Here is a 143,622-nt window from a genome sequence, read left to right on the forward strand (position 1 = left end):
GATTTTCAAGAAAACTGATTGGATCATACCAATAACATGGTTATAGAGAAATTCCAGGAGGTGTGCCCTAGAAATTGGAATATACAGACTATAGAATGCTTGGATCAATGTATTAAAAAAAAGAGCTCAGGTCTCTAGGAAACAAAAAGTGGAGGTCATCTATTTTCGTACATGTGCGCGGTAAACTTCGACAAAATATATATAAAAAGGTTTTTAACTTTTCCACAACGTTCTATAAAATATCACACTATTTACATTTGATATTCATGGAAATCAATGAAGTCTGATTGAAATTTAAATAATAAAAAGGTGTGGTAAGAGACATGTTGAAGTTCAATTCAGATTATTCAATACTATTGTCTCTCCAATCTATAGAGTTCTTTACAAAAGTCTTAAAAAGTTTATCCTTAAAATCTTCCTTTAAAAAATAAAAACATGTTACACTTAAAAATTATATATAAAGACCAATCACCATAGACTTAACCAAGCCTCTAGATACTGGTACTACCCCGTTTGAGTATTCGTGTTAGACATAGAACCACTTGGGTAGCATGAGTAAAATATAAAAGGCTTTAATTAAGTTAGTATAGAATTAATATTTTAAAAAGTTTTATAAAATTTAAAAAAATTTACCGAATTTATCATATTATATGAATCATTCGCGAAATTATTCTGTAAGTAACATTAATTCATTCATAGATAAAATTACTAGCGAATTTTGTGTCGATGCTCACAAATAAAATTATATAAAAAATTAAATATAAAAATTTATTCTGTATGTTTTTTATTTATAAATCTGTTTATAATTATATTATCAATAAAATTATTAACATAATTAAAATCACTAATGATAAATTTTATGAGAGGGTTACTGTCCATACTTCCATTGATAAAGTTTTTTCCACTAGTAAACAACAGTTTTTCCATCGGTATTATGTGTAATGTTCTAGTTGTGTCATGTATATGGGGCTACGTTCCGGCTGTGAGGTTTGTCCTTTGAGAGACAAAAAAAAAAAAAAAAACAGGAGTTGAGTGGTCTGACGGTAATAAAGAGATAGTTTAGTGTGTGGGTGTTAACACCTAACTTGGCGTGTTTTAGTGTTAAGATTTTTTACAAGTGTCTTTATAAATAAACATTCATTTTTTCTTTTCATCATTGATGTCCCAAGACCAACAAATGGTATGTTTTTTCAATCAAAACTAACCCATATGCACAATTAAATATTGAAATTATAACTTTATAGATTTATTAGTTTGCGAGAAGATTGTATATTTTATATTATGATTTTTTTATATATATCTTTAATTTTTATTCTCATCACAACTGTCTATATATATATTCAATTAACTTTGTAGATTCATTGGTTTGTGAGAAGGTTATACATTTTATATTCTAGTTGTTTTTGTATATGTATTCGATTTTTATTCTTATCACAATTGTCTATATATTCCAATTAACTTCGTAGATTTATTGGTATATGAGAAAGTTATACATTTTATATTCTGATTGTTTTTGTATGTGTATTTAATTTTTATTCTTATCATAGCTATATATATCTTTTTTTTTATTATAGCTGTGTCATTATTGCAGACATCTCAAGCTTAACAAATTATTTTATAACAATTATCTAAATTTGTACTTGTCATAGCTTTTATCACATGCATAAATATTTTTTTTTTATCATAGCCAGTTATCTACTATTATGCATTTACATATAAAAATTCATTTTTTTTTGTCATTATAGCTGTCTTCCTGAATAATATTTGAAATTTAACAAATATTATTAAAACTTATATCTAAATCAGTCCTGTATACATATATAATTGACTAAAAAAATTATAATTTTATAGAATCAATGACTTGTTAAATGATTAAATATTATATTTTTTGTTGTTTCCTAAAATATATATATAATTATTTATCTCCAAATTATTCTATTTTCAATCATGGATGATTAATGTTTGATATCTTTTAAAAATTAATTTTTGTTTGATCGGATATATAAGCTATTGTCTAGTTATGGAGGCTGATTTTCGTGGATTTATGCTCAACTTAATCAATTCCTAACAAGTTTTACAAAAACCTTTTCAAGATCATAGGCGATTGAAACTTTGCAAGCTAAGTTTTTGTGGATGAGAAAAGACGAAGTGAGAGTGCTTTGTTGAGTCTCGTATATGGGCGGGTACTCCGAGAATACTGCATGAAACCAACACATCTGATTACAGCTTCTTATCATCGTTTTCGAGCTGTGGAATTTTTTATTTATTTGGTCCCCAAGCCAATAATCAAAAGTAGAGCAGAGCAGAGCAGGCGAAAGATTGAAAAAAGTAATATGCTCGGTCGAGACACACTATACGACAAATCTATGGCGACTGCTTAACGCCACATTTGCTTACGTCAATAAAGAGTACCTCAGAGCATTCTTTTCGGTACATGGAACGAGTTTGTTCTTACTATTAATCTTTGACCTCTCTTACAGCTGGTAATTCCGTTACTAGGTAACAACGACCAGTGAAAATTCTTTAAGTGCCAACGGTAAATTTCAGAATCTCACTTGTATGTTTTTCTCTTCCTGGTAAAAAATGGAAAAGATAGCTGGGTTATTCTGATTGAAAATATTATATCACTATTATATTATATTTTTATTAAATTATTAAATATAAATCAGCACTGTAAATCAACTTAGTAACTTCCTAACCTTAAATTTTAACCGAATCATATTTTATTTTGAACTAATTTAAATGTTAATCCAATTAAGTTTGATTAATTTAGTTAACTTGATTTGATCTAGATAAGATTTGATTAGTTTGAATTCAAAGATTTTTAAAAAAAAATTTATCCTAGATGATATTGTTTTAAAGTTACCTGAATTCACATGACAAATTTAAATTTTGAGTTATCTCGAACAAGATTGAATCTACTAACTATGTTTAAAAGTATCCTTATATGTAGTTGTGTTAATATTAAAACTTTAAGTCATTTCTTAGAAGAGCTTTGATGATGCAAAATATGTCATTTGGAGAAGATTTTGCATATGTAATCTTAATTAGTTTCAATATTCATAAAAGCATCATAGGTTTTGTTTTCATATAAACATGATGGGAAATTTTTAATATAAATGAAAAATATAATATTATATGTTGATGCGAACACTTTCCATCAGATTAAAATGGTTTGAAACTTGATTTAACAAGAATTTACCTTGAAAAAACAAAATTATATGCATTAATCACTCCCCATCTTAACGTCTATAAAAAGAGGCAAACAAGTAATATAAAATCACAATAAAATTAATCAATTTTTTAAATAGTTTGCAAGTTTAATCAATAATTTAATATAAAAATAACTCAACCACACAAAAGATAGCGAGAATGATGATTTTTTTATTTAAAAATAGTTTAACCCCAAAAGTCGCTATTGTTATCTATTTTAGAACTCCATGTAAATATAAAAAATATACAAATAAAAAAAATAAAAAAAAGTTTGAAAAAGAAAAAAAATCAATATATTAGTGGAAAGAACAAGAAGAATGTCCATAAAATTGGGGTTTTAATTGACTAAAATACTAGGCAGTGATTCTAATTTCTCTTTTCTACAAAAAAAGAACAAAAATTACTTGTCCTTTCACCCACATCATTCTAAGATGATAATTGTCATGACGCCGCACATATTCGGCAAGTTTAATATAATATTTTTGATAAATATGAAAAAAACTAATAAATAATAATAACCCAATGGACCTAAATTGAAATTAAGGATCTAATATCTCTAAAAAAACTAATAATAACTAAAACATAAATAAAATAATACCTCAACTAATTTAAATAAGATTAAAACTGTTTTTGTAATTTAGTGAAAATAGTGGTGCAAAGTTGTCAGTAAGATGTCTTAGCCATCTTGCAACTTACAATTAAAAAATATAAAGGCAAAGGAAAATGTGGCAAGGAATATAATGACCTTTGATATTAGTGATCTTTCATTTTTAACGTCTGCCAGATTGTCTTTCGTTTATTTTCTCCTCGACATCTATGCCTTGCTGCTAGGTTTTAGGACCCAGACTTGTTAAAAGCAATAGATTTGCCGCCCATAATTCTTCAGGTATTTGCTGTTCTTCTATCTTATATCATTCTTCAAATATATTTTCTTCCCAGAGACGTTCTGCTTGAAAATTAATGAATGTTTGGTTTTACTTGATTCTATCAAACTTTAATTTGCATCTTTATGGCCCAGTCAGTGGGGATGCCATATATATTTCTGCTTCTTATTAAATATTGTGTTTTTGAGGAATCTGAGGGGTTAAAATTCTTGAACACAAATAATATATTTTGATTAATTGAAGTAGGCTTACAGGCTCGTGCTTAGAAAGCAACGGATTTCCAACTCCATTTAAAGTTGAGTTACATGGATCGAATTACACTTGAGATTTTCTATATATCTTTCTATGGCGGATCCTCATAGGCTCATACAACTCCATCATATTCCGATACAGAACACACTGAAATTAATGGAATTTTCGGTCACTGACCTATTGAAATCTGGAATTCAGCGCACCGATCAATTTAATCCATCAATGCTTTGTATAGGTGGTCTCATTTATTATTTGAACATTTTTCTGTATGTGTTGGCAGATACCACGATTTCTTGTGAGTATGAAGAAACATTTTCTTTTAATAGTTTTTTATTTTGTCTTACGAAAATCACAACAAAACATGTGTATTAGCATATCGTATTTTAGGCATAGTCTTCAATCTATATATTTTTCTTTTCAAGTTTAATTTTCTTAATATAAAATTATTCTCTAATCTAATTAAATATTTGTTACAAAGTAGAAAGTAGTATATCTATGTTGACAGAATCAGAATCTAAACACGTGAAAGTTTTAGTTATGTCAATTTAACCTTTAATAATGTAACCTACTTGAATGTTGTAAGAGAAATCAAACCCTATTTAATTAAAACTAATTAACCAGCATTTCACTAATTTTGGTGTCAATCGATCGAATATAAAACACAAGGGATACAAATATTAGGGCAAAAAAGTTATTTTGCCATAGCCTTTTTGTAAATCAAAGAGATCAACGAATGCTACACGCCTAAAGGTCAGAGACAGATAGAAGGATTCTCTCATGGGGCCTAATTCATTTCAATTTCAATCACAGAGAAATTTCAAGAGGGGAGCCCTAGAAATTAAAATTATATAGGGTGCTTGGATCGATGCTTTAAAAATAGAAAAGAAAAGAAAAGAAGAGGCTCAGGTCTCTAGGAAACAGAAAGTGATGGTGAAGTTAAAATTTTTCTCGGAAGGAAACAAGTAAAACCATAAACTTAACCAATTAAGCCTACAAATACAAATACTGGCCCCATATATCCCGAGTTATCCCGAGTGTGCGTGCAAGGGAAGAAGCATTGAGTATAGCGAGTGCATGTGTGTGGAGTTAATTTACCGGCAGTGACTTCGAGAGACAAAAATGGAGTTGAGTGGTGTAACGGTAATAAAGAGAAAGTTTAGTGTGTGATTGTTAACACCTAACTTGGCGTGTTTTGGTGCTCTAACATTTTGTACACATGTCCTTGTAAATAAAAATTTAATTGTTCCTTTCATCATTGTTTTCCCAAGACCAACAAATGGTATTAATTTCTTTTTTAAATTTGTCCCTAGATATATGCACAGTTGACAATAAAAATTATAACTCCATTGTCAATTTCTTCATTTGTTACATGTTTAATATATATATATATATATATAGCTGTGTTGAGTGACACACACACATATATATATATAGCTAGCGCTAGAATAAAAATTAAATTTTTACATACACACACATATATTTATATGTGTGTGCACACGTATAACTATAGCTAGCGCCAGTTATGATAAGAATAAAAATTAAATTTTTACATACACATACATATATATTTATATGTGTGTGCACGCGTATAACTAATCTTAACTATATATTTTTAAATAAAAATTTATTTTTTATTTTTTATTATAACTATTTTTTATTACTGATGTATCAAATTTAACGAATGACATTAGAATATATATCTAAAATTATTCTCATCATAGGTTTTATCACATATATAAAAATTTACCTTTTCTTATCACAACAGCTGTATCCAATTGTACATATATATATAAAAATTTATTTTTTTATTATAGTTGTCCTTATCAATAGTATTTAAATTTTAATTAATAAATATTATAAATGCACAACATAAAAAATTATAATTGTATAGACTCAATGACTTGTTAAATGATTAAATATTTTATGTTTTACTATTTTGTATAACACATGCTTTTGTGCGGAGATGGCACAACTGGCTTTTGCTATATATATTTATATAAAAATTTAGCTTTTATTTTTTATTATAACTGTCTATTACTAATGTATCAAATTTAACAAATAGCATTAAAGCATGTGCCTAAAAATATTCTCATCATACCTTTTATCATATATACACTATGTAAGCTTATTTTTTGGAGGAGAAAAGAAGTGAGTGTGCTTGACAAGTCGGTGGAGATTGAGTGTTAATGGGCGGGTATTACGAGAGTAAGGCATGAAACCTCCATACCTGATTGCATCTTATTTCTTTTCTGTTTTCGAGTTGTGGAATTTTTAATTTATTTGGTCCCCAATCCAACAATCAAAAGTAGAGCAGAGCAGAGCAGGCGAAAGATTGAAAAATTAATGTGCTCGGTCGAGACACGCTATACGACAAATCTATGGCGACTACTTAACGCCAAATTTGCTTACGTCAATAAAGGGTATCTCAGAGTTCTCTTCTCGGTACATTGTGCGAGTTTGTTCTTGCTATCAATCTTTGACCTCAGTTACAGCTGGTAATTTCCGTTACCATGTAGCCACGATGAGGGAAAATTCTTCAAGTACCAACGGTTAATCTCCCTTGTATGTTTATATATATATATATTCTGGTAAAAAGTGGAAAAGATGGGTTATTCCCTCCTCTTGATTGAGAATTTTATATCACCATTGCATCATATTTTTATTTTAAAACATGGTTATTAAATATAAATAAATTCACTAGGTATCATGTGAACTTAAAACATAATTTAAACTAAGTTTTATTTTAAATGTGTTTGCCAGTTGATTTAATTAGACTAGCCAACTCAATTCATCCAGTCAAACTTGGGTGATATATAAATAATTTATCTTCAAGAATTTTACTTATATGTATTTTTTAAAGAGTAATTTTTATTTAAAAAAGTATTGTTTTGATATTATCTTAATTAATTTATATAGAAACTTGCAATCCTAGTCTTGGTTCAAGTCAAATCTCAAGCTGAGATTGTTTCTAGATAAAGGTTGGACTTTCAACCTCTAATTAATTTCATAAGTTTTGTTTCCATATGAACATTATGGAAATTATTCAATGCAAATGTTTTAGGTTTTGTGTGTAATTAATTAATTTGCGCACTCATTTTGAAAAAAAAAAAGTATTTACAAGAGTATCAATCAAGTGCAGCCTAATTAAGCTTTAGTTAATTAATTATTTTTATTTGTGTTATGAGAATTTTCTTAACTATAGTAAGATTTCTATTTTAATGAAAATCCACTTGATCTAGACCTAAATTGAATGCTTGACTTGACAAAATTCAATGAAAGGAAAAGCAGATTTTATCACAGAGAAAAGGCAAAGACTTGTAATAAAGCAGTCCTTCAAATTCAAATGCCTTTCTCCGTATATTTTCTCCCAATAAAACAAAAAGAGGGCCGAAATTAATTCTACAGAGTAGAGATATTTTGAAATCGAAAATTATTATTCATGGAGTCTAAACTCTCTATTGATATTATAGATTTTATATATATATCGCACCAATTAATAAAGTATCACCCAAATTTCATTAACAAATGGGCACATAAAAATTAATCCACGCCAATATCATCGTGCAAATAATTCAAATAAATTGGCATTTGAATCCAAAAATACCTTAATCTGGAACTGTCGTAAATGAACCGAAACAAGGTGGAGCAGTGTTACGCGCACGCGCTTGCAGTATGAGTCGAGGGATTGGTGGTGGTGCATGCTCTTCATGTGCTGCACTGACCTGCAAAAAAAAGAAAAGAAAAGAAAAAGACAGCAAAAACATCGGGGTTTTGAGGGGTAATTGAGGTTGTGACTTGTGGGTTTTGTCTAGGGAAGCCTTCGTGTTGATGTTGATTGGTTATGGTACTGTTTTCAAGTGATTTTTAGGTTGAAGATGGTGGTTTTCAGGTCTGGTTTTTTCTGGGCAAAATTAGACTAGTTTGAGTCGAGGTTTTGGGAAACACTGTGATAAAAAGGAGACCAGAATAGTGTTGACGTCGGGCTGCTACTGTCGGTTTGAGAGGATAAGATTGAACATTTATGGGTTGAAATGAGATCGGTCAAGGGCTGTTAAGGGTTGGTTCTGGCTGCTATGGGTTGGTTTGTGAGAAAATCAGGCTGATGTTGGGTTGGTTCGGTCAAGGGTTATTGTTGGTGTGTCTCCGGTAGAAAAGTGATGAGAGAAGGTGGCTAGGGTTTTGAATTTTTTTTTTTTGAGAGAGGGTGGAAGATGATGAATAGTACGTTTTCTCTCTTCTTCTTCTTCTTATTTTTTTTGAACTTTTGCCTTTCTCTCTTTGTTACAATCCCACCATCCTATTTTTTTTTTTCTGTAAGTAATCCAAGATACTAAGGTAAAACAATAACAATTAAAAGCCTTAGAAATATATATATGGATGATTTGAATTATTGAATCGACCATTAGGCCTCAAGTTAAAATCTGATATTGAAAGCACATTGCAATTGTTTTGTTTAATTGGAATTGTGATGAAAATGCTTTCCATACAAATTAACAAACATGTAATAAATAAAAGGAATAAAAATTATACGAATATTTTAGGCATGAAATAACGCAAAATACACACAACAATAATTATTAGGAATATACTAATCTTAGAACAAGATGTATGGTTTACTCTCATCAAATTTCCAAGGCTAGCGAAGTGAGTCTTGCAGTCAAATGCTTTTTGTTAATGGATTTTAGAAGAATAAAAGGGAATGAAATACATTGCTGTCAAAGATCAAATCTTTTATTAGGCTAAATCTTTGCGTTGCTTGATGCAAGTGGTTTCTCTCGGAATTTCAACTATACTATTTTCAAAAGTGGGCTTCTTAATTAACTTAGAAAACAAATTCAAAATCTTTATATGACAGTCCTACCTAAAGTTCTGGAATTAGTGGTAAGCAAAATGATGCCATTAAGAGACAGAAGACTTTTTTTTTTTTTTTTTGATTTACGTGGGGTGTCCGGGCCAGCTTGCGCGCACCACGACTAATCCCCACAGCCCACTGAATACCCTGCAAACCCAGTAGGCATGTAAGGCACCGCGGGGGTGACAGGCGTGCACGCCAAGGCTCGAACCCAGGTGCAGTGAAAGGAGACAAGCCCCTTCCACTGCTAGGCCAAGCCTTGGTTTGCTCAAGAGACAGAAGACTTGTTTTGCTTGGTTGTTGTATCCGTACAATCCCTCATCCTCATTTATTTAAAGGACTTTTTGGGCTTCCAGTAGTAATGATAATTTAATCTAAATTTCATGTATATATGGATAAGATCTAAATGGGTATAATTTTTTTATATGCGATGGATGGATAATGAGTACTGTTAATCATGATTTGAAATCTACTTCAATCTAAGTTGAAACATATATTTATATTATATAAATATATATTTATAATTTTGAATACAATATAATAAATGCATACCTTAATAATAGCATAAAACTCATGCTCATGTATATAAATAATATTTTTCATCTTATCATTTAACATATATATATATATATATATATATTAGCTATCTTATGTTTTATTAATTAATAAATAATAATAGATAATGGATATCTATTTGTTAAAAAATTATATAAATCACATTTTAGAATATCACCTAACAAGTTTAGCTATTGGGTTGAAATAATTCTTTAACATGGTATTAGAGTTTTGTTAACCAAATGATCACGAATTAGAATCTCATCATCCATTCTACTTGATAAAAAAATTTAAAAATAAATAATATAAGTTTGTATAAATTTCAAATTTAAAAGACTTTCACTTTAACGAGTGAGTTAGAAAATTATATAAATCATATCTTAAAATATTATCTAATAACTTAAGTTATTAAATTGAGATAATTGTTTAATATTATTAAATATATATCAGATAATTTATAAATATTTAAATTTTTTACTCGATAAATAATAAATAGAATATGAATATAAAAAACTCGATCTACGGGTACCCATCGCATCGTCTTTCCTGTTACTAAAATTAAATTATTGAAAAACCTAATAATTCTTTGATATTTGTATAAAGTGAACATCATTGTCATGTGATTAATATATATTTTTAGCATTTGGACGGTGGGAATCTGGCACCTGATTTGAAGAGAATTTATAAAAAAAGAGAAAAAATATGTTGTCAAACCTCATGCTTTCTGATCTCTTATTTTCGAGTAGATTTAAAGGACAATCTTTTGTAAAGTCTTGTGCTCTCTCTCTAACCATTTTCGCATAATATTTGGTGGTAACTTTATGCTTTAGTTATCGCTTTATATATTATAATTATTTTCTCATCTTAGACATTGATTGCGGCAGCAGAATATGAAGTTTCTCTCATCAATAATGAGATCTCATCCTAGCAAACAGCCAGTGTGTGTGTGTGAATGATAAAAAAGAAATTTTTTACTATAGCTCACCTAAAAATTGAAGTTTTAGATTGACTAGTCATTTGACATTGCTTAAGAGTTGGTTAATTCAACCTAATGTTTAGGAGCACAAATCCTCAAAATCTTCATTTAATTTATTTATAAATTAATTTCAATTTAATTTTTTCTTTTCTTAAATACATTTGTTTTTCGGTTTCAATTTTTCGCTCTTAATTTAGACTTTAATTAATACTATGAAGGTGTGTCTTTGGCAGGGATTTATTTAATTTCTAACATTTAATAAGTTAACCTCGACTATTATTAAAAAAATAAAAATAAAAAAGTGTGTAGATTATGGACAATGGTGTATCCTAATTAGACCAGTAATGAAATGTGGAACGAGGGGAGAGGAAAATGTCATTGGTGCACGGTGAAAAATGTCATTTTAAGATTTTTTTTTCTTTTTTTTTCATTTTAGAACGGTGGACGTTAATTAGACCAGTATGATATATATATATATAATTATGCACGGTCAAGTTAAAATGGAACAACATCAGGTACTTACAACGTAGTGTTTTCTTTTTTTTTTTAAGAACAATTATATTGATAGGAACAGAGATGTAATTATATATACTTAAAATGTACTTCACAGTGCTAAAAGATTATTCATGCCATATTTGGAAATTAAAAACATCTTATTTTGGAACATTATTAATTGCGGAAGTTCAAAAAACATTGATGATGTTTATAGAACTGTTCAAAGAATATTAATGTGAATTTTTGTGAACATATGAACGTATGAAAAAATTCATATCTTGTTCTGATATCTGGAAGGAAATTACCCAACTAATTGAGTTTTATTTTGGTATTATTTTTGAGAAGCAGAATCATGATTTTCTTACTAACATTTTTTCTCCTAGATTCTCTCAGTTTTTTTTCTTTTTTTTTTCCTAGTGAAACAAAAAATCACACACAAAAAAGGAAAAATATACAGAATAAAATTGGAAATTAAAAGACAGCAGTAGTGAGATCCTGGCGGAGATGCTGATTCATTGAGGGGTACCTCTCTCACAAGAGCTTAAAAGTTCTTCCAAATAATCAGCTCCTAGATCCTCGAACACCACCACTTCTTTGGTTGCTAGCCCGTTCCCTTTCCCCTTCCCTTTCCTACTCCCTGCCCTTCTTTTGGAGTGAGTCTTCTTCAGTGCCTCGGCTGGGGAGCACCAGTACTGATCTTCTAAACCACTTTTCATTTCTCTTAATGATTTTCTCACTTTCTCAATCGGAAAATTGAGGACAGCCTTAGAGCCATGCAAGGATAATGCAGCTTGGTCATAAGCTAAAGCAGCTGTTTCACCGGTATCAAATGTGCCTAGCCAAACTCGCACTCCATTTCTTGTGGAATCTCTTATTTCCGCCGCGTATTTTCCCCACGGCCGCTTTCGGACCCCTCTATAGGTCTTTTCCCTTCCGGGATTTTCTTCTTTAGCATTCGGAGCGGCTTCCTTTTCCTCGATCTCATTCGAGGAAATAAGTTCCGACAAGTCGTTGGTTTTGTTATTTGGTGGAACATCGGAGGTAAAACTAGTAGCAGATTCTATGGCTTCGGTGAAAGGAACATCAGATGGAAGTGTCTCTCCAGAGTCATTTGAGTTGAATAGATAGAAATAATCATCATGAGGGTTGAAAAGAAGGTCATCCTGCAATAGATCTAGAGAGCTGGAGGGAGATGATGGCGAGAATTCTAGATTTGGGTGGTTGAAGAAAGAATGATCCATCGATCCTTCATCAGTTGTTGGGTGCTTTAACTTCTTCTAAGGTCACCTAACTTGTTTGCTATCATCTGAATACCTGCCCTTATATAAATATGCACGAAGACGAAAGATAAATTACAAGAAAAAATCATAAAAAACATGCATTAATTATTGCAATATAGAGGGAATATTTTTTATGATGATGGGAAGGACTGAGCATTTCGGGGGGGAAATTACAGCTACAAATTGCATTTTTGCAAGTGTAATGAGGACCCACACATTAGTTATACACAATTTGCTAATTAATTTGATTATTTTTGTTTCTTTAAATTAAATGATACTAACTAGGCACTTCCCTGCTCATCATAACTTTTCTCATATAGCTGAAACCATTAGTGGAGCTAGACAATTTTTTATTTTCTTATTTGAGAACCAAGTGGTTTTATTATAGGGGACCGAGCTTAAAATTTTATTTTATCTTACCTAAATTAAGATAAGATTAAATTTTAATCTAAGTCTATTTAGATGTGTTTGATTAATTTATAAATAAAAAAATAGTGTGTTAGTACCAGATCAATGTTTATTATAATTAATTTAACATGGGCTACAAGGTTGGTCAATTAGGCTTTCACTTTTTTTATTTATTTATCATGAAATCTCATCCCCTTTAATTATTAAGAACTCAAACGATCTGGCATAACAGAAGATGAAGAGGGAATGATTGACAGGGGACTCTCCTCTGCATATTCTCCGAATTAAAATAGCTAGCTAATTTACTAAGAGCGGGGACAAAAGAAGGAAAGCGATTTCCTAGGTGAATAATGTCCTCCGCTTCACGGCCAAGTTCATTTTGAAGCAGATGTGAGGAATTGAGAGCTGGGATCACCAATTTCTCTTCTTTTTTTTCCTTTCCTTTTTGATAAATAGCTTGTATACCATCATACAATCTGTTTCCATCACAACATTTGTGGGCTACAGTTTTAAAATGGTCATCAAAAGTGATACGCAGGCATGGTGCATGTGCCTTGCTACAGATCAAAAATTTCAGCCTGCTAGTTCTCATTTATCGGTCTGATGCTATAAGCATACTATAAGTTTATTTATTATCGAGTTCATCACTTATAGCAGGCAGATACATGTTCAATAATGGTGCAGCTTTCCGAAAATGCATGCTATTATGCTACATAGGATCTCAACTACTATCATTCTCCTCTCCATGTACTTCCTTCCAAAGATTTAGTGTAGATGTTTAATGAATCCTTAATTTGAGCTATATATATTTAGATGGATGAAGAACACCATGAAAGATTAGGTTAAGCTCTTTGGTAAACATTGAAGAATGAACCCTTGACTACTCACAAGCAAATGTGGGAATAGTTGATAGCAAAAACCCATACATCATTACAAATATTTGTGTCTTCTATATTAATTCTATTTTTGTATCTTATTCTATGTTGATGACCAGAAATCTCCAGCATCATTATGGAAATCTAGCTAGCTATTAAAAAATGTGTCCATACTTCAGTTATAAAAAAATACTACAACTATGAAGCTCAAAAGTATGTGTATGTGTTTGATGTGTACCATTGATACATATGCCAAATTGAAAAGACAGCTAAGATATGCATTAAACGAAAGCTATATATGTTAGAAAAACTGCCTGAGGTGTATTTTCGTGTCTAGTACCAAACTTATCTTCATAAATAGTCTTTATTGATACAAATTGATCAGTTCTATTTACTTACATACATAAATACATATCAATACCAATATTTGTGCTTAACATCATGGATATTTTAATCAAAATTATAATTTAAAAAATTCTAAATGATAAATTGTATTTGAATTTTACAATACATTATTTATATCAGAACTTTTTTAAAAAACACAATAACATTTATTGTGTAAAGATAACGGTTATCTATAATGATTGAAAGTTAATACAAATTATAGACTTCATATTAGGTTTTTAATAAAATATAGGAACATAATGAAGGGTAGAAGTATTGTTATAGTTAGGGTAAAAATTTAGGATCCAGTTGACTTTTGAGTTCAATTATCCTTAAGAAAGCACTCAATTTAAACACTCTCTTCTTGGCTAAGTTTTTTTTTTTTAGTAATTTAAAAGAGGTATGTTTGGATGTCCCTCTTCTCTTTGAAAAATTAGATTATATGGTTGAAATTTTCTTATTTTTATTTTGATTTGCTTGCATTAATTTCTTGAACGGTATAAGTTAGACTCGAGTGATTGATTAATGAATTGGGAAATTTCAACAATAACATTAAGACCACTTAACTTGGAGTCAAGGTTTTTCTATCTATTTTTAATGAGAAATCTTAATAGATATTAAGATAGCATTTGATTGCTATTTTGACCAAAAAAAAAAAGATGGTTAGGATAAAAAGGATATGATATTTGTCATTTTTATTTTATAATGATAAAAAATCACTCTAAAATTGTTTTATATATATATATTTATTTTATGTCCATGTTTTTATCTCTTAATGAACATGTTTTTGTATCTTCCATTTATGTTTCTTCTATTATATGCTTTTAATTAAATACAATCTAAAAACTTATTAAAAAGAAAAGGCATGACAACAAAAAAATTGTTAATAGCTCGATTAAACTGGGTAAAACATAAGGATCACAACATAAGTTTCTTCCATATATCAACTAGGCTTCGTGTTAATATAAATCATATCCAATAGCTTCTGCAGAATGGGATTTGTCTTTAATCCTAATAAAATGAAGGATGGGGCATTCAACTTCTTTCAATTATCTATGAAGATAAATACTCATAGACCTTTATGTATTGGTAAGCAATAGATTCAAGAAATTAAGCTCATGGCAGACTGATTATTTTGAACGAACGATAATAGGTAAGCAGTAGATTCAAGAAATTAAGCTCATGGCAAGCTGATTATTTTGAACGAACAATAACAATTGATGAACTTCATGATGTTATCTTCAATAGTGATGGGATAATAGCATAAGGTCCAGATAGGTTTAATCTCAACTTTTATGAGAAAACATGGGGCTTTTTGAATGCTGACTTACTTATGATTGTCTTAGAATTGTTTCGTACAGGCACAGTACCTAAAGGCTTAAATATTAGCTATATTATGCTAGTTTCAAATATTGTAAAATATAGAAGCTTCAATGATTATAGGTCCATTGGCTTGATTAATAGGATCTATAAGATGATATTGAAATACTTACAAATAATATATTAGAGGTTGTAAGTTGTGTCATTAGCTCCAACAAATAAGCTTTCATTAAAGGCAAAAAAATCATGGATAATTAAGGAAAATCAATGAAATTTTTTAATGAGCATAGTGATAATTAAGGAAGAGATAGGGGATTGATATAAACTTTTCTAACCCTTTATCCAAGCAACTAAAGGATACATGATAAGGTTAAAAAATAAAAATTAAAAAAAAAAGAGAAGAGAGTAGAAGATGGGAGAAGGTTTAAGAAGATAAAAGAGAAAAATAAAGGGGAGCAAAAATTTGAGTGAGAGAGAAAATTTTAAGAGAGTAAAATTTTAATGAAAAAAATATAAAGAAAAAAAAAACTTCAGATAGAGAGGATGAGTTAAAAATAGATAATAAAATTTAATTAAAAAAGATTGCAGCAAACATGAGAGAGAGAGAGAGAGAAAATTTTTTTGAGTGAAAGTTAAAGAACAAAAATTGAAAAAAAAAAGAAGAAGAAAACATCCTAGCCCCTTATCTCATCTCTCTCTCAACTCTCCATCACCATGCAAGCATCAACATCATTTCTATCAGTATCTAGTTGTCAACACCTCCATGACAACCACCACTATTGACAACCTCCTCTTGCTCATCATCAACATTGAAATCAACCATTTTTTCCCTCTCTTCTAACTCGCGAATTCCTCCCCAACTTATGGCAACAGTCATCATCTCCACATCAACAAGAATAAAACCCGATTACCATAAAGTAATATTTTTTTTTAGCAGTCACCCAGCAACAACAACAATAACAATCGTAGTAAAGAGGAAAAAAAGAGTGAGATGATTGAAACTTTGGACAACCCGATCTCTTTCCATAAGAGATGTTGAAGCTTACCATTAGTGTAGAAGGGAAGAGGAACAAGGCTCACACCTGACCCTGCTATAGACGTGCCTCCACCATTCATTGGTGGTATAAATAATTTGTTATAGCCTTGCGCCTCCACAATTTGTGTTTACCATAAGCCACCATGTTCGAACACTATTCTAACCATTTTCTAGCTTCTCCTAGCACTTCTGACAACTTTGAAAAGTGAATTTCTAATATTAATGATTTTTAAAATAATTTTTAACTTATTGTTGAATTTTTGTGACAAAATATTGATTATTGTTAATATTTTTATTTCATTCATTATGATGTAAAATTGATTGAAAATATTGTAAAATTGATATGTTGATGACGTTTTGGAGTTGTTATGTTTTTTTATTCTTTATGATGTGTTATCATTTTTTATATATGCGTTAACATTATTTTTAAATTGTCATTTTATCTGTGTGTAATGTCATTTTATATGCTAATGTTGTTGTTGACTTACTGTCATGTTGATGTTATTCTTAATTTTTTATATCGCATGTTTAGTTTTTTTAATATGTAATTTTTTTATGTATTGAGAGTTTTATCACTTGCATGCATAGTTTTTAAACCCGGCCCGGTTTAAGGCCCGGGTTCCGAGTTTTGACCGGGTCACCGGGTTTTGACTAGGTCGGCCGGGTCAATTTCTATTTTAAAAAAAATTCAAAACAACATCGTTTTAGTAAAAAAAAACAAACAAACAAAAGTCAACGGGTTGCAACCGGGTTTTGTCGGGTCGTCCGGGTTTCCGGGTCAACCCAACGGGTTGGCCGGGTCACGCCGGGTCATGGCTCATCTTATTTTTTCATCAACCCGGCCCAGTTCCAGCCCCGGGTCGGACGGGTCCCGGGTCAACCCGCCGGGCCGGGCCAGGTTTTAAAACTATGCTTGCATGTCAACCTAAAATAAATGAACTATTAATGTATTTTATCTTTAAAAGTCAACAGAAAAGATAATGAGATTACTTGGTGCATGACCTTGTTATGTGTAAAAATATTTTTCAAACCAATTTTCTAAAGATAAACTACATTATAATTATTTTATTTTTCTTGAAATTTATTTATGTATTAAGGGCTTTATTATTTATGTATCAACCTATAATATATAAATTGTCGTTGACCAAAAATATAATGGAATTTTTTAATATATGACTTTATAATGTATAAATACTTTTTTTAGAACTCTTACCTCATTTATTAGAGAATAATATAAATCATATCTTGAGACTTTATCTAAAAGTTTAAATTATTGGATTGAGATGGTTCTTTAACATGATATCAGAGCTTTAATAACCAAGTGGTCATGAATTCGAATCTCAACATTTTTATTTATTTGATAAAAATCAAGCACAAAGTAATATAGGCTTGTACAAGTTTCAAATTCAAAGGGTTTTTACTTTAAAAGAGTGTTAGAGAATAATATAAATTATATCTTGAGACTTTATCTAAAATTTTAAATTGTTAAGTTGATATGGTTTTTTGACATCACTGTCTTTGTAATTTTTATTTTGATTTCACATTAATTATTTTTATTACTCAAAAATCAAATTAGGATAAATAAATCATCATCGGGCTTAATCATTAGCTCTTATAAATGAATAATAGAACCATTTAATAGTTGAGTTTATCTTTATTATGTGTAAAATATTTTTATGATAAAATATTTTTCTCATTACAATTATGTTGTGTGTTAATTATATTTTTATGCAGAAACAATATATATGAACTATCATTAAGTATCCTAAAATGGTGTCTTTAATAGGTAATAGAAGTGATTAATATATGATTTTTTATTTATACATTATAACCCAATATCTTTACCCCAATTTTTATAGATATATTTTGAAAAAGATTTAGAAAAATCCAAAAAAAATCTTTTCAATCAAATCAATTTAGTTAATTTTAATAATTTTGGTATTTTTATCATTTTTATGTGTTAAAAAAATTAAATCATGAAAATCATAAAAATAAAATATAATAAAGGGGCACCCTATTGCCCTTCAGATTTTTGTTCATATTGAAATTCTTCTGAAAACTTTACCAACTAAAGAATTCTACTGAAGTAACCAAAACTGATTTGATCTACGCAGATCCGGTTTGTATAATAACTTTTCCTTCTATATTGTTATTTTTCTTTCTTTTTGTCTGAATGAATTTCTACAGCTCCTACTCTGATCAGTAGTGTACTTTTATTTTCTTTCCTGATTTGAACGAGAGATAATTTACCTTACTGTTATAAGCGTTCATGGGAGTATCCTTTTGCCACAAACTGTACATTTTGGGTCCTTCCGCACGCCCTTTGGGCTTAGGCTTTTCTTCAAATAAACTAAAAAAGGGCAATGCCATGTTAGTTTTTGGGTCTCACTAGATTTGATTTACTTGAAATTTAAGTAAATTAGCTAGTGGATCGCTATCTTAATCAATATCCTTAAGTTTAAGATGAAAATATTTATATTGAATCCTCCAAATTTTAGTTTGAACTAAATTTACCGTGATATGTATGTGTCAATTTTTTTTTTAAATGTTACATTATTAACGTGTTTTCAAGAATGAAAAAATAAAAATAAAATTGTGTATGAAAACTTGATTGGCTAAACAAATCTAAAAGCAACTTTGACAAAAAAATAGTTTAATTAAAAAAATTCAAGAAAAACATATTTTATATTAAGACAATAATATATTGGACTAACATGAGTCAATCCATGCTAATTTGTAAAATTCATGATGCGAGTAATGAATTCATGATAACCATGTAGAAAGCGAATAAAAAATATATATTAAAGCCCAAATCTTAATCAATTAAATATTAAAAAATAAAATAAAAAAATCAATAAAAAAATATAAATAAAAAGACTCGAGTCAACCCGGGTTAACCTATTAAACTTGCATCATGAGACTGAAATAATCAATATAGAGCATATAAAAATAAATTATGAAACTCGATTCTCAGTCAATCTAACATTGAATGGTCAAATTGATTTTTTTTTTTAAAAAAACCAAGTTAACTTGCATATTAAATGATAAAATTAAAAAAAAATCAACTATAAAAAATAACCTAAAAAACCTTAGTCAATTGGATTAACCTATAAAATCTATAATTTTGACTATGGGACTAAGATAACTTAAGTAAATAAAAATAAATTATAAAATTTAATTTTTAATAAATTTAATATTAAAGAATGAGATTAAATAAATAAATAATAAAATAAAAAATAAATTATTGTTTCAATAAAGAGTAATTTGTGAGGAGGGGAACAAAGATTTCCCCTCCTCCATTAATTTTTGTTAATAGATGATAGCAATGGTCTCTTTTGTATAGCTATTTTTTTTTACTGGTTACAAAATATCTAAATAAAGTTATCGTTTTTTTAATAAAAGAAAAGAAAAGAAAAGAAAAGAAGATAGCAATGGTTTGAAGTTCTTATTGCCATTCACAATAATTTGCTGCTTCTGGCCTGTATTAACGAGACGTCAGAACGAAGTCAGCTAATCTGATTATAAAGTTTTGGTACCATCTCAATTGCTAGCTGCAGATTTCATGATCCGGCGGTGACCCACCCGATTATATCATCTTTGTTTTGGTTTATTTGTCGTCCGTAGTGGCATAGCTTAAAATCCTGTATGGCTTGCTACGATCCTGGGCATCCTTAAGCTCAGCTTTGTTTTCATCCTATTTCCAGTCTTCCTCCCTTTAATTCAATGTATTGATTCTAATTATTTTTTTTTAAATCATATACAGGCAATAATTTTCACCAGCATAGTTATGTTAACTCACTGCACAATCCACGCAGAAGGGCATATAATAGCTATAGTAGTCTAATATTTGAGAGAAAAATCTTGTATCAATTTTTCTTTTTTCACCAAAAGAATGTACGTGCTATAATTTATAAAACAATTTGTATGATATTTTGAACTATCGAACACATTTCACAACATAATCTTGTTCACATGCACTAACTAAAGGCAACACTCCTTATTTGGCTGGAGACTATTTCCTGTTTCATTTTTACTTGTGACGAACATGTAAGAACTGCTCCCACAATCAAAGATGAGCAAAGAAAAATTATATGATTGAGAAAAGCACCGTTATGTCCAATGGGGTAGGGAAACCAGAGCAAACAAACACACACACACACACACACAAAAACAAACTATATATATATAGACACACACACCTCGCTACCAAAACTAGTAGCGTGTAGGGCACATTGGTTTCTTTTCGACCAGGTTGAAGTAAACGATGGGAGTTGAGAGGGAAAAGTCGTCACATAGGTTCACTTTAGTGATCAACATACAGTATCAGATCTTTGATTTTGACAAACTGGTCCATAAAATGGCCACTTAATTAACACAAGCTTGGATCTTAAATGAACAAGTTGGTCATAAAAGGAAAGAGATTTTTTATGCTTGCTTTGTTTGGACTTTGGAGTCATTTTTTGTTTGTTTGCTGGCCTTTAAACTGCAGTAATTGATGGAGAGGAGATGAAGCAATTGTGCTGGGGTGTTTTTTTTTTTTTTTTTTTAACATTCCATCATTTTTCCACTTTATAGAGAGAATGTTGCTTACGTTAGAAATAAAGTAGATTAAGAGAGATCAGAGATGAGTATTATATCCACTATGCAGCCCATGGTTCAATCGGCCTTCTAGTAAATGGAAAAGAAACAAACTTTACGTGGTGTTTAAAAATTAGGATTAACAAGAAGGGATAAAAAAACTCATGCCACGACATACCCCTCTCCTCAACTTTGGAAAAAAAAAAAAAAAACCGAAGGTCTGAAAAGAAGAAAATTATTGACAAATAAAGGAATTAAGGAGATGCTAACGGTCTGAATTCACCAAGAATTAGAACTGTCACATGAATTCAGAAGCTCTTCCAGGTAGTCAGCTCCCAAATCCTCCAAAACCACCACATTTTGTGGCCTAGAATGAGGTACTTGATTTACTTTAGTTTTCCGACTCTTTGATTTTCTTCTCATAGAGTGTTTCCTCTTCAGTGCTTCCACAGGCGAACACCCATCTTCACATCTATAATTCATGTCTTGAAGTGACTCTCTCACCATCTCCACAGGAAAATTGAGAACAGCCGTCGAACCCCGCATGGAAAATGCTGCTTGATCATATGCCAAAGCAGCTGCCTCTGCACTATCAAAGGTCCCTAGCCAAACCCTGATGCCATTCCTTGTAGAATCCCTTATCTCTGCAGCATACTTCCCCCATGGCCGCCTTCTAACCCCTCTGTAAGATTTCTCTCTCTTAGCCTCCTCCTCTTCTTTCGCATTTGAAGTCACTTCCTCTTCCTTAATTCCACTTGAGGAATTAGATTCTGAGGATTCCTTGGGCGCTCCATTGGCTAAAGCATTAAAAAGGATCATTTCCTCCGAGTCATTAGTGTTAAAAGGAAGTGAATTGCTCTGGAAAAGAAGTTCATCCCATGAAAATGAATGTAAAGAACCAAAAGAACATTCAGGGGAGAAGTCAGAATTTAGGTATTGATCATGGTAAAACAAAGAAGACTGCATCTGGGATTTTTGATCGGACAATCAATTGATGGTCTGTGACTTGTGGGTTTGGTTGCACTTGTTCCTAATTGGCAACTAAGTTTTTGTCTTGAAAATTTTCATCACCTCACTAACCCTTTATATACCAGCAAAAAAGGGAGCGATTTGAACAAAGAAATAATTAAAAAAAACCCTGGCAAAGATTTAAATAATTGAAATGATAAAATAAGCTCTAGTACATAAAGGATTATAGAGTATTTAATAGTAAAAAGCAAGCAATGCAGTACAAGATTTGGGGTGGTGTTCTTGATTTTGTTAGTAATTAGGAGGACCAGATAAGGAAGGTTTAGAGTTTTTTATGCACGTGAGTTTTGTGACGTACGGCGGCGGGGGTGGTCCCATAATCGCTTGTTTATGTCATCACCTTGCCGATGTCACCCGAACTTGTGGGCACGGGCGGAGGAGTATTCAAGGCTGAGGGGGCTGTATCCCAGGTGAAAAAAATAAATCCTAACCTTTATATGCAATAATTGATAGTTTGAATAGTTTCTGAAAAAACGTTTTTTCAGTGATAGTGAATCTTAAATTTTTTTAAATATATTCTCATAAAAAAAATAATTCTGATTTACCATTATTATTCCCCTCTAATATTATTTAAAATTATAAAATATTCTTAACAAACAACCAAAACACATCACCAAATAATAAAATAATTAAAATATTGAATTTTTTTGTTAATTTTTTATATAAATAATCTATTTTTTAATCCAACGAATTAATAAGAATATCTTCATATGGAGAACCCCAACAAAAATAATTAAATTATATTCATTCCTGTATCTTTAATATTTTAAAAAATATAAATTAATTTATTTTGGATTTCACATAAACATAAACAAAGTCAATATATATTATGATATTAAAAGTATGATGTTATTAAATTTATTAATCTTGGTTTGGTTAAAATTTAAAAAATTTAAAAAATTAACTAAATCTTGTTAATGCATTTATTAAAATTTAATTATTTTATATGATAATTTATAAGCTTTTACAATAAATTCTCTTATAAAATAGAAAAGATAAATAATAATTGAAAAGATAAAATTATTATTAGCAAATAATCTAAATAAGATACTAGTGAAATCCTAATTAAGAAAATTGAATATTTTTCATTAAGTTTTGATAAAAATAGTCTATCTTTTATTAGATAAAAAAGAAAATATTGTCTTTTTGAAAAAAATGGAGAAGCCCTACTTGTGAACTTGAAAATTAATTTAATTATATCTTATTTTTTATCCGCTAATAAAATATTGCTTCGAACTTAAAGAGATGCTGGATTTGATTTTTTTCCTTACATATGTGCAATTTATTTACATATAATATGGGATTGACATACCACATATGAATGCTTCGTATAAAAATACTATATGTCATTTATATCAATAATAAGAATCAGTAACGGTTTACCAATATTATCATTATGATATATTTAATTTAACAATAAATTTTTAGTTTGAATAATTAAATTCTAGATTCAGTTATGGGATAATGAAACTCCTTATACTTAATTCTATTTTAGAACTTAAGGACAACGTTAAATCATTTAAAGTTGATGCTATTTGCAAGTTTGTTAAGAAATTTTATCCTAAAGACTTCAATGAACAAAATATGTATTATTTGAGATCTCAAATAGAGTATTATTAGATTGATGCGATTCATCATAAAAGCTTTTAAAATATGTTTATCATTTCTGAAGTATGTCAAGAACTAGTTCAAATAAATAAATCGTAGCACTATTATTTGATTGACAAATTGATTCGTCTTGTTTTGACTTTGTTTATTTTTATTGCCACCACAAAGCAAGCATTTTTAACAATAAAACATGTTAAAACTGTATTTTATAATAAAATAAAAAATAAATTTTTGGCATATTTTATGATGATTTACAATGAATGAAAGCTTGCTGAAAATATTGATTTAGAGTCGATCATAAATGAATTATATTTCACAAAACATGAAAGGATACAATTGTAATAATATAATTCTTTTTAATTTTATATATTTTAAATCTGAATTAAAATTTTATTATTAACTTAATAAATTTATGTATACAAGTTAGTCAAGGAAAATTCCTGGTTACGCTCTTGGACAGTTTAGCTTAGCATTGACAGTTGAATGATTTTCACTGCTCTACAAATCTTGAATTTTGAGTGGTTTTCTGGTACTCCATAGTTGTTTAGTTAGGTGATGTATATTGTCTCTCTCCAATATATATATATATATATATATAAGAGATAGCTTACGATCAAGTTCATAGTCTTAATGATCTTTCCGGTATAGAAAATTACTCTTTTTTATTACTTCAAGCATGAAATTAAGAAAACTTGAAGTTGAGGAAAAAGGGCATGGATAAAATTTTATGAGATGAAAGATCACGATTTGAGGATTTTAGATTCAAAATTCAATTGGATCCTCTTTTTAAGAGTTTTTTTTTTCCTACGACGAGGACTTCTTCATATTAGTCTGTGTTAATTGATATTAATTTTTGTGGTTTCCAAATATTTTATTTCGAGCATCTTCCATGGAGCAGCTTTTACATGCGTGTGGAGGCATTTAATTTATTTATTAGACATTGTCGTGCATCACGAAAACATTTCTGATGTTATTTTTTCTTTACCACTCGAACTGACTTGGGTCCCTCGTCCCTGAGAAACGACAGGAAAGGAAAAGGAAGTAGAGCTCTCGGCCAGAATTATCTCGGAGAGAGGGAGAAGAAAAAAATGGTAGCCAGCTAGATCGGACAAATTCATATCCAAATCACATAAATTTAACCAACAAAACCATGACAGGAATTCAATTAACATACAGCAGTACCTCTTCATTACGGCATAAACAAGGATGGTGTTAAGAGTTCGGCACACTATCAAGAAATTAGAGGAGGATTCATGTGAAATTAATTACTTGACGTATTTAAAACCAATCGGTAATCTTAGACAAATCTCCGCCTCTAATCGTTAATTATCGATGAAATGATGCGCACATGAAAGTATTAAAGTCAGGGTTTCTTGTGACAATTTAAATCTGAAAAGACTGGCATTAAAGAGGACACGATGTGAAGGATTCATGAAATATGTTACACAGATGATACTGTACATTGATAACGTGGAGCAGATACAGCCCCCCTTTCGTGAGATTTCTTGAAACCTTTCAAGGTCATAAAGAAGACAAGAAACTTATTAATGGAAATGGTTGAATTTTGAAAGTCCTCCAAAAAGAAAGGGTTGCTGCAGGTTGATGGAGATAACCATTTAATTTTCAAAGGAATTTATTACATAAGGGAGATCCCACGGCTACCTATGAGAAGTTTCGAAGAACCCGAACGAGGAGGATATAAACAAGGAGTATTAATGTTGAAATTTATTCGAGGATGTTAACTAATTTTGCAAGGGGGCAACAATCTATAGATAATATTAATTATTTTTTCCTTCTGTTTTTTTTTTTTTTCTTCTTAATTCGTTTTCTCTCTCTTTTAATGCAGAGATATTGAAACATAACAAGTGATCATGTTTGATAAATCCCGTAATCAATAAATATGACAATGATAAATGATATTTGATGACACAAATCACTGGTAATTAATATCAATTACTTAATTTATCAAACATATCACTTGTTATCAATATAAAATAATAAATATTTAATATAAAATATTAAAAAAATCACATGAAATTTTAAAAAAATCTTTGACGAGTTTTGAACTCAAGCTCATTAAAAATAAAAAATAAATTTAAGTGTGTTGTATGCATCTAATCATGATATCTTAATTTTAATTTCCCCTTCATATTTATGTTTTTTTTTTTCCTTTAATGTATTCCTTAAATTCCAAATTCTAATAATTTTTTTTTTACTGTTGTCTTTATTAGTTGTAAATCTAATAGAGTAAACATATTTTTAAATGTTTAATAATAATAATAATAATAATTTGGAATTAATAAAAACTAAAAATTAGTATAAAAAATATGATAAATAATAAAGTGATTTAATCGCTTATAAAATATATGAAAGGATTTTTTTTTTGTTTTATAAAAACTAAATTTAATCTAAATAGATAAGGTGCGCCAAAAGACTAGAAATCAACCTTTATGTCACGCCTTTCACTGTTGGATAAAGGTCAACATCCAAAATGAAACAAGATTTTAAACTTTTATTACAGGTATTATAAAACAATCATTCCTGTATAAATATCTAAAACTCAAATAACTATAAATATCATAGATTAAATAATATAATTAATATATTAAATTCTTATTTATATAAAACTATTAATTGGGAATATAAGACTTAAATGAAGAAAATATTAATAACGATTTATAAACAAACAAATAAAGAAATTTCTCCTACTGTAATGTCGGCTGTCACCGTCGCCATCATGGGCGGCGTGTGGTGCTGAGTTGAAGGGCCCTTGCCCCTCAAAATTTACGAATGTGCAATTTTATTAATCCCTGTAAATTAGTTATTTTTCATTATGATACTTTAAGAATATTTATTTTTTCCAATGATATTCTTGGGCCTCTAAAAAAATGTATCAACGATCCGCCCTTGGCCTCAACATGATAGCATAGCTATAGAACTCATCTCAATCTAATACTAAGGTTACAGCTGGTTGGGAGGGTCAAGCCATGAATTAGCAAGTTGATCCAAGCTTATTTGGATTTTTTAATAAAATGATTGTTATTTTAAATAAAAAATTAAAATAATATTATTTTAAATAAATATTTTTTAAAAAATTTGGTCAGTCACCTATACTCAAGGGCAAAACCAAGTTTTTTTTTTTTTTTTAGGATGAGCAAGATTAGAATTTTTATTCTAAAACTTATAATCTTAAAATTTAAATTTTTCAAAAGTGAGCCAGAAAAATAAAAAAAGCTCAAGCATTTCCTGGCTTTGCCCTTTAGGTTGAAAGTTGACATAACGAGTCATTTAAATTTAATCAAATTAATTTTTTTAAATGGTTTAAAAACAAACTTAATTCGAATATTTTCAGTTGATTTATTGAACTGGACTAGGTTTAACATAACAATGTTATGTACAAATTTTTTGATTTTATTATACAACATATTACATTGTTGGAGTTTTTTTTTTTATCTAATCTTCATCATTTTTGTCATGGTGATAATAATATGATTTGGTTTATAATTTTTTTTTAAAGAGAAAAGCAATTGCTTTCGTTGATAAACTAAGATTTTGTTGCTCATTTTAGAAAAAAGGTTCAATTGTTATCGCTGGACATATCCACCTAGAGTTTTCTTTTATCTTTTATCTTGTGGCAGGGACGCCACGACTCAAGCTCTTAGTTTGAGTCCTTGTTTGCACTAAATTGATCATTGCTCGTCTACAAAGTTACGATGGAAGTCCTATCACGTAAGAGGGCCAAGTGTACCACAAATACCGTAGAGTGGTCCTTGCATAGCACATCTCTGGACTAGGCGTCGGCCCTGCACTCACTTATCCTTGGTGCCTAACCATTCATAGAACATGGTCGCTTATATCGCAATAGATTCCCAATTTTTTTTTTAAAATAAATCTATGGATTGTCACTGTTTCTTCATCAAAGCCCTCACTAATGACTGGGAGCTGCATCTTGGAGTTTTTGTGACCAGTCTCATTCAATGTTGCCGTCAGTCCGGCTCCGGCACCACAATCAACAGTCAAGCCTTGTATATATATATATATATATATGGTCGGAATTTCTTGTTTTGAAATAGATTTATATCGTCAGAATAATGGTGCGGTCACTTTTGGCACCTCCACCACCAGAATTATTTGAATTCCAAGTTCACTTGTCCATGAACAACAACTTGTATTATATAATACACACAACTTGCTTGTTGGTGTCATTAATGCTAAGCCAGTATTCTTTTAAAGTCATGCCGCCCTACTAATATTATCAGAGCTTTAACCTCTTTCTTTATTTTTTTCCCCTTTTATAAAGCGTAACCAATACAAAACATATATATTTTTTAAAATGAAAAATATTAATTCATTGAATATAAATTGAAAACAATATTAATTGTGGAAATAAAGTCTTATTATTTGAAGCTCATAGATAAGCTTAAGCTTATTATAAATCAATAAAAAAAATATCACACTACACTCTGTAAATAAAAGATTCTTATCTGAAATCCAATGTATAAATTTTTTAATCAAACAAATATAAATATCATATTTTTATTTTTTTTAAAATAACCCTAACATGCCACAAATCAAACCCTCAGTATGGAAACCAGGAAAAAAGAATACATAAACATATATAATTAGACAAAAATCTAGATCCATCCTTCAAATATTCAAAGAATCTAATCTATAATTGAGTTAGATATTTGACAGGCAGCAGCCCATAGAGAAACATGAGTATTTTGTATTGTTTGTTTCTAAAAAGAGTTCAGAGTGTGTCTTGCTTTTATCTGTTTAATTATACTTATTGGTAGTTTATCCTTTGAGGCTTCCATTTCATATATGAAATTAAATAGAGAGAATATCAATAAATTACAAAATCCAGTCTGCATTTATAATGCATTCACAAGATTAGCAGAAAAAGAAGGAAAGCTTTTGCTAGACAGAGAATGTAAGAAAGACACACAAGATGTTGGCAAGTGTCATGTTCTGTGTCCTGTTTCATTATTTTTCTGTCTAAAAGCATTAGATGAGTGATAATGCAAATTCCTCGCAACTTGTTTGGTGATGGGGCCGTGGGAATATTATTGTGAGCTCTTTTTTTGAGCAGGGTGCATGAATCTGTATACTTGAAGCAATAATCTCCTTAAAAAAATGTCTCCCATATATACAACGTGTCTAATGTGAAAAATTGCACAACTCTCTCTGCATTGAATGTCTGTTTGATTCATTCATTATCCTCTATTCATCTCTACTTTATACACAACTTGGTTTTCTTCCAAACCACATAATATATAGTAATGATTATTTTCAGTCTGGTTGATGTAATTTAACTTTGAGTAAGTGTATGCATCTTCAATTATTTGACATAATTGGCAAATTACATGGAGAATTAAAGAAGAGCTGCCTGGGATAAATTTTTATTTTATAAAGTGAGTTGAAAGAGAAATGGCAACTTGATCTTTATCCACAACGAAAGAATGAGTGAATTGCACACATATACTGCCTATAAAGTAATTGCTCTACAGATAAGTAACTAGTAAACAAATGCAAATGGTCGCAATCTTGTTCTTACTTCCTAGTGGGGTGATCTTGTTTACTAGATTTGCCACCAGTACTACTGAGTAATGACTAATTATACGAAGGGTGGTTGGGCAAATTGAGTTGTTCCTCGAGGGAAATAGGTTTTAACTTTTAACTCAATTATTTATCATGAATTTGTATATTAGCTATAATTACAAAAATAAAAAAGAGATTGTGCCACACCTGTAAATGACTTACAAAAAAAAAACCCAATTATAAAAAAAAGTTTATCCTATCACCAACCAAGGTGTTATCAATATTATTTCATAGCATATTTACCAGACTCAAATTTAAAATGAAGTGGTATAAGATTTAAATTATGAATCAAATGGATTAACTTCAATTAATCTAATTTTTTCCTTCAATTAATTAGATTGAAAGTCAGGTTTCGGTTAATAAATTATCGAATTAATCTATAAAACATGATGAATCTTATAACTATTTTTGAATAACATCCCCCAACCCCAAAAAGGGAAAAACTAACCGCATTCATATTACACTCAAAGTAGGGCAGGACCATACCGACTCCTGACGACCACTTGCTCTATACAATGGAGTCACTTGTATGCCCTAACAATGAATTAGGAAAATATCAACATTACTCATTAGGGTAGTTATTTTAAACATTAACTAATCTATCAAATGACCAGGTTGCCAACGATTCAGATTGCATAGCTTGCTTATAAAATTGATTTCTTAAACAAACCTTCTCAAGTAAAAGGAGGAAAAGAAAGAAAAAAAAGAAAGGAAAGATGAGGCAATAGAATCTAGAACCATATACAGCAGAATTAGGTGCACGTATGGAACCGCACCATAGTTATTCATGTGAAATGTCGTGATAGAGTAAGTTTTTGAAAAACGAGGTTCAAAAATATTTTTCTAAGCTATCAATTTATAGTTGACTGGCCTTTTAACCTTGAATTAATCATACTTTATGCCCTTTTACGTGGGGACAACACAATCAGGTTTGGTGTAAATGGGGCATGTCATTTCTATAAAAGCTACTTGGCCAAGTGCATGCATAGTCCCACGGTAATCTAACAATTAATAATTAAAAAAGGGATTAAGCAAAGAATTAATTTCTTGGAGTTTCTAAAGAGGGACTCTTCAAGCTCGAGAAGTTGCCAAGAAATCTCTTCTGCTGTGTTTTTCTTTCGTCGTTCTTCTCATATCTGACCTTCGTCCAATTTGCATGCGTCAAATTAATTCAGAAATTTATACTAGCTAGCCTATAATCATTAGTAGAGTATGCAAATCCGCTCTTTCTTGGAAGTTCCTTAGAGAATAAGAGAAATGGTATACAGTCCTAGGTTTTCAGTCAAGGCAATCAAAATGGACCCTGGAAGAAAGCCTAGCAGAGGCCCCAGTACTGTCCCCTTCATGAATGCAACTTATTCAGCAGGTGAATTTGACGTAAAGTTTTCTTCACTTGGAATTCTATTACTGTTGCAAATATGAAGGTCTGAAAAATATTTTCAGTGAGTATTATGAAGTAGATTTAACCGGTAGGAGGAGTTTGGGAAGACGAAGGAGAAAAATATGATCTGATTCTTTTTCACCAGCATAATGATATTTTATTTTTAATTTAAAAAAAAACATAAATATATCCTCATACGCCCCTAAAAGTATCCCTGCAGATTTTATTTTTTTTAAAAAAATATGTTAAAATGAGTTCCAAGAACATGAAATTAAAAAATCAATAAAATACTATACAGGAATAAATCTTGAATAAAATTATTACTATATAGCACGCATATATATTGAACAAATGTGAATCAAAGTTTTATTTAAGCCTCCACCAAAGTTTATATTGTACAAATGTGAATCAAGTCTCATAGCTAACTTGTTGGTTATATATTCAAGAATCCCAGCTGAGTTAATTGGTTATCCAAGAATCCCAGATTTCCTATAACAGAGAAGGGGATACTAATTCAAGGGAAAACTTAATTTTAGCCATAGAAAGCAAATTTAAACAGTCCAAGTAAAAGATGAAAGCCCAGACAAAAAGCTTATAAAAAATTAGATAAGTTTTACATTTTTTTTTTAACTCAGACCCATCTGAAATTGATCAATTTAAACTAATGATTTAGTCCATTTTGAAATATATATATATATATATGTATATATATATATATTTCCAATTTGATTGTGTTTTTTTTATAAATATATAAGAGAACCGAAAAATGTTCACATCTAAAAAGTAAATGTAGGGGAGTAGTTTTTCCTGATGCTCATGATGAGTTCCCTTTCTTTGGGCTCTTGGATAAGCAAATAGAGTTGCGAACGATGGTCTCTTATTCTCATTTTAATTGTAAATTTTACATTACAGTAGTGATTTTATTTATAAAATTATTAAAATAATATTTTTTTATATTTTAAATTTAATTTTTAATATCAACATATAAAGGTAAAGCCACCTGAAAATAAAAGGAGGCAAATTGCCCCCTTAATGTTTTTTCAAAATATTCTTTATATTAAAATATTAATATAACAATATATATCTTACAAAAAAAAAAACCATAACTTAATGCTTATGTATCTCAACAGTTTCTATCTTGTTTTTTTTTTCTTGTCATTTTCTTGCATATTCTTTTGTCTTGATTTACTTGTATTGACCCTCTCTCTCTCTGTACACACACATTTCTTGTTTTAATTTCAGGATAGATTTGATTCTTGAATTTTTAATATCAGTTTTTTTTTTAATTTTCTAAATAATAAATTATTTGGGGTTATTTCACTTTTCTTCTTCTCTTTCGTGAAAGTTTGAGAATTTTGAATTTCAGTTTTAATGGGTAACTAACAAAAATTAAATTTTTTGGACTTATATTTTCTTAGCTAAGAGGTTTGGTAGTGAGACAACTAAAAATTATATGAAGAACTTGTTATTTTTTAAATGTAGACACAGAGTGCTTCAATATGTTGTGTTAGTAATTCTAAGATTATTGAATCACTTGTTATTTTATTATTAATTAATTAAGGATTGAAAAAGTAATTGTCAAGTTTATAAATAAAATTTAATAACTTATATCTAGAAAAAAACTGACTAATATTTAATTTTTATATATTATTGCTATCAATTATTTAAAAAATAAATTAATAACTTATATCTAGAAAAAAAAACTGACTAATATTTAATTTTTATATATTATTGCTATCAATTATTTAAAAAATAAATTAATAACTTATATTAATTTTTTAACAAATAATATTTTGACTGCAATGAAAAAAAAAAAGAAGCTTTGAATCATCATACCCTTGTATCCTATGGGCAGATTCCCCGTTTCCCAGACTATATGGTTGAATGTATATATATTTGTTTTTCCCGAGAGGAGGGGAAATGCAGTCATTTGGATTTAAACTAAAAAAAATAATCTGAGGGAAAAACATGCTTCAATACAATTGGTATTAAGCCCAACTTTCAAGCCCAGTCTAATCTCCAGCTAAAACCCTGGCAGTACTCTACCAGGCCCAGAGAATAGAATAATCTAAAAGCATACTTGATTCCAGCCACGTGTGATGGTACCATACGTTGAATTCATTAAAATTCTTTGGGCCACGTGTGCGGCCATCACACGTTGAATTCATCAAACTTCTTGGCTTTTCACCCAAAAACTTGCTTACATCCAGCCATCAATCTCGGAAATAGCCTCAAATTTTTGACAGTTTGTCTCTGCGTTAGAAAGTATTTTTTAAAAATTTTAATTTTTTAAAATTTTATTTGATGTACTGATATTAAAAATAATTTAAAAAATATTATAAAAAATAAAAAATATTATAAAAAATAACCACTATATTTCTAAACATTTTATTTTATTCATGAAAATTAAAGAGCTAGCTAATTAATTTAACATAGGTTTCTTCATAACGAGAGGAAGGGAATAGCATTGGATGATGTTAGTTTTGTTTAATCTGCTTTAAACATTTGTTAAGAAAGCTTAGATAGTTACTTATGTTCAATGATATGTTTGATATTGTGGTGAAATATGATTTTTAAAAATATATTAAAATAATTTATTTTTTAATTTTCTCTATATTAGCTTATCAAAATTATTAAAAAATTATTGATTTAATATTTTTTAAATAAAACATATTTAAAAACAGAAAATATCATCGCACCACCAAACACTCACCAAGTATTCATGAATAAAATTGAAATCAATTTCAAACACTCATTATCACCATTATTCTTCGTTAATTTATTTTCAAATTCTAAATTGTAATTTGCGCAATAAGGGAATTTTGTAAATGGTAATGTACTTTGTGGTATTCTATGCTCGGTGAAATCGCTGCATTAAGAAAAGAACAAAACTTAATTATGTTGACATAAAGTGGGAACAAATACTTTAGAATAAAACTAATGAAAACAAGCCATCAAGCTTGGGAAGGGACAAGCAAAGGGACACCACCAAGTCAAGAAATGGTATGGGAATGGACAATTTTCTGCAGCAACTTCTCTAAGGAGACCAAAATCAATTGGTCTCCTGATGGAGGTTGTATGCATGTAAGTGCTAATGACCAGCGCGGACTGAGTGGACCAGATAAACAAGTCCTTTCCGAACCACAGAAACTCAGAATCCACCATCATGAACCTGCGTTTTATTTTCTGCCCATGTCCATTGAATAGTAATAAAATATGCAGCTAGTGGTGCCAAAAGCACTTCCGAGGAATATAAAAAGGACAAGCCCAATCCACATCTGCATAGACCAGGAAGTTTCCTAGAAACTACAAGATCCAACCGTCAAATAAGACTCTCATTGACCATCGAATTCATAATATATTTATAAATAGCCACCGAATTTGAAATCAAGCTAGACGTTCGTTACCTGGCTCCTCTTCACTTAAAACACAGAATGGAAACACATCAAGGAGAGAAAAACACAAAGAAGCAAGAGAAAGGAAGGGGGGAGAATGCGTATAGGGGAATTCGCAGGCGACCTTGGGGTAAGTTTGCTGCCGAGATACGTGACCCGACAAAGAATGGGGGACGTCGTTGGCTAGGAACATATGACACGGCGGAGGAGGCGGCTCGGGCGTATGACCGAGCTGCTTTTGCCTTCCGGGGTCATTTAGCCATTCTCAATTTCCCGAATGAATACCAACATCAGGATCCAAGCTCTGCCATGTCATTTGCTTCTTCATCTTCTTTCTCCACTGCCAATCCTGTGAACGATGGCCATGAAGTTTCCTCTACTGGCGGACAAGAAGTTATAGAGTTCGAGTATTTGGATAACAAATTGTTGGAGGAGCTGCTGGGAACGAATGATCCCAGCAGGCAGCATTAGGCCAATTGATGAATATGGATTGTCACTTTGTCATGTCACCCTTCAATGCAATTCTTTTATTTTGTCCATTGTTTGAATCTAAAATGGAAGAAAACAAATTTCAATTGTTTTTTTCTCTGTCGTTTGTAACAAAATTACGTTCCATATCAAGTTATAATCAACCTTCTCCCCCACCACCCAGAAGAATAAGACGAGCAAAAGAAATGGCCTGAAACCAGGGATTTAGAGGAACATTGTCTAATCAGCCATCTTCTTTCCTTTCCGTTAATTTGATCTTATAAATGCTATTAGTTTCTGTTCATGCAATGTTTTCACATGTAGATGGGGTGCTGTACTACTATTCAGCGGCTTTTCCCTTCTTGCACATTTTTTGTGTTTTTCTTTTTATGTATTAATTGATTATATCGTTTATCATTCTTTTTTTTTTACTCATAATTCATTTATAGGACTAAAAAAATTTAAGGATGCGAGTTGATTCTTAGTCAAATAATAATAATAAAAAATTATAACAATAATTATTTTCATTTTAGATAACATCTCATTTTGTCCACTTCTAAATATATAGGTGTTTTTAATAGTCACTTCACATCTTTATATAATTTGTATTTGACAAATAAAAAATTTAAATAATCAAATCACATATATAAAATTTTATTTAAATTAAAAAAATAGCATGCCTTAAAAAAAACAAATTATAGTTTCATTCAATTTCATCTACTTCCACTAAAATTAAACATATCTCTACCTTTATTTTGCTTAGTTTATCTCTACCTTTATTTTAGTTTCATTCAATTTCATCTACTTTCACTAAAATTAAATATATCTCTAACTTTATTTTGCTTAGTTAAAACCTTTAATTATTTTTTAAAAAGATGGTAATTTTAAGTATAAATCAACAACAAAGTTCATTAATAAAATCCATTATTATTTAATGATGTTTTTTGTTGTATGTATGCAGTGTCATGGTGATCATCTTCTCGGATAAAAATGGTTGAGAATGATGAAGATAAGAAATTTTTGTTCTTTATCAATAATAATAAAAAAAAAAGAATAAGAGTTGCCCTATAATATTTTAATAAATAAAAACTCTAACTGGTTTTAAAATTAAAAAAAGAGAACTAATTGTATAAAAAAAAAGTATTAGCACCTATAATATATCTTAGATGAAGTAAGTTGCATTGTTTATTTTTCTAATATAAACTAATAAAAAGTTGTGTTTTCTAACTGTTGATCTATCTAAAATTTAAGAAAAGTTATTTTTGATAAGAAGGTTTTTATCTTATTAGATAAAAACATAACTGTTCTAATAACAAAAAAAAATTATCTTTTTATTTAATATCAAGAAAACATCTTACATATAAGTTCATAATCTCGTTTATTAAAAACAACAAAATAAAATTGTTTGATATTTTTTAAATTGAGGGCAAAATCCTTGGAAATTTACAAAATTGTTATAAAATCAATGCAATACTTTAAAAAAAAAAAACATGTCAAAGTATTTTAGATTTTTTTAAAAAAAATACTTAAATAACTTTAGGATTTTTGGCCATATACAAGAAAGAAAAAAGAAAATATTTATTTTTTATTTTTTAGGCCTTGTTTGGCAAAAATTCTTTTTGTTTTTCTTTGTAATGAAACTATCAAAAATAGTCTTAAAAGGTGTTTGCCAAACATACCCTTCAACCCAAAACTCTTTAACAAAAATTATACCAAGCCAAATAGGGTATTAAGCCTTTTGACCCGTCTATTTTTTACCTAACTCAACTAGGTTAATTTAAAAAAATTTATCCGATCATAAACCGAACCAAAATTCTAGTTTGACTCGAAAAAAATCCAAAAACAAAATTAAAACTAAAAAATTCTTGAACAAAACAGATCAAAAAAATAAATAACAAAGAACGTGAAGAACACTAACACAAGATTGCTCATAGTCCATGACAACAAACCATTCTTTCCAAGCTTTGATCCAAATTATCCCAACAAGCTTAATAATCTTCTGAATTTTTTATGAGTACAAAATAATAATAAAAAATTTTCTTATGCTCTCTCTCTCTCTCTCTCTCTCTCTCTCTATATATATATATATATATATATATATATATATATGAAGAGCACATAAATAATTATTAAGTTTTGATGAATGAGATGGTCGAGAAAATTTCTCCGTGCAAAAAGGATTTCAATTCTTTTGAATTTTCTTGGTTGGATGTGCACATAACAACTGTGTTTCAAATTGAACCAGAGCTGGTCATAGCAAAGGTACATACATATTAAAAATTATTTAAGTATCAATAATTTAATATTTAATCACTTTAATTATCACTAAAATATCATGATTTTATTAAAATGGGTTTCAATTCTAAACTAAAATCCTACGATTAAAAGCCATTGAAATTGTATTATTGATACAAATAAACACTATATTATTAGTTAATCATGCATGAGAAAGGGTTCTAGGAAAATAAATGAAACAAAACAAGTCAAAATCATGTAACTAAGATAATGTTCTTGGGAAAAACATGAAGAACAAATGAAAAATATGCAACATGAATCCAACAACTTGGCTCGCAAACATGACCAAATATAGGCAAACCGAAGGCATATACATGGTGGAAATCATACAATGATCAATAATCTAATGTTCATTCACTTTGATTATTAATGAATCATCACGATTTGGTCAAAATAGATTTTGGTTCAAAACCAAAACTATGGAATTAAAAACCATTTAAACACATTATTATTGTGAATAATTTTAAATTTTTTAATTTTATATATTTGATCTTCCTCAAAATTCATTGACAGTTTCTTAGGGATCTAATATACTTTTCTTACTTATATATATTTTTTTATTTTCTTCCAATATTTTTTCTTTTTTTTCTCTGATTTTTATTTATTTATTTATATAGGGCCCTAAAATGAGTAACAACATTTTTTTTTCATTTTCTTTTATCTCATGCAAGGATGTCCACGGGTGAAAAAATTAACTATCAACTAATGAATTAGAAAACACTCAACTAATACATTATTAAAAGTTAAGACAGTAGAATATAAATTGTTAAAATAAAAACACTTAAATAAATAAAAATAGAAGTACAAGCACTCAATTAGAAACAAACTTAAAACTTCATGCACGTATGATATACATGTTATCATGATGTGAGTCAATCCAATGTCCATGCCATAATAAAGGCTATGTTTGTTTACTTGTAGCTTTTATAACTGAGTTTTGTATTTATAATTAAGTTTCATAAAATTCTATTTATTTTTGTATTTTAAAAGTATTTTTAAAAAATATAATTTTTTTACTTCAAATTAATATTTTTTTTGTGTTTTCATATTATTTTGATGCGTTGATATTAAAAATAATTTTTTAAAATAAAAAATTATTTTGAAGTATTTCCAAGTAAAAAACACTTTGAAAATCAATCGTAACTATACAATTATCAAACATTTTATACATGTTTTTTACTGCACATAAACCTCAATCATAATTTTTACTAAATATATATCTAAATTCAACTAACCACACCTAAACCATACTTTTTAAAAACTTATTTTTGTTCATATCACAACCACAAAAACTAGCTTAAAAACAAATAAATTTAAAATTGATGTAATCTAATAGAAATACTTGATTAGAAAAATATTTAAAAATCCACATACTTCAATAACAAAAACAAAAACACTCAAATAAAAAAAATGAAAATGTAATATTAAAAATGTTATTAACTCCATTATCTGGGTTGGGTTGGCCATGATGGCCAAATCCTGGATCCAAAACACACAGGAACATGTAGCAATAAATCAATGTCTTTTATAATGGTGTGGAATGATACAAAAGGATCGATCAATACATCTAATTCCAACTACTTTAAGAGTAAGGCTACATCGTTGTTGTTGTTAGCAATGTCACATGATTACGTTTGGCTGCTTGGTCATCATTTTTATGTTGCGAACATATTTATGATATTATTATGATAATCTGAAGACCAGATGATTCCACGAGGTCCCGATCTACTTTATAAATAACATTCCATATTGACTATATTTTTTTGCACGAGGTTGGAGCTGGAGCACTAGGTTCTTTAAACAACAGAACCTGTGATATACCATATGGAAGGCGAGACACACAGAGTAGCTGTGATATACCATATACCGTTGGTGTTTAAGTAATTAATTTTTTAGCCTAAATGTAAATGTAAATGACATATAATTTATTGGACTTTAGCTCAGCAACATTAGGTACATGCAATTAACATCAGTCTTGCAAGTTGCATCAAAAGCTTTTTTAAACATCTTTGGCTAGTGCCACGACAAGCGGCTAAAATTTTGGCTTTAAAGCAAGGCGTTTATGCATTGGTAAGTCCACTGCTAGCTAGTGATGATAGAGTATAGTAATCACGATGATGATGGTGGGATTGTCCAATGGAATAGCGAGGGGAAAGAAATCTCAGGATTATTTTAGTTAGCCCTAAACTTTCTTTGGACTTCAACGCATAATGTTTAGGTAGCTAGCCTTTCATCTTCGTGGTCCCAAAAGAATATCTTATCTTATGATTTTAATCAAGGTAGGGTTGGAGGAGCAGGATTTGAAGGGTGAATATATTTTTCTCTTGAATTGCTATAGGCAAACCCATTGTGTTTAATGGTACAGCTTTTGTAATTTGGGATTTTTTTTATAATAATCAAAGTGTAGTAATAAAAAAAAATAATTATTCAGAAGATGATCCCGAAAAGTGATTTGTGATTGACATGGAATTTGCGGACAGGGATCTAAAGTGATGGTTGCAGTGTTTTAACTTGAACATATTTGATTATTATTTTTTAAAATCTTCCATAATAATTTGATATGATTATATTTAATAGATTTTGTTTTACATTTCATGACTGCAAAACTGTTGGCAATTATTCAGTGACATTGGTTTTGGTTTTTTTTTTCCTTTTAATAAATCATAACCAAATGATTATTAAATAATATAAATGATGGGATGAAGGACAACATGGGTATTGTAAACCCCGGGAAAAAATAAAAATAAAATAATTAAATAAAAAAAAAATTAATGCATATGGTTAAATAAAAACAGAAATTTTTTAATATAAATTTCCGAGTGAAATAATTCGAGACATTATAGTAAACTTGGTATTGTTGAGGGTTGGATTTCATTGAATAGAATAATACACTTAAAAAAAAATGGAGGGGCCTAAATGCAAATAGGAGAAAAATCACGCACCTACTTCACATGTCTCGTGACCTCCCCTAATAGAAAATCCAATCCTGATTGCTTCTCCTCAATCATAAAAAAGGTTTTTATTATGATTCCTTCAAAACGATATTATAGAGAATCCATATTCATCCATTACTTATATGTTATTTTCTATATATGTTCATTTTCTCATAATAACATACATACATACTACATATAACTCGTATATTTTCAAAGTTAATATCTTAATATACAAGTGTTCATATGACTTAATTCTTCTATATTCTTATATATAGTATTCACATGAAAGTCTATTATTATTGTTTAACTTTGAACTATTATTATTTAATTTTCAATTGTTACTGTCTAATTTTGAATTGTTACTGTTTAATTTTTAAATATTACTGTTCAACCATTACTGTCTAATTTTAAACTATTATTGTCTAATTTTCAACTGTTACTATCCAAACACTCACTAGATTTTTAACTATATCTAAAGTTTTAAAACTTCATTTTAAATGAAATTGATATTGTTAGAAAGTTATGACACGAGATTATAAGTTCTCTTAAGGGAAGAGAATCCAGTTTTGCTTTCAAAATAGTTAAAATTACATATTAACTAATTAGTCTTATTGTCCCACATAATCAGTCATTACATCTTTAAATTTAACAAGACCAGTTTTTCTGCTTAACTAACATTCAAATTTACAATTTATAAGAGGAATCTAATTCTAATTTTCTCATCCTCCTCCCCAAAATCTCATCGAAAGTCAGAAGATAAGTTTGTTCAGATTTGTCTCTCCCTTTTCTTCACACAATACTTTCATAAACTACATACCACACACATGAATTAACTTAATCTTAATATTTTTTTTCATTCTTATGCCATGAAATCCAATTCTATCAATAAAAGTTAGAAAAGGTAATCTTTTCTTGACTAGGTAAGATTTCTTATGTTTAATTCAGTTAAAAAGGATTATAACTGTTAGTTTAAAGTTTATACTATGAATTGTCAAATCTAATAGCTAAAGGCTACTTGAGATGGTCATTTTAGACCACCTCCGCGGCTTCTATTGTATCAATTAACTTAAACAGCTCACATGATCATTTTAGGAAACCTATGTAGTTTATGTTTTTGTTGGTTTTGTTATTTTTTCAATATTTTTAGATTGTATGTCATTTTCATACTTTCTATTAGTTCTTTTTATTTATTTAGGGATTATGAATTTTCTTCCTTGTTAAGGCCCGTCCATCTAAGATATATTTAAAGACTTGTAAAAATTTTAAGGAAAGCTAAAGAATTTATTTTTAAAAATCAAATTGAATTAAATTTCCGTACAATTTGAATTCAGTTCATGATTTATTACATTTCTTATATTTAAAATAAAATGCTAAACATGCAACTTAGAAAATATATTATCACTTAAACAAAACTTAATTCTTATTCTCTTAAGTAATTTCAGTGCGAGGGCATGCTCCATCGACCAAATAAAAATTAATCTTAAATTAGACTGCGAATAGTAAAATACTTACTGGGTTTTTTATTCAACGGTGCCCAAATTATTATTTATTTTATTGATACATGAGTGAAATATACTTCAAAAAAACAGGTAAAGAACAAAGATACATGCCCATCTCAGACTACATTTGTCTTTCTTGCACCAACAACTGGTCAAGCTCGAAGCTTCAGATGCTCCAATGCATCATCATCGCTGCCATTCCTGGTCATGTAGTTGCGAAGAAATTCTATGTACTGACAGGCTCTAAAGACTGGAGGATTGCTTGCGTTGATAAGAGCTTTCGCAGGCTCTATCATGATGTCATCACTAGGATTAAAAAAGAAGGCAGCACTTGTCCGAGCAGTCCTTGAATTTGTCACAGCTCGATGCTCAACACTTTTCAGCTTGTTGTTGCTCATAATCTATAACACAACACCAACTAAGATCTTTCAGAAAATATAATCCAGATAATTGCTTAATTGACTTCAAGTAACTCTTTACATCACTTTTTTTAATGATAAAAAACAGTAATTAAAACACTTTTATTATATATACGATCGAGGTGTACCTGCAACTGGTAGCCTATGTTAACCACGAATGCACTAGGAACAGGATCAACAGCAATCCATTCATTATCCTTGAAGATTTGAAGCCCACAAACATCATCTTGGAGTAAAATGGTTATGAGATTTGGATCACAGTGTTTAGATAATCCCAGGGCTAAACTTGGATCTGGGCATGGCGGGTAATGATTAACTGACAGTGACGTGACTTCACTTAGCTTACCCTCAAAATACCCGGACTCTAATCCTAGTCCTTGACAAATCAGCTCCAATATTCTTGGTGCCAACTTCGTCACTTCAGCTGCATAACTCCCAACGACCTGTCTGTGAAAGTTATGAAGGTAAATTAATATGGAAAAATTAGAATTAATTTCCTGCACGCAGTTGTCGGACGAAGATTAACGTTAATTGATATGCGGGATTAATTAATTTACCGGTATCTGGCTGGCTTTACGGGCCAGTCAAGAATGCATTTCTCTAGAGGATGGCAGTCGTGTTTTAAATTGTCACGCCATAAGTGAATATCTTCAGTGGCGTAAATTAAGCTACTCGGGTACAGTTTACAGTGCTTTTTTGATCTTGCGTCCTCGGTGTAGAATATTGCCTTGTCCTCCGCAGGCAGCTCAAAGAATTCCTTAAACATTCTCATAGTGTCTTTCATCAGATCTTCAGGAACTCCATGATTGACCACCTGTGATTTTATGATTGCAAATATATCATTACATTAATATTCAGGAGCTAGATTAACATTTTGAGGCATAATCAAAGATAAATTATTGTTTGTACTAACCTGAAAAAATCCAAACTCTTGGCTTGCCTTCAAAATCTTCTGTGAAATAACAGCTCTATTGTCACCCGCTGTTTCATCGAGATCTATTACGGGCAGGAACTTGCATGCAGAAACAGGGAGCTTCCCCGGTCGTTTTTCTGGTGGGAAAATATACTTCTCCGGCAACGACCTGATCTGAACTTGATTGTTGTTCGAGATGAGCTTCTCCATTAATTACAACGTGAATTTTTTTGCCGTAATACAACAACTATAAGTTTGATGATTTGTGGAGAAATAGCTTGGTGGTGCCTCTACGTTAAAGCATTGTGTGACTTATATAGGATCTTGTAGCTGGCGGCTAGCTTCTGTAGCAATGAAGGAAAAGAAAACACGACCGAATTATTTTATACACACACATGCTAGTTAATAACCTGTGTAACGTAACTACATGGTGGTGATGAGTTTGGAATTAAAAGATTTGTTGTTTTTATAATTTTGAGTTTAAATTATGTGGTTGTTTATATGATAATTGTTAAAAATTTATATAATTGTTAATTTAAAAGTTTATGGAATTAGTTAAGATATATAAAAACTGATTGGAATATCCACCTTAAATAAAAAAAAAATTATATACTATTTAGACAATTATGTACAAATATAATTTATATACTATTTAGACAATTATGTACAAACTAGAAAAAAGTGATTAAAAGTACTTGTGAAAGCATTTCGTAGAAATATACTGAAAAATTCAAGAATACAAGTTAGAAAAAGTGATTAAAAGTACTTGTGAAAGAATTTTGCAGAGAAACACTGAAAAATTGAAGAATACTCGCGGTACTTCCTGTTCAATTCACTAGTGAATGAAGCCAAATGTATTATTTAACAATTATCATTGAAAATGTTATGATTTAAGTGATTTAGAAAAATAAAAAAATATATATGAAAAATAAAAATAAAAATCATATGAATTTCAATATATATCATATTACACGTGATCATTTTATATATTTAAATAAATGAGATATGGAGTGGTGAATATTTTTAAAATACTAGAACATTTTTCTGTTTTCTGTCAAATTCAGTTAACACACATGTTTTCAAACATGTGACTAAGACTACTTTTATAAAAGAAAGAAAAAGAGAGAAAGACAGAGATAACTCTATGGGCGTATGATTAAGTCAACCGTTATTCCAATCCAAGTTTATTAACAGTCATATCTCATCCATTTAAACATGCCTAATCAAATTGCAATTATAGCAATTTAAAAATCAACACATGCAACAAATTAATTATAATTATTATTTTCTTTATGGGCGTCTCTATCAATTTTTTCTTGTTTAGAATAATTTAAAAAAAAAATCATAAAACTTAGGTGTAAAATCAACGATTTTTTGTGTTCAATTGCATTGAAATATATTTTAATTTGCATTTTACACTTGCTGAGGTCTAATATTGCACTATGATGACCTTGTCATAACACAGAAGTATTTATGGTATTCTAATATGTCCATAATTTTTTAAAAAAATATATATTTAAAATCAATTTTTTTATGTTTTTGAATTATTTTGAATAATAGATATAAAAAATAATTTTTTAAAATAAAAAAATATGTTAAAATAAAAAATACTTAAAAAAATATTATTATTATTATTTTAAACATCCATGCATTTCGTCTAGTGTTGAGAAAAAAAAGTAAAAAATAAAACTTAAATATTGAAAATTCATGTCAAGACCACCGGAAGTCATCACCAGTGCCAGTCTAAAACCACTGTTGGACACGCTACATCATCTGCTTCAGAATTCATTAAAAACAAAAAAGGCGTAAAACTCAATGCTATGAAAATAACAATGAATTGTCAGTTTTATTGGGATGTCAGACTTTCAAAGTTAGTGATAGTCCAATCAATTTTTATTATTTTACATAATAATATAAGTTTTATTTAATAATTTAAATTATTAAATTTAAATAATTTTTTAAAATAATATCAAAATTTTAATAATTAATCCGTTATGAATTTGAATCTTATTATTTTTATTTATTTAATAAAAATTAAATATAAAATAATATCATATAAGATTTCATGATATAATTTATATTATTTTATAACATATATTTTCGAATATGTGAATTCATATTTACTTAATTATTAAGATTTTGATGATACATTAAAAACTAAATTACATTTATATTATTTTTTAATATATATAATATATAATTCTTTCGTTCCGTATAAAAAACAGGTTTATAACTCTATATGCATGATCGCTTTTCTTCCCTATCGTAGGTTAGATTTCAGTGTCCTGGGAATGAAAACAGGAAATTAATGTTAAATATTGTGAAGACTTGTATATAATCGAAAGCTTTAATGGGCTTATCATGAACAAGCATGCAAGGAATTATGCATGCATGTTGCAGACACCAGCACAATCCATAAGCTCAAATCATTTTATTAATTTGTGTAGTTCTTTTCTTATTAATTTCATATTTACATATATATATATATATATATATATGTAAATATGAAATTAATAAGAAAAGAACTACACAAATTAATAAAATGATTTGAGCTTATGGATTGTGCTGGTGTGCTGGTGTCTGCAGCATGCATGCATAATTCCTTGCATGCTCGTTCATGATAAGCCCATTACAGCTTTCGATTATATACAGGTCTTCACAATATTTAACAGTAATTTCCTGTTTTCATTCCCAGGACAGTGCTGAAATGTAACAAAACGGCGATGCTTAGACAAAAGCAGAAGGTTTTACATTGAAGTCTACATTAAGTGGCTGCGGTATAACTGGAGGTGTGTCCTATCCAGAAGGCTGCTTTCAAGATAATGCGTTTAAATCCCTTGACGCATACCCTTTGACAGCAATTTTTTTTACCAAATTCTATCACATTTTCAATTCAAACAACAAAAACAGTAGAAACAATATATATTGTTGTGATATCACTATTATATGTAATTATTCTATTTTATTTATTATATTTTATTCAACAGAAAAAATATATATTTTCCAAAAAAGATAGTTTGCATTATTTAAAAAAATAAAACTAGAATTATCTTGAAACAACAGTATTTAACATCAGTTTGCAAGAAAATCATGTCAAATACAAACACCACAAATATTATAGATTGTGTTTCGATGAAGATCCTGCTTCAATAAATAATGACAATTAGGATCCAATAATTAAAAATATTTGATCCACCCCGATGAATTCCAAAAGAGATTATAATTTATAATGAGAAACCAATTAACTAAAATAAATAGCAAAATAAGCTTTCATCCTAGAGGTATAATGCCATTTGTATCCTATTAAGTTAATTAGCATGGTAAGGATAATTTTTTATTTGGGTTTAAGATAATAAATTTAAATTATATATGATTATATGAACAAACAGGTGAGAAAGAACTTTCATAGAATGGGATGATGTCTTTCAAGATTGCATCAATAGCTAAGTGGTTAGGCACCTTTGTAGATAACAAGTCTAAAAAAATGGTTATATATACTTTTATTTATTTATTTATATAATTTAAATATTAATCATTATCCAATTGAATTTATTATTACATGTAATTTTTTGTAGGAAGATTATAAAGTATAGATCTAATTAGAAAATTTATTATTCATTTAATGAAATAGTTTGGTATGTAGTTTCAAGAGGAGTTACAAAAAGTAACGGTAGTAGTACACTCGTGTATTAAAGTTTATAACTAATATGAGTTTTTCATCACATCTTTATTTTTATTTGGTAAAGTCATCATATCTTAATTCATTGTATTTTTATTTGGTAAAGTCATCATATCTTAATTCATTGTATTTTTATTTGGTAAAGTCATCATATCTTAATTCATTGTATTTAGTATTGCAAAAAAAAAAAAAAAATTAGTTTTTAAATGAAACAACAAATAGATTTTATAAAAGAATGTCTTATCAATAATCTTAAATATCATGATAAGATATCAAATATGAATCAAGATACCCCAACATCTATGGCCTCATCGATGCCATCAATTGTTGTCTCACTAATTGTATTTTTTATTGTATTATGATTTAATTTTATTAATATAAGTTTAAATGAATTTTCAAGTGTTTTTCAATTGTATTTTTATTCTACATATTGTTGATAAAGTATTATATATATATATATATATATATATATATATTCTCTACTGCTTTCAAAAATATCCATCAAGATTGATATTCAGGACGAATTTCCAAATGTTTTTTACTTCGGCAAACAAATGTAATAGTTTTTTTATAAAAGAAAAACATGTTGTTTGAGAGGCTGGAGCACTCATTAAAAGAAATTCTAGTGTGTGTAATAATGTATTTAAATTAAAAATGTATTAATTTGATGTTTTTTTAATTATTATTTTTATAATTTTAATATATTTATATCAAAACCATTTAAAACCACAAAAAAAAAATCAAAATAATACCTTTTCAATCCTATTATTTTTTAAAAATCACCTCCAAATATAGCTCATAAAAGTAATAAATTAAAACCATAATTATAATCTAGCTAGGTGTTCGTTGATGCACTTTGTGTTTATGTTTCTACATGTTTTTTAAATGATTTTGTTTTCCTTAAATAAATAGAACATTTTTCAAAACAATTTAATTGGGTGATCAATTTATCTAAGAACAGGATTCCGGATTGTAATTAGATCTCCTAAGTAACTTCTTAAACTAATCCAAATATAATTAATCATACATAAAGATGCCTGCCTCATGCATGCAGACCACGACAAAAGGTACTAGTAATTACGCCGCCAAGGAGATTGTCGCTTTTGCTGGTCAAATAATTATATTTTTGTCCGGCCACCTGCTTCAAAATTCATCAATAGAAAAGTAAAACAGAGACTAATCAATTGTGCTTGGGAGAACAATCAATGAGTCGAGGCATAAGTTTTTTGTTTTTTTAGACCTTTTATATGCTGTTTTTGTCAAGGAACTATCTTTTCTAAAATTTAAAGTTTTTAAATGAATCTTTATTTTATTTAAAAGTTTAAATTATTAGATAAGGTTTTAGGATATAATTTATATTATTTTTTAATATACTCCCTCAAATGAAAGCTTTTTAGGTTTAAAATTTGCATATGTTCATATTATTTTATACTTAATTTTTATCAAATAAACAGGGATAGTGAGATTCAAGCTCATGATCATTTGGTCATCAAGACTCTGATACCATGTCAAAAAACCATTTCATCTAAAAACTTAAGCTGCTAAATAAAACTCTAAAATATGATTTATATTATTTTCTAATTCGACTGATATTTTTGTACTTCTCCTTAATCTCTCCATGGAGATAAATTTCAAATCACCTTATGGAGTATAATATTTGTTTGTTTAAGCTATATATATATATATATATTTAAACTCGTTGCATCCAGAAGTTTGAGGATTAATTACGCTGTTTGCTGGGGTAAGATTTACTCGGAGCCACAAATATAAACATGTGGTAATGTATGGATCCCATTATTACCTGTGGCATAGCTATAAATCTACAAGAAGCAAAAGTCATGAATAGTAAAGCATGCTTCAATGTTAATGATTTTTTTCAATGGTCAGTGAAGCCATGTTTTACTATTTTTATCAAATTAGTTTGATTTGACACTAAAAATATATTGAATTAGATTTAATTTAAAAAAATAAAAAAAAATATTTTTATTTTTAATTGTGTTTTATTCAAAAAAAACTAGTGTTAAACATTATTTAATAACTACATAAATTAGATAAAGATTACTTGATGACGTTGCATTTACATAATTTGATCGTGATCTTAATTTTAATCCTAATTATATTTTACATGATGTTGGTATGTTCTTAAAAAAATTATGAAAATTATAGTTTTTATTGGATGTATTTCATACGTAATAAAATTATAGATAATTTAATGGAATAATAAAAAATATTTTATATAAAGTATTATTTATTTCATGATGTAATAGTAATAGTTAAATATATAATATTTAAATTAAAAATTATCAATATTAATATATATTTTTTAAAATTATTTTATAATCTCAATTTTAAAAACATTTTTAACCAAACACATTAAACTATTTTTTGTTCAACCTCAATTTTAATTACAGTTTTAATTAAATATCTATTTTTTAAACTAATTTCAATTAAAACTAATTTTTATAAAATAATTTTTTTTAAATAATAATCACAATAACGAACGTAATAAGGCACACACTTTTAAGTGAATGTGGGGGTGGAGGAGGCTAAGTTAATACATTGGCTAATTAACCGGTTGAGGAATTCCTTAATTGAATTCCAATGAGCAAATATGGATTAAAAGTGAAAAAAAAAGGGTGGAAAAGTAATAGGCAGACCCGTATATATATATAAAAAAAAAGGATAAAAAACTATTTAATTTATTTCCCAAAAAAAAAAACCTCCAGCTAGCTGCAATCTAAGAATCAGTGAGTTGTACTTCATTTCCTATTGTTTATGAAAATTATTTATCCAGTCCTTAGCCTTTTCCAGGAATAGTTCCTTAACTAGCATCGATCATCTTCAATTATGTAGTTTTTTTTTTTTTTTCAAGAATACCTTTTCTTTCTTCATTGACAGGGATAGTCATTGAATTGTTTCAAGAATTGTCTTTCATCTTGCTTCCTTCTCCTTTTTTTTTTTTTTTTTGATAACCATTGAAAAAATATTGAAAAGGCTGTAAAATCAATAGTTGAAGCAATATACTAGAACATGATTAAACAAAGAAAAAGACAAGACAAAGCAGGGGAAAAAAAAACTTAGAGAAGAAGAAAATACATGAACATGACAAAACAAAGAAATAGACAAAAAAAAACTTAAAGTATATTTGAAAGTGTGGTTGTGAGTATTTTGCAAAGTGTTTTTTATTTAAGAAAGTGTATCAATAATATTTTTTATTTTTTAAAAATTATTTTTGAAATTAATACATCAAAGTGATATGAAAATATCAAAAATATATTAATTTAAAGTAAAATAAATTCAAATATTTTTAAAAATATTTTTAAAACACAGTGCCAGAAAAATACTTAAAAAATACAAAAAACAAAGAAATCAATGTTGATCCGCTACAAAAAAATAAAAAAAAACTTAAAAAAGAGAAGTAAAACAAAAAATAATTAAGTAAGATTTCTTATTACAGGATTATTTAATGCCACCAGCAAATCTTAGAAAGTTATTTCTTAAATAAGTAAAATTTAAATCCAAAACATACAATTAGCAACCAAATATTAAACAATTAAAAAAGTTTATAATTCTTCTCTTAAAAATCCATTTATAATTCTCCTCTTAAAAATCCTCCAAAACACTATTGTTCCTCGACAGCTAAATATTAGTCTCCAAGTTAACCATTGGAACTTGCTCGGTATTGCTTAATTCTCCTGTATTCTTCTATTTATTAAAATAAGATTAATCTGAAAATAATATAAAATTGATGAAGGGCTTGATTTACATATTAGTTTTAAAATACAAGGATTAAACATACGAGTTTTGGAATCATGAGGACTACTTAATTAATTAGCCAATCTTTTGTTCGGGTGGTGTCACGAAACGACTCCGTAATAATCGTGAAACGATGTACAGCCCAGCCCAAACCCAGTAAGGATAGACATTACACAGAGCCAACCCACGTCCCATTGTGGCCTATCGCATCATCATCATCATCATCATCAAGATCTTCAAGGTGAAAATTTTATACTGCAGTAACCACGTATAATCCCCTCCGTCTCCATTGCAACCCTTGCTCAGCAAGCATCATTCCATGAGCTATTGCCTCAGCAAAGCTTCATAAAATTCACAATGTAGTGCAGACTCTGGAATAAAACAATTTCACATCATGGCCAGATGAAACTCCAGAGTGTGCCTTTGCCATAGAGATGAACACTAATGCTCGAGTCCCGCCATGTTTCTCTGTCTGCTGGACAACACCCTTCAAAGTATTAATAGCCTCATCATACTTGCCCAATGCAATCTGCATATTAGCAGCATCAATCTCAGCATGAAGCAATTCTGATCTAAGACCCCAACTCTTCAAAACCTTCTGTGACAGCACATTCTGCTCCAATGCCTTGTCATGTTCCTCCAGCCCACTATCTATGACCCCGAGAAGCTTCCTATCATATGCAACCTCCACAGAATAATCCCCAAGTCCACTCTTATGTATATCCAATGCCTTCAAACCAAACGGCAAAGCCTCATTGAAATTCAAAACTGCAACATAAGCCTCTGCCAGTTCCCTATTTGCCACACCCAATTCTTTACTGCCTTTATCCATAGTCATTTGCTTGATCTCTAAACACTTCTTAAGATTATCTATGGCCTCCTCTCTCCTCCCCATCGCAGTCTTCACATTTGATAACTCAAGCAGCACAGCATGCAACACTGGCCTAATATCCTCAACGTTAGTAGTCCCCTCCTCCTCCAGCCTACCCAGTATCCTCTGTGCCCTATTTAAATACCCTAAACTATCATTAAACCTTTTTAAACTATAACTAACAGAACCCATTAATTGTAAAGTCATAGCAACAAGAAAACTAGGCTTATCATCACCAATATCAAGAACTTTCAAAGCTCTAGTAGCAAAAGTTAAAGCCTTTTCAGTGTCCTCACCTTGTTGGTCATTTGTAAAAAAATTACGTTCCATATAAAGTTATAATCAACCTTCTCCCCCACCACCCAGAAGAATAAGACGAGCAAAAGAAATGGCCTGAAACCAGGGATTTAGAGGAACATTGTCTAATTAGCATCTTCTTTCCTTTTCGTTAATTTGATCTTATATATGCTGTCATAACCAAATTTTTTATTTTTTTTATTTATTTACTAAAAAAATTTGATAAAAAAAATAAATAAAGAATGAATTAAAATTTGAGTTAATGAAAACATGATTGGAAAATTTAAATATTTAATTAAACTCTTGACTAGTTTAATTAATTAAATCAATTTTAATTGGAGAATTAATAAATTTTAAGATTTAATTGAGAATTAAGTTAATTAATCAAATTAAAAGAATTGAGGAATTAATGAGTTTGAGGACTTAATTAAACTTTGACTTAATTAATTAAAAGAATCAGGGATTTAATTGAAGAAATACCAAAGTTTGGGGGTTATTCAGAACATTGCTGGAAAATTAAAATCCAAGGACTAACTTGAATAGTTTAGAAATTCAGGACTGTTGTGTAAACAACGTATCAATTTAGGGATCTAATTGAAATTAACCCATAAAGGGCAAAAATTAAAAGAAATTTTAATTGAATTAAGATCCCAATTGTTAAGTTTAAAACGTTCAGGGACCAAAGTGAAAAATAGCCTAAGGATACAAACGGCGTCGTTTGGAAGCCTTGTTCTGCATCCCTTCCATTTCGCGCGGAGAGTACCGGTTCAACAGGAAATTTGCAGTAGTCGTGGACCACGTCTCTTTCCCATGATCTTATCCACGATTTGAATAAGAGTCCTGCAAAGATTGGACTGAGAAATGGAGGAGCTTTGGGAGCTCTATAAAAGGAAGAAAAACTAAAAAACGAGGGGGAAGAACACTGAAAACTAGAGAAGAAAACAAGGGGTAATCAGAGAATAAAAACAGAGCATAAACAAAAAAAATACATGGAGAGAAGGAGAGAATGAGGGAGTTGCAGATACAAAGAGGAGAATTATCCCTGCAATTGTCTTAGTCCCTGCAGAAAAAGAGCAACCCGGAATCAGTAAAAAAATTCAGAGAAAACAGACACACCCATTACCTTCTCAGCTTCTTCATCTCAAGAACTGAGGGAGGCAGAGAACGAAACAGGGGAGAACGAACAGGTAAGTTCATCTTTTCCCATTCTGCAATTTAATTCATTGGACACTGTTGTTGTAAAGTTAATTATCCCTTCACTGAGCACGCACGCGTTGTGCGTGCCCTTGCTTGTGTTAGTAATCAAGCTGGGTTGGTCGATCCGGCCCAGCACAAAAATAAAAAAAATAAAAAATAAAAAGTAGAAAAATAAAAATAAAAATATGCATGCAAAAAAAAACTAAAGTAAATTTATTGGTTTATTCACTGACGCCAGAGTCGGGAATAAAATAATGATGTAAATTTATTTTATTTTATTATATTTTACTTTTATTTAGTTACATAAAAAATATGTGCATGCATAAAAATAAATTTATTTGATTTGTTTATTCACTGATGCTAGAGTTAGGAATAAAAAAATATTGATTTAAATTTATTTTGTTTCTATAGCTGCGTTCCTATTTACCAATGCCAGAGTTGGAAATATCCGTAGTTAAATATTCACTGGCGCTAGAGTCAGGGATATTATAAACAAATTATCATAGTGCAAACTAATAAACATTTAGCAATTTAAGACAAAACTAGCAATGCAACCTGCCTCAGGCAGGACATTTAAGGGGTGATAATATATTCCTTTTTAAATAACCAATCCCGAACCATAGAATCTTTGTTGACCAGTTAGGATTCCTAGTGACTATAATACTAGGTGGTGACTCTTTAAACAAGACAATTCCCCATCAAAGAATAGGATGCCAGAAATCCATTCTTTCCATTCCATTTAGATTTTTAAGGTCACCGCAATGTCGGGTGCAACATATGCTATTAGTTTCTGTTCATGCAATGAATTCACATGTAGATGGGGTGTTGTATTACTATTCAGCGGCTTTTCCACGTTTTCCACATTTTTTTATGTTTTTCTTTTTATGTATTAATTGATTATATTGTTTCTCATCATATTTTTTTACTCATAATTCATTTATAGGACTAAAAAAATTAAGGATGCGAGTGGATTCTTAGTCAAATAATAATAAAAAACTTTATAACAATAATCATTTTTATAAATTATAATAATAATCATTTTCATTTTAGATAACATTTCATATTATCCACTTCTAAATAGATGTTTTTAATAGTCACTTCACATCTTTATATAGCATGCCTTAAACAAAAGAAAAAAACAAATTTTAGTTTAATTCAATTTCATCAACTTTCACTAAAATTAAACATATCTCTACCTTTATTTTTCTTAGTTAAAAACTTTAATTATTTTAAAACAAATTACAATTTTAAGTATAAATCAACAACAAAGTTCATTAATAAAAATCCATTGCTATTTAGTGGTGTTTTTTGTTGCATGTATGTAGTGTCATAGTGATCATCTTCCCGGATAAAGATAGTTGAGAATGATGTGGATGAAAAAGATAAGGAATTTTTATCCTTTATCAATAGAAAAAAGAGAATAGGAGTTGTAATCTAGTATTTTTGTAACTAAAAACCTTAACTGGTTGTAAAATCTAAGAAAGATGATTGATTGTATAAAAAAAAGTATTAACACCCATAATATATCTTACCTGAGTTAAGTTGCATTGTTTATTTGTCTAATATAAACTATTAAAAGGTTGTATTTCTAACTATTGATCTATCTAAAGTTTAAGAAAAGTCATCCTTGATTAGAAGGTTTTTTTATCTTATTAGATTAAAAAAATAATCGTTCTAATGACAAAAAATATATATATCTTTTTTATTTAATATCAAGAAAATATCTTACGTATAAGTTCATAATCTTGTGTATTAAAAGTAACAAAATAAAAATTTTTGATATATTTTTAAATTGAGGCAAAAATCCTTTGAAAATTTACAAATTTGTTATAAAATTAATGCAATATTAAAAAAAAAACATGTCAAAGTTATTTAAAAAAAATGCTTAAATCACTTTAGGACTTTTAGCCATATATAAGAAAGAAAAAAGAAAATATTTATTTTTTTATTTTTTATGCCTTGTTTGGCAAAAACTCTTTTTTTTTTTCTTTGGAATGAAACTACCAAAAATAGGCTTAAAGGGTGTTTGTCAAACATATCCTTCAACCCAAACCTCTTTAACAAAAATTATGTCAAGCCAAATAGGGTATTAAGCCTTTTGACCCTTTTATTTTTCACTTGTCCTAAATAGGTTGACCTGAAATTTTTTATTTGATCATAAATTGAAATAAAATTCTAGTTTGACTAAAAACAAAATACAAAAACAAAATTAAGATAAAAAAACTCAAAAATTCTTGAACAAAATGGATCAAATATAAAAAAATTAAAGAACATGAAGAATACCAACACAAGATTGCTCATAGTCCATGACAACAAATCATATTTTCCATGCTTTAGTCCAGATTATCCCAAGAATCTTCTGAATTTTTTATGAGTATAAAATAATAATAAAAAATTCTCTCTCTCTTTATATATATATATGAAGAGCACATAAAAAATTATTAAGTATTGATGAATGAGATGATCAAGGAAATTTCTATCTGCAAGAATGGATTTCAATTTATTTGAATTTTCCTGCCTAGATATGCACACAACAATGTGTGTTCTAAATTGAACCATATTTGGTCATAGTAAAGGTACATACATATTAAAAATCATTAAAGTATCAATAATTTAGTATTTAATCACTTTGATTATCACTAAAATATCATGATTTTATTAAAATAGGTTTCAATTCTAAACTAAAATCTTAAGATTAAAAGCCATTAAAATTAAGTTATTGGTGTAAATAAATACTAGACTATTAATTAATCATGCATAAAAAGGGTTCTGGAAAAATAAATGAAATAAAACAAGTCAAAATTATGTAAATAATTCTTAACAAGTGTTTAAAGTATTTGTTAACCAATTCATGTAAGAAAAAACTTTGGAACTCATGTTGTATTAACTACGCCATGTCCTTTAACATAAATGGTTATTAAGTAATGCCTCACCCCACCTAAAAAAAAAAAAGCTTATAATTTCTTTAGGCGGGAAAGTAGTTCTTTCCTTTCATATGAATACATTAGTTTGGAATTTGATTGCAAGATTCACTCTGATTTCCTGGTATTTTCTTTCTTAAAATCAAGAAGATCCTTCAGTAACTTGTCATCCAAATACTGAATCTCAAAAACTATTTTGTCTTGTTCTGTCCCACTGCTTTCGACATTTTATGGCGTTGAAGAAGATGATGAGGATGATAATAACAATGGTGATAACGATGAGGAAGAGGAAGTTATATCAGAATCAACCTTAGTTTCAGGATATTCCCGAGGAAAGTTAAGAATTGCTAAACGGCCCCTCATTGAATATGCAACCCTATCACAAGCCCTTGCAGCCTTTTCTACTGTGCTAAAAATCCCTAGCCTTAACCTTGCTCCACGCCTTGTCGAGTCACGTATCTCTGTTATAAATTTCCCCTGCAGCCGCCTCCTAATGCCTCTGTATCTAACTTCTTCTCCTTGCTAATTGACCTTTCCTACATTAGGATCATCCATCGTTGTCTAGATAGTTGAATGACTATGCAAGTGCTAGCTTTGACTTTTAGTGTTTATATTGAGTGACAAATGCACTTTACCAATTCTAATAAAATAAATTATTAATAAATAGTCCACATATGTGAACTTATTCAACTATTAAAGATATGACGGGGATAGATTTTAGCAGTTCAATGTATATGGGTGATGAAGCTTGTTGCATGTCACTCGCGCATCATTGGTTGGTAATATTTTTATTTTTTTTGCTTGATTTGAGATCTTTCATCTAGTATTTAATTGAGGGTATATTAGTCTTGTCAGGTAAGTAGGAAAGATATTAGAATAGCGCACCATACTTAGGTAAACTACTTTATAATTTGATGTAATTTAAAAATTTAAAGTATTAATCAAATTCTTAAGTTTTTAATAAATCAATTATTAAATCTCAAAATATATATAGAAACATCTTTTTATATTTTCACGAGACATATAACTTGATTTTATTTGTCCTTAAAATACTTGAGCATATTCAAATTAAAACATTTCATTCTTTTTATTATTTTAATCCTTTTTTTATTTTAGCATTAAAAGAAAACATACATAAAAAAAAATACAAACACACACTAACATCACTATTTTACTATACTCCACTCACACATCACTTTTGCATATTAGAAAATATCAAAAATTATAAATAAATCAATTATTAGTAATCTAAATATACATAGCAGCATTTGAAAATTACAAAAAAAAAAAACTTTGTAGACAATGCTGGAGAATTTTGAGCATCTTTCGTGACTGTGGAATAGTGACGGCGCGTCTCCTTCACTCGCCACCGTTACTGACGGCACGTGAATTCACGCACCCCGCAGGAAAGTCCAACAAGAAGGGGGGGCTTTGGAACGGTTTACTCCTCTCTTCTCTTCCTTGCACGTGGTAGCAACCACCGTTACCTGCAAAAGAAACAAAATTACGCAAAATAGTTGGTTTTAATTTTCTTTCCTATTTTAGATTTGCTCTCGGTCTTCCCTTGTTTCAAATCTGTTTCTTCTTCATATTTGTTCTTGTTCCTTTTGTTTCACCTTCTTCTCTATTTCAGGTGGTGGCAAGACTAAGGGGGATGCCGACTGTTAGGGTTTCTTTCCAGTCCATGCAGCTGTCAGTGGTCGATTCATGTCTTGGTGAAGACGAGGGCCCGTGGGCTGCTCTCTTTTGGTTGGAAGGGAATGAGCAGCTCAAGGTGAATAGCCTATAGGGCTGCTATCCTTTGGTTGGTTCTGGGGCCTGTTGAAGGAGATGTAGAAAAGAACGGGGGTTGCCGGGTCTTCACGAGCTGCACGGTGATGGTGAAGGAGAAACAACTGAGTGAGAGATTGGAAATGGTGGCTCTTATTCTGTAAGCTGGAGGATGACAGATCAGTGAAGATGAAGAAGGCTGGTTTGGGTAGTCTATGGGGGCTGAGAGTTTGTGTTCAGTGACTCAAGAAGAAGAAAATCAAAATGGAGGAGGGCCGGTTTGTTTTTTGGAGGAGAAAGGTGGCGGCTGCAGAGAAGGAAAAAATTTAGGTTTAGGTTTTTTTTTTTGTTTTCACCAAAATTTTCTCCACCCTCGTGCCTTTGAATCTTTTTCCTCTCATGAGTAAAATTCCCCCTCATTTTTACAATACACTGATATTTATAGGAAAAATGTTGTTATATTTTCAAACTAGTCCCTCAACTTTTTTTTTTCTTTTCTTTTGTAAATTTTGATTTTTCTTATTTTTTTGTATATTTAAAAGCGGGCAATATCCACGACTCAATAATAAAAATCAGTGATTGAAAAATTAACGTGTTAAAAGTTGAATGTGTTCAAAATACTTTTAAAAATTTAAATTTTTTTGAGATGATGTTGAAAGTGCTAAAAATGATGCAAATATATCAAAATGTATTTTTTGGGGTTTTTATTTTTTTTCATTTTTGATTTTTTTCTAAAAATTTACCAAAAATATGAATCAAAGATTAGATAGCAACAAAGTTGATGATGGGTTGAGCTAACCAGAGGAGAGGATCACTCCTCTTTTTTCTTTTTTAACTTTTGGCATATATTTGTCCAAATCTCAAAGTCAAATAATGAGGTTGGTGGGTTAGGTCATGTAGATTTTGTTCAATTCATTGATTTCTCACATTATTCATGTTTTTTACTCTTTTCTGAGTGCTAATTTAATGTTAGTGTTTCTTAATCAATTGTTTCTAATTACTGAGAATGGAATAAGTTAAATACAAAACAGATTCTCCTTTCCGAGTATTTTAAGGTAAACAAAATTATTTCTTTTTAAAAAAGTCAAATATTACTAGAAAAATAAAAAACACTGAGATAATATTCTATCACATATAGTGAAGATCTTGTATGTATTTTTCAATATAGAAAGAATGCAAATGATATTAAATCTATTTCCTTTAAATTTCAAACAAACCCTAAAATATAAATTATATATTAATATAAAAAAATTATTGTTATAAAACAAGTAAAACACTTAAATATTAAAACAAACTTTAAATACTATAAACTAATCTCAATAAATTAACTTAAGAATATAAGTGAGTTATAATAAAAATAGAAAGGTTTGCTTCCTTAATAAAGTGAAACTTTGCTAAAAAATGAAATTAAATATGCCAATGACAAGAGGGTTGTTGTGTTTTTAATTAAATGAAAAGAAGAAAGGGATAGAGGAGAGAGGTTGTCAGGTTTTAATGTTTTTTAAATTATTGATGGAAATTTTATCGATTAAAATGCTGGTATAATTTTTTTGTTCCATCATCATCCCGTCATAAATAACAAACAAAAATGTTTTTTCATAATTGTTGTTGATAAATGGAGACACAATATTTTCTATCAGTGTTTCTTTTTTTAAAATAAAAACTTATAATAGTGAAATTTAACTTATTTCTCATTGAATACAACCTAAATCAAGAACAATAATTGCAGTGAGGTCATATGTGATTACGTTTGCCGGATTCAGCATCATGCTTATGCTGTTATTTAGTTATATTTTATGCTTGGGTTTTGATACACACTTCATAAGACTGGAATTGCATAAAATAAGATTCTCATACCACGGACTCGATTCAGAATTCAAAGGAAAAGGATCTCTTATTAGACATTTAAGAAAGCTGTTTCAAAGGTGGTGAGATAAGATGGCTGAGCTTTACACAATTAGGTCATGCTTATGAGTTGATTATGAGGTCATATTGCCTACGACTGCAACTGCATATTTTTTTTTTTATTAACGTGGGTGTTCGGGCCAGCTTACGTACACCATGACTAATCCCACGATCCACTGGATATCCTGTAAATCTCAGTGAACAGGTTAGGTACCGCGGGGATGACAGGCGTACCACACAGCAAGGAGCCAACAGAACCAGGAAAGACACCACTCGCCAACTCCACTCCCACTGAGACTCAAACCGAAATTCGAAAGAAAACAAGCAGCGCGTTACGCCACTGAGCTACTAACTGCATATTGGTACTGCAACTGCATATTAAGTGGTGGTGCATTTGAGCAACCGTTTTTGCCACCAACTAGTAACCAGAAAATAACTCTTAGTTTTTTAAGCTTTTTAAGGAAAGAGATGGCCCTTTTTTTAATTTCAATTTCGTGGTGAGATGTCTAAAAGAGCGTTCCAAAGCCATCATTCTGTCTGTGGCACGATGTCATTGGCATTTCTTTTAATAAAACGGCCAGCAAAGCTCTTTTGTTTTGCATATCGGGGGTGATGTGAAAGGTTTCATGGCAATACTGCATAGCTCCAGCACTACACTCTCTCTTGCTGTGCCATCCAAAAACTCCAGATGGAAAAGTATCGAAGTATGACCAAAAAGCACTAAGCACGACGCTCTCAGGTCGAATCCCACCAGAGGTTTCAAAAGTTCCACAATCCCCCCTCAAATTGTTAACTTTTAGGAGTTTATATATATATATATATATATATATATATATATATAATAGCCCCCCAAAATAAAAACTACATATTTCAGGCTTCCAACGTTACAACTCTGAAATGTTCCATGCTTGCACTGAACAAAATATAACCAAACAGGCCCTTATAATAACCCTCCCAAGATTTTATATTCCCGTCGAGCCCACTCATTATATGAACAGAATAAGCCCAGCTGCTGGTGTGTTTAAACTTCAGCCCACACGTTATCAGCAAGAAACTTATCATATTACAAGAATCAATTAAGAAAACATAAGGAAATATCTATATTTGAAGGTTACGGCACAGCAAGTTAAGAGATTATGATAATTTTATAAAAATAAATTATAAAACTTAATTAATAAAATTAATGATAAATAATGAAATTACAAAAAAGATAAAAAAATATAAAAAAATTATAAAATTGAATTCTTAATTAATTCAATGTTAAAACATAAAATGAAAAAATAATTAAAAAAAAATATAAAAAAATTATAAAATTGAATTCTTAATTAATTCAATGTTAAAACATAAAATGAAAAAATAATTAAAAAATAATATATAAAAAACTTGAATTAATCAGCATTAATAAATTAAATGCATAAAATATTACGTCTTACACTGAACTCATAGAAATACTTGGCACAGGAAGTGACAGCCAAAAAACCAAACCCGTGCCTGTCTCTATTGCTATATTATGTTTCCTGCCAAACCTCCAGTTCCCATCGATGATGAATGCAAGATGATTCGGCATGGAGCCAATGAAAAGATGTTAATCATACATTTCCTTAGGAATCTAACCGGCTTTCCCAAGATCTCAATCCAATGTATATATTGTCAGACCTCATGTCAAATAGTCAATCTGACAGAATTGCAATAACAAATGCAATAAATTTATAAACCATTTTAACTAAATGGAAATCTACGAGTGTCTGGTGTTTACCTGTCGAGATTTGTTTGATATTTTGGGTTTGAAAAGTTTATGAAAGTCTTCTTCTGCCCTAGCCAGTGCATGCTACTACCGTTCAGTGAGAGAGAGATGGACGCAAACAATGAGTTACAGGAGTGGGACTGAAATGACGGATGTTAACAATAATATATAGGAAGCAGAGGTTAATTAATCTGCTTGCATGGATAGTCTGTGCCCAGAATACAGGGCACATCCATAATGTTATATGGCACCATTAACATGCTAGTCTGGTGTTTTGAGCTGTCTTGATCATCTTGATTACTTTAAAAAACACTGGTGAAAATAGTCTTTGAATTTCTTTTATTGAAACAGCCAAAATAGTAACTAAAAAGTCTCAATACATATGTGGATGCCTCCAGGTATATATATGTAGCAATTTCCATCCAAAACAATTCAGATGTCATTGCAAATTTCTATTTTGAGAGGAAAATAAATTGTATGTTCACCTTTTCTTGGGTTAGGCCAAGATCGGTACAATATATCTTTTTAGTATGGACCACTCCTAGCCCAATTATTTGATTTGGGCTAGTTGTAGTTGGGGGGTTAATGACCCCCCATTCTGCATGCAGGCATAGCATGGAAAGAGAAGGGGGAAGAGAAGTGGAAAAAAAAGAGTCAGATCAGCCTGGTCATGGCTAGCTGGCGTGGGAGGCTCATTCATGGTGGTTTCAATGGTGGTTAGTGCTACTACTAGTCTCGATGGCAGAGAAAGAAAAAGGAAGAAAAATATCTACAATAGAGAAAGAAAAGAATTGGTGGTGGATCCTAGTGGCCAGCTGGTGGTTGGACTAGCTACCTGTGGTGGAGCTGGTGGCAAAAGAGTTGCTTATGGCTTCGATTGATTGCTGGAACGACAAAGAGAAGAGGGAAAAAAAATGGCTGGAAACAAGAAAAAGATTGATTTTTTTCCTGATTTTGGACTCGATCTTCTTCATTCTCATACCATAAAATTCTACCCTATTTATAGAAGAGGGTAATCGTTTCTTCACTAGAGAAGATTTTTAACCCTTCATTAGGTTTGGAAGAATCCCGACCGTTGATTCAAAGTCTATATCATAAACTATTAAATTTGATAATTTCAAGACTCCTTCAGTTGGCCATTTTAGGCCACCTCCACGGTTTTTATTTGTGTCAATTTTGTTATTCTTTTAAGTATTTCTAGATTATGTTATTTTCATATTTTCTATTATTTTTTTTATTTAGTGATTGTGAATTTTTTTTTCTTGTTAAGATCGGTTAGTTTGAGATATATTTAAAGACTTATAAACTTCTTAGAGAGGGCCAAACTAATTAGACTTTATTTTTAAAAATTAAATTGAATTAAATTTCACATACAATTTAAATTCAATTCATGATTTATTACTTTTCTTATATTTAAAATAAAATGCTAAACATGCAACTTAGAAAATATATTATCACTTAAACAAAACTTAATTATTATCCTTTTAGGTAATTTCAGTGTGAGGGCATGCTCCATCGACCAAATAAAAATAAATCCTAAATTATATCGCGAAGAGTAAAATACTTACCGGATTTTTTATTCAAACGGTGCACAAATTATTATTTATTTTATTGATACATGAGTGAAATACACTTCAAAAAAACAGGAAAAGAACAAAGATATATGACCATCTCAGCCTACATTTGTCTTTCTTGCACCAACAACTGGTCAAGCTCGAAGCTTCAAATGCTCCAATGCATCATCATCGCTGCCATTCCTGGTCATGTAGCTGCGAAGAAATTCTATGTACTGACAGGCTCTAAAGACTGGAGGATTGCTTGCGTTGATAAGAGCTTTCGCAGGCTCTATCATGATGTCATCACTAGGATTAAAAAAGAAGGCAGCACTTGTCCGAGCAGTCCTTGAATTTGTCACAGCTCGATGCTCAACACTTTTCAGCTTGTTGTTGCTCATAATCTATAACACAACACCAACAAAGATTTTTCAGAAAATATAATCCAGAGAATTGCTTAATTGACTTCAAGTCACTCTTGACATCACTTTTTTAATGATAAAAAACAGTAATTAAAACACTTTTATTATATATACGATCGAGGTGTACCTGCAACTGGTAGCCTATGTTAACCACGAATGCACTAGGAACAGGATCAACAGCAATCCATTCATTATCCTTGAAGATTTGAAGCCCACAAACATCATCTTGGAGTAAAATGGTTATGAGATTTGGATCACAGTGTTTAGATAATCCCAGGGCTAAACTTGGGTCTGGGCATGGCGGGTAATGATTAACTGACAGTGACGTGACTTCACTTAGCTTACCCTCAAAATACCCGGACTCTAATCCTAGTCCTTGACAAATCAGCTCCAATATTCTTGGTGCCAACTTCGTCACTTCAGCTGCATAACTCCCAACGACCTGTCTGTGAAAGTTATGAAGGTAAATTAATATGGAAAAATTAGAATTAATTTCCTGCACGCAGTTGTCGGACGAAGATTAACGTTAATTGATATGCGGGATTAATTAATTTACCGGTATCTGGCTGGCTTTACGGGCCAGTCAAGAATGCATTTCTCTAGAGGATGGCAGTCGTGTTTTAAATTGTCACGCCATAAGTGAATATCTTCAGTGGCGTAAATTAAGCTACTCGGGTACAGTTTACAGTGCTTTTTTGATCTTGCGTCCTCGGTGTAGAATATTGCCTTGTCCTCCGCAGGCAGCTCAAAGAATTCCTTAAACATTCTCATAGTGTCTTTCATCAGATCTTCAGGAACTCCATGATTGACCACCTGTGATTTTATGATTGCAAATATATCATTACATTAATATTCAGGAGCTAGATTAACATTTTGAGGCATAATCAAAGATAAATTATTGTTTGTACTAACCTGAAAAAATCCAAACTCTTGGCTTGCCTTCAAAATCTTCTGTGAAATAACAGCTCTATTGTCACCCGCTGTTTCATCGAGATCTATTACGGGCAGGAACTTGCATTCAGAAACAGGGAGCTTCCCCGGTCGTTTTTCTGGTGGGAAAATATACTTCTCCGGCAACGACCTGATCTGAACTTGATTGTTGTTCGAGATGAGCTTCTCCATTAATTCCAACGTGAATTTTTTTGTTGTAAGACAAAACTATAAGTTTGATTCTTTGTGGAGAAATAGGTTAGTGGTGCCTCTACCTTGAAGCATTGTGTGACTTATATAGGGTCTTGTAGATGGCGGCTAGCTTCTGTAGCAATGGAGGAAAAGAAAACGCGACAGAATTATTTTACACACACATGCTAGTTAAGAACCTGTATACTGAAAAATTGAAGAATACTCGCGCTACTTCCTGTTCAATTCACTAGTGAATGAAGCCAAATGTATTATTTAACAATTACCATTGAAAATGTTATGATTTAAGTGATTTAGAAAAATAAAAAAATATATATGAAAAGTAAAAATTAAAATCATATGAATTTCAATATATATCATATTACACTTGATCATTTTATATATTTAAATAAATGAGATATGGAGTGGTGAATATTTTTAAAATACTAGAACTTTTTTCTGTTTTCTGTCAAATTCAGTTAACACACATGTTTTCAAACATGTGACTAAGACTACTTTTATAAAAGAAAGAAAAAGAGAGAAAGACAGAGATAACTCTATGGGCGTATGATTAAGTCAACCGTTATTCCAATCCAAGTTTATTCTATGGACGTATGATTAAGTCAATCATTATTCCAATCAAAGTTTATTAACAGTCACATCTCATCCATTAAAACATGCCTAATCAAATTGCAATTATAGCAATTTAAAAATCAACACATGCAACAAATTAATTATAATTATTATTTTCTTTACGGGCGTCTCTATCAATTTTGTCTTGTTTAGAATAATTTAAAAAATAATCATAAAACTTAGGTGTAAAATCAACGATTTTTTTGTGTTCAATTGCATTGAAATATATTTTAATTTGCATTTTACAGATGCTGAGGTCTGATATTGCACTATGATGATCTTGTCATAACACAGAAGTATTTATGGTATTCTAATATGTCTATAAAAAAATTTAAAAATATATATTTAAAATCAATTTTTTATGTTTTTGAATTATTTTGAATAATAGATATCAAAAATAATTTTTTTTAAATATATATTTTAATATATTTTTTTAATAAAAAAATACTGTAAAAAACTTATTATCATTTCAAGCATCCCATGCATCAGTCTAATGTTTAGAAAAAAAAAGGTAAAAAATAAAACTTAAATATTGAAAATTCATGTCAAGACCACCGGAAGTCATCACCAGTGCCAGTCTAAAACCACTGTTGGACACGCTACATCATCTGCTTCAGAATTCATTAAAAACAAAAAAGGCGTAAAATCCAATGCTATGAAAATAACAATGAATTGTCAGTTTAATCTGGGATGTCAGACTTTCAAAGTTAGTGTTACTGATAGTCAAATGAATTTTTATTTTTTTAGATAATAATATAAATTTTATTTAATAATTTAAATTATTAAATTAAAATAATTTTTTAACATAATATCAAAACCTTAATAATCAAGCAATTACGAGTTCGAATCTCATTATTTTTATTTATTTGATAAAAATAAAGTATAAGATAATATGAAATAAAATTTAATGATATGATTTATATTATTTTTTTATTTATTTTTTTAAGTAAAAGCATTTTAGACTTAAAACTTGTTTAAATTTATATTATTTTATGTTTAATTTTTATCAAATAAATAAAAATAATAAAATATGAATTCGTGATTAATTAATTATCAAAACTTTAATATCAAATTATAAAATATAATTTATATTATTTTTTAGTACATATAACATATAATTCTTTCATTTTCCATATAAAAAACAGGTTTATAACTCTACATGCATGATCGCTTTTCTTCCCTGTCGTAAGTTACATTTCAGCACTGTCCTGGGAATGAAAACAGGAAATTACTGTTAAATATTGTGAAGACCTGTATATAATCGAAAGCTGTAATGGGCTTATCATGAACGAGCATGCAAGGAATTATGCATGCATGCTGCAGACACCAGCACACCAGCACAATCCATAAGCTCAAATCATTTTATTAATTTGTGTAGTTCTTTTCTTATTAATTTCATATTTACATATATATATATGTAACTCAACAATATCTATATCTTCTTACGTATGAGTATTTCCACATTAAATAAAATTCCTCCTAGCAATAACACAAGTACAGCAATTGAATCTTACCTTCCTTCTTCATAAACCATTGAATTATGCATCCGTCTTTATTTATTAATTTAATCTTCGAAATATTATTAATAAAAATAAATACAAGCTTTTCCAAGTCATCTAGATGGTCTCTAGATAAAAAAAATAAAAATGGCGATGCTTAGACAAAAGCAGAACGTTTTACATCGAAGTCCACATTAACTGGCTGCGGTATAACTGGAGGTGTGTCCTATCCAGAAGGCTGCTTTCAAGATGATGCGTTTAAATCCCTTGACCCATACCCTTTGACAGCAATATTTTTTTACCAAATTCTATCACATTTTCAATTCGAGCAACAAAAAAAGTAGAAAAAATATATGTTACTGTGATATCACTATTGTATGTAATTATTCTATTTTATTTATTATATTTTATTCAGTAAAAAAAATATACATTTCCCAAAAAAAAAAATGAATCGATTATTCACAATATTTAAGAAAATAAGACTAGAATTACCTTAAACCAACAATATTTGACATGTTATGTCAAATATAAACACCATAAATATTATAGATTGTGTCTTGATGAAGATCCTGTTTCTGTTTCGATAAATAATAATGATTAAGATCAAATAATTAAAAATATTTGATTCACCCTTTAAATTCCAAAAGAAATCATAATTTGTAAGGAGAAACCAATTAACTAAAAGGAATAGCAAAATAAGCTCTCATTTTAGAGGTACAATGTCATTTGCATCATATCGAGTTAGTATATTAAGAATTTTTTTTTTTGTTTAAGATAATAAATTTAAATTATATATATGTGATTGCATGAACAAGCAGGTGAGAAAGAATCTCCATAAGATGGGATGATGTCTTTTCAACATTACATCATATAGCTAAGTAGTTAGATATTTTCATAGATAACAAGTCTAAAAAAATAATTGTATGTATTTTTATTTATTTATTTATATAATTTAAAAATGACTCACCATTCAATTGAATTTATTATTACATGTAATTTTTTGTAGAAAAATTATAAAAAGAAGATGATTTCAAAATATGAACTGATCAAGAAAATCATCATTTATTGGTATATGATGCACCTCATATGTTAAAGTGTATAATTAATATGAGTTTTTTTATCATATCCCTACTAGGTAGAGTCATTATATTCTAGTTTATTTTATTGAGCATTGCAAAAATAAAAATAAAAAAAAAGATGATTTTATGTTTTAAATAAAACAAAATATAAATTCCATGAAAGAATATATTATAAACAATCTTAAATACTATAGTTGGGCATCAAAATAAATCAAGATATACTAGCATCTATGGCTCCATCAATGTCATCACTTAGTTGTCTCACTATCTCCATATATAATGGCACTTATAGATCTCATATTTCCACTAGTATATCAAATTAAGTCTGAACTACTCTATCGTAGTTTATATATACAACAAGTTTCATGATTGTATTTTTTTTTTTATTGATTATGACTTATTTTTATTAATATAAGTTTAATTGAATTTTCAATTATATTTAAATTGTAATTTTATTTTACATATTATTGTTAATAAAGTAATTTTATATATTAATTTATATTGTTTATATATATTCTACTGCTTTCAAAATATCCATAAAAAATGGATAAACCAGGACAAAATTCTTCAAGATGCAAAACTTTTTTCTTTGCCTTCAAAATTAAATACTCTGATTTGATTAGATAGTAGTATAATAAATTGTTCCAGTTTGAGCATTAATTTAGAGGACATTTGCATCTAGAAGTTTCAAGCCTATATGACTGGATGCTGCTGGTCTACGAAGCTATCTAATTAATTAGTTAATCGGTTGATAAAATCAAGTGTCATTACTCCATAAAGAATTTCCCATAAGAGAAAAAGGTGGCTTGAGATTGAATTTCACTTGATCCAATGGTCTATGGATATAAAAATTAATTAACGCAGTTGCCTAAATTAAGCTGGATATGTGCACGTAGACCCGCACATCTTTTCATTACACTCCAAAATCTAGTATGCTTGCGAATAAATTTTATACAAAAAAATTAATAAGCATATGATGGTAAAGTTCTGCTTAATCGGAAGATGAGATTTATTTTCATGGAAAATAATTGAAAGTGTTCCGATTACAATGACTGAAGAGGAGAAGTGAGAATTTCAGCTTTGCATAAGCATGCTAGCTGTGATGTTTGAAGAGAAGAAAAAACAATTAAATGTGAACATGGGGATCAGTTTTGATCGAGCAGTTGCTAATTGAAGTGCATGTGAACATGCTATAACTTGCAAGATAAATTCAAGTAATTAAGCCTAGTGCACTGCAATAACAGGCTTTCTTCTTCTCATGTTAACAGGTTTTGATCAAAAGTCTCTCGTAGATCCTTAAACAATTACCATAACCAAAACTGGGTTGGAAAATGTTCAAAAGATGGTAGCAATGTAAGTGAATAAATCAAGAGCTTTCATCACCTCAGTCTGAAAGACAGTTCTATATAGACTAGCTCTAAGATGGTATCTTTTGCTTAGCCTGCAGCTAATTAACAACTTAATTAAAAAGACTCTTTGAGTGGAGAAACTATATATTGTCTTGATCATATAAATATGATCATGTAGGATTTGTTTGAGCATAGCAACGACTCTTTCCCTTCGAAGAGGGAGTAGTTTTGAGGTCGCAGCAAAGCTCAAGCCTATTTAGTACATGATGAGAGGAATAGGGTGGCTCGTCTGAAGACAGAGCAAGCTCAATAATTAGGTGGAAGGGCTCTGAATGGCAGTTAACTACTCTTTCATGTTACCGTCCCTTTCTCTTCATTTTGACTTGCTTTAATTAGTGGAAATTAAGTATTTTATTAAGATTCAATGAGTTAATTAACTGTGTGATTAGAGAAACACAAAGTAAAAATTAACATGTGTGGCACTGGCATCAAGATGTTTTGGATTCGGCTTGTTTCGAGTTCTTGTCTTGACTTGGGACAAAAGTTAAAATATACTTATTTTCTTAAATAAAATATTAGTAATACTTATTCTCTGAAGAAAAGTAATATTAGTGCTTCGGGAAGGAAAAAGAAATGTCAACAGTCTTGACGTTGAGCCACGGTATAGTTTTCTACAAATGCAATAGTTTTTTTTAAAACATGTTGTTTGAGAGGCTGGAGCTCTCATTAAAAGAAATTCCAGTGTGTTAATAATCCATTTAAATTAAAAATGTATTAATTTGATGTTTTTTTAATTATTATTTTTATAATTCTGATATATTTATATCAAGACCATTTAAAACCACAAAAAAAAACATATCAAAATAATACATTTTCAACCCCATTATTCTTTCAAAATCACCTCCAAATATAGCTCATAAAAATAATAAATTAAAATCATGATTATATTCTAGTTAGGTAATCATTGATGCACTTTGTGTATGTGTTTCTGTATTTTTTTAAATTATTTTTGTTTTCCTTAAATAAATGGAACATCTTTTAAAACAATTTCATTGGGTGATCAATTTATCTAAACCAGGATTCTGGATTGTAATTAGATCTCTTAAGTAACTTCTTAAACTAATCCAAATATAATTAATTATACAAAAACATGCATGCCTGGTGCATGCAAAGCACGACAAAAGGTATTAGTAATTACGCCGCCAAGGAGATTGTCGCTTTTGGTGGGGAAATAATTATATTTTTGTCCGGCCACCTGCTTCAAAATTCATCAATGGAAAGGTAAAACAGAGACTAATCAATTGTACTTGAGAGGACGATCAATGAGTCGAGGCATAGTTTTTTTTTTTTTGTTTTGCCCTTTATTTAGTAAGTTTCTTTTCAGAGTTTTGCTAGTGGAAACTGGACAAACTATTAACCAATAATAATACTTGAAAAATCTGTATTCTTTCACTTTATTGAGAATTTACATTTAAAAGATTTAATCAATTTTATTAATTGAAATGTTGACGTGAAGTTGGATTTAGTTGACACTATTTTCGCATTTTCTATTTTTTTTAGAAATAATAACATTTGAAGTTATATTATTAATTTAATCAATTAAAGCCAAACAGAGGACCAAAAATATACTGCTTTGAATGATATTTTTTTGGACTTCTCCCTAATCTCTCCTTGGAGACGAAATTTCAAATCACCTTATGGAGTATTATGTTGGTTTGAGCTATATATATATATATAAACTCGTTGCATCTAGAAGTTTGAAGCCTAATTAAATAAGTGAACGTGGGGGTGGAAGCTAAGTTAATACATTGGCTAATGAACCAGTTGAGAAATTCCTTAATTGAATTCCAATGGACAAATATGGATTAAAAGTGAAAAAACATGGTTCGAAAAGTAATAGGCAGACCCGTGTAAAAAAAGGGATAAAAAACTATTTAATTTATTTCCCAAAAACAAAACAAACTCTAGCTAGCAACAATAGAAGAATCCGTGGTTTGTACTCACTTCCCTATTGTTTATGAAAATTATTTATTGTGATACCAAAACAATTAAATCGTTCCCAAACTAGCATCGATCATCTTCAATTATGTAGGTTTTTTTTTTTCAAGAATACATTTTTTCTTCATTGAATATTTCCATCTTGCTTACTTCTCCTTTTTTGTTTTGGATAATCATAGAAAGAATATTAAAAATGCTATAAAGTCAATAGCCAAAGTATTATACAGGGAAATGACAAAACAAGGAAAAAAAAAAACTTTGAACAATAGAGAAAGAGTATACAGAAAAATAATTTAAAAAAAAAATCAATGTTGATCTGCTACAACAGAAATAAATAAATCTTAAAAAATTTCTTATTACATCACAATTTAATGGAATCAAAAATCTTAAAAAATCATTTTTTTATAAATAAAGTTTAAATCCAATACAGTCAAATAATAGCCCGATGAATCCGATGAAAGATAATAAACAAATAATTAAACAAGCTTATGATTCTCTCCTTAAAAACATTATTGTTCCTCCTCAACCAAATATTAGTCTCCAAGTTAATCTTCAAAACTTTCACTTGCCTTGAATCATTTCAGACCACTATAGCAGCGGTGAGTCTGGTGTGCTCGGATATTGCTTCCTTCTCCTTTATTTTTTTATTTATTAAAATAAGATTAATCTGAAAATAATATAAAACTGATGAAGGGCTTAATTTACAAATGAGTTTTAAAATACAAGGATTAAACATACAAGTTTTGGAATCATGAGGACTAATTAATTAATTAATTTGTAATGAAACGACTCCATAATAATCGTGAAACGATGTACAGCCCAGCCCAAACCCAGTGAGGATATACTACAGTAACCACATATAATCCCCTCCGTCTCAATTGCAACCCTTGCTCAGCAAGCATCATTCCATGTGCTATTGCCTAAGCAAATCTACATAAAATTCACAATGTAGTGCAGAAACTAGAATAAAACAACTTCACATCATGGCCAGATGGAACTCCAGAGAATCTAACAGCTATAATTTCTCATCCTCTAACGGTTCTTAGGGTCGAACTGATCACAAAGGAACAGACTGAAATCTCAAAGTCATCAATACTCAAAATTTAGAGGCATACGCGGAATAATCATATTATGTTAAGTAAAAGTTGTTAATGATATTGGCCACACTACATGAAAAGCATGATTGAGCCTCCATTTAACATGGATTTATGCAGGGACGAGATAACTGTACAAGTTTGTTTGAAGAAAGAACTTGGTGGATGAAAAACAAACGAGAGTAATTTTATTCTTTTTCAGTCAAACACAACCAAAGAAAAGCACGCATCCCCAAAACCAATTTCATATGAAACTGTGTTTGTATTGCTTAAATAACTAGAATTATACAAGTACATGAGAAAAAAAGGGGAACAAAAAAAGCACCACAGATAGCAATAATAAATTATCATATCGACTTGTAAGAAGAAAAGCTAACCGGAAAAAGAGAAGAATGGCTGGAAAGAGAAAAGCTAACCAGAAGCAGAGATGTACCTAAGTGCTGGATGTTTATCAGGCTACGTTAAGCTTGTTTGATTCTGGCTGAGAGGGATGTCATGATGTAAGTTTCTTCGTTTCTTCCAGAGGGGCTACTGTGAGGCAAGGGCAAGGCTTTTGTAGGCAGCTGGTTTGTGGATGCATCACGAGCTTTTGTCTTTAGTTGTTCCCGAATTCGACGAGCTTCCATGAGCATATCATGTGCACTTGGTCCATGACTTTCCCAGGCATCTATTGCTCGCTGCTGGAATTCAATGGCAAGGGTATAGCTGCAATATCCAAGAAAAGTTTCTAGAAACTATGAGATCGAAACCTAAAACAAAACAACCTTATATGACACTAAATTCCATGCCATTTGCTAGCTGCCGCAATGAATGAATGAATGCATGCATGCAGACATGACATGCTTAATTGCACCAGAAGCATTAACTTTAATTACCACCATAAGTAATAACACAATAAATCAACTGTTCCAGATTCTTTATAAAAAAGTAAATTCATACTACTATAAACCTTACCCACAAATGATATGATGATAAAAATGTACTTTTTATCTACCAAAATTAAAAAAGATAATAATTTATTAACTCACACGTATAAAAGTTGAGTCAATAGAGAATGTTATAATTTGGCTTGTTGAAGGCTTTTGAGAAGGTGGATGGTGGAGAGCCAAAGGTCCAGATGAAAAAGAAATAGAGCACTTGCTCAAAATCAAAATTTCTTGCATATTCACATGCCCTTTGAGAAGTGCATGCATTCTTGCATACTCACATGCTCGGCCAGGCATATATGATTTTTTTTTTCCTTTATAAAAGCTTCATGAAGAGGAAGACAGCATCAAAGCACTCATTTTAATCAGCATAACAGATGTGGAATAGCAACCCAATAATGATTTCTCGATGAATCAAAAGCCATGCGCTTGCAATAAAATCAGGAACCAGGAACTGAGGACATATTCTTACCTTCCCATGGCACTATATGCTTTCGAGAGATTCTGGTATGCCTCAATTGAATCTGCATGATGAGGACCAAGAGCTGCATCCATGATGTCCTTTGCAACTGCAAACATCTGTGCAGCTGACTGTGGTCTATCCAATTCCAAATACGCCGCCCCCAAATTGTTGTAGACATATCCAATTCCAAAATGTTTGGACCCAAAGCTCTCCTTCAACATTTCAGCAGCACTCTCCAAGTAAGGAATTGCCTGAGTCACCTTACCTGTCAACAAAAGTAACCACCCAATTCTAGCAGAAACACTTCCTTCTGAATGCTGTTCTTGTGGGAGCTTCTCGAGCATAGACTGTGTTCTCTTTAGCAATGAAATTGCCGTTTCAAACTCATTCATATTCTCATATAGCATTGCTATCTCTGAGTATGCCTCAGCAACTTCAACTGGAGAAGCTGTTTCTTTCTTGTCAAGAATTCCACAGGCAATTTCCAGACACCTCTTTGCATCTGCAATCTTTTCTAGATGACATAGTGCCTTTGCCATAGAGATGAACACTAATGCTCGAGTACCCCCATCTTTCTCTGTCTGCTGGACAACACCCTTCAAAGTATTAATGGCCTCATCATACTTGCCCAATGCAATCTGCATATTAGCAGCATCAATCTCAGCATGAAGCAATTCTGATCTAAGACCCCAACTCTTCAAAACCTTCTGTGACAGCACATTCTGCTCCAACGCCTTGTCATGTTCCTCCAGCCCACTATATATGACCCCGAGAAGCTTCCTATCATATGCAACCTCCACAGAATAATCCCCAAGTCCACTCTTATGTATATCCAATGCCTTCAAACCAAACGGCAAAGCCTCATTGAAATTCAAAACTGCAACATAAGCCTCTGCCAGTTCCCTATTTGCCACACCCAATTCTTTACTGCCTTTATCCATAGTCATTTGCTTGATCTCTAAACACTTCTTAAGATTATCTATGGCCTCCTCTCTCCTCCCCATCGCAGTCTTCACATTTGATAACTCAAGCAGCACAGCATGCAACACTGGCCTAATATCCTCAACGTTAGTAGTCCCCTCCTCCTCCAGCCTACCCAGTATCCTCTGTGCCCTATTTAAATACCCTAAACTATCATTAAACCTTTTTAAACTATAACTAACAGAACCCATTAATTGTAAAGTCATAGCAACAAGAAAACTAGGCTTATCATCACCAATATCAAGAACTTTCAAAGCTCTAGTAGCAAAAGTTAAAGCCTTTTCAGGGTCCTCACCTTGTTGGTCAAGTTTAAGACCAACTTTCAATAAAGCCAAACCAAGTTCTCTCTCATCAAAACAAACCTCCATATCTTTGAAAGCTTCAAGCATGCCCTCAACTGTCGCTGCAGACTCAAAAGCCTCTTCAATTTGAGATTTTTCCCTGATTTTCTTCTGCCTAGAGGAGATTTGAGGAGTTGTTTCAACAAGGGTACCACTATTTCGAGATGGGTTTGCTAGGGATTGGTGGGGCTTGATAATAAGGCCATTGGTTTTCGTGCAGGATTTGAGATTATTGGTAGGTGAATGAAGTGAGAAGTAGGAGGGTGTGTTTGTGGTGTTAGATGATAAGTAGTTTCTGGAGAGAAGAGGGGTTAGTGTTTTAGGTTTTTGGCGAGTAAGATGAGAGAGAAGTAAGATTGAAGCTCTTTTCATGGTAGGAAATTTTGTGAAAAATGGTTTCTTTTTTGTTTTGATCTTGGTTTCAATTGCTTAAACCTTAAACCCTTGCAGAACCCAAAACCCTTTCGAGATGTCTGGTTTCCCCTTCCCCTGTCTTGTCTGCTGACAGCGTATATAGAGGAGGGGTAGATGGAAAGAGGCTATTTTTGCTTGTTAGCATATTTAAAAGACACACACACACACACAAAAGAACAGGTGAAATAATATAGTTTTATATATATTATAATTGAAAAATATATTATTTTTAGTTTATTCTATTCGTGATATTCAAAAATATATATATTAAATAGAGAGGGAAAAAATTTATTAAATGAAAAGGAGAGTGGATAAAAAAAAGCCAATATATATCTAAATTTTAATTACAATACCATTAATATCATCAAAAAAATTTAATAAGATGAACTCAAAAATACAAATGAATATTACTAATAGTAATGTCAGTGTTCTATATTTGCCATTAAAATAACAAATAATTTACTTATCTTTAATAACAAGTATGGCCGAGTTGCTACTAATAATATTATTAGTATTGTTAGATCTATTTTCTTGAAAAAATTTTAATAGCATGTTTTAATTGTAACTTTAATATGTCTTAAAAAAAATTTCTCCTCCCTCTTCTATTTAATATTTTTTTTTTAAAGTAAGCTATAAATACCATGTTTCTTTCTCAATCACTTACATGCACAAATTATATTATTTTACTAATTATTATTTTAATTATGCTATTACAACTTACCATGCTAATTTTAAAATAAAAATTCATGAAAAGAAAAGGAGGATTCTTTGTGTCGTGTTGAAGAACTGTTTGGATCTGAGGTATTAAACAAGAATCATGGGTTAAATGAGTTAATTGATTAAAACCATGCAAAAACAATATCATTTCAAAATTAAGAAAGAAAAATATTAAAACAACATCATTTATATTTTTAAAAAATGTTTCAAAAAAAATTGTCAAATTTAAGAAACGAATCTAATATGCAACTGCAAAGAAATTGACTAATTGATTAGAATGGGATTTGGAATGTATCAATGGATTGCATTTGTTTTTATAGTTTCAGGAGGCTTGCAGTAACATAGGAGTCTGTTACCTTCCAAATTGGGACGAGGCCTACTTGAGAATCTAACCTCGTGATGAATCTTATGTACAACAAAGAATACATGGTTTCCTCTTTACACCCAGAAGAAATTACAGTCCATCTTCGGAAACCCATATGCATTCCGCAAATCTAAAAACAAGAACCCCTCGAGCTGCTGAAGAGGTAATGGACTCTCAAAAGCTAGGGGGTTCTCGAAATGCAGGGGGTGTGTCAGGTGGTCTGCTATAAATGTCATCAAAAAGAAGACTCACACTCCTTCCCGCTTCAATGTCATCATCCAAATAAGTGGTCCGGGACAACCTGTTAGTGCTTCTCCAGTCCAAGTGTTGCTCATGATCCTCTAAGCTTTCTTCCGATAAATTATCATAGCGATTTTCAGAAGCATAGAGGTTGAAATCAGGAGGCTCGAGAAAACTTGCTCGGTGGAAATCAGGAGGCTCGAGAAAGCTTGCTTGGGGCTGCGCACCAAACGGGCCACTTCTTACCCACCAATGGCTCCTAGTAGGATGTGCAAGGTTGCTGGAGTCATGATGTTGAAGTACACTTTCCTGGAAGAATGGGGCAGAAGTAGAAGCACCCAAATGAGACTCCAAACGGTCCTGGTAATTGTGATCCCAGAACTCTTCATCATGTCTTGCTTCATTTTGTTCCAAGTTGGATGGCGTCCAATAATCCCTGGAATGCCGTTGCTCAGCTGCTTCAAATGGTACTGCTGTGGCATCTTTCGTGTTGTTAGTTGAACAATGAGGTCGAGAAGTATAATACCAATCAAGAAGATAAGGATGATTCCTCTGATCTATATCAAGTAGCGACAAAGAACCCAGCTGAAAACCTGAAGTATTAAATGGCATTTCCCTTGAAAAAGGAATGTTTCTATCACCGGGGCCTCTGAAGCTGGGGTTCCCTCGCCACATTCTAGGAGAAGAGTGCGTGTGTCTAGCTCCCTGTCCTTGCAAATTTTGGTCCCTAAAAGTTCTAAGATTTAATAGAAACTGCTTTCCCTGAATGTTGGGTTCCCACGAAGGATAGCTACTCTGGAAACTGCAAAATACAACGATGCAAGATGAGGAGCAAGCACAGGGAACAATTAAAACAAAACTACCCGCAGGTACCTTGCAAGGCTTACAAGGGTTTATTTCAATTTCCAAGAGAGGACACGACAGTAGCAAATTTACAAAATAATGATTAAAATTCCCAGAGCAACTAGTTCCCTTTAAGGAACAAATACAATAGCATCTCATCCTGAGAATTTTTTTGTGCATGTAAAGCAAGCACAAGGACAGTCACACAAGGTTTCAAAAAGCTTATCAAATTGAAGAAGAATCGACAATTAAAATGCTAAAATCATACCTCAAAAATGATTTCTCCATCTTCCCCTGACAACTCCTCCGAGAGCGAGGTGCATTGTAGGGTGAGCCATAATTGCTATTTCCATGGTTTTGAAAATCAAAAGCACTAAAACTGTGACAGGTCAATAAAGTCAAGGATTGAATATCATCAATGTTACGAAACAAAGCTAAAATATGGTTTGGTATATAATTCCTTAAGGTTTCAGAATTTTTAATATAAGAACATGCGACTCACCCGCAAACATGGCCAACACCTTCAACATCCACTGTGAAATCTGCTATGAACTGTAAGATGTCATCCACACGCTGAAAAAATCACAACAAACCAGCTTGAAATTAGCCAATATATGTCATAGCTATAACTAGATAAACAGTCTATCAGGAGATGAAATGGATACCTTTGGGACAACAAATAAAAGCAAGAATGGCGTGAGGAAAATTGAAGCCATCTCCTCAAGTAACATCATTCCAGTATACTGCATAAAAACCATAAAACAGTTAAAATCGATCAACACTGCATCATTAGGGAGGTCTCATTTTCATATAAATGCATGAATTTCATCTGCATTACCTGAAATAAGGTTTCAAACTCCATACGGACCCTCTCAGTATTTTCTCTGCCTCGCCATTTCTTTGGCATATAATGCGTGTGCTGGACCACCATAGACATTGCCCCTTCTTGATCAAGGACCAGGAGCTCTTCTGTAACAGCAGCCCGGCTGATAGCTGTTATAGTTCCAAAAACAGCAGCATACCAAAGCAAGTTGCGCCCAAATATCTGCAGAATTTAAAAGACTATCATGAAACATACATATTATCATCAATTATGACTGCCAATTTTGTATTATTTAGTATCTTTTTAAGATAGTATAAGTACGAGTATATTACATGGCCCTCTAGCAAAGATTCCTCCAGAAATGCAATGATGATCAGGATAGCAGCAAAGCCTCCAGAGACAAAAGAGATGAACTTTGCGATGATTGAAATAATAGGTGAAGGGAACTGCTTTAAATAATCTGAAGCGTGCATCGCACTGCTACTGATCCGATGCTTGAACAAATGGTCAGCCTGCAACATAAATACATGCCATCTTAATTATAGAAGTGCTCAGGGAGGTGGATTCATATCAGAGAAATGATTTCAAAAATTGCTAGTACCCTCACTCTTTTATTGAAATAAAGCTACATTATGGAAATGGACTCTCATCTCGTGCATGAAAATGGCAAATAGAAGAAAGTTTTCTTGTAACAAAATAAATCTAGCAATCTAACATGCCAGAAACAAAGTAATAGATTTAAACAGGCATAGCCCTCATTCATCCAATAATTAACAAAACCCAACAATATCTTGCTTCTGTTCATTACAATGCCATCAAATAAATCAAGCACTGTTTCATACTCATGAGAAAATGTGTTATCAGAAAAAACACATCCTCTTCTTACCAGAAGCAATATTACAAAACCACCAAAATATGTTCACCTTATCAAGAGGTTTTGCTAGTTTAATACAAATATAAGACACAAGATTTGAAAAATAACTAGAACACATTCAGAAATTTGCACTCGACAGATATCCTTGCCAACATTTCAGAAGCAAGCAGATTGATTATGATAAGTTTTTTTTTAACATAATGTCACAGAGAGAGAGACAGTTAGTACCTCGTTGAATTCTCTAAAAATCCACCTTGACAAATTTGACCATCTTCGAGATGATGCTGTGCTTGGATGATTATAAAATTGTTCGGCATGCCTTAGGAAGAGATACACCAGCATGAATATAACAAGAAATGGTGAAAGGACAACCATTGCAAGACCAACTACCATAAGCCTTTTCTTTAATGCATTAGGATTATAAATGAAATCCCTCCTAACACAAAAGTTCCTGCAGAAGTACATTCTAATGAGAAAATGCTAAATAATCAACATTTAAACAGGAAGTCATGTGAAATTAACCATACCGATCAAACATGCTCTGTAATATGCACCAATTTAAGGTCCACTCAAGGGGCTTTGTTAGTATTAGGCGATGCTGCATTCCATTTGAACCTGTCCTGACAGTTGGGCCAACACCTGGAATCCACAGGGAGATTGGAAAAGCAAGCACTCCTTTATTGAGCATTCCAATCAAGTAGTTCTCTTTCCGCATCAATCGCATCATGATGTCATGAGCAGTAAGGTCCTTAACCACACACAGTTGTTGTGAATGTTGCAACTGAACAACCTTTTCAAGAACTGTAGCCCATGACATGGTTTGAATTTCATTGTCTGTGACATGGAGACTGCAAAAAGATAATATTTTTTCTATTATTGAAATACAATGAAAAGTCAATAAAAAAGAAAACATCTGTACTGAAGTAAACTTCCAACAAAAAATTTTCACAGATTAGATCAGCCACCTGTTATAATAGAAGTGCCGGATACCAAGAATGTCCCTCATTTGAGCAAAAAACCTCAAGAAACAGAAGATCCAGTATATAGAAAATAACCCTAAATATCCAACAATGATAGCTTTTGAAAGCGTAAGAGGGGTTAATGGGTGCAGATGGAGAGCTTCTTTAGCAAGATCACAAGGCTTGATTCCAGATTCAACTGCATCCATCCCACACTTAGCATTACGAAGACCATTCCAATCAACATATAATAAAAAAAATCCTGAGAAACCGATGGTGAAACAGATGCTAAAAAGCTCAACTATCCACTTTATAATAATACACCAAAGCCCTTTCTCGCAATAGTAATTGTATAATCTTTCAAAGAACAGGTCCAAATCAGCAATTGGTTCCACATTCAAGCTCTCGCCATTAAGAAGCCCTGAAGGGCTCTCGCAACCAGGACTTGGCACCCTTCTATAGTCAGACAATTCAATCTCTGGTGGAACATCGTCAAGCAAGCGGTTTGACAAAGATGATTCACCATGCCATTTCCACTTAAATATGCTCAGAGCATTAAAATTCTGCCCACTGAACATCATATTCACAAACACTTACAGTAGGCAAATAGAGCCAGTCCATTCCCCAAACTGCATTAATGGTTAAGGCAAAGCTCTGGAAATGAAAGAAAAAAAAAAAGATCAGACTAGACATGCCTTATATAGCTACTTTACACAATCCCCTGTTTCCTCGGTAATCAACTAATATTCAAAACTTGAGAAACTAGAGAAGTTGCATGACAAACCAAGCAACTTCTACTACACTCAACTAAAAGATGCATTTACACAACCACAGTATCTTCCACTTCTCGTTCGTCAAATGTCACTGAGAAAAGGAAGGTAAAAAAATCTTCTGGGAGGAAAAGAAGGGGCAGAGGGTGATGGAAGAAATTTTCCACCAATATTACCAATGCACCATATTAATCAGAATGAAGATGAGCACAGGAAAGAATGTGATATTGAAACATAATGAAATTATACCATCATTCTGAAAGTATTCTTACATCTTCAGTATCCTAAATCTATTAAGACCCACTGAAGCAAACATTTTTAATTAATGGGTGATAAAACAGAATCAAATATTCCCACATAGTTCATAGCATTTTGATCAAGTATCTACCTGTTCATCTGCCAAAGCTCAAGTCCTACAAGGCAATCAATTTTCACCCAGTTCTACAATACAAACAAAGGCCTCACTGCTGCCTGTAAAAGCAGCACCAAAATGATCTTGATCAGTCTGCTAATGAAAACACGCGTAAATGCATACAAAAATGTGAATTTTATAGATAAAAACAATATGGAAGGCCACTAATCCAGTGACAGAGAGGGAGTTTAACAAGGAGTTCAAAACTAATCAAGGCATCTACTAAAAGCAACTAAAAACCAAGATCAACTCCCTTTATTTCCTAAGACATGGTCTAGTTTTATCTCCCTTTTGTACCATATATAAAAGCTGCAATAGGGATTTTTCACTCTTTAACAAATGCCAGAAATACATGATCTCTCTAGAGGCATTGCTTTGCTTCTACAACGACTTAATTCAAGTGAAATAAGAATAGTGAAATCACTAACCACTTAAGATCTCTAATGGAACCTCCAATTCAATATGCAAACAAAAAGTCACAGACTTTTAAACTGGAAATAAATACCACTTAGAGCAAAACCCGGAAAGGAAAAACCAAATTTAATCGGATAAAAATTCACGAAAAAAGGAGATGGGCAATCTTTATCTGATCATATAATCACTATATTGAGTCAAAAAAACAAATTGCTTAATCTGGATTAAATTACTGCAGCTTAATCCCAGCTGTCCATATTAATTAGCAAATCAAACAAAACATTCACATCATTAACTGAAAAAAATAAAAGAACTAAAAATTCATGTTGTACGATATCATTATCACGTTAAAGGACAAAAAAAATTGATTCGAATCGAGATAAGACAAGACACGAAATTACCTGGAAACCCAGAAAAGAATAATGATATGACCGAAGGGTGGAAAAAATCAAGAAAAGGGTGAGGATTCAGTAAGGTCAACTATAAGAAACTGCACTGAAATATTTTGTATTGTCAAAAAGAATTGAAAGACAGAAGAAAACAGGACAAGGGAGGAGGGGAGGAAGGGAGGGAGGGAGGTTGATTGTTTGGGTTGCGTGGTTCTTTCTTGAGTGAATTGAAATTCAATTGGGAATTTTTTATATTTTAATTTTAAATTGTTATTGAGAAATGGTAATGTGAAAGGGTAATTTAGAAAGCTTTTTGGGCTTCTTCTGTCTCTGTCTCTATCTCTGCTTTTGTTATTACTTGAGATGGATGTCAAAAACGCAGTGGCAGTAAAGGTAAAAAAGCCTCCTCCGCGTTGGATTGAGCAGGAGGAGGAGGAGGAAAGGAGGAGACACAACTATACAAGAAAGCAACAACTGGTACTTCCCTTTACTTCATGAACTGGTTAACTAGCAGTTCCACCTTCTTGGTGACCAGGTTTCATCAATTATTTATTTGGGCATTGGATTAGAGTAAAAAAAAATTAAAATAATATTTTTTTTATTTTTTAAATTTATTTGTAATATTAATATATCAAACAATATAGAAATATAAAAAATTATTTTTAAAAAAACATAGTTTTAACTGTGACTTTAAAATCAAAAGATAGACACTTTTCTTTTACTATATTATATATTACAATTATAATTTAGAAAAAAAAAAGTACGGCTTCACTAATAAATATGATTAAGTAAAATAAAGGTTTCTGTGTATTCTTAGTTTCTCTTTATTATTTTTAAATAAGTGTTAAATTAAATTTAAATCATTTAATACTTTAATTTAATTAATATGCGAATGAAATATAAAACCAAAAACAAAATAAGATTTTATAGTTGGATTAAATTAGTGTGGATTTGATGACAAGATAAATATATTTTGTTTTTGCAAATGTATATTTAAATTTAAAAATTATATTGAGTTTTAACATATTTTTTTTATAATTTCACGTATTTATATAAAAGCTATTCAATAATAAATAATAAATATACTTATAAAAAAATTATTATTATTACAAGCCGAACCTTATTATTATTACAAGTTATAGTTCTTGCATTGTTGGACGATGCTTTATGAAATTTATTTTTGTTTAATTATATAATAATTAAAATAAATATTCATAAAAAATATTTTATAATTAAAATTACTCTCTTATTCATGTAATTTATTTTTTTATAATGATAAGCTTTTTTTTATTAAAGCATGGTTTATTATAAAAAAACAACGAGAATTTTAAAAAAAATTCATAGAATTCTAATAACTTGAGTAAAAAAAAATCTTTTTAATTAAAAACTCAATTTCTTTATTCATGTATTTTTTATGATTTTTTTTATAATAACTGTCTTTTCTAAATAAAAACTCTCATGATAATTAAAAAAATAGAAAAATCATGGATCAATCATTTTTCAAGCTTGTATGATAAAATATAAACAGAGAATTACAATAAATAAAAAAATAGAGATTTCATTCTCGTTGAATAGTAACTATTAACAAAAACAGTTTTAAAATAATTTTACATATTAAGCTAATGCATTATTATTAATATTATCATAAAAAGACATGGTATTGTAAAAAAGATGATTTTTAAAATATCATCTTATAATTTTTTTAAACAAACTTTATTGTAAAATTCTAAAAAAAATAAGAGCTATTAAAAAAAAAAAACCATGCACATCTAGGCCTGAAATGATGGACCTGCATGTCTGGCTTGAGATAAAAAGTTTTATGCATGCATGGAACCTGAATATACATAATATATATATATATATATATATATATATATATATATATAACCTTTAATTTATTATCATACTATTTATCAACACCTCGAATACGCCAGTGCTTAGATTAAAAAAATCGAAAATAAATAAAATTCGTCGCAAAATTTCTTAAAGGATCTAGGGAAAAGGGAAAAAAAAAAGGTTACACGTAAAAGAAAACGTCAAAGACCAACGTGTTTTGTGATTTTAATTAATTAATCAAAGGGAGAGCCCAGTCGTGACGGTCTTCGATTCCCAGTCCACCAGTACAGGGTGATTTTAACTGAGTTTGAAAAGAGAACGAGTTATGCTGAGTCACTACCGTGAGTGGCTGCCGCCACATTTACCTCGTCACAAGATGTTCGAAGAAGTCACGCATTCAAAGTTTGACTTCACTTGCCAATGTCAAAGACGTCTCAACTTCGCAGGTTCATCCGCCTGCTTAGTCCTAATAATAATTCACCGGCAGCCGTGCATGGAGGGACTCAGGGGTGCAACCCTATAGTCTCTTCTTTAACTTTGTTCTGGTGCACAGGGTAAAAAACAAAACATAAGCTGGATCCTCCAAAAAGCAAGCAACTTCAGCGGCATCACTAGCAAGGATAGAGCATATTCCAGAGGAGTAACGTGCCGCAACTGTGATATCGCCCGGGCGTTTGAGGGTATCGTTGAAAAATAATTTTAAAACTCAGTCTGATTTGATGAATTAACATGAAACTAGAACTAGGTTAGCTTTATGAGAAAATAAGGTGGTTGAAAATTCAACCGATGTAGTAAAATTTAGTTATAATTTATTAATTATTTTTATTTTTTATCAAATAGTTTTGTTTTGATTTATATAAAAAAATAAAATTAACTTAGATTTAATAAAAACATGTGATTTGGACTTTGGACCAGATCGATGGCGGGTTGGATTTAAAAACACTAGGTTGAAATGTATTTTTAAATTTTTTTATTTTTTTATTTATTTTTTATTTTTAAATCATTTTGATATCGATAATATTTTTTTCTAAAAAAATAATTTAATAAATTTAAAAATAAAATATATTTGAAAATTAATATTTAGTAGTACACTTTCACATATACAATTAATCAGCTCTATTGTTGCTCTCATGAAGAGAATTAAAGAAGGATTTTTAGAGAGAAATATTTGTTTTTTATTTATTTAGTTTATAAAATTAAATTCCATGTTTGATAATTTTATTTTTTTATAATTTTATCATGATTTTTATTGTTTTTCCTTTATTGTTAGGTTTTGTAGTTTATTTAGGTTAATATTTTGATTTATTTAAAAAATTATAAATTTATTAAAAAAAATTATTTTAAAAAAATATTTAACTAAGGATGAGAAGGCTAACTGAATCAATCCATAGTTTTTCTAAACTACGTTACGAAAATCAATATATATATATTTATAACTGGGTAACCAATCAACAAGGTAACGGGTAAAAAATTCAAAGTATCCGAAATATAATTTAAATAAAAAATAAATGAAGAGGAAAAAAATTTTAGTTCAAGACAGGAAATATAAAAATAATTTTAAATAATTCAAGAAATTCTCTACTATGACATATTTTTTAATCTATATTATCCGAACGTGACTTGGGATGACCGAGCAAATTTACACGTGCAACTTTACTTTTTAAGCACGAGGACATGTCACCAGCACGACTGTCCAAGTGAATGGCCCTTTCGTCTTTTCCTGGTCCCCAGTTTAAATGATTCGTCGTTTCCACCATCTAGCCAAACGGCATGTAGTAGACAGAGGAGCCAAGAAAGAAAAACCGCGGGAGGCAACGGACCAGCTTGGCGGGAAGTATGACGTGGCAAAGCTCCACCTCAGCAATTCCCGCCAAGAAAAAACCCCTAATACTGCTAGCCTGCCCTCCGCCTTCCCCATCGTCCTCCTCCTCCTCCTCTAAGTCTGCAAATCTCTCTTCACATCAAAATCAACAAGAAGAAGCACAGCAGCAATGAACTCCCTTCTATGCTCACCAATCTCTTCTTCAAAATCCAAGAAATCTAAACTAGATTCTGAATCATCATCTTTAACCCCAAAATCTAAGCCTTCAAACTCAACAATCGCCACTCAAACCCCAACACAGCAATCCCAGCTCCCTTCCCGTCTCCGCAACCGCCGTGTCGCCCTCTCTTTAAAAGAAGTCCGTCACATCGCCTCTCAAGACCATGGAACCAATCAAACCAAGTCCGCTCGAAGACAGATCGCGTCTTGGCCTGAGGATCCCACCACCGATACCACCACCAATAAACAACCCAAGCCCAGAAAGAATCAGTCTCGTGATGGGCATTATAAAATCCCCGATAAGTAAGTTTTTATGGGTCATTTTTTGAATTTATTTTCAAATTTGTAGTGATTTCTGCTAAATGTTATCTTTTTGTTTAAAACTTGTAAAGGTATGAAATGCTGGGTGAGTTTTTTGATAACTTGGATAGCTCGATCCGGTTGTTGCGTATGAAGGGCTCGATGTCTACTTTCTCTAACATTTCCCCAAAAATTGAGTCTTTAACAGACAGGTACTACTGATTACTGTACTGTCTTTTTTTTTCATTGTTCATTATTTATTTTTTGATTTTGTAATTGTATATTTTTATTTTAATTGTAATTGTTATATTTTAGGAGGTTTACGCATAAACATTTGGCGCAATTGAAGTATATTATGCCAGAGGAAATTGAGATAAAGAGGGTGCTCAAGTTTGATGAGCGAACCAGCTGTATGAAACCGGATCTTCAAGTTACTGTAAATGCTGATGCAATTCAATGTGATAATGGCAAGTTGAAAACTGAAAGTGAGAAAATATATTTAAGGAAGGTCTTCCGCTCAAGGCTTGTGGATTTTTATAGAGACCATCCTCAGGTTTTTTCTGTTTTCTGTGCCTTTGTTTATGTTGTTAGTGCTTAAAATTCATGTTATGAATCTGCAACTCGGTTCAAGTTTAAGATGAACGTGTTTCTCTCTTTCTCTCTTTCGCTCTTTGTTTTTGTTTTTTTGAAATGACATCCATTACACTGTGATTTTGATGATGTTTTTGTGATGTGTGATTTGCATTTTGGGAAGCGGCTTTTGATCAGCTTATCATATTCTTGTAATATAATGTGATTGAATGTACTGAGGAAGCCACTGATTAGAATATTACTGACAGCCTTTTTGATTTGCCCCTAGCTAAGAGTTGCTTCGAGTTGTATGAAACTGAGTTTGTTGATTACTGTCTTACTTGATTCAATGTACTTCCGTTATAAATTCTGATTGATGTGTTAACAGTCCTTTTCCATGGCTTCAGGGTGATGATATTCCAGAGGAAATGCTCCCAGAGCCATTCAATCGCTCGCCATTGGTGGCAGGAACCCCAGCAATTGAAGAAGAGAAACCAGCAATGGCATCACTTTTATCCCGAAAATTCAAGAGGTGCTTCTCCTCCCAAAAAGGTTCAAAAATTGAAGCAGAAAACAGCCTCCAAAGATCAGTTTCCTCGGCTTTAGAGCCATGCCCCAGCAAAATCTCTTCCAATGAGAGAGCTAGTTATTCTGCTCCTTCACCAGCCAAAGTGTCTTCCACACCTACCTGCGACCAAGATTGTTTATCTGCAACACCAAGCAAAGTGAAAGATGCCATGAATGATGGAGATGATTCTCCCATAAAGATGGCTAGTGACCAATCAACTCCTGCAAAACTAGCTTTAACTCCAGCTGCATTGATATCTACCACACCTGCATTGCATCAGCATAAAAGATGCACGAGCCCATATAATGATGGTTCTTCCAACTCACCAGCCAAGCTTGTTAGGCGTCCACCCAGCAGGTCACTGATATTTGAAACTCCAGTCAAGCATGCTATGGATGAACAAAGAGAGACAGGGGATGTATCAGATGATGATGATATCTTGAAAATTTTCCCTGAGAGTCTGCTGCAATCGGTAAGCTCATCCTGAATGCTCAATCATTTTCACCTGTCTGTCTGTGAACATTACAGACTATTGATACATCTTAGCTGTTGTCTTTGATTGACTGCATGCATTTTTATTTTGATATTTAAATTAATCTCCAGGGTTTCTGTTTTTTTGGATTCAATACTTGTGCTTTGAATTCAAACCAGACATTTAATGCTGTGATTGGTAGTGATCATTGTTGCTTCTGCAGATACGAGAGAAAGAACAGAAGGCTAAAGAAGAGCGAGATCCTGCAATCTCACAAGCAAAGAAGCGGCGGCAAATGATTGCCTGCCTTCCTAAGCTCTTCAACAAGATTCATTTCTTGTTTCAGTCAATGAGACAATCAGTTCTCACAAAAGAGGAGCTCATCCACAAGATAATTGCAAGCCACTCTGATATTGCTGATAGAAGTAAGCAAGGAGTTTCCTGTCAAAAACCATTGGACATATTTCAGAACACCACATTAAGCTAACTCATTTTGTGTTTTGCATGCAGGAGAAGTTGATGAGCAGCTAAACTTGTTGCTTGAACTCGTTCCTGAATGGATTTCTGAGAAATTGGCATCTAGTGGGGATTCGCTCTTTCGGTAAGCCTCACAAACAATTCATTCTTTCTCCTTGCTTTAAGAAATTTCCAATTGTAATTGAGAGTACATTGAAACTCAATAATTGGATTTCATAGAAAATGAACATGATAATACGCTGTTCAAACTGAAGCTTTTCAAGCTTTTAATGTCACAATCTAATCTTATGTTGCAGCATCAACAAAATGTACAGTCCAGAAACTATACGAGCACGACTTGAAGAAGCCAAGTGAGAAAGAGAACTCGATGTGTTTTGAAATCATAGCGAGAAACATGATGAGGGACGGTGTCCAAATTCTCCCACTTTTGTTGGCTATTCCTGAATGCCCTAATTTACGATATGCTAGCCAATGTTTGTATAAAAGTTAAGGTAGTTTATATGTCTGTCAATGATTAATTTGCTAACCAAATTGCAAGATAATGAAATCCTCTTTTTTTTGCAACTGCAATATTTTCTTTTCTACTAGCCGCAAGTGTAATATACCTTTTGCAGTTGACCTATTTAACAAAACTACCATGGAGACAACTTCAGCAATGATTGTAGAACTCCATTATAATAACATTCTGCAGAAGTTTACTGATTAAGATTGGATTAGAGAGCTTGCAATAACGTTCACTGTACTAGTTGTTTGGGGATATCGGTACTCACTAGGAAATATCTAAAACTTGTTAACTAATTGTTGTAGAAAATGATTATTAGTGCTCAATAAACGAGCTTTGATTTATTTGCTATGTCATTCGTTTCCTGCATCATGTTCTGAGTATTGTAGGACTCGTTTGTATCAGTCCCAATTCTCGATTTCTCTCAACTTCCTGTTTCACTATGTCTCTTCTGCTGAACTTTCCACTGCTGACAGGCTTAACTTTTCCTCATCATAAGTGGAAAGAGATGGTTCCTGGGACTTGTTTCGATCTCGCTCATTTTCTTTTCCCCACAGTAGCATGTCAAGTCCGATGATAACAACAGCTCCTCTCAATATGCTGATTTAGCCAAAGATAAATTAGGGATAGTCTCCCCTGTTTCCAAACAATGAAATTATATTCACCTCGTTCTTTTGTTTTTCCTAATAATTTTGAAATAAAATTTAATTTTACCTGCCTGCGTGCAACTCTTCACCAAAAAGAAAGTAAGCCAGGATTGCCCCCGTTACGGTTGCAGGAGGGCTAAACATGTTCACAAAGACTGCCTCTTCTTCTTTGTTGCGCCATAATTGAATGAAGACCGTCAAGCCACAACTAATGACTCCCTGCCATTGATGTTTAATATCTTGACTTAACATGGTTTCTTGCAAGCTAGTTTAATAATCTGTAAAGCTGTTCATGGATGAACTTACAGCATATATGATGGACCAGAATATAATGCTGGATCTGACGCTCCATGCTGCTGGTTTGTGTTGTATGAACACAATGAAGACAGCTGATTGTGCCGCCGCTAAGCCGTTTATCCATGCAGCTAGTGATAGTTGTGCGGCATACGTTTTCAGGGTGAATGCCTACAAAGTACACATCTATGATCAATTAAGGAAAATTTAGCACTCATTTGCATGCGTATGCTTTAATAAAATCAAGCATCTCTAAGGCAAAGATACTCTAGCAAGGAGAATTAGCCTCATGTTAAGTTATAATTGGTTTTTTGAGCATTCTACGCCACCAATATTATGTTAGAATCTTGTAACTCTTGTAGCACAATTGGAAATCGGAGTAATGGTCAGTGTTTGATGCCAGACCAAAAAGAAAGCGCAAGGGAAATAACAGAGTGGAGAATTCTATACCTGCATAATAAAATAGAGAGACCATGTAAAGCAACTCGAAACAAGCAGAAGAGACCCCTTCACCCAGTTTTGTTGAGCATGATTACTTCTGACATGGATTGGTGCACCCTGCAAGCTTTGCACCTCAGGTCCTTTGTATAAAGTGAGGGTCAAGACCCCAGCCAACGATAGTAACGTTTCGACAATTTTAGCTATTCCTCGAGGGTTCCTTAAATCGACAATCTCCAACCTACATGAAATGAAAGCACTCTTCGTGTCAGAATCAGGATAGATATGATTTCTGGTCTTCGGTTATTCAGGCTTTGAAGTCCCCACCTGAGTACAATTGCAATTATGAAAGTCATGTAGGGAACGGTATTGTTCATTGAAGCAACAAAGGTAGGAGAAGTGTATTTCAAGCATGCAAAGTACATGTTAATTGTTAAGCTGGCCCTGGCTTTCGTCAAAAGAGAAAACTGCAAGTCCTTTTCCATTTCTCACAAAGACAAAAAAATTTGTTCCGTTTTGCTTCATGTTGAAGCATATGGATTGCCCTTCATGCCATAGAAGAGAAAGCACAAATATCTCCAGAAACAACACAATTGTTAGCTTTGGCCTCGCTTTTCTGCAGGAAAACGAAATTCATACCAAGCAAAATGCGTTCGGTAGCATAATTTCATACAATAAACCAGCTGGTATCAACTGTATAGCTAATACCTTCGCAATTTATCTGGTGGGTGAATGCATGCGTGCAATGTGCCTTTCAAGAAAATATGCAAGAGGAAACATCACTAAGCTGCCTACGATATATCGGTATGTAACGAAGACATGAGGGTTCATCCCATGATTGAAGAAAGCTTCTGCAATGGTGTAGAGAAATTAATAGCCAATTTGGATCAAAATCATGAGAAGATGTGGCATGAATCTGGAGTAAATGATCCTGACTGCATTTAAAATCGCCATGGATCTTGAGTATGCACACACATATTTTTCCTCGTTTTTCCCTGTTTATGATTGGAGGACAAAATGCATCCATGCTTGTGTTTATGGATGGAAGAATACCAACTATGCTTGCACATTTTCTAGAATCATTTACTTTATGAAATTCCAGCTCAGAAAATTGACTGCAATCGAGTGGGATTGAGAGAAAAAAAGATGATATACTTGTTCTGTGTTCTTGACATGAACAACTCAATAAATGCTCGTTACAGTAATAAAGAGGAGGTGCATGCTTCCGAAATATCTAAGCCATAAGCTAACCATGTTCTGATGAATTCCTCGGCGAAAGCAGCTTCGTGTTTCTGATATGGACTTATCACACACACAGGTATTTAAATATTTTTATTTTAAAAAAAAATTAAAAAAGCATTGTTATGAAAACATAAATTATATTGATATACCCGATGAATCGGATTCATGATTAACTTAAATAGTGTTTAGTATTATTATAATGGTTATTCTTTAAAATATTTATTTGTTTAAAAAATATAACATAATAATATTTATTTTATTTTTTAAAAAATATTTTTAAATAAATAAATAAATAAAAATAATCTAAAAATATTTAAAAAATTATTATAAAGCAAAACAAAATATATATTTTTAAAAAAACACACCACTAAACTAAACCGTAAAAACAAACAAACTATTATCCACGATGACAGGTGTAGACTGAGGAACTCTTTATCTTACATTGGGCCTCGACATCTTGTGGGCCTTATTATTTTATCTTAGCCTTTTCAGCCCAGGTGCAGGCCCTGCAGCAACCTAAAACCCCACGATTCATTCTCTCTTCAAAACAAATACGTACATGTTATAAGAAAATAAAATAAAATAAGGTAAAATGTTGCTTAAAGACTTGTTCTTTTTTAGATTAACGTGGGTGTCCAGGTCAGCTTACGCGCACCACGACTAATCCCACGGGCCCTGAAGTTAACGACCATGTAAGCCTCCAGTGGCCATTATATGAGCAACCAAGGACTCGAACCTGAGACCACAGAGGGAGCAAATCCCTTGATCCCAAGTCCTTACCACTTGGCCACCACCTAGATGGTTTCTTAAAGACTTGTTCTTCGTGTTCCCAGTTATAAGAGAGACAGTAAGAAATAAGAACGATTTCTCTCATCTTAATAGACATTTAATGGGTTCGAAGCTATGACTTGCCTTACCATCGGTCAATCATTAAACATTAAAGTGCATGTTTATGGTAATTTTGAGGATTATAATTTGAAAAAGAAAATTTTAAAAATTATAGATTATATTTGTTTAATTAATATTTTAAGAAATAATTTTCAGTGGGATTTATATAAAATTATGATATATATTGATTAACCAAATTTTTTTAAAACAGTATTAATAATAAACAATTTTAACCATAACTCATCACGTTAATTAATGAATATTTATACAAGTATTTTATTATTATTATTTTACATGTATATGAGATAGCATAAAATCCAAGGCATTATTTGTTTTTATATTTAAGAGGGTACTATAACTACGATGACGATTTAATAAAGTTTTTTTAATTATGTTTTGATAATAACACAATATTAAATATTGATATCATTAATTAAATAATATGTTATATATCAATAATAAAATATTAATTTGATATATTTTTAATAAATACATGCACATATTCATGCATAAAAATATATTATATTGATAAATCATGATTTATGCAATGAAGCTTTTAAATACCATGCTAGAATGCTTAAGTGATTTAATAGGTTTTGTCAATATACTATACTAAACATACTTTTGTGCCACGTATATTAAACATACTTGTGTGCCACATGCATTATTTAATGCATGTGGCACACAAGTATGTTTAATATACGACAAAACCTATTAAATCACTTAGGCATTCTAGCATGGTATTTAAAAGCTTCATGTGGCACACAAGTATGTTTAATATAATATATTATATATATTATGTTGTTTATATTTTTAAAATGATTTAGATAGATTTTCAATATATAAAAAATCATCAAACAAATTATTTTTTAAAACAGCTAGTTTATTCTTAGAAAATTATAAGAAGTTCTTGAGATTCTTTAAAATAGTATGATTAATTCTTAAAAGATTTGATTGATTTTAAAAATAGTTTCACCGATTCTCTAACTATCAAAAAACTATGTTTAATTTCATTCCTGTGCTTATAAATAGTATTTTCATTGGAAAAAAAAATTAAAAAATATGTGGAACTCTTGAAGCAAGAATCTAAGTATATTATTTTTTAAATATAACTTATAACTGTAACATTGCACATTAAAAGAAAAGTGTCTAGAACCATAACATATTAAGATAATTGATATCTAATTTTGTAGGATATGTTTTGGGGCCTGTGGGTTACTAGAAATAAAACCGTGAGATATGAAAATAGAATTGGGTTAAGTCATAATAAACAATATTCTACAAAGGGGAGTGAGTAGAGCCTTACATATAGTTTTAGAGTCGAGGACGACTCATTCTTAGAATAGAGAGATTGTAATATCCCACTTCAAAAAAAAAATATCCAGAGTTAGGGCATTTTAAAACAATTGATACCTAACCTTGTAAAATATGTTTTAAGACATGCAGGCTACCAAAAATAAAATCCCGAGGCATGAAAATTAGGTTAGGCTGAGCTATAACGGATACTATTTTGTAAAGGAAAGTGGGTCAGGCCTTACAATAACATTTTTGTTTCACTTGTAATCATAAAAGATAAGGTTAGGTATGAATCGACAAAAAATATTCAAAAGTGTTTAATTATTATTCCAATCAATTCTACTAAAAAAATATATAGTGAAAAATATAAGTGAAAATTTAAACACCTGAAAAAGACACTTAAAGAATAAATTAAGAGCAGTTTAATACTTGTCCTTTAAGAAGTATTGGTGAAATGTTTTCTAGTCTTTAGCCCACAAAAAAATTAGGAATAACAATTTGATTCTAAGCTTGAAAAAAAATTAGATTTGATCATGTACTTGCAAAAAAATCATGTAACGATTTGCTTTTACCTTCTAAAAAAATCATTATGTTACAGTGAAATTCTTAAATGAAAATTCTAACAAAGAAATGAGTGATTTATAGGATCTATATAAAACTTGGTATATTTTATCTAAACTCTAACTTTTTAATTATTGTATTTATATGGCTTTTTGCTCCTATAATAAATTGAGTGTTTAAAATTATATATTATTAAATAAAAGAAGTTTTTAAATTATAGTTTTACTTGTATATCTAATTCAATTTCTTTTATGCTCATCTAGACTATTCCTGTATGTATTTTTTATTTGACATATAAAATAGATAACATAAAATCGAGGGCATTAATTTTTTTTATATATATTTAAAGGGGTACTAGTGTACTGTACATACAAAAAAAGCCCCAAGAAATGAGTTTTGGAAGTGGATAGCACTAAGAGCTTGCCTCCTACTAGCATATGTTTGATGGCTATATTTTCCTACTAATGTCGTGGAATGCTTCATTTTGATTGAGAAAAAGGCCAAGAAGAAGGGATAAACAAAAGGAAAAGGATTATTGGATATAATAGTGGGTAGCTACTAGCCTACTTTATGCAGTCTATTGAGTGACTAAGGCCACTAAGCCCACCTTATCTTCCAAGTGTCCAAATTGGATTAAGCAACTAATCTTACCACACTTACTTGAGACTGCAAATCGTTCTGTAATATTTGCTTTTTTTAAAAGAAAAATTAAACAAATAATTTGAAGAAAAAAAAATAAAAAATAGTGTGCCTTTTTCCCATGGTGGGTAGAAAGCTCTTCTATGGGTTGCGTCATTTTGATATCAAAACAATATACGAAAGACTATTATCCTTCTATTAAATAAGATTATTGCATACAAAATTTAATTTGGAATTTTGTTATTAATTTTTTTTTATTCTTAAAAAAGCTTATAACTTCTTAAATAAACTTAAAAACCCACTTCAACAAACTAAAAAATTGAGAAATAAAAGAAGAAACAATGAAAGTCCCAAACAAATTAGAAAATTCAAAAATAAAAAGCAATAAAAATAAAAAATATATAGTTTAAATAATATCTTTTTAGTCTAAATTAAAGGGTTTTTTTTTGAATTTATCTAGTTATAGTGAGTTAATCTTTGAATTTATCTAGTTATAGTGAGTTAATCTTTTTTATAAAATTAGGTTTTTAAAATAAGTTTAAAAACTAGATTTTTTTTTTTTTTTGGGGGGGGGGGGTTTAGCCTAGTTTCATCTTTCCATGAATGTAGCATGCAGGCTTGATTCCTTGAAACAACTTTGAGCTTTGGATTTTTCCTGACAACTTTATCACTCAAGATCATGGCCTGATTCGCCCAATAACTTGAATAGATTGCATTGATTTCATGATCTTAACATTCACTCAAAGATTAGCCTTTTTAACGACAAGAACACACAAGGGCTTGGACTGGTATTGCCCCGCTAATTACAATGATCACATCACATGAAACAAAAGTCGACCAGGTAGAAGACGACAGGCTACATAGCTTCTGGCTTACACCTCTGGTTCTATGTACTTAACCTAGAAAAAGCCGATGGCTTTTTACCCCAAATCAGAACCATTAAAACGTAGTCAATGATGTTAATGGCTTGCAGCCAAGAAACCATCTGTGATTCTCGACCACATGCGCACATCTTTCTTAATCTTTTCATTAACCAAGATAATTTGCATTTGACTGAGGAATTCAATTCTATCAGACTAATCATGAACCTGCATATATTTTATAGAAGCAGTAGTGAAAGGGGCTTTACTGGCTAGAATCCCTTTTGGTGCTAATGATCATTAGATTCCCTCCATTAGATTTCTTGGGGCCACTGTTAGTCAGTCAGTAATGAACTGGGTTAAGAAGGGGTGGCGCAAAAAATTGAATCCGCCACATTTGAGGGCAAGTTGACTCTTGGTGAAAGGTTGCAACTTTTCTTCTTTACAATCCTTGTTTCCTAACAAGGAAGGACATAGTTTATTCAGGTAATGGCCACTAGTGTCACATATGCATCATGTGCAGGAACAATGTACTTGAAAATGGGTCTTCCATTTTCACGCCCGACTATTTTGACTGGGAGATCATGCAAAGTGAGAAAGATATCAACCCAGCACTCATGAGCTTGAAGACCAGCGAGTCACCCTCCTGGATTACATGTTAGTGAAAAGCTAAGCTACAAAATCTACTTGGGATGATTTGGTTCCCAATCCTCCTCCGAGAGAGAGTAGAGAAAGAGAAGAAACGAAAAGGATGGGATGGCAGAAATGATAAAAAGGTGACCTTGCAGTTCAAATGCAAAATGGAAGAAATAACTAATTAAAACCTGCAACGCCATTAATTGCTCTACTCCATTATTTGCACCATTACATAATATTTACCTCATTTGGGAATGAGACCATGTAGCTGGCTGGCTTTATTTGATAGCATGTTCGGAAAGCAGTGTAAATTTTATTTTAAATTTTAAATTTTTTTAAATATTTTTAGCTCATTTTGATAAGGTAATATTATAAATATTATTTATAATAATAAAAAATATTATTTTAATATATTTTTAAATTAAAAATAATTTAAACCATATTCACTACTATAATTTTAAATAAATCCCTGGACAAAAAATTCAACAAAACACATTATAAATGTGTTTGTTTTCGCTGTTTAATTGCTTTTTATTTTTTTTAAATTAATGTTTTTTTAGATGTTTTTCTATAATTTTCATGTTTTAATATTTAAATTTTTAAAAAATATAAAAAAACAATATTTTGACTTTGTTTTTTATAAAACATACTTTTATAAAAACAACATGCATCGCATCGTATTACAAAAACACACATCTGTAAATAAGGTTTAATCATTCTTGTTTGTCCTCTAGCATTCATGATCCCACTCATTTCTTTACTGTTCTATATTCATGGGAAAATGACATATCATTTTGCATCACTATAAAACTCAGCTTAACAATTCATGGAGAATTCCAGTTGACTTTATTCTATAAGCATCTCTGTGTGAAAAAGAAAACAAGAAAAAGAAAGCCTCAGCAGCTCCAGTGAAAAATTATAAACTGTTCAAAAGCATTTCATGAAGCTTTTCGCTGTCAAATTAAGAAGGGCAATGGTCACCAATTTACATCATGATTTAGATAAGATGCAGTGTTGACCCAGATAGAATTTCTTACGAAAGAAAGAGATGAACGGTGAGCAGACAGTCTTCTTTGAATCTCTGCTGGACATTTCGAACCCAGTTGTTCATAGGCCATTATCATTCATGTTGAACCAAAGAGATTACGAATTCAAAACTTTAATTTGCTCCACGCAAAAAAAAAAAAATCAATTTAACGAATTCAATTAATATTAGAAAGACATTTAAAAAAATATTAATTTATTTTTTATGTAAGAAAATAGCTTGAAAAATAAAAATAATTACAGTATCACACGGTCATTTACTTTGATAAAAAAGATAAAAAAATCAAAATGTAATCTAAACAACACTGGCAAGGGAGAGAATAAAGCATGACAAATGACAAGTAACCATAAAAGATAGAGATAATGTACAGAATAGAGTAAAACCATGCATGATTATGCCTAATAAACTTGCTAGTGGAATAGGGTGAAGTCTCTTGATATGCTTCCGACAAATAAAATCTTTAAGATCAAAGTAAAAACAACGGTTGGTGATTGTTTTGGATTATTGATCATGGGATGATGTTTTTTTTTTTTTCTGTTCATGATCAACAAATATATGGCCCCCAGCTCCAATCCCTAATAACTAGAACGACGTGAAAAAAGAAATAAATATATAATAGAAAATGATTAGAAATCAATGACAATAATAACCACTCATAGATCCCACTGTTAGAACACAAAATCATGGGATTCGGACAATGATGTTGAGCTGGTATGGCGCAGGAAACATTATTTCATGAATATGTCATGAGATCATTATAAACAATTAAAATCACAATGGAGCCGCCTGGACAAAATTGGATGAACGCTTCTTTCTTTTTTTCCCTATAGATTGCTGGGGGTTGATTTAGTGAAAGATTTAATAAATCGTTAATTAGCATAGTTTTTTTTTTATATATATATATATTTTTTTTTTTCACTATAAAAAAACTACTCTCATTATTAAACCCGACTTAGTTTTGTGGTTTTAACTAGACTTCAACTGATTCCTTTCTAATCCTAATCTAATATTAAAAAAAGTTAATGTAAAATTAATTTAATGGTTGATTCAATCAAAATTAAAATTCGGTTTAATTTTTTATATGAGTTAAAAATGGAAGCTAATATGTATTTTTAAAAATTAAAAATTAATTTTTTTATATGTTATGGATCATTTTGGTTGATTTTAAATATAATTTTTTTAAAATAAAAAAATTATATATATATAAAACATTTTAAAAAACAAATATAATTATACTTTCAAACATGTTTATAATTAAAAAAAAAAACAGTATATACAATATCACTAAACTAGTTCTTCAACGAGCAATTGAGCAACGACAGGGGGGTGGCGGAAGAAAAAGAAGAGCCCTCTGAGAATCGAAATTCAATCCCAATCTTTATTTATTTTGTTGTTGAAACTCATACAATGTGAATGGGGACAACGGCAAGGGAGAGGTGCGGTAGGTGTCACAACTTTTTTGGCAATAAAATGATTGTTGAAAAGGGCCAAGGGAGGGTTAAGTTCATTGGGTTTAAAAAGGGTGATCGAGAGATGTATGGGGGGAAGACAGAAAGAGAAGAGCTTCCTCCAAAAACATGAAATTGTACAGAAAGATAAGAAGCATTTTCTTCACTCGGGCATCATTTTGTTGGCCATAAAATTACACTGCCTAGAAAGTGTACTCATGGCATTACCTATTTTTGGTTGATCTTCCATCCATAAATATTACCCCTCAAGACCCTCCAAACTCTAATCTCCCCTGTGTGTTAAAAAAAATGGCCGCAACCACTAAGGAGAGGTTTGAAGTGCGCATCATGATGCGTAGGATAAGAGATGATGATGCCCTTGCGCACAGCACCAAGGCGTGAAACGACTCCCAGGTGTCATCGTTTTGCACTCTTTCTTTCTCCTGTCAAGAAAGCTATAGTGAACAGGGTAGTGCGCCAAATAGGGGCTGCAGCTAGTTTTACTATATATGTATATATATAAAAATCTTAACACCAGAAAAGAAATACTAAAGCCTTCGAAGCCCCTCTCTCACCCCCTCCTCTTTCTCTCTAGAATTTGTTTTCAGGAAAAGAGTTATAAAAGGGGAAAGAAAAACTCTTTTCACTCTTTATATGTCTTTGCCATGAAAAAGCTTTGAATTTCTTAACCTCATCAATTCTTATTTCTCCTAGCTTAAAAGATTCCAACTTTACTCTTTTTTTTCAAGAATCTGAAACAAACACTTGATTTCCCTGTTCCTTTTATCTGCTGTCTGGTGTTCATTGGGATCAAATTCTGTGTGTGAAAATCAGAAAATCATTTTCCAATTCTGTGAGTGGTTTTTCAAAATTAAGGTCAGGATTTGAGTGTGATCCATGTCGTCCGATATAAGCTAGTCCTTTACTTCAAACTTCCCATTTTCATTTGGCTTGATTTTTGAGAGAGATTGAATTCTGTTTTACTAATTTCATGGCTAAATACACTGAATGTTGCTCTTTTGAAATCCTTGCTTCTGATCTTGAAAGTTTCGAGTTTTATTGCTTCTGCTGTTTCAACTTGTGAGCTTTTTAAGGGTTTCTATTTTTGCTGAATTGGGTGTTAGTGAGTGAAAAGAGGGTTGTGTATGAGTGAGGGAATGGGTAGAGATCGTCTGTTTTTGGCTAAAGTAGCCCCACCGATAAAAGCAAGAGCTGGGTTAAGGAGAAAACAGGCAGGAAGAGGATCTTACAGAGGAAGCTAGGTAAGGTGAAATTAGGGTTTTTGTTTTGAGGGTGAGGATTTTTTTTCACTGACAAAGTTGGGTTCTTGGTGGTGGAATTTGCACCGAGGAGCCTTTGAGTTAGGAATTTTGAGAGGGGAGGGGGAAGGTTGGGGATGGGTACTGACTTGCACAATACTTTGAGGAGCCTCTGCTTCAATACTGATTGGAATTATGCTGTTTTTTGGAAGCTTAAACATCGTGCTCGCATGTAAGTTACTTCGAATTTTGCTTCAATTTTGTTCCATTTTAGTTAACTGTAGTGGTTGTGATTTTATGCAGCTAGTTTCTAATTTAATGATGTTTAGCACTTCTTTTTGATTGGTCACTTGTTTGAGGGGAGAGCTTATGAGTAAGATTGTTCCTTGAATCTCAATTTTTTTTTTTTAAATATTAATAGGGTGTTAACTTGGGAAGATGGCTACTATGATAATTGTGAGCAACATGATGCTTTAGAGAACAAGTGCTTCAGGCAGACACAAGAAAATTTGCATGGCGGGCACTATCCACGTGACCCGCTTGGATTGGCTGTGGCAAAGATGTCTTACCATGTATACTCTCTCGGGGAAGGGTATGGGTTATTTCACTGATAGACTCTTTTCCTTTGTATTTTTAATTGTCAATGCTGTGTTAGTGGAGGTTTTATTCAAGCATGCTTCATTTTAGTTACTCTCCTTTCAAATTCGGCATGCTTTATTTTTTATCCGCACGTAAACAATTAATAAAGCAAAATTAATATGGAAACGTTTGGTCTGTGACTTTTGAAATATTCCTGTGCATATCGGCATGTTTGAGTTGGATTCATGCTTGGTTTTACAGGATTGTTGGACAGGTGGCAGTCAGTGGAAAACATCAGTGGATCTTTGCAGATAAACATGTAACTAATTCCTTCTCATCATATGAGGTGAGGGTTATCCTTGAAATGAAATAGTAGATATGCTATTTTGTACACTCCCATTGGAAAATGTAACAATGTCTTTTCACTTAAGCATCATTCTTTTGGTTTAATATCTCTCTTTCATCAAATCTTACTCTTATGATTTTATTTTTTTTGTGGGTGGGATTTTCAGTTCTCTGATGGCTGGCAAAGTCAGTTTTCTGCTGGGATCAGGGTATGTTTGCGTTATTTTTCTTTTTATGTTTTATTGTTCATAATGACATAGGATGAAAGGCTTTGCGGGGACTGAATAACAATATAACATCATCTAATTTCTTTGTCACATTGCTAGTTTTATGGTTCTTGTCTGTAAGCAAGACTCCAGGGACAGGATACTGAATCCACTGCTTTAAATATTTCCATATTGACCATAAAAAGTGATCACTAAACGAATATTACATCATATGCGTGAATGAGATATTCTCTGATGGATTGTTTAGCCTTGTTTACTCACGAGTCATGATTACCTGGCTCATTTTGTTGAGGTTGATATAAGTGGAGACAACCTGTAATTTCTATTGAATTCTGGCCTGGTAATGTTAGATATAATTGAGGTTTTCTTGTCCTATGGTGACTGTGGATTGATTTCTATATATTGAATATTTGGGTTTCTAGCACTTGTGTTTTTGCTTCCTTGCTGATGTTGTTATATTAATGAGATTGCTTTATATTAATGGGATTGTTTTGTTTTTCTCCACAGACCATTGTTGTTGTGGCTGTTGTTCCGTATGGAGTTGTACAGCTTGGCTCTTTGAATAAAGTAAGAAAATTTCTGATTAACTTGTTATTCACTATCGAGCAAATGCATGTTTACTGATTACTTGAACTAAATTGATGTTAGCAGTGTTTTTGATGAGATCGATTGAAATATACAATGTAATTCTGCCCTGGTTGAGATCCTCATTTTTGGATTCTACTAGGCTGTTGGAAGCAGTCACAATCAGAGTCATAGGATGACATATGTAATTGTTTTGCAGAGACCAAGGGGTGGCATTTATTTTCTGTTCAAGGTTTTCTCAAGATAAAAAATCAACAGAGGGTCTAGTTATGACTCAATCCCCCAATAATGCCCAGGCTAATATTTGTCGAAGTTGTAGCAAGAGATGCTTTTGGGATTATCAAATTTGATTTATATACTCAAGACCTCTCTCCCATGCCTCTAATATTTGATTGGGAGCATGACTGTCCCACCCAAAAATTAATGCACCCATTAGCCTGAGCTGCTTGCATTCCAGTTTAACACTCCCCTAAGACATGGGGATGCCCACAAACCATGCTAGCTAGCCATGTGTAACTGGCTCTGTTACCATTTGTAATGTCATAAGCTCATCATCCAAAATTACTAGCTCGCACTTTTAATTGATATTGGACTTGGGTTGTTGTTACATTTAAAAATATCTTGCAAAATTGAGTTTCTTGAAGTTATTTTTATCAGCACATGGTTGATGTAATTGCATGCTAATGTGTTCTATTCTGCTCCATTTTTTATAATTTTTTCATCTACACATCATTGCCATCTAAATTTGCTTTACTATTCACATTTGGGTTGAGCAGGTTATTGAGGATGTGAATTTGGTGACACATATTAAAGATGTCTTTTTTGCACTTCAAGATTCCACAGTCTCACATGCTACTAGTCCATCGCAACATAGTATGAAGAACGCATTATGTCTGGTAACTCTCTCTCTCTCTCTGTGGGTGTGGGTGTGTGTGTGTCTGTCTCTCTGTGCGCGCGTGCGTGTATGCATGTGGAAAGGTGTGTGCACTCACTTCTTGAAGTAGAACTGTCTTGACAGATTGAATGTAAGAGGTTTTGGTAATACTAAAATGCTTCCTTTCTCAGCCAGATTTACCTATTTGGCTTCAAGGTTTTCCTGATGGTTTATGCAGTTATAAATGAAGATACAAAGAAAAAATCAAATGACTTGTTGCCTTTGTTGTATTATTGACAAAAACAAAGTTATATCTCTTCTTACATTTCTTCCCATCCTGGTATTTATCAGAAAACAGCAGCTGAATTGAAAAATAAACAAGAAGTGCTTGAAATATCAACACCAACAAATGATGAAAGCATCGATTTACTTAATCTGAAATCAAATGCCTCCTATTTGGATCACCGGAGTCAACTGGGGATGAATATAATTAGTGATCGGATGTTTGGAGGGGAGAGTAGTGTCTGGAAAGATCTAGGTCAGGGATCAGAGCACAATACAACAATGCATTCAAATAGTTTTATGAAGGAGAATGTCAGTCTATCTGATCTTGTACTTCCAAATGAAAAGCTTGGAGCTGATCTTGCAGGCTTCCCTGCAGACCTCTTTGACTCTACCATTTGTGATAGAGATAAGTCAGACAGCATTAATCTTTGTCCAAATGTGGTGTTGAATGCACCTGAATCTTCAGACATAACATTCAAAGGGGATTTGGAGAAGAAACTGGACCATCCAGCTGAATCAACTCACTTCAACTCCTCGGACACACTTTTTAAGTTCTCTGCTGGCTGCGAGTTGCTTGAAGCTCTAGGACCATCTTTCTTGAACAGGTGTATGCCCTTTGATTATCAAACAGGGAAGAGTGAAGCTGGAAATATTTTTGAGATGCCAGAGGGGATGACTAGTAGCCAGATGACATTTGACTTTGGCTCAGAGAATCTTTTAGAAGCAGTAGTAGGCAATGTTTGCCATAGTGGCAGTGATGTTAAAAGTGAGAAATCAGGTTGTAAATCAGTGCAGTCTCTGTTAACAGCTGAGAAATTGCCTGAGCCCTCTATCCAGACCAAGCATATCATGAATTCAGCAGGTTATTCAATTAATCAGTCCTCTGTTGTTGAAGAGGATGTACAGAATTTATCTAACTCGACAGAAGTGTGTGGTGGAATGTCTTCCAAAGGATTTTCATCAACTTGTCCAAGTACCTATAGTGAGCAGTTGGATAAGCTTTCAGAATCAGCTAAGAACAACAAAAAAAGGGCTAAACCTGGTGAAAATTGCAGGCCTCGGCCAAGGGACAGACAACTGATCCAAGATCGCATCAAGGAGCTGAGAGAGCTTGTGCCCAATGGAGCTAAGGTAACTTTTCCATGATCTAGCGTAATTTTTGACAGTTTAGTGGTCACATTTCCTATTCAGGAAAATCTTGTGCATGACTTGTTCTGAATATTTTGTTATAAATTGTGCAGTGCAGTATAGATTCGTTGCTGGAGCGCACAATCAAGCACATGCTCTTTCTAGAAAACATTACAAAGCATGCTGACAAGCTCAATAAATGTGCTGAACCAAAGGTAGGGGCTGACACATGTTCCTTGCAAGGGCCCTGTTTCTGTTTATGTGCTCAGCGACTTGCTCAACCTCCTTCATATGTTTACTCATGGAAATTTAAAATTCTTAATCCTCCATTCATGTTTGCTTTCTGTAAGGAATTTACACCAATAAATGCAGATTTGTAAATTCTGTTATTGCATCTCTCAGTTGATAGTATAATTATGGTTCTATGTTGAGTACCATGCTTCAGTCTGGAGTCTTTGTTGCCGGGTGTTTTTTATCAACTTAATGTTTAATAATCAGCAAGTTGAACTATACAATTTAATTAGGAAAGATCATATCATGTTATTCTGTTCTATTAGTGTTTTACTGCTTACATGCATCTGAATGGCTGAATTTGCAGATGCATCAGAAGGGAACAGATGCCTCAAATTATGAACAGGGTTCGAGCTGGGCAGTGGAAGTGGGAGGCCATCTAAAGGTCTCATCAATAATAGTAGAAAATCTAAACAAAAATGGACAGATGCTCGTAGAGGTAAATACATGTTGGATCTGTAAATTTCAAGCTAGGTCCATTATTGTTTCAGGCTTGCAGCCATGTATTTGTCATTGGTTTTGTTTATTTCTGAATATTTAGAAGTATCCATTTGATCCATGCAGATGTTATGCGAGGAATGCAGTCATTTTCTTGAGATAGCAGAAGCTATCAGAAGTTTAGGTCTGACAATATTGAAAGGAATTACAGAAGTGCACGGTGAGAAGACATGGATATGTTTTGTGGTTGAGGTATGTTTGAATCTTCTGGATGAATTATCTGTTACAAGGGGAACGAATCACAATGATTGCTTTCAAGCACATCTGTATTATATATCAAATCGATGAGTTCTAACATTTATAGATCTGAGCCTTCTCTATCCAACAGACTGCAGTATTGTTTGTTTTTTAATCAGTTTTGCATTTTGAATCATTCAGGGGCAGAACAACAAAATTATGCATAGAATGGATATCTTATGGTCACTCGTGCAAATATTGCAGCCCAAGACAACAAACTAATCAAGATTTAAGGCTGGTCAGCTCTTGCAGCTTGTTGTATTGCTTCTGTGTAAAATAGTGAGTGATTTGTGATCTTTGATTGACTTTTCTTTTTGCATGTGTTTCGATTCCCATTTGTATCTCCACTATCAAAATGAAAAGCGGGGAGGAAAAAGAAAGCTATTATTTCTGGAAGAGCCTTCTATTTTTTCAGTTGAGAATTTGTGGGTTGTTTTCTTATTTCCAGTGCACACAAACCTATTATTTGTTTGCAAATTCCGTCGTGTAATAATATATATGGTGAGCAATTGGCAGTGTTTAATCCCTCGTTCTTTCCTAGTCTCAGCTATCTCATTCTTTAATCTTCAAAACATTTGAAAATTTTGCTTTAGTCATTGTATTGCCATAAAAGAGCTTGTTAAAAGGAGTAGACAACAGATAAATGAACAGACTAATTGATGTGAATAACGGTATGGTAATTGTATAACTTTATAGATGGATTTGCTCTGGTCATATAATTTGGAGCAGCTCTGCTGAATGGTGGATGTGCCAACGTGCAAGTTCCTCCTCCCAATCAAAATATTACAGATGGGATCTAGTTTCCAAGCCCTTTAATTCTATAGAAATTGTGAAGCACCCTGCAGTGCTGATGCTCGTTAGATGCGGCAGGGCGGACTTTCCATCTGATCCTTTGGACTTGTAGTCATCCATAAATTCAGCAAATTGAATTTCCCTGTACTTGGTCTGCTTGTCAGATGGAAGCTCCTTAATCGCCTTTTCTGGTTTATATTTAGCCGTTCTACTTGGATAGAGAAAACATGGAAGTGATGCCCGGGCTCCTACCCCTCCAACCTGTACTCTCTGCTCCACACTTTTGAATTTCTCATTGCTGATAATCTACGTGAACAAATGAACTAAAAATCATTAAAAAGATAGGAGAGCCTACATGAGCACGTTTTCTTGTAGGGTTGGATCTTTTTTGTTTAACCACAAATTTATCCCGCGCTGTGAATTTGCTGCATACTATGATCACCACTGCATACTCCGTTCAAATGAGGGCTACAATTATTTTTCTGGGAGAAGAAAATAATGGAAGAACTAAGTTTGTCACGAGTGATGTGTTTCATTTTGAGCTTTTAGGTTTTAAGTGCATTTTATAATAGAAGTGAGGATTGTCTGGACTCTGGACTAATATCCAGATGATGCCATTCCTACTTGTCAGAGTGTTGCATCTTTGATCTGACTCAGACGGAGATATTGCTCTAACTATTCATAACGATTAGAGAAATTAAATTTACCTGCATCATGTCTCCCATATTGACTGCAACAGCTCCATGTACAGGGGAACGTCAATCCATTCATTTTGATCAGCAACAACTTGAAGATCACCCATGTTGTCTTGCAGAAGTAGTCAAGAAAGACGGGTTCGAATGCTTAGATGTGCCTAGTGTCAAGATCGGCTCGGCGGAAGCTGGTAATAGTGGCACACCAAGGATTGAGTTTCCATGCATCTATGCTTGAAAGGTAGTGTCTTTGGGCAGTCCGAACTTGTGTTTGATAAAGTCACTAACTGCCTCCTTGCAAAACAAAATTAAATACATCACAAATCTTTGTGTTCGGCTATTTACATTTATTTTATGTTTCCATCGTGGTCTCTTCAGCCTAAATTGTTTCTGTATCTATCTTCTATGTTCTGAAACATTAACCAAACACTTTGTGTTTTGATACCTAGTTCACAGTTAAGAAAACTATAGAAGAAAAAAAGAGCAGTTTGTTTAGAGGCAGTAGCATTGACTTCACAAGTGATAAATCAGTGAAGCCTCTATAATTGACAGCTGAGAGAACCGGAGCCTTCCATCCAAACCAAGCACAGTGTCCTCCGCAGTATATTTTACTTTTCGAGGGAGGACTCGTGGAACTGCTAGAAATTAACAGGAGAATGGTGGAATGTTTCCAACTAATCTATGAAAGGATTTTCATGAACTTGTCCAAGCAAGTGTAGTGAACAGTAGTTGGATAAGCAGTAAAAATCAGATAAAAACTAAACGCCTTCATAGGATCTAGGTTTTTTAGACGTAAATGGCTTCTATTATGTTCATTACAGAGAAGATGGATTAAATTTTCATGAAATTGAGAATTTGCGGCAAGCATGGACAAGGGGTCTCATGCCAATTTAAAACGAAAAAGGTTTGAGCTGCCATCTAAAGCCCTGGACCTGACATCGGCCATATATTCAGCTATATTGGTTTCCCTATATATTGGTCAGTATGGTTTGGAATTATAATTTGCAGTGCTTGGATAGAAAAGACGTGCAACTGATGCCTGGGATCCAACTTGTCCGACAACAACCACACATTTGAACCTGTCATTGCTGATAAGCTACAAAATTCAGGAAACAACATTTAAGGTCGTAAGAGCTCCTCCCTGCTGATGGGGGTATCTACCCATTGGTTTTGAAGGCGAAGTTGGAGGCCACCCATGATATCTTGCAGGCCAATAGTCAGAAAACATGGCTCTGAATGCATGAGTGTGCCCAACATCAAGTCTGGCTAGGGACAAGTTGGGTAATAGTGGCACAGCAGAATCTCTGATTCCATGAATTCTATCCTGAATACCTCTGATATTAGTTCAGATAGTGGCTTCCTCATTTTGATCGTCTGCCTGATGTAATCACTCACTTCTTTTCTGCAAGACAATTTCAATCAACCCAACAAAAATCTCTTAAAGAATTGAATTTAATGTAGATACGCAGTTTGTATAAGATATACCTGAATATTTCAGTAAACAGTAGATGATTCAGATTACATTCTTCGCAGTTGAATGCTACTGTATCTCTCCAGCAAGCTGGTTCTTTGCTTACTAGGAGATCTCCATTGGAGTAGAACCTCACTGGGCACTGACGGTCATGCGTGTATAGCTCCATCTTCAGATCCTGCGGTTGCTGGTGGAATCTTTTCACGCTGGCTAACATCTCATCCGATTCCATGCTTGAAATTTTGAAAACAAAACAAAAACAAAAACCATGTTTCTGATGCTTTTCGAATCTCATTCACTACCTCTAGTCTTGGACCGCTTTCAAGACCTTCAAAGTCGATTACTGGGATAATAACTCGGATGATGGATTTTGCACATTCTCTGGTGGATGGACAAAAAACCTGGTGATTTTTGTCACACCAGCTTCAACGAGTCCTTGTAACACCGGCTCTTGTTTCGCTACATGCCTTCACTTCCTTAGCCCTATCGTAGCTGGGCCAATGATCTTCAGGTTATGAATTCACAGCATTAGGAAACACGGCTTCCATTCTGGCAACAATATTGGATTGTGAATACCAGCTACTAGACAGTCAAGAGGCAAAGATATCAATCTGTGTGCCAACTTCTCTTGACCTTTCACTAACGTCTTGTTCTTGAGATAGAGCAACACATGTAGGCTGTAGCATGAGCAAATATATCCTTGATTTCCTCCACCTGTTAGACCTATACAGAAAACATCTTTCGTTTGTATATTTGGTGGCCTGTCCTTGTCAATTAGAACGAGTTTTACCGTTCAAGGGTTGAGAGTTGAATTTTTCTCATCAGAAACAAAACAAGACATCCTGACCCAATAACTGAATCAAGAAGGAGCTAGGAATTTTTATTGGGTTGATATTAGTCTGATGTTCTCATTTCACATTCTGGAAAATAAGCGTGGAAATCAAAACCTGAAAAATGCCCACAACCTGAGCATTAAAACGATCTTCCAAAAACTTCAGATGAAGCTATCTAGCTTGCCCAGCCTGATATTACTGACATTCAATTGATGAACCACATCTGCAAAACAAACAAGTAAACAATCCCATTCCCTTCTGCAGGGTCAAAATCCTGATGGCACATGCCTCCTAAATTTGATCAGGACAGACTGGGGAAAGATAAATATTACGGAAGAAGACCTTCTGGTAGCATTTGATATGAGAAGTGTTGGGTGTTTTATATCCTGAGATTTAAGATTCCAAACAATTTTGTGTTCGGTTTGTCTAGAATCTCAAATTTCTGGGATTGCGACCGAGAAATATTATGTTAATTTGGTTTATATTTAGTAATCTCACATATAATGCAGGAAGGTTGCATTCCTGGTGGGAAAGCTACAGTTCTGGCTATCGGAGAACCCTGATGGCAAACTGCGCCATGGTCTTTTCCAGTTGATCTCATAAAACGAAGCATTCTATACCCTTTTCCGTTTCCATTTTACAGCATTTCAGAGATTTACAGTCAAACATATGCCCTGCAACAAATCTTACAGACGCTTCCACCTAGTGAAGCCCTTTTCATTAAATATAATATCATAGTGCTAACCTAATTATTGCAGACAAATTAATATTTCTGGGGATCACAGGATAGATTTCAGTGAGCTGTTGCGACAGGACATGTATGGACTCTGAAAATTTGACAATTGAGGAAAATTTTGTTTGCACTTAAAAGAAAACGACAGAGTTGACAATATCGACCGTATGATGCGATGGGTAAAGAAAGATAATATACTAATTGTCGTAACATCCAAGGAATCAGAGATAAAATATTTTTATCTTCAGTAGCAGTTGATCAAATCTAATGAACGTGTTGGAAATCTTGGTTTGACAATTTTTTAAAAATAAAATAAAATAATTTTTAAATTTTTTTTATATTAGTATATCAAAATCATGAAAAAATATTTAAAAAATATTTTTTTAATTAAACACATGTTTATCAGGTATTCAAATATAATTTTAAATATGAAAAAAAATTATGCTTAAAAATACACACCATACAAAAATTAGATACCTCTGTATAAGAAAAATCATAACAATGGTAACTTAAGATCATGAGGGAAGAAGCCTTGATAAAGGGACTACCTATCACTTGGAGTAAAGATTCAGGTGGAACTGTGTGTTTTAAATAGTATTTTATAAAAAAATTATTTTTTATAAATTTTGAATCATTTTAATATATTAATATTAAAAATAATTTTTAAAAAATAAAAAATATCTTCAATTCACTATCACTTAGATTTAAGATTTAAATGGAATTGCATTTCAAATGACGTTTTATGAAAAAATAATTTTTTTATTTAAAATTAATTTTTTATGTTTTGAATCATTTTGATATATTAATATTTAAAATAATTTTTAAAATAAAAAATATATTATTTTAATATATTTATAAACAAAAAATACTTTGAAAAAAATTATTATCACACTCTCGTATAACCACTTGACAAATTAATAGAATCATATAGACTATTTATAAAACTCAATTTACAATTAAATAATCCAAACTATTTTTCAAGATTTTTAGCTAGTTTTGATTGGACAATTAAAAAAAATTATGTTGGTTTGATTTTGATTTTCAATTTTAAAAACTAAAAATATCCATTATAAACTAAAGAGTGCATGAATCAAAGTCCAAGTCTATAAAAAATAACCCAACTAAAAGGTTTTGTATTAAATTAAACTTATTTTGTTTTTAAAAATTAAAACCTAACCCACTGATTATTTTAATATTTTTTTAAAACAATAGTTCGAGATTTATACCCTTAAAAACCATGGGATCGAAGCTTACTCCAAACTAAATGCTTGTTTTGTACTATGATGTAAGGTATTTCAAAAAATAATGCAATTAAAAAAAATATTAAAAAAATATTTTTTTAGTTTCATTATATTAAAATTATAAAAAAAATACGAGTTTAATATATTTTTTTAAAAGTAGAGCGCGCGCGCACTGCCAAATATCAAACATCCTTTTGGTCAAACTAGAGACTACACGATAGAAAATACCCATAAAAATGATGTAATGAAAAGAACAGAGAGGTAAATGGCTCAGTATTTTGTCTGTTAGCACAGCAGTACATGGTAACAAAATTCAAAAGGCCAGTTTTCCTCTTCGTTTTCTTAAACCTTAAAGGAAACAAGTCTCGACCACAACAACGCCATCTCTCCCTGTTGAAGTCTCTGTAACTGTACAACAACACTCTCAACATCCAAAAGTTTTTTCTTCAACAATCGAAACTATGATTACGTTGAGAACTTGAGTATTCGATAATGGAAGTTTGGTAACAATCATGTCATCAACTCATTGAATTACCATCCCTAACTTCAAGAATCATTATCCACCGTCTCCCATCAAACCACCGGCCCACGCACGCTGCCTGCTGTTCCAAGTCAAGCCCTTGGTGCTCATTGGTCACCACGAGACCATTTTTAAACATTTGCAGCTGAGCAGCTCCATTTACATGATTAGAAAGAAGTTTGAGTTTTGACAAATCTTTGTGGTTTTCAAACACGAACGTTTAAAAATGGGCTTCGAGCTTAAGTAGCTTTTGGGACTTGAGCTAGGAAAATCCTGTTAGTCATAGTTAGAGGGTCTGCAAATCTGGAGGGTTCTGGCCTGTGTTTTATTCTTTAATTTTGTTAAATTCTGGAGAAAGAAAAGAAAGAAAATTTGCCAGCTAGCTTATAAACACACTGTTAAGTTCAACAATCAGTCAGTCATTGTGATTAATATTCAACAGTAAAACCTTTGATTAAGGGACAGTAACCAGATATTGACCATCTTTAATTGTCGGTCAACCAAAAGTACCATAAAAAATAGCCATAAAATGATCTGGTGATGAAAATAAAAGAAGATATTGGAGATAATCTTTATGGAAATTAATTCGATTGGTTATTACAAAAAAGATGGACTTAAGTTTGAGCGAATTTGTGAGGCAACAGACATGGGGTTATTCATGCCAGTTTGAAATGACAAAGGGTTGGAGTACCATCTAATCCTTTGGACCTGAAGAAAGCCAGGAACTCAGCAATATGAGTTTCCCTGTACATGGGCACATTGTCATCAGACACAAGCTCCTTTATTGCTCCATAAGGTTTAAATTTATTTGCTGTGCTTGGATAGAAAAAGCATGCTACTGATGTTCGGGATCCCTCCTTCCCAACAAGAACCCTATGCTCCACGCTCTTGAACTTGTCGTTGGTGATCAGCTACATACAATAGCAAGAAAGCAGATTTAAGGTCAATGAACTGTCAAATTATATTTTGGAATGGACAAATCAGTTCATTTCTCAGTTATTTTGGGTTTTAAATGGGTTGCCTGTGCTTATACGACAAAGAATTATCGGGTGCGTGCATGTGGATGGAGGTAGGTTCAAGTCTTCGTAGGAAATTAATTGCTCTTTTCAAAATGCTACAGAACCCTATCAAGACTAGTTTTTTTCCCCTAGCATTTCTGTTCCTTCTAGTTTGCCTCTGATTGTCTCAATTGCAAATGTAGCCACGCAAGAAAAGAAAAAAAAGAGTTAAAAAAACAAAGTATTTTACCTGCATGAAGTCCCCAATATTTACTACTAGAGCTCCCCGTAAAGGAGGTACATCGACCCATTGAGTTTGGTTGCGAACTTGGAGGCCACCCGTGTTGTCTTGCAGGAGAACAGTCATCAAAGATGGGTCTCTATGCTTGGTGGCACCCAACGTCAGGTCTGGCTCGGGACAAGCCGGGTAATAGTGGCACACTAACGATTCAGTTTCCATGCATTCTATGCTTGAGAGGTAATCGCTAGGAAGGCCGAGTGCCTCTGATATTAGTTCAGATAGTGTCTTCTTCATTTGGATCATGTGTCTGATGTATTGACTGACTTCTTCTCTGCAAGACAATTTATTTCAATCCGATAGCAAAAGTTTCCTTATAAGAGATGAATTTATAGACAAGACAGTTTCGGGTCATGTTGCACATTTACAGTACCTGAAAGTTTCAGGAAAGAGTTCAGGGTCCAGTTTACCATCTTGGAAATCAAATGCTACTGTATCCCTCCAATTTGCTGGTGCCCTGTTGACAAGGAGATCGCCATTGCAGAAGAACCTCACTGGCTGCTTACGGTCACGTGAATAAAACTCCATCTTCACATCTCGGTGTTGCTCGTGGAATCGTCTCACACCAGCTAACATATCATCCAAGACACTAACAGGAATCCCGTGGTTAACCATTTGAAAGAATCCCCATATTTCTGACGCTTTGCGAATCTCATTGACCACCTCTGATCGTCGGCTACTTTCAAAGTGCTCGAAGTTTATAACTGGAACCTGAAGTCCCAGATGGATACTGTCGGATGAAGACTTTTGCACATCCTCTGGTGGGTGGATAAAAAACCTGGGGATTTTTGTTACTCCAGAGTCCACTAGTCCCTTAACACCTGCCTTTGTTTCATCAAATGCCTTCACTGCCTTACCCTTGTCATAGCTGGACTCATCTTGGAGAAAGGAATCTTCAGCTACTGGAATCAGGAGTTCCATGTTTTGAGCAAAAATGGGTGGTTATTGGCGAGAGGAACTTGCGTCTAAATAGAGCACTTAGTGGTGGCAATTCAAGAATAAAGAAAATGATGCTCATGCTGAATGGAGGGAACGGTAGAGTGATACGTTTGTGTAAGCAAGCAAATGTGACAAGAGGCCTACATACCAAGACATAGCCCTTTTTTGACATTTCTTTTTGAAATTTTATTCTTGAGAAGTAACAACACATGTAGGAAGACACGTCCTTGCCCTCAAAATGCCGATAGCTATGCATCTTTCTTTGGAATATCTGCCCTTGCTAGTTTTCAACAAAAATAAACATGAAATCCATGCCCAATAATTGAACCTCGGTCAGAGCTAGGATTTTCATGTTAAAGCCAGGATAATGTGATGAAATTACTTAAAACACTCAATGCATTCAGCTCCTGGGAAACCTATACCAAAAAGAAGGGAAAACAAAAAATCAGTTGTAGACCTCCCAAAACATGGCAAGCTTGGGAGCAAATTTCTTTGTATAAATCAAAATCTAGGTATGCCCAGCTCCACACCACCTCTCCTAACACCTGAGGGCAACCTCCTCAAGATTAGATTTCAATAAACGTGCCGTGTGCAAAGAATGCGAATAACAAATCCTGTAATCTTCAGCATATTCATGGCATATAACTCAGTGTTAAGCAAGTATTTTGTATTATGACAGCTTTTATAGTTTTACATGTCTCAGAAAAAAAATCTTAATAGGACGCATGTAGATATTTTTAATGGGGCCATGTAGATATGTGATAGATAAGGTTTAACCATAGACAACCACAAAGCTGATCAGGCTATAAGAATTTATTTATTTTTATAGTTGAAAAATATTTTTTTAATGATTTTTTAGATATTTTGGACTGTTTTGATATATTGATATTAAAAATAATGTTTTTAAAAAATTAAAAAATTATTATTTTAATAAATTTATATAAAAAAAAACATTTTAAAAAGTTAGATACCGCCACCACAATATAAAACGGTACTTATAATAATAAAAATTAATTTTTAATATATTTTTTACTTAAAAATTTATTAAAATAATTTTTATTTTATTTTTTAAAATTTATTTTTAACATCAACACTTTAAAAAAATCTAAAAATACAAAAAAAAAATCAATATTTTTTTTAAAAAAGCAAGGTTAAACCACACTCCAAAACACCATTCAAGAAAAGCATTGCAATTTGCAATGGGAAAATGACCTTATGATGAAGCATGGACCACTTTTCACATCTTTTTTGCAGATTCCAGTTTACAGTACATACCAGATTTACACATCAATTATCAAGCATATACGTAGCAGCTAGTCATAAAACGCTGCCTGAGCACGCGTTTTCCATTGGAGCTAAATTATTGCTGACAAATCCTATTAAAAACCAAACAAAGGATTTCGAAAAGATTTGATGAGCTCTGACAATATAGGGATGGAGAATTGGGACAAACATTTTGCCATGTCGAAAATCGCAGCAGCACGAAGGTAGCATTCATTCGATGCAAATTATTGGGGGGAGGCTGCTCTAACATACAAGGCATTATTAAAAGGAGACTTTTCTTATCAACCTAACCAGCCATCCATGAGGAACACAGGAAGGGTACTTTTTCAGCAAATTGACCCTTTCTTATCAACATGACACGGCGAGCAATGCATTTCAAAACCAACACCAAGAAAAAAGTCGGCCACAATGAGTGATAATCGCCCAAAATTCCAAAGCCCAAAGAGATCTGAACAGTTAACATGTAGTTTGTAATGGATGTCAGTGTATCTAACTACAGGAGATGATTATACTAACAACTGTGACCTTAGAAGTCGATTGCAGTGACACTTATCATACTCAAAACTACTAACCTTTTCCACAGCTATTCTTTCACTATTCAAAAAAATAAAATAACCCAAGTCAGGCCAAGAAGTAAAAATAACAATCTTCTTCAGAAGCCACTAAATAAACGCTGGAATAACATGGAGGAGAAATTCATGAAAATAAGAATCAAGTCCCATTCATATGGCTCCAGCGATATCTTGTACGTCTTTTGTCTTATCTCATAGTCCTTTCTTTCAATAAATAGCTGGAGTTATTATCATGTCACACAGGGACCAGTACTATCATGGACCACGGGCTAACTCATGCACGTTTGACCTCATCAAACATAGACCGGTCCATGACCTCCTTCGATATGGTATATAAACACCTCTAAATATCATACTAGGAACAACTTAAAAAGGAAAAGCATAAAAAAACATATCCCCATGAAATACAAGGGAGAAAAACACCACACAGGTTCTTTTTTTTGTAAAATAAATAGATAAGAAGCCTCTTAAAACATACATGGAGGATCTTGGTAAAGTACATAATGTTTAATGAACAAAACAACGATAGCTCCTATTAGCTCCTTACTGAAAAAGAGATACCTACCAACTGATAGCCAATTGTTTCTAACCAGTTTTAGTTTTAGGAACCTTCTTCTTGTGCTGTCTCCTGGGAAATGAGTTCTTCATCCCAATGAAAAACAGTAGTGCTCCATAGAGAGCCATATTCTACATAGAATGAATGAAAAGTAATTTAAAACTGTTAAAACCATGCAGAAAGCAAAACAATATTGACTATCATACAGAACAGAAACATTGTAGAATCAGCTAAATCTAACCTGTGTAAATTTGATGAAAAGTTGATTAAACTCTTTCTCCTCACTTTCATAGTTGTAGAAATCATATAGGATTGGAATTGCAATCAGCTGATGTATAATCTGGAACAAGAAAGGACCTCAATATTCACTACAAGAGTATGTGATACACCATTTCTAATATCTATAACCATAAGAAAACCAAAAAGTCAAATACAGAGCATGTTTCTTGTACCAACCAGCAGGTAGGCTCCAAGAGAGCTGCCAATGATAAAAAGGATGCCTCCAATGCCCTTGAGAAATATAGCAGCGCTGACTAAATGTTTGATCTGCATATAAATATATCAATTAAGATTACAAAACAATTAATCGATATACAGATACAAACTGGGAGTGTGGGACATTCTAGTTGCAAGTAAAAATCATTAATCATGGGTGTGTATCTTTTCATGGCTACACAGGTTGCCCGTACAAGTCCTATTCCTCAGGTATCCAGTATATAATGACTTTCCAGAGTGCCAAAATGGACGCCCATTCTTCGATAATGTAAAACAGTCCTAAGAATTCAACAGGTCACCATTAATTTAAGCCATTTAATCATTGCCTTCCAATCACTAGACCAGTTTGAGATGTGTGCATGCAAACACACAGGAGGTATGCTAAGAATTTAGTATTAGTTATTTTTACAGCTCTCTTTACAACCTTGATTTTGAACTTGCTTGAAATACCACCAAAATGTTCTAACAAGCAAAGTTTTTGTGTTCTAATAAGCAGGGTTTTTTCATATGGTGTGTTGTGACAGAGAAGCTCTGCTTCACCATAGAGCATGCTCATGATATTCCACCTTGAAATCAAGATGCCAACTGACCCATTGCCATAACAAAAGAAAGCTCACAAAATAGAAGAGAAAAACAATAATTAAACACTAAACTTCAAGATAAGTCTCAGCCTCTCGTTTCGATTTTTATTTTTCAAAATCTGTTATCTTGCTAATACACCTATTATCTTTCTCTCAAATCTTTCAATGGCATGTGCATATCAGAGATCCTCACTTCAATTTCTGGTACTTGTATGCCAGCATGAGATTGCACATGACTGGTAAACACACCAAACTTTGGTTTCAGTGCCTTCGCAGCCGGTCCTCCATCAACCCCAAATTCATGGAACCTGAAATCGAGGAAAGATTATAACAAAATATCATCCGAAGAATCCTTTTACCAAAAACAAGAAAATGAGGTACCAATCATTTCACAAACAAAAGATAGGAACTGCTTCAACAGCATCAAATGCTTTGTTATAAATTTTTTTCCCAAACAAAAGGAAGATACAATGCCACATTCAAAGAATCAAAAGCTTAGTGCTGGTTCTTCAAATCAACATATCCAAGAAAACTGTAATTAAATTTCTCAATCTTGCATCATAAAAGAAAAGAATAAAATTCTTACCAGAAAACTAATGCCTAGCCAAATAACAAATCTTGTCAATATCCAACTTATGCCGTGTCTCCATAAAAGTAAGTTGGCTAGCACAAAATGTTGACCCGCACAAGAAAAATAAAGAGACAGGGCAAATGCATAAACTAATTTGCATCCACCCAAAGCCTCAATTCTATTCTGGTCATGATTTCAGCAATGATTTTATTTTTTGATGCATTTACTAATAAATCCAAAGACCACGTAACTTTTGCCTTCACTAATTTAGTAAACAAAAAGAAAAAAATTATTAATTCAAATAAGTTACATATAAATGCTTCAACTCATTAGTAATTCAAATTAAGTTTCTTAGTTAGCTGCAAACTACTAAAATTACAAAAGAAGTTTAAGAGGTAATGAAAGTGCAGATCTATCTGTTTAGTGTTAGATTTAAAACCTAAGGCTAAACAGATCCAAATCGAATTGATGATGATGATGAGTAGAGCAGAAAATTTATCAAGAATGTACAAAAATGGAAAGGAAAAGAGAGTTACTCTTGGTAAGCGGAGAGTATGAAAACAGAGGCAAAGAGGACTCGTCCAAGAAATGAAGTGAAAGCCATTTGGTGCTTTGTTGTCAGGGAGAGGGACAGAGTAAGAGACGCAGTGAATCTCTCTGTCTTTGCTTTGCTTCAGGACAGGCAAAGAGAGACTTGAGGGATATTTTTTTTTATTTTTTAGAGAAATAAATAATTAATATATCAAGAAAAATATTCAAAAAGGTAAATATCAAGGGGATCTTTCATTGTAAGACATGCCATTGGATTTGTTTATATTTACGAGTTAAACGGGTCGTTGTCTCCGAGTTCGACGTGAAGGAAGGGTAAGAAGGAGATTTGATCCGGAGATTCTTAAGGTTACTTTTTATGCAGGGTAAATTAATACAATAACCCTCGAGATTTTAAAAAATATTGCATAAATTAATCTATTTTGTAACTTAAAATAGATTGGAGTGATTTTAAAATAATTTTAGATTAAAAATAATTCTTAATTTATTAAACATTAAGAGGCTCTATCAAATTTTCAATTTTGAAATTTTCATGTAATGTTTAAATGACTTTGAGAATGTTTTTTAAAGAATGAGCATTTTATAAGTTAAATCAATAAATCAAAAATTGATTTCTTAAAAACAAATTGGATTAAGGTTACGTTTTAATTAAGAATATAAAACAACCTCTTTATTTAAAATAGTATTTGGTTCGTTATTTTTTTATTGTAATTGTTTTTTCATAAAAGATTCCTGTTAATTTGAAGTTTTTGGGTTTGAAAATTTTTTTAAAAAAATATCATTTTTTTTAGTGTGATACTTGAATTAAATTGTTATTTTATTATTATTATTATCATTATTGTTATTATTATTGTATAACTTCACCCAAGATAATATTTTGACGCAGGATAATATTTATTATTTTTATTGTAATATTTATTTAATTGTTGAGATTTACAAGGATTTGTTTATTTTAGAAATTCTAATGTTGATTGTATTTTATTAGTTAGATAAATTTTAATTATGAATCGTTTTTTATAAAGTATTTTAGTTTTAGCATTCAATCTTTTTCTAGATCTAGAGCTAATATAAATAAAAATATTTGTTTTATTTTGAGATTCACATTCAAACCATTGCTTAAATTTTATAAAACACTGTAGAGTTTCTCTAAACTTCTCTGCAACGGACAAGTAAGCTCAAGGCATACCTTAACTTCTATCCATGCTATACGCAAGATTAATTGGTATTAGAACAAGTTGGTTTATTGAATGGACGAAGATAGTAACAATTCATTCCGCAATGCAGGAGTGAAAGCCATCGAAGGCACTGTAAGGGCTCGAAAAGCAATGCAGAAGTGAAAGCCATCGTAGGCATTGTAAGGGCTCGAAAGGCAACATGAAAAACCCTACCACATAAATCTGATCAACAAGAGGATACCATAGAAGACTTAGCCGAACAAGTGGATCAATTATGTTGGGTAGGCATGGAGAAGGTTCGTGAAAAAAGAGAAGGACTTGCTTGGACACTTGCATCATGGCAAGTCTAACCCCATATCTATTCTTGAAAAATCCACTTAGATAACCAAGTGTCTCTATAAAGGGTATTGGTGAGGACAAATTTGATGGGGATCCTAGGGCTGTATTAGACGAAGATAGAACACTACGGTAATTAAAGTTCACTATAAGCTAGAATCTTATGATAACAAACACAATTTGCGCAAACTTAATGGAGATGACGAAGAAGATAATAATGATAAAAGACAAACATACTTGATTATAAAATTGTTAACAATATCAAAAATTGTTGTGGATTCACAGCGAAACAACTTATTTTATGCCGATGTAATATAAAAAATAATATGTTTGATTTTATTATTGATAACGGTATTTGTAAAAATATCATCGGTAAACATATTTCTAAAAATGTAAAATTGCAATTAGAAGCACATCTCAAACCATATAAAATCAGATTATTGTGATATAATAGCATATCTGGATGCATGTAGTTTAATATTCAGCGGTTTTTAGTGGTATATGTAAATACTACATACTTAGGTAGAATTAATTTCTATAAAGTTCATAAAGATAGTGTGAATTATGCACATGTACCTTTAAAAATAGAACTCGAATCCAAAGCTTTCAAGGTAGAGGAGAAGCAACTTGAGGCACCTATTGTTTTAGTTGATAATAAAGAAAAAAAAGGTGAAAAAAGTTCTTATTCCCGAATCATACACCCATAGAATTTTGGCTTTAGCAACAAATGTTCTTAATGGTGAATCAACTGCTCTAGTTATATAGTTTTTTTTTTTTAAAAAAAAAAACAGCTAAGTCGCAATTATCAACATTTTTAGGAGTAACTTGAGGTCACTAAACATGCCGAAAAGTCTGAGAAGCACGAAGTAAAGGTGAGATTCAAAGATCATTTTGAAGTGGTGAACATGTTGAGATTAAACCAATTGGTGAAAAGAAACAAGTTTTTTAATTTGTAATACTCATTTAAAAATATATCTTTTTAAAAAAACAATGGAAGTACTATCAATCCATGTGTAAAATGTTTAAATATTCATATTTATACACGAAACTAATTACAAACAACTTATTACAAAATTAATTCTATCTTGACTGATAATTGAGGGGACTGAGAATTTATTTATTTTATCCTAAAATATGTGCATATTCAAGAACTTTAAGGCACAACATCTCACTGACTAGCTCCTAGTCGAACTAATAAATGACCAAATACTTTTTAAAAGACATGGTAACATGCTACAAATCGTTAAAAATGAAACACAATTCTTTTTCATTGTTGTAAGCTGAAATAATCAAAGTATTTTTTATTTAAAAATACATAAAAAAAACATGTAATATGCAATTTAAGCATATAACACATGACCAGATTTGACAAATAATATTCATTTCATAAATTTTTTAATTTATAATATTCATATCATACAGCTACACCCTCACCTCAAATTTCTTCTTTAACAGCGAATAGAATGTGTTCTCTCCATTTCTTATAACGAAGCTTGAAATCATGCCATTGAGCATAATTAATCAATTTAAACATTGTCCAGGAAAATAACTAGCCAGTAGTAACTAAACGAAGAATCAACCCCAAGATCTTCCCAATCTTCACAAGGCATCAAACCACAAACTTAATTAAGTGGGTTAGAGCACGCGAAAACCTTCCATGGTAGTTATTAAGCGGGTTAGGTTTCAGCATTTTTCTGGAATGTTACCATCAAGTTCAAAATCCTTGCTTCGTCGGTGTTTATAACCCCGTCCATGGAAGTTAATCAACGTCTAATTCAATTGAAAAACTGGCAACAAGAACAACATCATATCAGAACTGATATATATAGGCTCGAATATCATATTTCATGTAATCTCCCGCAGACCCAGATAGCTAAAGCAACACTTACAAAATTGTTCAGTAAACAATGATGAAAGCACATTGATTTATTTCTGCTGCCTTGAACATTTATATTATAGAACGGATTTACGGAACAGTCCCTTGCCGAATTACGACGAGCTAAGTAAGCAACGGAACATGCATGAATTTTCCAAATTTGCAATTAAATGACCCAAACATAACATATGGAGTATCACCAAATATCCATACAATAAATAGATATTAGATTTTATCAAACTGTAAAAGCCAAATGAAGAGGAACAATGAAATTGCCGAGAGAATGATCAGATAGAGCTAATACAATGATGCCATCATTGCGGCAAGATCAAACCAATAGGGAAACAAATAATCATCATTTCATTCTCTTAAGAACCCCCATGTAGAATCTAAAATAAAAATAAAAAATCAATTGATATAAAGCAGAGATGTGGAAGAGAATGATCAGATAGAGCTAATACAAAGTCGACGCCATCATCACGGCAATCAAACCAATAGGGAAACATATCATAATCATCATCTCATTCTCCTCCACCAAATCATACGGGAAAAAAAAAAATTGCTATTGCATTCCTATTTACTTCACCAAATTGTGATTACAGTGTCAAGAACACTGTTGGGAAGGTGAATTCTGTTTTGAGATGAGAGCAAGTGTGAAAGGGAAAGCGGCGAGAATTTATAATGTGGAAGAGGGTTGTGGATTGAAGCAAACCCTAAACCTTAAAGAGAGTCATTTATAGAGAGAAGAGAGATCAGGGTCTGCCAGGCTGTCATTTTAGGCCGTCAATCTAAGGTGAAGCCCACAGCCCATAAGACTAGCAGACCCACAGTAACTAAGCCCATCTGATTAATTTCTTTAGTGACCATAACACCCTCCTATCCGTATCATAATAGCAAAACCAACCATCTCTCTTTTCAAAAACCGAACACGCTAGCTTCCGTACATCTTCCACTTCTCTTCCAGCTGCTTCCGCACCGCTTGCTTTGTCATATCCAAATCGAGCTTTGGCCGTCACACAGTTAGCAATCTTCAGTTAATAACGTGCCTCGTGTCACAATCAAACTGCCTATATCATGCCCTGACCGCCGCCGCCGCAAGAATGGCAAACCGATACCTAAAACTCCTCTTCCACGACATGTGTACGTTACAACTGAACCCCGTCTCTCTATTTTTTTCGAATTACTGAAATTTAACAATTTGTTTTTGTCAATTGACAGACTGTAGCAATAACTTATTGAAAAGGCAACAAACATGCAGGAAGTTTCTGTATGGTGTTATAAACAGGAGCCAATCAGAAATGTCTAAATCAGAAAAATCAGCTCAAGTATCTTCTCCTTCTTCTTCAAAGACTAATAATAAATCTGGAGGTGAACTTAGCAATTACAGCTCTGGTGATGACGATTTGAGTGATAATAAGGGGAAAATAGAGCTTGCTTGGCTTACAAAAGCTCTTGAACCTGCTCTCCAGTTATGCAGGTGGGCTCTCTCTACAGGTCTGTTAGTTAATTAACACTTTAATTTAGATATGATTTTCTGTTGTAATAATAATAGGAAAAAAGTTTTTTTTTTAAGAAAAAAAATTGATGTAGATTTTGGGAGTTGAGGGTCATTGAATTTTTTTTTTTTTAGGGAATGGGGTTGGAAATAAAATTCCAGCGACTACTCGATCGGTTTCGGAAATAATTGCTAGCATTCAGCGGAGCAAGATTGCCATTGAGGGTTGGAGTTTGAGTGATCTCACGATAGGATTGTATCTAATTTATCTGCGTCAGGCGTCATTAAATCTTTTTGAGGATGTCAAGGGAGTTGAAGTTTCTTCGGAGTCGATAGTAATTTCTAAAACCTTTGTTGCCGAGGAATCTATTTTGTGTGCTTGATGTTAAACGTGCTGTTCTTTCTTGTACTTATGTCAGGCATTTTTTTGTGATATAGGTCCATGATCTTATCTATCATGTTGAGTTAGCAAAAGGTTGTTATAAGGATGGCCCTTCTGGACTTGTAAGGAATAGCATGATCCGTGAAAACAATGTTCTTAAGTTTGTCAAAAATTCTAGTGTGATGAGGCCTGGATATTACATTGCCATTGATCCTAGAAAGAAACTAGTAATTCTTGGAATTCGTGGAACTCATACTGTCTACGACCTTATAACCGATATTGTTTCCTCGAGTGATGGAGAAGTCACCTTTGAAGGCTATTCAACCCACTTTGGCACAACTGAAGCTGCTCGTTGGTTTCTTAGTCATGAGATGGGAACCATAAGGAAATGCTTAGAGAAATACGAGGTGGTGAAAAGTTAACTCTTTCCTTCCCTTTTCTAGGGGGCAGTTTACTGTTACATCAGGTTTCTTTCTCTTGTTTTTTCCCCCCATTAAGAAAGCTGTCATGGTGAAACTAATTGATCTACAGGGATTTAGATTAAGGTTGGTGGGACATTCTCTTGGAGCTGCAATAGCTTCTTTGCTAGCAATCATGCTCCGTAAAAAGTCACCTAAGGAACTTGGTTTTAGCCCTCACATTGTTACTGCTGTTGGCTATGCAAGTCCACCCTGTGTCTCCAAAGAACTTGCTGAAAGTTGCTCTGATTTTGTTATAAACGTAGTAATGAAGGTGGGCTGGTGCTCTTGATTCTCTGTCATTGGTGTTCTTCACACAAAGCCTTTTCCCTTCCTAGAAAAGAGGATAAAGGATGTTTCAGTTTCATGCTCCTTGATTTTAATGTTCTCTTATTTTCATATGTTAGTGTTTCTCAATTTCGTTTTTTTGCAGGATGACATAATACCTAGATTAAGTGCAGCTTCTCTGGAAAGACTGAGAAATGAAATTCTTCAAACTGATTGGTAATTATGCTTATGCTGACAACATGAAGGGAAAAAATGCAGTAGACACATGCACTCTATGGACTAGCTTAGAGCATCAGTTAGAAGGAATAGAACTTGACTTGTATCTTGCAAGTGCGCAGAAAGTGCACGTCCATTTGCTTAGATTATCAGTTATGGGAGTTGTGACATTTCAGAATTCAATTATTTAGGGTTCAAAAATTGGAAATTAAGATTGTTGACATTGGGAACATCTTAGGAATTTTGAATGCATAAGTAAATCCCATCACTACTCTCTTCAGGTTAGATGAAATGATGATTTGTATACATCCCTGTTGTCTGAACTATCTTTGCATTTCTTGTCAATTTTATGATGAAAGAATAGGTGTAATCTTATTGTGGGGATATTTGGGATGGGTTGGGAAACACGTTTCTAGAATCTACTTTTATGATCTTTCACCTGTATGGATTGTTGATTTGCAGAACTGCACAGAACCTGAATTGGCAGCATATCATTTCGAAAAGAAAAAAATCCCCTTGATTTGTCATTTAGTCTACACCATATGAGAAGTGAGGGTTGTCAATTATTGGCTATAGTGGGGATCCAAAATTGTTACTAAGTTACATGCACAAGGAATGGGGTCTTTGGGGGGTCAAAGCTTGTCCACACTGTCAGTTGCATTTCATTTGTTCATCTGTAGTTTCATAGGTACCAATTTAGAAGAATATCGCAAGTCTATGAACAAATTGTTTTTAGCAATATTACTTGATTCATGTAGTTTTCTTTTAAGATATTGAAGTTCCTTTCTGGCAACAATTTTGCATCCACTTTATTCTTTGCTTTTTGTACAGGATGAGTGTGGTTGAGAAGGAGGACTGGAAGAGTGTGATAGGTTTGGTCACAAATGCAAAACAGGTTGTCACTTCTATTCAGGATGTAGCTCAGAAACTTGCTGATTATGCTAAATTTGGTAGCAAAAAAAATTCTCCTGGTAAGACCATCCTGCTCCGTCCTAATTCTGGACTGTTGGGAAAACCTTTGTTTCTTGAAGGATATCAATTGTATTTTTAAAGTTGGTATCAAATGATCTGATAATCTTTCTGACACTAGGCAGAGTTTTAGGAGTTCGCCTTGTCTATTTGTTTCAAGCTTGAATTTGGGGAATTTAGCATTTAGTAAAACTTTAAAAGAATGGTATAGAGGCATGTAGATTTCTTTGTGGGCAAAAATCAGGATGCAGATAGACTACCTGGACTTCCAACAAAGCACATTGCCCCGCAGTATACAGTCACATCTAGAGGGGGCCCATCACTGCACCTATGTTATGACTGAAACTCAGAGTTCCTTCATGGAGTTGGGTTCTAACACTTGGAGGTAAGACTTAAACCCAATCACTGAGTGAGGATATTGAAGGCCCATATCACTGAACCAAGAAGTTGTTGGTGTTTTATAGATTTTTTAGGGTTCAAATTTTAATATTTGTTTTATGGCTCTTTGGCCTGGAAACTGGACACAAGAAGTTCTGTCAGCTGTTGGTTAGGTGTTTGGAATGCTCTTTGATTGGTTTATTTGATGCCAAGAGCAGAAAATTATGTTGTTATTGAGGATTGGTAATGATTAAGCGGTGAAGCAATATTTTGGAGTTGAATAAAGCGAGAAAAGAGGGTTTGGAAGCTGCCTGGGTGCTGTGATCATTTGTAGTACCCAGAGGTACTGTATTAGCTGAATTTGGGAATTTATGTTGCTATTTGACAAGAAATAAGGGTTTTTAGAGTGGCAGATATAGAAGTAAGGGTGGATTTCTTGAGAAGTTGTGACAGTTTCAGAATAATGCAGAAGGTTTTGAAGAGAAGTATGCAGGAGGAGGAGGAAGGTCACTTGATAAGAGAAAAGCATGAAACTGCCAAAATCAAGATTAGATGAAAAGACCTAAGTTTCTTTTCCTTGGTACTATCTTCTTATTGTACAAACTAGCATTCCATGATAAATTCAAATTCTTCAACAGAGATTTATTTCGAACCAAGATTTCAGAATGATGCCTAGGTTGGTTATTTTTTTTTCAGAACTTTGTTTATATTTGACGGTTTTTGTTTAATCTGTCTCATATGTGTCCCACTGCTGTTGATAGTAGTAGTCTTAACGTAACATTGTTGGAGAAGCCATGCAGAACAGCCTGTCTATTCTCCAGGAGCTCATTTTAATTTTAGAACCCATGTGAAAGAACACATGAATGAGCTTCTCTTGTCATCCCTTTAGCTACAAGAATATTTTAATCCATAACAATTGAGATAATTTCATGATCCCATACATTTTATTCTCACCTCCCTCCCTATAAAGTTGCTGACTTTTGCTTCTCTTTTCGACAGATGGTTCCGTCACAAGAGAATCCCTCGCTATCCCTGCAGCACCTTCAACTTCCAAAGCTACTACAGAGAATGCTGTTATCCCTGAAAAGGAACGAAATGCCAATGCATTGCCAAAGGAGTTGTTTGTTCCTGGGAGTGTTTACTATCTAAAGAGGGACATCAACACTGATGCTCACACTATCAGTGGCAGAGGCATGGAGCTTTTCACGCTCTGGAAGAGGCATCCAGGTGAACATTTCCAGAGGATAGTCCTCCCCGGCAACATCATTTCTGACCACAAATGTGATAGCCATTACTATGCTCTCAGAGATGTGCTTAAAGGTTTGTCTGGTACCAATAATGAAAGCATTTTCAAATAATTAATGTTGCAATAACGTCGTGTAATAAAAATAAATAAATGTTGTCAATCAAAAGTTAATTTTAGATCTGCATAATCATAGAGGCAATTTTGAGAATTTAAAGCTTGTTTTTCTCAAGAGTTGCATTCACTTATGGGTTATTCTCTTGAGCATTCATGGACTGACAGGGACTAAATCCTTAACTCTTCCCAAATAGAACGGGAAACCATTTGCCTGTGACAATCTCCTCTGAGCCACCAGATGTCTCTCTGAATCCTGCACTTGTTTTCTTCTGGGAGCTATTAACTGCTAATTTTATTTTTTATTTTTTGATAACTGTGGATATTCAAGCTAATTTATGTATATTTTGACCAATCTTTTGAGGTTCTAAAATTAACGATCATGAAAGTCTCTGGTAGTTCTAAAATTTATGGGATTAAAATTAGTGACTTCTAGAAAGTTCTCCGGTAGTTCTAAAATCGTGGGATTAGAATTGGTGATTTCTGGAAAGTTAACATAGAACTTAACTAATTAAGTTATATCTTCAATATTATTATTATAGCTATATATATATTTTTTTGATTCATATGCAATGCTCACGAATCTTGAAATTATTGATTAAATAAATTTTTAGTGAACATTAATATTAACAATCACACTATTTGAATCTAAAATTATAAATAAATAAATAAATATTTTCGTCTCAAGCTTTTATTACTGATCATCTACTAGTATTGTTATACTTGTTTTCAAGGGTGGTCGTTCTCTTTTATTCTCAGCACAGGCCAAGTGAATAACAATGATCCACCTTCGAACTTGACCACCCCAGGACGATCTCTTCTAGCCCCCTCCCCTCTGTTTTTTGGTCTTCATGTTTTGAAGAAGCCGAACAAACTGTTTATGGATAATAGCTTTAGCAACCTCGGAAACTTTTGGGTCAACCCAATTTATAGCTCTTTATGGGCTTCTCCTTTTCCTTTTCTAATTTCTCTTACGTTGAGCCCCATTTTAAACTAACTAAGAGGGCCTTGCATAGGCCGTCACTTATCATACTCGGTCATTTTTAAGCCCAATAGTCGAACAAACTGTTTATGGATCAACTTTGCTTGAAGCTAACAAGACACTTATGTGGTAGTTCTTATTTTATATCTAATAAAAAAAATTTCATTAGTCAAATAAATTGTCTTTTATATTATTTTACATGTAATTGCGTTTTATATCTTGACAGCTTTTGTTTTTTATCTAATTATATTAAATATTTTTTTATTAGTCAAATAAATTTTTTCTTTTATATTGTAATTCACGTGTAATTGTGTTTTAAATATGTAGCTAAAATAATATATATTTTAATTTATGTTGCATGTAAAAACTTCATTCAAGATAATTTTAATCAAATATATTTTTTAAAAAAATCTATTTATTTAAAAAAAACAACATTTTTTTAAAAAAACCTATTTATTTTTTAAAAATTACACCACAAAAACTAACAAAACACCAAATAAACTGTTGGCTAGATTATCAAATGGTATTTAAATTCATGTTTAAGATTATAATAGTTTTTATAGTTATGATTTAAAAAAATTAAAAAAAGATCTAAATTTTTAAACTGTAGTTAAAATAAAAGCATTTCTAATCGCAGCCAGGCCGACCCGAAACCCAAAATACACATTTATGATATGGTATGGTTAGAAAATTGTGGCCAATATAAATAACAGAACATGGTAAGGACATACAAATAAAAAGGCAGTAACGTTAGATGTAAGGACATGTTCTTCCGTTACAATCAAACGCTAAGGTTGCACGTGCGTGCAAATTCTCTTTCTTCTTTTAATAATAACTTTGGTCATTGGTACTATTCAAAGCCATATAATAATAATAATGAAATCTAACGTGAATACGAATACCATCCCTCACCGTTAAAACAAAACCGTCACTGTTGTTTATTATACATGTGCATGCGTGTATAGCAAGTAAAGTTATTAAATTAGTTATTGTGTACCGGAAAGATTCAGATTAATTTAAAATAATAATATTTTTTAAAATTAAAATAATATTATTTTAATTTTTAAAATACATTTTAATATAGTTGACCACATCATATTGGATAAACTCTAATTTAATTTAATTTAAAACTTAACCTAACTTAAAATTTAAGTCAATCGATAACTGGAATAATTTGTTATGTCAGGTTTAATTAATAATATTAAGTATTTATTTAGCTAAGATGCTTTTGCAAAAATATAATTCAATTTAAAATACAATAAAATATTTTTAAAAATATTTTTATAGCATGTTAAAACTGTTAAATAAAATCTATTTAATATTTTCTTTCAAGGAACAATTTAAAAAACCGGCTGAAAAATAAAAACAAACAGACAATAATTACCCAACAGTTTCTTTCAACTTTTTTCTGTGCTTTGTTTTCTTTATATTTGGTAAATAATGTGTGTATTTTTTTAAGTAAATTGACACGTCATAGGCATTTGTGTTGCTGCCATGTGAATGAAAATTGCTTTACAGCAAATCAGCCGTACCATAAATCAGGTGGTCCTCCATATTTTTACTTTTTACTTTTAGAAGGGTAGACCCTTGCTTGAATAATTAACATTTCTACAATTTAAATTATCTTAAACAATAATTTTAAATTTAGCTACGTCCCACTATCTAATTCCCAAATATTAGTGCCATATATAGTTGGAAATTACAACTCTTTACCTACAAATTTGTCCGCCACCAATTCTTTAAATTATTTTGTGGTGTTTGGACCTGTTTCAGTGAGAAATTTTTATATCCTTTTAAATTATTATTATTATTATTATTATTATTATTTCAATATCCTATATTAAAAATAAATTAAAAATATTATTTTAATATATTTTTCAAACAAAAAATACTTTAAAATCATTATCTCAAACACCTCTTTACATTATTTTTAAAGAGACAAAAATAATAAAGCAAGAGGGCTTGTTTAAAAATTTGTTTATGGTTGCTTTTCAAAATAATTTTTGTATTAAAATATATTAAAATAATATTTTTTTTTATTTTTAAAAAATCAATTTTAAAATCAGGATATCAAAACTATTCAAAACGTACAGTTGTAATGTTAATTGGACCCCTTTTTCAATGAGAACTTTTTATATCCTTTTAAATTATTATTATTATTATATTATTTTAATGTATTTATATTAAAAATAAATTAAAAAAATATTATTTTAATATATTTTACAAACAAAAAATACTTTAAAATCATTATTAACCACTATCCTAAACACCTCTTTATACTATCTTTAAAGAGACAAAAATAATAGCAGCAGGAACAAGTGTTGGTCATGGCTCCATCATAGTCAGCCTGCCCTCCTCACCTTTAAGAAGAGAGGCCATTGAAAAGAAGAGAGAGCACATAGCTCCATCTTTTCTTTTCTTTTTTTCTCTCTTGAACTCGTTAAATAATCATTAAATTTATTGGTGGTGTTAAGTGAAGTGGAGTTCTTGTTCCTTGCCTTCTCTTTTTTGGCTCTCAACTAGCTTTCTTGAGACATAGCTCTCTTGAACTCAGAATCAACCAATTGATTATCCATTTAATTAATTGATGGGATACCTTTCGAATAATAAATATGATCATCACTTGGTTAAGTGCAAATAGAGGAATTGATTTAAAATAACATTTTCTTCTTTTCTTTTTTTTAAATTTTGTTTGTGTTCAATTGTCCAATGTTGGGGGCTAAAGTGTGGAAGATGTTACACGGTGCTTGACTATAATGGCTCTAACTTAGAGTATACACTTCTGCATTTCTCTCGAGGTCGTGGCCATGGGCTCGAAGAAAATGGGATTTGATTAATAATATCCAATGCGGCTTGACCATGTATGTTCTTGTTATTATGATTTTTAAAATACTAATCAACACCAATTAAGATTATTGTTTGTTTTTAATGTATTATTTTTTTCTTTAGTTTTTAGGTTCTTAAACACTTTGTTGCACAGTTCCATGATATGGATTTTTTACATTTTATCTGCCACTTGAACCCAACTTCTGCCTTGTCATTGCTATATAAAAAAAATTAAAATAATTATAGATGAACAACTCATAAATGATTAAGTTCAATAGTTGGTTAGTTAAAATTAAAATAAATACAAAATTATAACATCTCTTTATCATTCTCGTAAAGCATAACATCAATTAGGGAAGCAATAGCTATTTGACCGTTGTTTTGTCTTGGATTATATATATATATATATGTTTATGTAGGTTTTTTTTTAATGTGTTTTTGTAGTTAAAAAAAAAATCTACGAGCAAATAAAAAAGTTTAAAGTTTATATATGTATGTATGTAATTAAATAAATAAATCAAAAATTATATATATTGATAGATAAATACATAAATAAAAAATTCAAAACGACAACTAAATACACACAAATTTTATTTAGTATATATTTTTTTCAGTCAAATGATATAAAAAATAAATATATACATTAAATTGATTGAATGAAAAAAAAAAACATTATGCAAAGTTGTTGAAAGTATTAGAAATATTATTTAAAAATAAATATTTTTTTATTTTTAAAAACATGATTCATCTATACAAAAGATAAGAAAAAAATTATAGATGAATTAAAAATATCTTCTTAAAAATTAATTACACACAAAATAATTTTAAAAAAATCTTTATCCAAAAAGGTTAAATAAGAAAAAAAAATCATAAATGAGAGATATTAATTAAAACATAAATTTAAAAAAGACATATAAAAAAGATATCAATTAAAAAAATAAAAATTAGAATAAAAAATTAGCCTAGATGTTATAATTTAATTTATTAAACCTGGTATTTGAGCTATAAACTTAACTAGATTAAATAATTTTTTACCTCTTAAGTATATACTTAACCGCTATCTCCAGTTAAATATATTTAGGAGATAACAAATAAGGGACGAACAATTGTCCACTACTAACTTTTTTAAAATAAAAAATATGTAAACGTTATGTTATTTATGAGTTTAGATTTCAGCCATCAATGTGATTACTAGAAAAATATAATATTATTTTTTAAAAAAAAATCTAATTTTTAAATTATTTCAACCTAAAAATCTTACCAACACCTTTAAAACACATAAAGCAACCCATCAACACAAAGAAAGGTCTAAAAATCCAAAATCAAATCAGGTTTGATTTATTTTTCTTAATTTAAATTTATTTTTTAGGCTATACTGAAGCTAAAATATACCACCACCAAACCCATTTCTTTGCATAGAATCCATGAAAACAACAAAATTCATTTTGATGGTCATAAATAGCCTGAAAGAAGATTGTATCAAAAGTGATTTTTTAAAATTTAAGGAGATATAAATTATATAAATTATGTTATTTTTAAAATTTAAGTATCTAAGTATATTTTTTATGAAATCTCAAGTATATTATCCATGTTTGACATCCTTTACTATGTTTTTTTTTTTGCAATTCCACCATTACCTGAAAAACAAAAGAAATTGGCCTTAAATTAACATCAAATCATCTTAAAACATTTCGAGTATAAAAATAGGGTGTATGAACAGTACCCATCAACAGTAAAAAACCCACTTGCTGAAGATTTTAATAGCACGTTTTTAATAATAGCTAATGGCATTGCACCACAACAATCCCCAACAGAGGTTTTATACATTCTATCAAATTGCAGCTGAAGAGATCCACTATAAGGAGAGCATTATGGACGTAGATGTTTTGAATCCAAGACATGAAGATTATCCTTGACTGTTCTATCCAATGAGGTCGCCTCGTATTTCGTCGAGAAGGAAGCTTGATTAGAAAACGGCCTTGAGTAGTGGATGCCAAGCTCTACAGGAAGGTGGTGGAGCACTCAATATGTGTAACCTAGATCACACAATTCACATGTAAAAATATCAATTTTTAGAAAGCCTGATAAATCAAGTTTGATAAAAATATAACATTAAAATAATTTATATTTAAACACCAGAACTATTAAAAATAAAAACCTTCATCCAATGAATATTGAATCATGAATGAGAAGTATAATAATAATGCCAAGAAAATAGTTGTTTTTCCATAAATTATTTTTCAGATTGTTAAAGAATCATGGAAGGGAGATATTTGTCACCATAAAAAAAGTTTCAAATAAACTAAAAAATCTTATCTAAATGCAGAATTTATTCTGAAATCTTTTTTTTTTTAAGTTATAATGAATAAGAAATCCTTATAAAAAAAAGATTATGAAATAATTATGAATCCTTATCACATTAGAAACTATGCTGCAGCTTATTAGTAGATTTTTAAAATAAGCTGTCATATTTTTTTAGAAAAAGAATATTAGTTACATAGAAAATCCATAAGTCAAAAAGAAATAAATAATAAAATTCATATAGCCTCTGTTGACCAGTAATAAGATGTCTTCCCCAACTCTGATTAACCTGAAATTTTAACTCATGGTAAGATAATATATCAGGAGACTCCATGTATAATTTCACCTTGATCCAAATGATCAAATCGAGAATTATTACTATTTTTGTAAAATTGGATAATTATATATTTTACGTTAAAATCTGAATTTGAACTTGCCTGCATCGTATCAGTTTTGATTGCAATAAAAAATCTCATTTAGCTTATATGAATTACAATAACTTATGTTTTTTCACCATAGTTTGGAGCACAAAATCATGGTTTTACTAATTTAAAATAAAAATAAATTGAATCAAAAGAGATCAATTAAAACTTATTTTTAGTTTAGTTCGGTTGTAAATATATAATATTTTCTTGCTTTAATTTATATTTTTATAAAAAACAAAACCAAATAAATAATAATAATAACCTAGCTATATTCAATGATTTTAAAGAAAGAGATACGTATTAAAATACACACACCATCCTTCAATGATAGTGGAGAAGGAGATACGTAGAAGTAATACCTCATAAATGTGCCCAAACCATCCCTATGCTCTACTTGGTTTCTATCCTTATGCTCCACGTCGTAGAGTTGAAGATGAACATATTTTCTTTTATCCAGAAGTCACCACCCTTATCCCTTTCGCCGCACTTCATCATCATCTCATTCCTCCTTCACTATATATTCTATAATTATTCAAACATTTATTATTCTTATTATTATCTATTTGATATTAAAAGATACGTACATTATTCAAGCATTTTGGAATGTGTAGCATCATGCCTCTCCTGTTTAAGGTCCTCTACTTGCCCCTTGGACCAATCAATATTTAAGGTGCAATACACAAGTTTGAGCAATTTTATCTTCCTTAACGGTTGTAATCTTGTAATTACATCTGCTCAATAATCAATCTCCGATATGGATTAACAATCACTCGTCCTCTCTTTCTTTCTCTCCCTCTCTCTCTTAATGGCTTGTTAATTAAGTTCTTCTTCTTCTTCTTCTTCTTCTTCGCTTAACATTATTTATGGAATTTGGAGAACAGAGCAACTCCTTCATCTTCAATGGGTTTGATAAAAAGTTGTCAAAGCTAGCTACTTACTCATGATGTAGCCTAATGCATCTGCTGAAGGGAACACTTTGTCTACACATATGGAAACAAGGTCATAGTTTGTATCTATTAAAATCATAAAAGAGTATTTCATTTAGGTAAACTTACTTATGAGGACATACAGACCCTCCGCAAGTGGGTCCTTAAACACAAGGGTGCTGTGCTTGCCTAAGCCCTTCACTACAATCATGGCAATCTCACCTCCTCTCTAGTTTCCAATCCCCATATCCTGAGATGAAGTTTTCCATTTCATAATTAATTGGGAGCGACAATAAGGACAGTCGGGACCAATTCTCTTGACCATGAAGAAGATAGATTAACCTTGGGATCCTAACTACAAAGTCAGTAGCTATTTTGATTTATTAGCACAAAAAAACTTAAGATTTTAATAAAATCATACAATTGTCAAAAGTTTTTAGCCAAATAACTCAATTTATTATTGTTGCGGTTTTAAAATACATCATATATAAAAATATCAATTAAAAATAAAGCATTTAATATTGTGGTTTAGCGGTTATAAAAGAAACTTGTTCTCTTTCTCCAGTATCCGGGTTTGACTCTTTATGTGCATGTTTGTCATTTCTGTGGTGTCTTACTTGTCTGTTAGGTTTATAGGGTATTTAGTGGATCTGAGAATTGATCATGATATGTTTAAGCTGACCCGAACACTTCATGTTAATAAAAAAATATTAAATTAATATCATGTTTACAAAATATTTATGCAGTAAAAAAAATTAATATTTAATTTCATGAAAGAATAAATTGTTGACAAATTAAAATCTTGTTATTTAGGCAAAAAAAAATTCAAATTATGTATTCCGTCAATATATTTAATTTAATGTATTCATAAGAAAAAAAAAATTAAACTATATTACCATCTAGAACACCTACAGAAAAGACAACAGAAGGTTCAAATTTGTATCTATATACATCTTAATTAATTTATCCCCCAGTAATAGGTGAAGGATTTAGAACATTATTGCTCCAAATTATAATATTACATTGATAAGCAAAACTAAACTAGAAGAACACAGGACAATTATCCCCATTAATTATTGCTGTATAATAATAATTAAATTATCTTCAAAAATTAAGTTAACCACCCTAGCTAGGCAGTAGAATTGAATTAAGTTGCCCTCCAAGAACATAAAACTCAAGATGACTAAATTAAATATTAGCAGTAGCTTTGACAGGGGGAGGTAGCAGATAATAGAGTTTTCATTTCCAGGCTGTTACAATGTGAGTGATATTGTTCTGGTTGAACAGAGGGGAAATGCCTCTGTTAACTAGGCTTATGATGATCAAAACTGAAGTCTCTTCAGAGGGCCGGCTCAGTATATATACATGATCTTCCATGCGATGAGCTAACGCGGAAATTAGAGAAACATGATGGTATCCATGATGAATTAGTATCAGTTCCTCATCATTCTAAGTGCCAGTGCTTGAAGCTCACCCAGGTCGCTATTGCATGGCCTCTTGACCTTTGCCCGAGATTGGAATGCAAACTCCTCTCTGCTTTGTATATCTTGCATATTCATCATCCCACGATCAATATTGTTGCTGATGAGGTCAACTGAATCAAGTGAGCTTTGTGGAGAGATTGGATTGATGTAATTTGGATGAGTTGGAAGTGATGGCACCCCAGATATGTTATTTCCTTGCCACTGATGGTGAATATTCTCTGCATTAATGCGTGGTGAATCGATTAGATTTTGTGCTAGTTGAGCCTTCACTTGCATCAACTGTGCTTGCAAACATGCAACCTACCAAACAAGAAGAGTTGCCAAAGGTTAGAATTTCCTTAATTTGTACAGAAATACTGTATCTCTAGAGATATGACCCAGCTGCATGATTTGAGGACTCACACGGCAAGACACACCTCCTATCATCAACAAGGAAAAAAATACTTGATGGGTTTAATTTAGAAAGAAATTCTTTAAATAAAGATTCTGAGCTTACAGTAAGAATTGAACATTCAGGTGTAGCTTTCAATTAAAAAGAAAAAAAAATCATGAAAAAACACTGTATAATGCATTGATTTTCAAAGAAGATCATAAATCCTGGTGGGCATAAAGAACTAGACTTTTTTCTTCTTTTTCCACGATCCCTTTTCCAACCAAAAAAAAAAATGAAAAATAAAACACTGTCAAGAACGGAGAATCTTGTACTATCTATGATCCACGGTATGCTTGAAAAACATATGGAAAAAAGGAGAGGAAGATATTCTGTATGAATGGTGAATATGCTATATATATAGATTTTCAGAAACCTGTTGTTGCAAGGCAAAAATATGGGCAACACATCCATAAACGGGGTCTCTGATCCTTGCTTGAGCTTCATAGGCGATAGTGACAACCGCCTCACAGCGTTCAGCAACCGGGACATGCAACAACAACTTCGATACATTACTAGCACCAAAAACCTTATGAATGGCTGCAAATCGAGCCGGCCCTTGTTCAGAGCAAAAGTAGGGCGCAAAAATACAATCGGACGCACATTTTCTCCGGAGAAACTTGCATGCTCCACAAGGGGAGCCAGTGCCAGTCCCTGATGATGCCATGATGGGAGAAACAAAGAGAGGAGAGAATCTTCTTCAAGTTTTTTTTTTTTAAAAAAAAAAAAGAAAGGCACACGAGCACACTAGGAAATGGTGCAAAACAAAATGAGGCTAATGTGTGTGGCAAGGTTAGCTAGGGGATCAAGTGTGGTGGGGGCTTTAGGATTAAGGGACATAAAGGATCTCTTATAAGAGGAGTGAATGGGAGACACTGAAGACCATCATGTACGGTTTTCAGGGAACATTTATTAATGGGGTTTATGCAATATGAGGTTTCTATTTTATTGCCATTTTATGATCATTTTATTAATTAAAAAACATTTATTAATCATAGCTTGCTTTTGAAATTTCCTACTCCTACTTTTTCAAGCTTGATTTTTGGGAGTTTTGCTTACCAAGTTTTTTATTTTTCCGCCGAACGCCGCACCTGGGAACTGCTGCTGCTTGTCGCTTTGTGGCTGGGTTTACTCAAGCCTCCACCGCCGGTGATTGTTTACCGACACTAAACTAATAATTTAAGTCATCTTGAGTGATTAACTATAGACTAGTGTATGTTGAAGGGACAAATCTTTGATTACTTGCAAGCGTCTAATTTTGAAAGTAAGTTGCTGTAGCAGTAGTTTAATAGGAGATGACTGGCTATGAATTATAATCGGTGGACATTGACGTTAGTTTATGTACACCATGCACATTTGTTTATTATCACTTGGTTGCCTAGAGAAGCAAAGCTGACTTTTTGTTACCTATGGAAACTAGGGTTCTCCTGTTGATCATGTCATGGAATTAGTGCTCCCCTGCCTAAAGAGTGTTTCTGTCCTAGAAAAGTTGAAGTGAAAATAGCGTGTGTTTACCCTCGCAGATGATGCTTCCATTGATCACAAGAGACAAGCATGATGCCTCTCTAAAGAGGCAACAGTTTCTACTTTGGAACGAGCCCATCATTTTCTTTATATACAAATGTTGTTATTAGAGCTGGTAATCGAAAAATCAAATGAAAAGGCAAAATCCCTCGACTCCAAGCACGATGCTATAGCGATTCATGATGTTATGCCACATGTATTGCATTGATTACATTTGCTTGAGAGCACAGATCTTCAATTATCCGTCAATAAAACTTCAGTCGAGCATGCTCATGGTTTTAAGTTCAGTTAGGGCCATTGCCTTGACAATCTTTTGTGATTTGCCTTGCCATTTCCATTGCCCTTCTGGTCATGTTAGCACGGTGGTCATCCTCCAAAATCAAAGTGAAGCATGTTCTTGACAACGATTGACAGCTCAAGGTGTTGAACAAGACGTAGCTTGTTGTGGGGAGAATATGCAAAGCATTATTGCCCTTGCATCAGCACATGTGAAAGAACTCCACTGCATAAAGTCGAACATTTAACAAATTCGTCCAACAAGAAGGTGAGGAACACATCCTCACAACAACGAACCAGCTGGAGAGAGATGGGGAAGAGCATGGAAATGGCGCAAGGAAGAGCCAGCCACGTCCCTCTAAACAACATAAAATTAATTATGCCCATCATGTAAAGCAAAGGGGGCAGCTTGAACAGAATGACGGATTCGTCACCCTAACAAAGGAAAATGGCACTTTGCATCGAAAAGTACATACCCTATCATGTTTCTTACCTCACCTTTGTCACTGCATCACAGCTTCCTTGCCACAATTCAGACAGTTTGGGAATCAACATGGCAAATCTTTCCAGCTTCTAGTCTCTCAACTATGACATAATCATCATTCATTTTGGATTCCATTTCTCACATCATCCTTGCACATGGCACACATGCAAGCTTTAAGAGCTTAACCAACTCACAGACCTCTATGCTAAATGCAAAAATCTCCCAACTATTTCCTTTTTAATTCTTGAATTTCTGAGATGGAGATTTGAGCTGAACTCAAAACTTGTTCCCTTTCAATGAAGTTAATTGTGCCTATGCGATCGTATTTCGAAAATCATATAATTAGATTTTCGAGATTATTAGCCAAGATTCTTTCCCCCTCTTATGCTCACGGGATAGATTGGGACATCTACCCCTCTTCTTGGACGGGGGTGACTTTTTATGAAAGCGGAAACTTCCAAATTTATAGTTCTGCTTCTCCACCTTAATCGTGTGGCTGGACATTCACCTCTGTATTAAAGCCTCCCTTTAATCCTTGGTAGAAGCTTATAGAGAAACCAGAATTGATCGAATGTTTTACCTTGATCACACTCGTTACAAAGGGCCACAGACCACACGCCCCTGTGCTCAGACACTAAAATTTTTGGGATGGTCTTGGTCCTGCTAGGAAATTTGCTTTCCAGGAGAGCAATCGCAGGACTAAATTTTGAACACCACTACTACCTACAGCTCTGTACTTGAGGCCCGGGTGCTTGTTTACTTGCATCCCAGCATGGTACTCAGAAACCTTCATGCAACGAGGGAAAAACTCATGGATAGCAAAAGAGGGCAGCCCATAAAGAGTTGAATATATAATACCAATGCCCATAATCTGTTGTATTTAAACAATTTGACATATTCATAATCTATGGTTGGAGACAACATTTACACATGCAAAACACCCAAGTTGATGGATCTCCAGCAAACCCCAAAATGAGATCTCATCAAGACCCTCTTATGGTGTATCCAAAATGGTTTTCATGTGAGAATTTTTAACTACTGCATATCATTATATTCTCAAAAGACATGGAAACATTCCTTCCTCGTCTTCTCTTGTGATGAAACCTCACCTTCAACAAGAACTGCATTTTAACATGTCCAAGAAAACCATTTTTTTAAAACTGCTCAGTATATGGGCATTGAAAGGCATAATCATATGAAAATCATCGAGTAATTGTAAAGATCATTCATCATTAAAAGTCTGCCGTAAGCATTACTGGTTTCAATTACTTGGCAATGGCCATATAACCTCTCTGATACAGCAGTAAAAGACCTTGATTTGATCATTTTGATTAAGTTCTACAATAGTCAATCAAATTCTAGAATTTTAATCTATATCATGCTTCCACCAAAAAAAAAAAATTTACTCACGAGATATATCATTTAATTAATTAGATATTGAAGATTGAGTCTAAATCTGAAATGGAAACAGCAATGGGATCAGCAGTAGGATTTTAAAATTTCTAGTTTGCCAAGCAGAAGCAATGAGAACCAAGATGAGATAGATGGAACTTACTTAATCTGTATTATAAACAATGTACTCATTGTACATCAGCTCAGAGGCCTTTGACATTCGAAGTCACTAGTTTGCCACAAGGTATGATGAAATTATTCCTCCACTTTGTGAATTCTGACTCCTGAGGTACTTTCTTGCCTTGCCCTTTTGTAGAGTGCTTTCCCTCAGGTGGTTTTTCCAAATAATGTGACAATAAATAAAGTTTCGGTTCTTATTCAGAAAAAGGGAAAAAAAATCAGAAGGAACACTGGATGTGTCAATATTTTCCCACAAGCCACATTTGAGAATATCGGGTGAGTAAAGCAAGTTCACTACCACACAGAATCCTGCAGGAAAAGCTGTCATTATGCCATCTAAATCAGAAACCATACAGCAAGTTGAACGAGGGTGATTGCGCCAAATTTGCACGCACATAGAAGTGTGTTTTGAGTCTTGAAAGTAGGTACTTCATGCAACAAAGGTTAAGGGTAAGGATCTCTAGGACCCCACCTTCATGTCCATTACACCTTAATGGCCATGCTATTGCATGTTGAATGAGTGCATGCACAATGTCAGTGGCCGACTCAAACCAAGCAAGAGGACTAACACATGTGCACGCACACACACATACTAACACATTTAAATCATGGGATGTGAACTCACCATTGCCTTCTTCAGCTCGTAGAGCTCCCCTTGGGCAACTTCACTGAGAAGCCTTAGTCCCACTGGATTTTTCTTATCAGTAAAGCAACGCTGAGCACTCTTAGAGACCAGGTCAGCAAAATACAGCCCTTTACCAAACTGTAATGCAAAGTGTTCAATCATCAGCCTTGCAGAAGGGAGGAAGGTACAATAGGCATGTATGTGAAAATCACAAATGTAAATCTGCTGCATATGAATCCAAATATCTAGAAACATGCAAGCATATGCACACAACAAACATCAAAGAGAGAGAGATACATATATCCAGTTGTTGGAGATTCAGGAGGAGCTATTCTGAGTCCTTGGCTAAGTATGCCCACAAAGTTTGTCAACTGAGAAGCTTTAAAGGAGAAGCCTTTTGGTTTCACCTGCATACCTGATTCTGTAATCATATTCCATTACTGATGAAGAGATATAATTGATTAAGAGATACTCACCATGCCAGAGAGGCATTCTGTTCTCGAGCTTTTCTCTATAAGGGGCAAACCTACCAAATTTGCCTTCTCTCCAATGAAAATACTTCTTCCAGTTCAAGACTTCAATCCTGATAATAACATCAAGCACCAGTAATTTCTTTGTTAAGATGGCAAGGGAAGGGGGAAAAAACATGGAACAATAACTTGTCACCAGCAGATTTAGTGCTGAGGGCTTGAACTATCAGGAAGTTTAGCCCACATATGAGTTGGTGCATGAGTAGTAAGGAGATACTTCTCAATCAACTGATAGTCCTCACTCTCATGAGGGAAATGGAGATATATCACAATGGAGCTTCTTACACTTATCATCAAGGGAATCATCTCTGTACACATCAAAGCCAACTAATCTTGAAGCTATCTCAATATCCTTGTGAGCTTCTAACATTTTCTCCTGCAACAGAAACAAAACAGTGAAACATATTATTCCTCACCTGGGCAATGTACGCAAGGTAGATTTAGTCACTATAAAAGTTCAGTCAGAACATTTTTATTATATACACGCTAGTTGACAGGCACAAATAAGAAGTCCCAGCTAAGATTCAACAAAGCACTAATTTGCATGCCACAAAGAAATGAGTTAGCAATTACTATGTCTATGAGAAAACCAACCAATAAAATATTCACCACAAACGAGGCATAAAAAGACAGTTGAGTAGAGAATGTACAAAAACATCAATGATGTTATCACACATAGCATCCTGTACCTTCAACTTAAAATCATCTTCATCTCTAATCACATGTTGATGGATTAGAAGGGATCACAGTGAAAAATCTATTGATTATCAAGCTTTCTTTGATAGAAGGATTACAAGAAATGCTATTTAATAAATTCTGGATCTCTTTCAATGCTGCAAGACATGGAGAAGTGAAAAAGAAGGGTAAACTAATCGATCAAACTCTTTACAGGGGTTCTTTGCACAAAGAGATAAGAATCAAATTTGATAAAGTTATGGTTTTTATTTTTTATTTTTACAGCATCAGAAATAGAACAGCTTCGGTAACGAAAAAGGAAAGGAAAAAAAAAATTACTGGTAACAACCCTTTCGGTTATTATTTTTTACCTAGTTTTCCAAGAGGCATTTCTGACATATTAATCTGAAACTCCATCATTGCATCTCTGTAAAACACAAGACCTGGTCTATCATACATGCAATTGCCTAAAGAACAAAAAGTGCCACAAGGAAGGTAGTTTATACCTGTACATCAATTCCACCAGAGGAGGAGCTAGTTTGCTGTCTGCATCACCACCAGATCCACCACCCTCAACATATTTTATAATCTTCTGCTGATCTTCCCATCAAAGCGATTCTATGCCTTCAACATGATCAATGCTAATAGCAAGAAAATATACAGAAGTTACTCGTTGCATCCATCTGGATTGTCTCTGGAAATGATTGTAAGCAGTAAAAAAAAGGCTTACTCTTTTATCTGATTTCCCTTCTTCAATATGCAACTGGCATGTTTCTGCATCTATTCAGAAAACAAATGCATATCAGACTTCATTCTTTCAGGATTTTCTTTTACATTTTTGTTAAAAGGTCAGGATAGATGATATAATCCAAAGGGTTAACTCAGTGAAGAAAATGGAGAAATAACTTACTAACATCTAAGAAAACGCAATCATCAACGATTATACAAGCCCTAGCATAAAGGAAATAGTAATATACTCAAAAGAATAATTATTCCATCCAGTAGTAGGTTATATCTAGCTATCAAGTTATGACATTATATCAATAATTTCTGAAGCAGAAATTTGAACAAGACACACCTTAGTCCAGTGAATCACAAGCATTTTAAGGCATAAAACAGTGAATACAGTAAATCAACCTATCAAATTGTAGAAAATTGAACAATGAAATGAAGGCCAAGGCAAGCAAGATTCACAATTCCTGCACTTTTTTGAGGTCATTAATTGCAAACTCGACTCCGATTAAAAAAAAAATAGAAACGAAAAATCCCTCATCGCAAAATAATAACAAAAAAGACAAGAAAAGAAAAGGACACGCAAAAGAAGAGTTGATAATCAAAGAGTGGAAAAAAAAAGTGGAGGGGGAGGAGGAGAAAATGGGGGGTGAAGTTGAAGGGAAAAGGGAAAGAAAAGATATACAGGCATGAAAGCGTCCAGGACCATTTTGCCGAGCCTGAGTATCTCTTTTTCCATGATACCTTTGCAGTTCTTGCATGAAGAACGAGCAGACTTGGCTTACTCCGCCTTCCTTGCCTTCGGGGGTAGAGAGAGAGTCTGTCTCCGGGTCTCTGTGTTATGTGTATATTTATACGTATGTGTTTGGTATAAATATAATTTGATTTTGTGGTTTCACTGTACTCTACATTGCTTTCTTTCTTTCTTTTTCAATGAGAGTGCAGAATTTATGAAACCCAAGCCCGGCAACACGGATTTTCAACGAGTCAGATTAGGCTAGGACCAAGGAAAAATGAACCAATTTAATCCTTTGATAAAAATAAATGAATAAATGATGAATCCCTAGTTTCTAATCAGGAAAAAAAACAGAAGAAGAAATATAGTAAAGACCAGCAGAGAGAAAGGGCTTTACCTTGCTTTCCTAATCTCAGCATCTTCATAAAACATTCCTTGACTCAGAACCAAGCAGTTTGCATCTGCAATGGAACATGATATCATAAGTCAACAGAAAGAGTTAT

General features: G+C 31.9%; 15 protein-coding genes and 3 pseudogenes across 18 annotated transcripts; 5 read left to right on the forward strand and 13 right to left on the reverse strand.

The window, feature by feature from the left end:
* Positions 1-11,619: 11,619 nt before the first annotated feature.
* Positions 11,620-12,634, reverse strand: LOC105126733 (ethylene-responsive transcription factor 1B-like). The gene has a single exon (XM_011027691.1). The coding sequence runs from the start codon at positions 12,466-12,468 to the stop codon at positions 11,740-11,742; it is 729 nt and encodes a 242-aa protein (XP_011025993.1). The 5' UTR covers positions 12,469-12,634; the 3' UTR covers positions 11,620-11,739.
* Positions 12,635-21,134: 8,500 nt separating this feature from the next.
* Positions 21,135-22,313, reverse strand: LOC105126734 (ethylene-responsive transcription factor 1B-like). The gene has a single exon (XM_011027692.1). It carries the CDS (start codon positions 22,072-22,074, stop codon positions 21,388-21,390), a length of 687 nt encoding a protein of 228 aa, XP_011025994.1. The 5' UTR covers positions 22,075-22,313; the 3' UTR covers positions 21,135-21,387.
* An 11,806-nt stretch (positions 22,314-34,119) lies between these two features.
* Positions 34,120-34,661, forward strand: LOC105126735 (ethylene-responsive transcription factor ERF098-like). Its single transcript, XM_011027694.1, has one exon. The coding sequence runs from the start codon at positions 34,162-34,164 to the stop codon at positions 34,591-34,593; it is 432 nt and encodes a 143-aa protein (XP_011025996.1). The 5' UTR covers positions 34,120-34,161; the 3' UTR covers positions 34,594-34,661.
* Positions 34,662-41,454: 6,793 nt separating this feature from the next.
* LOC105126736 (hyoscyamine 6-dioxygenase-like) lies at positions 41,455-42,911 on the reverse strand. Its single transcript, XM_011027695.1, has 4 exons — positions 42,653-42,911; positions 42,297-42,553; positions 41,868-42,186; positions 41,455-41,721 (listed from the first exon to the last, which is right to left on the reverse strand). The coding sequence occupies exons 1-4, from the start codon at positions 42,860-42,862 to the stop codon at positions 41,473-41,475; spliced, it is 1,035 nt and encodes a 344-aa protein (XP_011025997.1). The 5' UTR covers positions 42,863-42,911; the 3' UTR covers positions 41,455-41,472.
* Positions 42,912-50,087: 7,176 nt separating this feature from the next.
* On the reverse strand, positions 50,088-74,787 carry LOC105126739 (uncharacterized). Of its 3 annotated transcripts, none has more exons than XM_011027699.1 (3): positions 72,937-74,787; positions 71,972-72,243; positions 50,088-50,428 (listed from the first exon to the last, which is right to left on the reverse strand). In XM_011027699.1, the coding sequence occupies exons 1-2, from the start codon at positions 74,619-74,621 to the stop codon at positions 72,000-72,002; spliced, it is 1,929 nt and encodes a 642-aa protein (XP_011026001.1). In that variant the 5' UTR covers positions 74,622-74,787; the 3' UTR covers positions 50,088-50,428; positions 71,972-71,999. The 3 variants fall into 3 exon arrangements, with proteins under 3 accessions (XP_011026001.1, XP_011026000.1, XP_011025999.1); XM_011027698.1 differs by lacking the exon at positions 50,088-50,428 and adding an exon at positions 71,289-71,374; XM_011027697.1 differs by lacking the exon at positions 50,088-50,428 and having other exon boundaries at positions 71,718-72,243.
* LOC105126960 (uncharacterized) lies at positions 50,440-51,288 on the reverse strand. Its single transcript, XM_011028025.1, has one exon. The coding sequence runs from the start codon at positions 51,286-51,288 to the stop codon at positions 50,440-50,442; it is 849 nt and encodes a 282-aa protein (XP_011026327.1).
* On the reverse strand, positions 62,486-63,921 carry LOC105126740 (hyoscyamine 6-dioxygenase-like). Its single transcript, XM_011027700.1, has 4 exons — positions 63,680-63,921; positions 63,324-63,580; positions 62,895-63,213; positions 62,486-62,749 (listed from the first exon to the last, which is right to left on the reverse strand). The coding sequence occupies exons 1-4, from the start codon at positions 63,887-63,889 to the stop codon at positions 62,501-62,503; spliced, it is 1,035 nt and encodes a 344-aa protein (XP_011026002.1). The 5' UTR covers positions 63,890-63,921; the 3' UTR covers positions 62,486-62,500.
* Positions 74,788-75,719: 932 nt separating the features above from the next.
* Positions 75,720-80,730, reverse strand: LOC105126737 (autophagy-related protein 9-like). The gene is made up of 10 exons (XM_011027696.1): positions 80,642-80,730; positions 79,490-80,137; positions 79,052-79,372; positions 78,753-78,975; positions 77,983-78,162; positions 77,666-77,872; positions 77,493-77,570; positions 77,330-77,400; positions 77,096-77,206; positions 75,720-76,786 (listed from the first exon to the last, which is right to left on the reverse strand). The coding sequence occupies exons 2-10, from the start codon at positions 80,062-80,064 to the stop codon at positions 75,919-75,921; spliced, it is 2,634 nt and encodes an 877-aa protein (XP_011025998.1). The 5' UTR covers positions 80,065-80,137; positions 80,642-80,730; the 3' UTR covers positions 75,720-75,918.
* A 4,450-nt stretch (positions 80,731-85,180) lies between these two features.
* Positions 85,181-88,302, forward strand: LOC105126741 (CDT1-like protein a, chloroplastic). The gene is made up of 7 exons (XM_011027702.1): positions 85,181-85,648; positions 85,738-85,857; positions 85,961-86,198; positions 86,623-87,255; positions 87,479-87,680; positions 87,766-87,856; positions 88,029-88,302. The coding sequence occupies exons 1-7, from the start codon at positions 85,296-85,298 to the stop codon at positions 88,084-88,086; spliced, it is 1,695 nt and encodes a 564-aa protein (XP_011026004.1). The 5' UTR covers positions 85,181-85,295; the 3' UTR covers positions 88,087-88,302.
* Positions 88,303-88,571: 269 nt separating this feature from the next.
* LOC105126961 (WAT1-related protein At4g08300-like) lies at positions 88,572-90,567 on the reverse strand (annotated as a pseudogene).
* Positions 90,568-99,321: 8,754 nt separating this feature from the next.
* On the forward strand, positions 99,322-105,069 carry LOC105126743 (transcription factor bHLH155-like). The gene is made up of 11 exons (XM_011027704.1): positions 99,322-99,719; positions 99,909-100,079; positions 100,328-100,412; positions 100,579-100,620; positions 101,146-101,205; positions 102,000-102,119; positions 102,449-103,513; positions 103,624-103,725; positions 104,109-104,240; positions 104,366-104,491; positions 104,678-105,069. Exons 1-11 carry the CDS (start codon positions 99,625-99,627, stop codon positions 104,756-104,758), a joined length of 2,079 nt encoding a protein of 692 aa, XP_011026006.1. The 5' UTR covers positions 99,322-99,624; the 3' UTR covers positions 104,759-105,069.
* LOC105126742 (uncharacterized) lies at positions 99,366-99,509 on the forward strand. The gene has a single exon (XM_011027703.1). The coding sequence runs from the start codon at positions 99,374-99,376 to the stop codon at positions 99,488-99,490; it is 117 nt and encodes a 38-aa protein (XP_011026005.1). The 5' UTR covers positions 99,366-99,373; the 3' UTR covers positions 99,491-99,509.
* A 106-nt stretch (positions 105,070-105,175) lies between the features above and the next one.
* Positions 105,176-108,610, reverse strand: LOC105126962 (deacetoxyvindoline 4-hydroxylase-like; annotated as a pseudogene).
* Positions 108,611-111,283: 2,673 nt separating this feature from the next.
* On the reverse strand, positions 111,284-113,462 carry LOC105126745 (1-aminocyclopropane-1-carboxylate oxidase homolog 12-like). The gene is made up of 3 exons (XM_011027706.1): positions 112,488-113,462; positions 112,067-112,388; positions 111,284-111,729 (listed from the first exon to the last, which is right to left on the reverse strand). The coding sequence occupies exons 1-3, from the start codon at positions 113,033-113,035 to the stop codon at positions 111,475-111,477; spliced, it is 1,125 nt and encodes a 374-aa protein (XP_011026008.1). The 5' UTR covers positions 113,036-113,462; the 3' UTR covers positions 111,284-111,474.
* A 1,509-nt stretch (positions 113,463-114,971) lies between these two features.
* Positions 114,972-117,825, reverse strand: LOC105126744 (uncharacterized). Its single transcript, XM_011027705.1, has 5 exons — positions 117,649-117,825; positions 116,735-116,849; positions 115,922-116,011; positions 115,707-115,805; positions 114,972-115,596 (listed from the first exon to the last, which is right to left on the reverse strand). The coding sequence occupies exons 1-5, from the start codon at positions 117,714-117,716 to the stop codon at positions 115,495-115,497; spliced, it is 474 nt and encodes a 157-aa protein (XP_011026007.1). The 5' UTR covers positions 117,717-117,825; the 3' UTR covers positions 114,972-115,494.
* A 4,110-nt stretch (positions 117,826-121,935) lies between these two features.
* LOC105126746 (alpha/beta-Hydrolases superfamily protein) lies at positions 121,936-126,709 on the forward strand. 2 transcript variants are annotated; one of them, XM_011027707.1, is made up of 8 exons: positions 121,937-122,188; positions 122,267-122,542; positions 122,679-122,878; positions 122,982-123,332; positions 123,457-123,657; positions 123,817-123,887; positions 124,719-124,858; positions 126,234-126,709. In XM_011027707.1, the coding sequence occupies exons 1-8, from the start codon at positions 122,149-122,151 to the stop codon at positions 126,590-126,592; spliced, it is 1,638 nt and encodes a 545-aa protein (XP_011026009.1). In that variant the 5' UTR covers positions 121,937-122,148; the 3' UTR covers positions 126,593-126,709. The 2 variants fall into 2 exon arrangements, with proteins under 2 accessions (XP_011026010.1, XP_011026009.1); XM_011027708.1 differs by lacking the exon at positions 123,457-123,657 and having other exon boundaries at positions 121,936-122,188.
* An 8,563-nt stretch (positions 126,710-135,272) lies between these two features.
* LOC105126747 (LOB domain-containing protein 16) lies at positions 135,273-136,794 on the reverse strand. Its single transcript, XM_011027710.1, has 2 exons — positions 136,342-136,794; positions 135,273-135,835 (listed from the first exon to the last, which is right to left on the reverse strand). Exons 1-2 carry the CDS (start codon positions 136,630-136,632, stop codon positions 135,485-135,487), a joined length of 642 nt encoding a protein of 213 aa, XP_011026012.1. The 5' UTR covers positions 136,633-136,794; the 3' UTR covers positions 135,273-135,484.
* Positions 136,795-137,641: 847 nt separating this feature from the next.
* Positions 137,642-143,622, reverse strand: part of LOC105126963 (poly [ADP-ribose] polymerase 1-like) — an 8,793-nt pseudogene continuing 2,812 nt past the window's right edge.

Source organism: Populus euphratica, unplaced genomic scaffold (genome assembly GCF_000495115.2).
Source record: "Populus euphratica unplaced genomic scaffold, PopEup_1.0 scaffold30.1, whole genome shotgun sequence".
In the NCBI taxonomy this organism is placed as follows: domain Eukaryota; kingdom Viridiplantae; phylum Streptophyta; class Magnoliopsida; order Malpighiales; family Salicaceae; genus Populus; species Populus euphratica.

What these genes read in the sequence shown, in the direction of transcription:
- LOC105126733 (XM_011027691.1), bottom strand. Translation starts at nt 12,468, where the DNA reads ATGGATCATTCTTTCTTCAACCACCCAAATCTAGAATTCTCGCCATCA.
- LOC105126734 (XM_011027692.1), bottom strand. Translation starts at nt 22,074, where the DNA reads ATGCAGTCTTCTTTGTTTTACCATGATCAATACCTAAATTCTGACTTC.
- LOC105126735 (XM_011027694.1), top strand. Translation starts at nt 34,162, where the DNA reads ATGGAAACACATCAAGGAGAGAAAAACACAAAGAAGCAAGAGAAAGGA.
- LOC105126736 (XM_011027695.1), bottom strand. Translation starts at nt 42,862, where the DNA reads ATGGAGAAGCTCATCTCGAACAACAATCAAGTTCAGATCAGGTCGTTG. An exon ending in AAGAGTTTGGATTTTTTCAG is followed by an intron (nt 42,554 to 42,652) that starts GTTAGTACAAAC and finishes ATAAAATCACAG; the next exon opens with GTGGTCAATCATGGAGTTCC. An exon ending in ACATAGGCTACCAGTTGCAG is followed by an intron (nt 41,722 to 41,867) that starts GTACACCTCGAT and finishes GTTGTGTTATAG; the next exon opens with ATTATGAGCAACAACAAGCT.
- LOC105126960 (XM_011028025.1), bottom strand. Translation starts at nt 51,288, where the DNA reads ATGGAACGTAATTTTTTTACAAATGACCAACAAGGTGAGGACACTGAA.
- LOC105126740 (XM_011027700.1), bottom strand. Translation starts at nt 63,889, where the DNA reads ATGGAGAAGCTCATCTCGAACAACAATCAAGTTCAGATCAGGTCGTTG. An exon ending in GTAAAGCCAGCCAGATACCG is followed by an intron (nt 63,214 to 63,323) that starts GTAAATTAATTA and finishes TAACTTTCACAG; the next exon opens with ACAGGTCGTTGGGAGTTATG. An exon ending in ACATAGGCTACCAGTTGCAG is followed by an intron (nt 62,750 to 62,894) that starts GTACACCTCGAT and finishes GTTGTGTTATAG; the next exon opens with ATTATGAGCAACAACAAGCT.
- LOC105126739 (XM_011027699.1), bottom strand. Translation starts at nt 74,621, where the DNA reads ATGAAAAGAGCTTCAATCTTACTTCTCTCTCATCTTACTCGCCAAAAA. An exon ending in GCATATAGTGCCATGGGAAG is followed by an intron (nt 72,244 to 72,936) that starts GTAAGAATATGT and finishes TGGATATTGCAG; the next exon opens with CTATACCCTTGCCATTGAAT.
- LOC105126737 (XM_011027696.1), bottom strand. Translation starts at nt 80,064, where the DNA reads ATGATGTTCAGTGGGCAGAATTTTAATGCTCTGAGCATATTTAAGTGG. An exon ending in TTACAGAGCATGTTTGATCG is followed by an intron (nt 78,976 to 79,051) that starts GTATGGTTAATT and finishes GTACTTCTGCAG; the next exon opens with GAACTTTTGTGTTAGGAGGG. An exon ending in GGTGTTGGCCATGTTTGCGG is followed by an intron (nt 77,207 to 77,329) that starts GTGAGTCGCATG and finishes GACCTGTCACAG; the next exon opens with TTTTAGTGCTTTTGATTTTC.
- LOC105126741 (XM_011027702.1), top strand. Translation starts at nt 85,296, where the DNA reads ATGAACTCCCTTCTATGCTCACCAATCTCTTCTTCAAAATCCAAGAAA. An exon ending in CTCTGATATTGCTGATAGAA is followed by an intron (nt 87,681 to 87,765) that starts GTAAGCAAGGAG and finishes TTTTGCATGCAG; the next exon opens with GAGAAGTTGATGAGCAGCTA. An exon ending in AGTGGGGATTCGCTCTTTCG is followed by an intron (nt 87,857 to 88,028) that starts GTAAGCCTCACA and finishes CTTATGTTGCAG; the next exon opens with CATCAACAAAATGTACAGTC.
- LOC105126742 (XM_011027703.1), top strand. Translation starts at nt 99,374, where the DNA reads ATGAGTGAGGGAATGGGTAGAGATCGTCTGTTTTTGGCTAAAGTAGCC.
- LOC105126743 (XM_011027704.1), top strand. Translation starts at nt 99,625, where the DNA reads ATGGGTACTGACTTGCACAATACTTTGAGGAGCCTCTGCTTCAATACT. An exon ending in GTATACTCTCTCGGGGAAGG is followed by an intron (nt 100,080 to 100,327) that starts GTATGGGTTATT and finishes TTGGTTTTACAG; the next exon opens with GATTGTTGGACAGGTGGCAG. An exon ending in ATGGACAGATGCTCGTAGAG is followed by an intron (nt 104,241 to 104,365) that starts GTAAATACATGT and finishes TGATCCATGCAG; the next exon opens with ATGTTATGCGAGGAATGCAG.
- LOC105126745 (XM_011027706.1), bottom strand. Translation starts at nt 113,035, where the DNA reads ATGGAACTCCTGATTCCAGTAGCTGAAGATTCCTTTCTCCAAGATGAG. An exon ending in CTCTTTCCTGAAACTTTCAG is followed by an intron (nt 112,389 to 112,487) that starts GTACTGTAAATG and finishes ATTGTCTTGCAG; the next exon opens with AGAAGAAGTCAGTCAATACA. An exon ending in ATATTGGGGACTTCATGCAG is followed by an intron (nt 111,730 to 112,066) that starts GTAAAATACTTT and finishes TATTGTATGTAG; the next exon opens with CTGATCACCAACGACAAGTT.
- LOC105126744 (XM_011027705.1), bottom strand. Translation starts at nt 117,716, where the DNA reads ATGGCTTTCACTTCATTTCTTGGACGAGTCCTCTTTGCCTCTGTTTTC. An exon ending in TACAAGTACCAGAAATTGAA is followed by an intron (nt 116,012 to 116,734) that starts GTGAGGATCTCT and finishes ATTTATATGCAG; the next exon opens with ATCAAACATTTAGTCAGCGC. An exon ending in TTTTCATCAAATTTACACAG is followed by an intron (nt 115,597 to 115,706) that starts GTTAGATTTAGC and finishes CATTCTATGTAG; the next exon opens with AATATGGCTCTCTATGGAGC.
- LOC105126746 (XM_011027707.1), top strand. Translation starts at nt 122,149, where the DNA reads ATGGCAAACCGATACCTAAAACTCCTCTTCCACGACATGT. An exon ending in AATGCTTAGAGAAATACGAG is followed by an intron (nt 123,333 to 123,456) that starts GTGGTGAAAAGT and finishes ATTGATCTACAG; the next exon opens with GGATTTAGATTAAGGTTGGT. An exon ending in TAGCAAAAAAAATTCTCCTG is followed by an intron (nt 124,859 to 126,233) that starts GTAAGACCATCC and finishes TCTTTTCGACAG; the next exon opens with ATGGTTCCGTCACAAGAGAA.
- LOC105126747 (XM_011027710.1), bottom strand. Translation starts at nt 136,632, where the DNA reads ATGGCATCATCAGGGACTGGCACTGGCTCCCCTTGTGGAGCATGCAAG. An exon ending in TTTTTGCCTTGCAACAACAG is followed by an intron (nt 135,836 to 136,341) that starts GTTTCTGAAAAT and finishes CTTGTTTGGTAG; the next exon opens with GTTGCATGTTTGCAAGCACA.